Source organism: Mugil cephalus, chromosome 10, assembly GCF_022458985.1.
Source record: "Mugil cephalus isolate CIBA_MC_2020 chromosome 10, CIBA_Mcephalus_1.1, whole genome shotgun sequence".
Classification (NCBI taxonomy): Eukaryota; Metazoa; Chordata; class Actinopteri; order Mugiliformes; family Mugilidae; genus Mugil; species Mugil cephalus.
The window spans coordinates 23,479,362-23,623,540 of record NC_061779.1 but is presented as its reverse complement, the minus strand read 5'-3'; the positions used below and the strand labels follow the sequence as shown (position 1 = coordinate 23,623,540).

The 144,179-nt window shown below is 41.5% G+C and overlaps 1 protein-coding gene across 3 annotated transcripts; it reads left to right on the top strand.

Moving 5' to 3' along the window:
* Nucleotides 1-35,940: 35,940 nt before the first annotated feature.
* Nucleotides 35,941-135,320, top strand: mgat4c (mgat4 family member C). Of its 3 annotated transcripts, XM_047597203.1 has the most exons (7): nt 35,941-36,483; nt 49,608-49,679; nt 78,212-78,282; nt 86,615-86,698; nt 129,102-129,253; nt 129,925-130,072; nt 130,357-135,320. In XM_047597203.1, the coding sequence occupies exons 5-7, from the start codon at nt 129,125-129,127 to the stop codon at nt 131,511-131,513; spliced, it is 1,434 nt and encodes a 477-aa protein (XP_047453159.1). In that variant the 5' UTR covers nt 35,941-36,483; nt 49,608-49,679; nt 78,212-78,282; nt 86,615-86,698; nt 129,102-129,124; the 3' UTR covers nt 131,514-135,320. The 3 variants fall into 3 exon arrangements, with proteins under 3 accessions (XP_047453159.1, XP_047453158.1, XP_047453160.1); XM_047597202.1 differs by lacking the exon at nt 49,608-49,679; XM_047597204.1 differs by lacking the exons at nt 35,941-36,483; nt 49,608-49,679; nt 78,212-78,282 and adding an exon at nt 85,877-86,286.
* Nucleotides 135,321-144,179: the final 8,859 nt, after the last annotated feature.

The window sequence follows — 144,179 nt, the reverse complement described above, 5'->3', positions numbered from 1 at the left end:
AAGGAATGATCCCCTATTGATTTCCTGTTGGAAGCACTCTGAGACATGTTTTGTTTATTGCAGTTCTGCAAATCAGCGGAGCACAGCGGGAAGAGAGAGCAATTACAAATGCAAATTCTCAATAAGTGCCTGGAAGGTATGTTGAAAGTTCCTCCGAAGGATATAATTACAGCCTGGCTTGATTACATATTAAAGGAGATGAGGAAGAAATATTGCTGAATTATTCAAGCAAACAAAAAATACCCTGCAAGCATACGAGAATCTAGAGTTGGTGTCAGTTTTACTCTTCTGTCTTCAACCGAGAGTCTGACATCACAGAGGATAGAGTATAAGACCCGTTTTGTTCGCTTGCCTCAAGCATTGCCAGTGATTTCTCTCAAAACATTTACTATTCCTCATAAAAATCCTATTTCCGCTATGTGAATTATTTTTTATTCCACCTTATGAAGCTAAGAATTGAGATTTTGTGAGGCCAGCAAGCCACGTTATACATGTTTTATTACGAGCCCCTCTAACATTAGCTGAGATTAATGTGGAGTGGAGTCCTTGATTAAACTGCACTCTAGCTGGTCATATGTCGCCATCAACCTCTTTGCCAGTGTCTCGCTGAATAAAGTGAGACGTGTGAGACTGAAGTAGGATTTGTGGCCTGCGAGTGCATGTTGAATAGCACCGGAAACCCCCTCGCTCTCTTTTGACATTTGTTAGTGGGCGTCCGTGTCGCTCTCATTTGTAACTTTCCGAAATGAATAATCTAATGTCCACACTGACTTTACGCTGGTATTGGTGAGCTGTGAGTGTGGCTTAGTCTCCTTTTTTAAAACTGTAATCAGCTATTTAGGATTTCATGCAAAAGAAAAGCTAGTTTTGTGACGGTGCTGCAGAATTTACTTGCTCGTAACCACTAATTTATGGATTGTACAAGCATTTAACAGCTCACTAGCTCACTGTGTTGTAGGCAGGGACACAGGGAACTGTGCATAGAGTGAATTTACATTGCAGGTAATACTTTTAATGAAGTTACATACCTAAATAGGAAAACTGGATATTGAATGGTTGAGTGTATCACAGCATGCGCAATAATAGGATAGGTGCTTTATTTCCAAGTGGCTGACCATGAATGAGCTTAGAATGAGCTCTAAATTAAAGGATGTCTGCAGTTAATCAAAAGCCTGGTTTGTGGTGGGGCATTTTTTTTATATATATCAACATAAAAAATAAATAATCTAAAAAAGTGTTGCTTTCGATGTCATGGATGTATGCAAATTTGTATTCTGACGTTCTGAAATTTGCTTAAAGGAGATGAAATAAGAGAATGTTTCCAGTGGTGCTTACAAATGACTTTTACATTAACATCAAATTATATTTCATTGCAGCTCATTTGTCTCAGTGCACATGTGTGGATTTCAAACATTACATGAGAATCCATAAAAGATTCACGAAACATCTGCCGGGCTGCGCGAATCCAGGGCCATAACGTTTTAAAAACTTAATATTGATCACAGAGAGAGAGGGGCTGTGATCACGGCTTTGAGCCAAAAGATGGGGCGTTCTTTCTTTTGACATCTTTTGTTACCAGTGTTGACAGAAGAATCAAAGCCCTGGTTTAAAGGATTCTTGCCGCCCTGGGGAAATTCAATTAGAAAAAAAACAAAAAAAAAAACACCTTCCAGTCGCAGAGTGCGAGACTGGAGCCTTTAATTTCTGCTCTTCACTTCTGCTCAACAAAAAGAGGAATCCAGTGTGGACATGAGAGTGGGAAAGATTAATCTCTGTGACCCATTTGGAGTAGTCTGTGTCTGAGTGTGACTGAAGAAATCACTGTGACCTTTGGTGCAATGGTACGAATGCAGATAATGATTCTCAGCAGGGAGCTGGGAGTGTAAATTAGGGCAGCTTTTCAGTTTGTTATGGAGCATAATCAAGACTCTGCTCTGGCACCTCCGGATGGAAATTAGCTGGAACAAGGCAGTGAACTGTGAAGGGCTGGGGCACTGGCGAGGACAGGTGCTCGCTCATACAGATAAACCAACTCACTGATACACCTCCCATGTGCGGAGGCACACTTATAGCGAATAAGGCACGCAAATGCACTTGACCTATGCTGCTCAGCACGTGTGTGTTCAACCTGTGTGGAGGACATGCGCTGGAGAGCACACCAATAACCAGCCTAGTATTATCTACACCAAGCACTCTCAGTGCGTATTTTGTCTTTAGTCCTTTTATTTCGCGTAGTGTAAAAGAAGCACTGCCTACCTTTACACTTAGCGCTAACCCTGACCATCTCCAGGTCACCTACATGAGTTGGGCCAGACTGGAAAGACAGAGAATTTGGGGCTGTTCACTGACACTATATCCAAATTCTTGTGTAACTGGTTTTAAAAATTATATCTGAAGCTCGCACGTGTTCACTTCCTTTCCAGCTGCTCTGTGGTGTCGGTTCCTAATGGAGTTATCCTTTATCAAGTATCTTCCATGTCATAAATAACAACGCATTTATAGCCACACATCTCACATCTTCCGTGCCTGCCAGTAAGGAGCCTATTATGGTGAAATGAAATAATGGCATTTTCCTGCATGCTACATTTCGCCTATTTTTAACCCATTCCTCACAGAAAACATACCCGTTACACAAGCATCTGGCTTTTCATTCCTCCTAAGAAACACTTTTCCTGCTTCTCTGACAGCTTGTTCAGGTCACTTTAACTCTTCCTGGAGAACATTGCGCTCACCCCCTCCACATTTGAAACCTGTGACCTCATCTCATCAAATTCACACTTTACACTGTTTGCAGCAGGAACAGAAAAATGGAGCCACAGTCATTTTAAAGAATGTTGGGTAACTTGAATGAGGCTTCAACCAAAAGATATTCGGTGGGAGCCAGTGTGGCCTAGACCACCTGAAAATGCATCTGAGTCATCAGAAATGAGGTGTGTCTTCATTGCATCTTGGTTGTGAATGGGATCACAAGTGGGCAGGACGGATGCTGGCCTGTAGTCGCTCCCAAACGTCACTATGAGCCGTCCATCAGAACTGTAACCCCACTTTCTCGACTTACACAGCTTAGAAAAGGATCAAACGTGCTTACAGCTGCCCTCTTTTCAGCACCTTCTTATCTGCGTCTGTCTCGGCATCTGACACCAGCTCCAACAACCCCCTGAGCTTCTATTTTTTCCACCAAACGCATTTTCACTTTCACAACTGCCAATGGCAAACCACAAATTTCTCCACACTCGCCCCCCCTGCCCATCTGCACCGCTTCGTCATTCCCTCAGGGAGTGAGATGGGGGAGAAGGAAGTGTTTACTGTGTTTATCTCTGGTCTTTAGTGTGTAAAGCGACGGGGACCATGCACCTAAAAGAACCTGAATGGACCTGTTCCTTAAAAAAAAAATAAAAAAATGGAAAAACAAAACGAAATTTTGTATTTGCCTTTTATTTAATCTCTTTTTCAGATGGCACTGGCACCAAGAGAGATAGAGAGCAAAGACAATGTTAGGATAGTAGTTTTTTTATAAATTCAGTTCTAAGTCAGCATGTTAGTCATGGGGTGGTTATTCTAAAATACTAGTATTTGGATCCTAGTATTTGGGGAAAAAAAATAGGATTAGATGCTGCTGAAAAAGGCGGTTATGTGTACAGAGTAGAATACAGAGCACTGTATGATGCAAAGCAAGGCAAGATCTTCACACTGAGTTTGATCTGCCACCCAAGCACTTTGTATACAGACACACCAAACTGAAGTAAAATGACATCCAGCAACAAACATCAACTGTGACCACACCTGTGTCTGGACCAGTGGCCATCCTGCATGTACCACGGGCGTTGCTAGGCCTGCAGCTTTACAGGGGCACAGGCCCCCACCCAGACCGAGTGTTAATGAATTAAGTTGAATATCAAACCTGTGTGTCTTCTGTTCTAAGTATGTAAACCAGCCTGATCCCAGCCGCCAGAGCAACGTTGGCTACAGTAGGTCAGCGTGTTAATGTCCTGTGGATAGCTGAGCTCTCTCTCTCCCGAAATGATTCCCATTAACACCTGGCTCAGTGCAAAAAAGCTAAACCTCCCTCTCTCCCTCTCATTCACATTTCTCCTTCTCCCTGCTTCTTTGTCTCGATCCCCTCTGTTTTTAAAGAACTGTCTGATGTCCATGACACCAGCCAGACTGCCCGCTGACAGCACACTGTATCTATGGTCCGCAGCAGTGTTTGTAGACTATTTAAATTTCACGCGCTACATGTCGCTCCTGTCACAGGCACGCATCACTAGTCGCGTCACTCATAGAGCAGGGTTTGGGATAATATTCTGTGATCATAAACTGTCTGTGATGAAAAATAGACTCATTTGTGAAATTTCATCTGGAATTTCACAAGGGGGCACGTGCCAAAGTGTCTGGCGACGCGCATGGCACAAACCTCCTGCACGTGTGTGAAATGAACTTAGAGAAACCAGAAAAGCTGCTATTATTTGAGACGCTCGGAATCTAGGAGTAGGAGGGCCTTTCCTGAATCATGCTGCTCAGCTGTAGCTTATCAATTCTGGGTGATCACATTATTGTAGAAGCAAAGCCAGTCATAGATTTCTCCACACCAGACGAGCGTACGGTACGGACTCTCACCAAATGGCCTGACTCCTCTGAAAATGGCTGTTTGGTGTGCAATAAATATGGCAACACAATATAAAATATTTAACATTGACTTAAATTTTACTCCAGAGGAGACTACTAGAGTACTGGTGATGCATTATGTATATAATATGCAGATTAGATATTTGGCATCCAGGTTCTGACCTTGTCACTCCGAAACAATTTCTGCACAATCAGAACTGCACAGCAGCAACTTCGCAGTGGATGAAAAATATACTCAGGTAATCGCTACAGTTTAGGGCTGTTGTACTGGACTGTCTCAAACACAACACCAGACAACATGGACAAAGTTCTTGTAAAAAATACAGACATTCCGAACACTCACCTCAATGTTACAGCATAAATAGATGCAGGACTCCTGTAAGTTGTTATCAGAAGCATAAACTACACCGATGAGACGAATAAACGAGAAGATACAGAGAAATTCCCAAGCGGAAGCTCCATCTTCTTCTATTTTCAGTGCTATCATTTATTCAGTCAACATTTGCTTGTCTATTTTTCTACATGTTGAAAAAGGAACAGCAGCCATGACACTGGTGACCAGGGCACTGTGTTCAAGTAAGCAAAAAAAAATAAAAAATAAAAATAAAAAATAACAAAAAAAATCCTTGGGAGAGATCCCTCAAGAAAGAAATGAACGTTTTTATTTATTGAGATTTGTAAAATGTGCCACAACGTAGCTTGTTGTTTGCATATTGATTGAGGTACTCTATAGTTTTTCAACCCAAAGCGTGTGTGTGATCCTATGAAAGAAACTCAAGACGTACAGTGTCTCTTAACAAATAATGAAAGCTCAGTGGAAGAGTCAGCCACAAGTGATAAATTGCTTATTTTCTACAATGAATCAATAAAAGATGACACAATACACCTTTAACCTTGTGGTCTCTAAAGACAAGCTAAATGTGGAATACAAGGCTCAAATGTCAGTTTTTTTTCTTTGTTCGAAAATCTATTGAAATCAGAGCTGCGCTGAATAAAATAAATGCATCTACTAAACAGATGATGCAGTGTTTTTGATATCTTCCATTGAAAATCTGCTGGAAACATATACAAGTGATGTGAGGTATATTATTATTTATGGTTTTGGATTTGAATATAGATCCTAAATACAGATGTACAATATGTTATTCTTAATATGCTTTTGTATTTGTATTTTGACATTGTATTCGACCCTCTCCTGTTGTTTTCCATTGTTTGACCGATGGTTTTGATTTCCTCAGCAGAGCTGCCTCGAGAAAGAAAACTGAACCTCCATGTTATCCCTCCAGTGTCACTCCTACGCTCTTTAGCATGACGTGAGGCCCTTCCTCCCCATCATCCTCAGCTTCACCGCAGTGCCCACTTAAGTAGTGGCATTGTTAGACAGCTGATACATTTTACAATAAAATGTCTGACAAGAGGAACATTGTGTGAAAATGAACAAAAAAAAAAAATCTTTCAATAATCTGGTAGCAATCGCCTTTCTGTCCTGGCAACAGCAAGTTTGGGAGCACCACAAAGCAAGTCATCTTTATCCTAATCAAGCATCACATCAGAAAAATTCTCCCACATAAACTATGATCTAATGATAAAGCTCTGACTTCTCCTTCACTGTACCTGCCTCCTCCTTATTTATAGCCTGCACGATCCCTACTATACATAATAGTGAGTTAAGATGTCAAACACGGCACATATCCTCAGACGTTAATGGGATGTTTTTCCTCTCGGCTCCACAGGCAGTTTATTTATCTTCCATTGTAGAAATGCCCTTAATCCATTCATTACAGGTGGCCATAAAGTCTATTTGTTATGCGACACATTCATTAGTATGTGTGGGACGCACTCCAGTTTTCAGGCAAAAGATTCACCCTGGAGAAAAGTGGTAGCAGGACAAATTGACAAAGTCATCTCGGATCCAAACCTTCGTGCACACACGCTACGCTGTACGTGGCGCCACATATAAGCATGCTGTCAAATGTGATGTATATCTATATATATGGGGGTATTACATCCACGTGTGCTTTTGTGTTTCACCCTGAAACACAGAAGCACACACACAGCCAGGGAGAACAGTTCAGCGGCAGGCGCTGTGAAGGTATGGCAGATTCAGAAGAAAGGGTCACGGGTCAAAAGAAATTGGTTCTTAGCTTGAGGTAAGCTGAGATTTTGACTGCGATCCCAGCAGATATGAGTCAGAGCGTAGCACTCTAGTCACCAGAAACACTTTGTTCTGAGGCCCGTGCTGCTGTAAGGGAGGCACATTCTTGAATTGTATACATGCAGTTTGAATGTAAGACATCCTAACTGGAAGCCTTAGCTTCAAAATAAAACATTTACAGCCACTATAAAATTGACCTGTTGCTACAACCGAAGATGCTGATGACATGCCCTGTGTGGTTTCTTGGCAACAACACTGTAGCTTGTAAAAGGTTGATTTTGATAACTAAATATTAATGACGACTGGATTCAGTATTCCCCGAACACAATTGCGCCCGTGTAGTATGGAAAGGCTTTTTAAACTGCACTTAGCCCAACATGTAAGTGTAGCATCAAGTTAAACTGTTAAATGAGTGGAATAAATAATGGATGATTTTGGCGCCTTGTGTCAGGGGCGCCTCATGATCCCGGTGTTTAAAAAATTCTAGCATATATAACTACAAATAATAAGAGACAATAGAAGAAAAAAAAAAAAACAACAAAACATGTTGCACCAAATTACCCCTCTTGAATGCTAAGGCTTCCATTTGCCACTCTCACCAAATATAACATCAGTCAAATGCATTTTTGTTAAGTACCTTTAATATAGCCACACATAATTTTAACTTATCTGAGGTGAAAATCAAATAGCCCGTAAACGCAGCATATCCTCCGAGCACTCATTATCTCTGCCTCCATTCTCGAGAATATTCTAGACGGTCTTGATCAGAGGCTTACAAAATATCCAGGGTTTGACATTAACACGTGCCAACCCGACAAATGCAGGTGAATTTCAGCAGTGGGGGGTAACACAGCCACTCCCACTAGCCTCCTTGGTGGGATGAATTTTATCTACATTTTTTAACTGTAGTTTTCTCTGAAATAATTAACGAAATGGAAAGTGAAACTACGGCACTACAACTCCCATGTGCACCATGTGTGCACAGTGTTTGCTCATTGGTCCAACGGTTGTTGAAGAGGTGAACGGACGGATAATGTGGGGGCCATAGGCATATTGAACATGTAAGAAAACCTGGGTAGGGGACAAACAAAAGAAAAGCTGAAGATGGAACACAGGATGGTGAGACAAAGATAAAAAGCTGTTTACCAAAAATTAGAACACAGTTCTCTTGAATACTCCATTCTGATTGGTGAATCGCCAATATTCAATGATGATGATTATTTCTTGATGGACCTCCACTGGCTTTGGCAACGTGATAGACACTGTTGTCCCTGGCAACCAACAATACCCAACTTTAACTCACTTAATAACTAGGAAAATGGAGTATTTTCTGAATATAACATTTCATTTATTTGGAGAGGACAAAACACTGGCACACACATGGCTGAAGAATAACATGAAGAAGAAAAGAAAAGAAAAGAAAAGAAAAGAAAAGAAAAGAAAAGAAAAGAAAAGAGCACAGAACGAGTAAAAGAGGTGAAAATAACTAGGAAGCTAATTTTACATGAATAAAATCTCCTTGAATCTTTGAGTCACATTATTGAATAATTTGGTTGTAGCCATGTTCTTAGCTGGCTTTCAATATGCTTTTGATATCTGCATTAGATAGGGACAACTGAAGAAAAGGCATGAATCAAACTCATGCTGCGTGGATGAGGACCATAATTTCCCAACAACAAAATCGCGGCTAGTGAAAATGCTGAGTGTCTAGTAACTTTGGAAAACAACTAGCCACAGAGGCTGTTGAACAAAAAGGTTAATGTCAAGCCCTGAAAATATCCCTAAAACTAAAAAGTGCAATTCATTTACACGTGTCACATGTTAACAATGGGATTAACTGAGACTACAATATTTGAATCGATTAATGGCCATACTGAAAACCAAACTTTCCATTTTATAATCAAAACTCAGCAGACTGAGGGTGGGAATGAGTAAGAATTCATTTAAGTGAAATTGGTTCTTCTTTCATTTCGCAAAACAGTACCTATGACCTACTGTAAGCTGTCAGATGCAAAAAAAAAAAAAAAACTTCATAGCAGCAAAAATTGCATTCGGATCAAATCTAATTATCACCTGCCACCATCATCATCATCATCATCCTGTGTACGCATCTCTAAAATGAGGCCATGCTCCCTTTTTTTTTTTTTATAACATCCTTTGGCAGAGCTGCTCTGTTTTCTGTAACACACACATCCTGTACTCGCTCTCTGTTACTGCAGATAGGAGGCTGCTAATGAAGGCTGATGTTTTGTCTTGTACAATGGAGGTCATTAATAATAATATGTATCAGTCACACGGAGCTGGCATCTATCAAAACAATACAAAGAGTAGAAGAGCCCGTGTGTGTGTGTGTACTTCAGATAATAGGATATGTGAGCCTCTGGAAAATCAAAGTTGTAAAAAAATAAATAAATAACTAAAATAAAAATAAAGTCGAATTTATCTATCTTTTTACATCTTCTGCTTCTACACTGCCGGCTATTTCTCAGTGCTTTCACAATGATAGTGAGTCTAGTACATGTGCGTGTGCGTTGAAGGGAATGGACGTTATTGGCTTTGACAGCTCAGGGGCCAAGTCTAGCCATAAGCCATGTTAACTGATGCGTCAGGTGTTACCTCAGTTCAGATCAGCAGACGAGTCGAGCCGAGCCAAATTGCGCCAGACCGTGCCTTTTCCACGCTGCCGCCTGGAGTACACCAGCCTCTGCGCTGGCCCTCGGTAAGCACCAAATGTCCTCCAACAGCTTCGTTTCTGGGCTGCCAGAGGAGCTCAGGGGGTGGAGTGGGGGGCTACAAATGGCAACAAGTTGGATGAGGCTCTGACTCAGCTGCTGATAGAAGCCCTGCTAACTTGGTTCAACTCAGTCCAATACATTAGACGGATGAAGACTTTATGCGTACAATAGTTACTTTAATACATCAGTTGGAAATAGACATTTATGGCCTTCTATAAAGGTTCTGGAAATAATGTTATTGTGGTGAGTTACTGCAATTCGTCTGAAAGAGATCTCATAATATTGCTTAAAGACAAATCCAGATGCAGACATGCAGCAACAGTTATTGCTTTCACAAGTTGCTGAGGAAATAGAATGAGCTACAACCACACCATCCGCTTATGTATTGTCGACGGAAGGACTATTGCACTTTATTGTGCTTTATTGGTCTGACTATATGGCTCTGATTTGCTCTGGTGCCAAGTTTGTACATTTGTAATTTCTAGCTGTTTCATGCACAGATTTGATTCACACATCGAGTGATAATAAGACAGACGTCACTCTTATTCACTTTAAATAAATCTAGATACAGAATTAATCTAATACAGACCATCGTCCTGACTGTGCACTGCAAAGAGTGATTTGAGCATTTATGTTGGGTTTCAATGGAGTCATGTTATAATAGAACCAGTTAGTGCTGGTTCCCAAACTTTTAAAACTCCAACACAACAGCTGTAACCATGTCATCACCATAGCCTGTAGATCAGGGCTGGGCAATTAATTTCTACAGGGGGCCGCATGAAAAACCTGAACTGTGTTGGAGGGTCAAACCAAACGATAACTTGAACGTTATTCTGCTCAATATTAATTTTCTCCCATTGTAAAAAGCAGTAAATTATATATGTTGATAAGCTGCTACTGGTGATCAGAAACATAAGAATATTCTGTAAATAGAGTTTTGGTGTAGGTTGAAGAGGAAAATGAAACACAATCGATCTGTAGTTTTGGATATAACGCATTGGAATGTTGGAAACTTTGTCCTCTTTGGAAAACTTCGATGGATCATATAGCTACATGAATTATTTTCTGTATCTCAATAAATCTCAATAAATGTTTAACCCTTTAAGACCTGAATGTCCGTCTGCCCACAAAGAGAAGCTTGCTGTATTTGAATTACCGTAACTCCCCGATGGATAATATTCAAGTTGCGCTTTCTAGAAAAAAATGCTGCCATTACGGTAATGATGACGCACCGCTGCTGTCGGCTGCAGGTTGGAGAGCAACGATCGCGGAGCCCCAGCAAGACCGCAAACCACTGTGACTTACGGTAATTCAAAATCGACCGCTTTGACGGATGCCAGCGATCCGTTCAGGCTTTTGAGGGTTAATAGATGCAAGAAGCTGTTTCAATCTTACTTTTTTTTGTTGCTGACAAACTAACAGTGCCTTGACGTAAATACATCATGGCTCAAAATAAAAGCAACACAGTCGTATTGCATGCACCGCATAAATACTTGTGCATTTGTGCTTATGACTGACATACCGCGGGCCAGACGGGAATGCCCAAAGGGCCGTATGCGGCCGGCGGGCCGTAAAATGCCCAGGTCTGCTGTAGATGCATCTCCCCTTCATTCCACTGGTCAAACTGATGCTGGAATACCAGGGATATGGGTGGCATCAGGCTGCGCAGGACTCTGAGAGAGTGGAACCACGTAATCGATGACCCGCCTATACTTCCACTAGACTCACTGGCATTTGCATTTGATCAATATTCTATACTTTGTTTGTTTCCATGCTCTCATGGAACTATGGGGCCGTGTCATGCCCAGATTTCAATTATAATGATGTTGCAGCCTGTTTTTATATAGCGTTAAATAATTAAACTTCTCAGAAAAATGAACACTTGAACATGCATCTGCATTTTAATATCTTCTTAGGTGGTTTCTGTAATTGAAAGTAAATGTATTTGTCATGTACATTTGTTTTTTAGTTTGGAGCGTATGACCTACACTGCAGCCAGCCACCAGGGGAGTCTTTCTACAGTCTACAGCAGGGGTCACCAACTACAGTTGTCGGAGGGCCAGAATTTTACTGGACAGTCACCTTGGGGGCCGGACCCTCAAATAAAATAAATAAAAAAAAAATCTAATCTTGGCATAACATTATTATTTAATGTTTATTTATTGTTTATATTTTTTTCATTTCATTTCAAAACTGAAGGCATTTTAAGCCTTTATGAGTCAGACCCTGGTCACTTATACCACAGTCAACCACCAGGAGTGCTAGAGATATTTTGCCGCAACTCAAGTAAACTTTCAAGTAAACTTTATTTATAGAGCACTTGAAAAACTAACGCAGCTAAACCAAAGCATAGATAGGGTCATCACTGGCTTCAATGTAGTTTCAGTTAGTGCAGGGGTCAGCAACCTTCAACACTCAAAGAGCCATTTGGACCCGTTTCCCATAGAAAAGAAAACACTGGGAGCCACAAAACCCCCTTGACATCTAAAATGAAGATAACACTGCATATATCGTTTTTACCTCTATGCTAGGCCTATGTATATATATATATATATAAACTATATTGTGTAGCATTTATGAAATGAAAGAACTGTAATAGAGAAAGCGACATTTTGTTTATGCACATGAATACATTTTGAACTCGAAAAAAAAGGTGGAACGTAACACTGCATATATCGTTTTTTACTTCTATGCTATGCATAAAGAAATATAGTGTGTTGCATTTATGAAATGAAAGAATTGCTACAGAGAAAACAAAATTGTATTTATGCATACATAACAGGGATTTATCCATGGTTGGCTTACCTGCGGTGGAAAAGTTCAATAAACAGCGGGCTGGACATGCCGGCAAGTGTCGCACATCGTGACGTATATTATGAGCGACAAAAAAATAAACACGTTTTATTTTAATGTTACAGATCACCATAAATTCAAATTTATTATTATGTTTAAAAAACTAACGGAACTAAAATAAAATACATTTGAATTAAATACTCGATAGCAAAGAGTATATGCGCTGCAATGCACTGTGGGAGTTTTTGTTTTTTGATGTTACGACCTAGTATATACAGTTAATGCTTACGACCATGAGTGTGAGTGGTGGTGTGGCATTCAATGTCATTCAGTTGTTGTGTAGCTCTTGTTTGTTCAGTAATGACTGAACAGCTGCCGCTTTTCTGAGGCAGTTAGCGGGAAAAAGTGAACGACTTTTGTTCAGCGTCCTTGCTCCGCACCGCTCGCCAAGGAGAGCCGCAGCAGAGGAGCCGCATACGGCTCCGGAGCCGCGGGTTGCCAACCCCTGAGTTAGTGAAAGGAAAAGGCCTCTTAACACAGGTAGGCTAAAATGGCACCGTCAGAGGACAAGAAACGAAAAGTTGATGCGGAAAACAGATCCTTTAATGACGAAAAGGACTGAAAAGTACGCATTTATCATGCCAACCTTCAGAAATGCGTTACCTGTATGCGTCATTTGCAACGAAACTGTTGCTGTTGCAAAAGAATATAATCTTCACCGTCACCACAACACTAAACACGCACATTTGAAGAATTCATATCCTGAGCAGTCAGAGCGCCCGACAGAGAAAAATAGCCACATTGAAATCTGCCTACTCCTGTGCAAGTGGCATTATTACTTGAACTTTAACTGATCAAGAGAGAGTAACGTGTGCGTCCCTGCAGGCTACTTAGCAAACATAACCTCGCCTTTCCCGGAAAGTGAGGTTTTTAAGGAGTGCAACAATAAATGTTAATTTAAACAGTGCAGCGAGTTTGTCCTCGTTAAATAGAGTCATATATGGTGGGGATTACTGTTAAGAGTCTCAGTTGTCGTTGCTGTTTTCAGTTGCTTTAAAAGTGCAGACCACATGATATTTTCTCCTTGATCTACAATTTTGGAATTTTATTTGAGGCTAGTGTGCTGATTGGAGTAAGTTGAAGTGGATAGGATGGGCAAAAAAAATCTGAGGCTGGTAGGACTGACAGGGAATGTGCTCCAATACCACGAACAGTCAATGTTTAATTGAACATTAATGTATAGTGCAGTTAGAGGCAGCATGGCTGCGTATCAGATTAATTTGATTGGTTGATTAGATGCACAGTTGGAACAATGAGTTCGTCCCCGTGAAAAAAAGTAGTGAAGAAGAGGAAGAAAATGAAATTGGTGAAGTCTGAGAGTCACCTAAGTTTAGCAAGCTAACAAGCAGGTATGGAGGAAATGCCAAGGGATGATGAAAAGGTTAGCCTGTGACATATTGTACAGTTTGGCACCACTGCCAAACAGGTCAAATTTTTAAAAATTTCAAACTTTCTAATTGTCTCGTGCAACTTGCTCCTTGCCACTCAAAGCTGGCACAGTGGTGTGGTGGTCGGCACTGTGGCTGTGTGGATTTTTTTCCACTTCATCCTACAATCCAAAGAAATGCTTTTTAGGTTGAACAGTTATCCTAATTTGACCACATGCAAGTGTGGCTGGTTGTTTGTCTTTCTGCGTTAGTCCTGTGATAGACTGGTGACCTGTCCAGGGTGTACGACAGCTGGGATGTGCTCCACCCGCCCGTGACCCTCCAAACGATGTGCAGTAGAAGGTAATGAATGTATGAACTCAACTTTTCTTTCAGCAAGTCCTCAGCATTCATAATCTGGAGCCTTTTGTACCCCTGATCATCCATGTCAGACACATACCATGGCGTGCCTTAAGTCACTCCCTTTTCATTTATCTTTCATCTTGAATGCAGGCCGTGAACAAACACTCATTTACAGTCCATTCATTCCTACACGTAATTTGATGTCCTGAGAGCCCGTCATTAGATACACAGCTTCATTTGAACACAGTCCAGGGGATGAATAATGATGCAGGAGTGTGAGTACTCGGTCCGCTCAGAGCGAGAGCAACTCGGCTTACTTTTTCGAGGGCCTGTCAAGGTAGTCAGCATTTATCTTGTCATTGGACAACACCCTGCTCTTAACACAAATGAACACGGACACATTTTTGCATCACTATACGTGTGAGGACCTAATGTTCTCCGCATCGCTTGCGCTACCAATCAGAGACTGTTAGAATAGCCTGGACCAGGAGTGCCTACACTTTTTTAGCTTGCGGACTACTTTTACAATGACCAAGTCAAAGTGATCTACCTACGTATAATATAAATATATATACACCAAATCATAGTAATTCCATCTTTGTTTTTATTAGTCCAAAAAGAAAATCGTTGCACAGTACCTTTAGAAAAAAATGGCGCTGTTCCTTTAAAGATGACAGCAGTCTTGAGTTGTTGATGTTATAGATGGCTGTGGACATGTGTCACACAATGTTACAATAAAAAGTAAAAAAAAAAAATAGATGAAAGCTTGTTTCGCTGTTGGTTCCTGAGGTGTAACAGATAAATGACAGACTAGCATTTAAAACACTGGTTGATCATTGTTGAGTATGACAGAACACTTTTTTAAAAAAAGGAAAATATAATTGCGTTTTTTTCAAATACAGCAGGTGGATCATCATCATCATCATCATGAAGACAAAGTGAGGATGTTTTATATTGTGTGCTGGACATGAGAAACTAGAGTCCATGTCCTCCATTCCACGGGCTAACCTACTAAAGGTCATGTTGGGGAAAGGCGACAGTGAAAGATCAACTGATACTGTCACACAATTCAGGTAAGCAGTGGCTTTTCTCGTAGCCTTTTTGAGCAAGGTCCTTCTTTTATAAGAAAGGAGATGAAATGCATTTGGAATCAGCAATGATCAGTTTGTATACATACCAAGCATTTCCTTGTGTAGACTAGAATAGAATCATGAAAATATGGAGAAAAAAAAAAGAAAAAGAAAAAATAGTCAAACAACAAAGTAGCAAACTCTGAGGGAGTTCCAGTCTTCTGCTTAGTTCTTTGATCCTTAAATATCTCTTCTTGTAAGCAAACTGCTACATAATTAAGTTAAACTGGAGCAGTGATTCTGAAGGAGCAGGCCCGATTATCCCGCCTCGGCCATTTCCATTCAGGGGCTTTCTTTTTGCAGAGCCCTGTTTTCCCATTTGACATTTCATGCAGGTTTCTGACATGGTAGATATTGTAGGGTAAAAGTGAACTTCCTGTTGTCACACAGACACTAGCGAAGTTCAGGCCAAGGCACAAGTGACATTGTGGTGAAATATTCCTTAAGTGTAACCTTTCAGCCTTAACGCACTGCATCCTTACTCTGTCCAAACCGATATCGCTTCACAGTGAAGGTTGAAAGCTCAAGGTGGTTCTCAAAGGGTACCTTGCAGCCATGCACGCGCGCACGTACACACAGTCTCTGCATATCCTGGACTCGGTGGGAGCTACGTTTTTGAAGATTTCTTATTTGTATTTCAAGGTTGCGCCCTGCTCACATTGCTGGAGGGCTTTGTGTCTTTGTGTTGACAACACAGCGGAGTTCATGGTGGGAACAGGGAAGGCGCAAAATAAAAAGCAGACGCTGGCAATGTATTAGAGTGAATGCAGATTTTTCTCACCGCCTCCTTAAGTGAATGAAGGGCATATGCTTCATTGAGCCAACAGAAAGTTCACTGCTTGAATGGAAGTCATAATATTACCTGGGAGACACAAAGTGATTTCCAGTTTCATTTTCAGTGTTTTCATTCTTTCGGAAATGTTCCTCAGTTACAATTTAAGGGGAGACTCCATTATTACTTCCCACATTCAAAAGATAAATGTCTTCCGGGAAAGTAGCTGTTTTGGTCTTAACTCCTTTTTTATGTTCTCCCGCACAATGCGCGCTTTGACACGATTTTAGGCAACGGAGAACGAAGCTGTGGTGGAATGTGTGGAAGAAAGACACATTTCAAGTTTCGCCTTGCAAAAACAGAAAGCGCGGGACAAATGGTTTCGAGGCGGCAAATTTCATTATCTTGTGCAAATGGTTTCTGCAAAACACATGGTTTGAGGGTAATTCATTAATTAAACAATGATACTTGTCTAAAGCAAATAGGGCTTTATTGCGCGTTACAGTTATGTTGAATTTTCTAATATCACACAAGTCCTACAGAAGCAGTAAACACCATCAATCTTGTGCTGCAACAAGGTTAAAGAAAATACTAACATTACAAAAACACATCTGAGGCCAGGCCAGCAATAACAGTCATTTCTGTGTTCAGTGAAACAAAAAAACGGAGAAAAAAAAAAACAAACTGCTTTGTGGTGTGTCATATGGTTTCTTTTGCTTCAGGCGTCTCGTCACGTCAGTCTTTTTAAAAAAATATATTTTTTTTTACTTTGAAATGTGGCACAGCTGTTGAAACTAACAAAACTGCTCAAGTGTGTAAAGAGGTGATTAAATGCACTTGTCTTTTTTTAAAGTCTCTCTGACATGAGACGAAGTTCATCTTCATTTATTGATCCCCGGGGTCATTAAAATGAAAATGTGGAAAATGGGTCATTACTGAAGCAGAGACGTGAGAGGAGAGAGAGAGAAAAAAAAGCAGATTTAAGAAAAAGGGTTTCTGTGATGTTAATATAATGTTCAGAGCTCCTTCCAGCGGGTGGATGTTTTACACATGCCAGTACCATTCCGAAGATTTACATTTTATCTCATATAAAACATATAAAAGGAGTCCTATGTAGCAGGAAAAAATAGGACAAAGCAGGATGAATAATGATAAGTCAAGTTAATGAAAAATAAATTAGAATATAACAAGCAGAAGAAGTCCAAAAGCATAGGTTCAAATAAAGGGTAGTCCAACAGCCTCAAGGGGAAACAGAATGAATATCCAAAAGTTCTAATAAGGCCAAGGCACAAGGAACCAGGAGAGAGACAGACAGATAGAACAAAAAAAAACACTGCAACAAAGTGGGGAATGCCGAACTATATACACACACACCCTGATCAGCCACAACATTAAAACTACTGACAGGAGAAGTAAATGTCATTGACCATCTTGTGACAGTTCAGTGTTTTCAGGGAAACCGTTGGACCTGGCATTCATGTGGATGTTACACATGTACCATGCCCCTGCCCTCAACCCATAGACCCAAAGGACCCAACTAACAACATTCTGTTACCAGACACCACAGGGCCCCCTCTGTAGGACCGTGTCCATTCTCTGACGAGTCACAGCTGTTCTGGAGGCACAAGGTAGACGTACACAGTATTAGGAAGGTGGTCCTATCACCATGACTCTAAAGCTGCTGACTGGAAACACCTCTGAGGAGCCCCCCACCTTCAGTGGATGGATGCGGCTGCCAAGGACCTGCACCAGATGGGCTTTTCACTGGCGGAAGCTGAGACCCTGACCTCAGACCGACCAAAATGGAGAAGACTGGTGAACCTGATTGGCTCTACGCCACCCCTGTTGTTGAGCAAGAGACCCGATGATGATGATGGTTATAATAATATAACCACAGGTTATGATGGGATGGGATGAGATAAGGCAACAACAACAATAACAAAAAAAAACAAGTACAGGTCGACAACTACTAACTCATCTCATCTCCTGCTATAGTTTATCCTCTCTAGGGTCGCGGGGGTTGCTGGAGCCTATCCCAGCTGTCATCGGGCGAGAGGCGGGGTACACCCTGGACAGGACAAACAACTACTCACACTCACACACCTACAGTCAATTTAGGGAGAAAAGCCACACAGACACAGGGAGAACATGCACAACTAACTATGATTTAACTATTATATCATTTAAAAAATAAAACAGAGTAAGTCCAAAATTATAGTACCATGGAACAGAAAAGCTTCCAAACTCATTATCTTGACAAGAGGATGTTCAGGCTGTACGTCAGTGTCTAGTTTTGCATCAGTAACGTTACTTCAGCGATGATTGTATTTAATTACTGAGACGGAGGTGTGAGCAGTTGAGACTTTAAGCATTGAATAAAATGAAAATGAATTCTGTCAGGACATATAAAATTGTGTTTTAATCCCATCTAATTATGCAATGTAAAAAAATAAATAAATAACTGGACCTCAGTCAAAATTTGCACTGTTACACTGTTCAACACGTTCAAAGATGAATTGCAGATTTAGGATTTTTATTGTGACAGACCCTCAAAAACGCTTTGAAACTGAAATGAAAGTCCACATTTATCCCACGTCTCAGTGAGACACACTATGCGCCCGCCGCAGATAGTGGGACTTTTTAATTACTTCCTCTGTGTTTAATTAGCTCAACTTATTGGAATTCCATGCTAAGGAGAGGAAAACAAACATTAGCAATCAATACAAGTCGTGTAACTTTAAAAGCCAAATAAAAATGTAATAATTTTCACAAACAAATACTGTTCTCATCCAAGCTGCGAGCATCATGTGGGAGATGGCCGAAGTCGTGGCTGACTTCTCTTCTTGACACAGGTCAACCACAAGTCACTGGAGCAGCGGTATCGCCATAGTAACTCATTCTGCATGATATGAAACAAACACGGCCACCCCGGTCATCCATCATCTCTCTAGTGAGGCCCATCCATCATCGTGGAGGCGTGCTGACATCCACTTTGCTCTGGTTCCTCTCGGCTGGACTGTGATTGGATGATGTAGGGAGCACGGTTGTCTAAGTAGAGAGGTGCTTTCACGCTCACAGAGCAGTGAAACGCCCAAACTATACAACTTGACAGACACACATTGATTTAGAAATCCATGGAGGTGGGATTCATCAACCTTGAGGCTTGTCCATGTGGTTCACAAGAAGGTTTTCCTTTTCTCCTTCAGGTGGAGAGCAGCATGAGGAACATCGCGGTGGAGAAAAGCAGGTCCAGAGGCAACTGTTAAATGGTGGTTTGATACAACCAGCTACAAAGACCGTCGGTATAGATAAGATGAGCCCTTTGTTTGGTGCCTACCATTGTCTGTTTCCACCAGAAGAACTACCCCAGTGGGGGCGTAAACCCAGCTCCGTTTTGACTGGATCTAAACTCTAAAATGGTCTTAGAAAGGTACAGCTATTCAGACACCACGGGCATGTAGCAATAAATGTGAAGAATGTCACCATAACTGACTGAAGATTGGGTCTCAAATGTTATTGCTGTTTAAAGGCATCATTGCTTAAACGCCACGGCTGTTTTGATGTGGAACTGTGGAGGGCAAATAGAAAAGTCCTTGGAGCTATTTGGAAAAAAAAAAGAAAAAATGCTCTCATGTTGCTGGGAAATTGCTGAGTAACTGATTTTAGCAAAGCTTTTAAACTACAACATGGCTCCATACAGAGAATATACACATGTAGGGGAGCGAGATAGATTATGTTGAGTGGTTACCGCACATATTGACACCTCCCATGATGATTTTCAGTGGATATACAGGTATCATGAAAAGCATTTGTAGATCAGTCTAACACGCAGGTGCCAAACACACGGCCCATTTTTTTCTCCTAATTCTCTCAATATATTTGTTCTTCCTTGCACTTAAATAAATGGACAAAATCTGAGGTTGTCGTTACTTGTAGGTTGGAAGGTGAGGTGAGGTGAGGCTGGTGATTCAACACAGAAAGAGTACTTTGTCAAGTCTGGAACCAAAGTTTCATCTAGCTGTCAGCACACTTGTATTTGTATTGTTGTCACAAAGTGACAGACTCACATCTGGCTCTGTGGGTGTCTTAGATTCTTAGATTATTTATTGTACCATTAATAGTGGAAAAGCACTGGTGCTGACATTCACTCAGCTGACAACAACAGCACAAAGTGCTTTTTGAAACTTTCAAACAGACTTTTTTTTCTTTCTTTCTTTCTTTTTTTTTTTTCTTCAGAGACGATAGTAGAATGACTGGACCAGAAGCCATCATCAGATCCAGATAAGATCCAGCAGTAGATAAGTCAGAGTGAGTGAGTCCTTCGCACAGGACACAATGAAGAGAAAAGCTTTTGAGTTTTGAATGCTTCTCTTTGAGATCCCACAGAATAAAATGACATTTAATATAATATAGTTATCGACATCTTTGAGAGGACTGGACTCTAAAGTCTTTCTTTTTTTTTTTTTTTATCACAGTACCATTATTAAAACACCTCAAGGGGATGAAAATCCAAAACAGCCAGCTCTGTGTGTGAAAACATCTGTCTCAAATGAAACAGTATTCTAATGCTGTGATGAGAAACGAACAGTTCAACGTGGAGATAAGATGGGAACACCTCTGTGTTTGCGATGTAGCGTGGCAATCAATTAAGTGGGCAAGATGCAAATGATTACTCTTACAGAGTGGCAACTTAACGGCAACATAGATTTCAGGCAATTACGTTAATTACTTCATTTAATTTACAATGGTTTGTTGCAGACGGTGCATTATCACCACGGCCTGCAGGAGTTGAGGACACAGTCAAGTAAATATGATCAGTCCCTTTTCATTCAAAAACTTCACATGCAACAGTGAACATAATGTTTGATCTACACTGTTACATCCTGTTTAAGGTGCTGTTTGTATAAGTCAGTTTAATTTATTAGGTACACCTTGCTAGTAAAAAGTTGGACCCCCTTTTGCCTTCAGAAGCATTAATTCTTGGTGGCATAGTTTCAACAAGGTGTTGGAAACATTCCTCAGAGATTTTGGTCCATATTAACATGATAGCATTAGTTGCTGCAGATTTTCACTTCTTTGATGCTAATCTCCCGTTCCACCACATCCCAAAGGTGCTCTACTGGATTGAGATCTGGTGACTGTGGAGGCCATTGGAGTACAGTGAACTCATTGTCATGTTCAAAAAAAAAGTTTGAGATGATGTGAGCTTTTTGACATGGTGCATTATCCTGCTGGAAGTAGCCATCAGAAGATGGATACACCGTGGTCATAAAGGGATGGACATGGTCAGCAACAATACGCAAGTAGGCTGTGGCATTTAAACCACGCTCAGTTTGTACTAAGGGGCCCAAAGTGTGCCAAGAAAATATCCCTAACTGTTGATACAAGGCAGGATGGATTTCTGCCCATTCTCCTTTGACCTCTCACATCAACAAGATGTTTTCGTCAACACAACTGCCGCTCACTGGATATTTTCTCTTTTTCAGACCATTCTCTGTAAACCCTAGAGATGGTTGTGAGTGAAAATCCCAGTAGATCTGCAGTTTCTGAAATACTCAGACCAGCTCGTCTGGCACCAACAACCACACCACGTTCAAAGTCACTTAAATATTAAACCTCTACATGCCTAAATGCATTGAATTGCAGCCATGTAATTAGCTATTTGTGTTAACAAGCGATTAAACAGGTGTACCTAATAAAGTGGCCAATGAGTGTAGATGCATGTCTCACAACAATCAGTGCATGCCCTTTCTGACAGGCTATTGTATATTCTGGTCAAAGGTGTGTGTGGGTGCGTGTGTGTCTGTGAGTTTTTCTAAAAACCCCAAATTCTTTAAATAGAAGACGATTACAAATACAGATCTATGTTTTCACCAGTGCTGCTCACACTGAATCTGGCTTTAATTTTGCAAATACATCCCCACTGTGAGAACATCCCCGGAAATGATGTTTTTAGAAATAAAATAAGATTTTTACACGTGGCTGACCAACCAGTCGGAGGGCGTGAGATTAAGAAGTGCAGTTGCCATCTTACATTGCCTGAGAGATTTCCTCATGTTTCTGGTTGCATTCATGAAAAATAATGTCGTTGTGCCCCTAACTGTGTTAACTCAAAGTCATGTTAATGGGACACATTAGGGCAAAACAACCATTCTCAGACTGATCATCAAGCTGGATAAAAACACTTTTCATCTGGTGTGAACCAGCAGGGGGATCCTGGACAGATTACAGCCCTGTACAATCACTTAACGGCTGAACATGATACCTCACATAAATGTGAGTTAACTCAGCCACAGCTTGGCTAAGCTTTAAAGATTGAGCTGGATTGGCCTTTTATTCCATATATGTAAGTTGTTAGACAGGTAATTAGGTAATTATTGTGGTAATATATAGAAAACTGTCAAAAGGTTATGCATCACATTAGACAGGTGTATATGAAGGTCATCGTCCTCGCCATCATCATCATTATCGTCATAATTATTAGCCCGTTATTGTTATCTTCATCATCATTATCAGAATAACCTGTCACCATCATGTTCACCTCTGCAGTCAAGGCTTTAAGGAACTGCACTTCATAAGCTGAGCATCGAGTCATAAATATTTATAGAATTTACTTTCTCCAGACTAATTATGCTGCAGAAGTTGCACAGGGGGAGGAAAAAAAACTTTACCAATTTGCAGATCGTGTAGTTTTACACATATAGAAACTGTGGAGGGGTAATAACTCTGGCTTATCAGACCTCTGGGACTGTACTACAGCCATTTGGTTGGTGGCTGAGTTTTGTTAAATAGCCTGATACAAGTTAGCGCGTACACACTCCAGCATCACATTTGACTGTAGTGTAATGGGGGTTAAAAGGAGCAAACGAAGGATTGTATTTGTAGATTTATTCCAAAATGTCTCACTCAAATGTTTTTTGTAGCGTAAAACGCCTGAATCTGTGGATGAGGGTTTCTCTTATATTTGTAATTAAATCTGCCAAAATCTGAATTGGGGACAATAAATTAAAAGTTCAGTGTTCCAAAAGCTCATCTTAATCATAATCACGATATAACTTTTACTGACAACAGCTGCAACGGCAACGGCAAGCTAGTTCTGAAGGAGGACTAGCTGGTAAGAGCGGAGGTGCAGCAGAGCAGCAGGACAGTGATCATGCAGCAGGGAGCGTGGGCAAGGTGGGAGAGGGCGCTGGACAGGAGATCTGGCTGAGAGGGCTGAGACCTGGCAGGCACAACCCCAGAGCATGAAGTTCATGATATGAACTGTGTGTGATGTTCTACGTAGCCCAGCAGCCTGCAAAACGGCAGCCGGCCTTCTCACTTAAGTATCAGACTGGGATGTGAGGGAAGACTTAGGCAAGCAACTCCCAGTTCCCAGACCACATCACAACAGCATCCCCGAGGCCAGACATTGTGCACTCGTCGGCCTCTTCAAGGCGAGGTCTACTGATTGAACTGACAGTTCCATGAGAGGACCGCATTGAGGAGGCGAATGAGCGGAAGCGGTCTAAGTACCAGGAGCTGGTGGAGCAATGCCAAGGAAGAGGCTGGAGGGCACGCTGTGAGCCCATTAAAGTGGGCTCCAGAGGCTTCGCTGGTCGCTCATTGTGTTTTCTCACCGCTTGGCATCACGGGGGCTGCAAAAAGGAAGGCCATGAAGAACACCATGGAGGCTGCAGAGAGAGCCTCCAGATGGCTCTGGATCAGGAGGAGCGATCAGTGGGCCAGTGCTGCTGGGTCTGACCAGCCCTGGCTGGGTCACCTGAGGGAGGACGTCTGAGGTTGAAAGACCCGAAACGTACAGTGATCTCAGACACATCAGACACATCATCCAAAGATGCATACTTAATTTCTTATAATGTATGTTCTCATTTTAGCATAAAAAAATCTAATGGACATTGTGACAATAGGGACTGGGCAAAGCAGGATGTGACTTGTGAAAGACGGGAAGATTTCTTTCAATTATTAAAGCAAAAACGATGGAATAACTACAAAATAACGAACAACGTTTTAAGTCTCATGCTTGTTTTTTTTTTCTTCTTCTTGTAAACATACACAGATGTGATCAATTATGTACAATGAAACACCGGAATTACGTCCCCCCTTTGAGCAAAATGGCGAAGACCACTCAGCTCGGTGTACTAAAACACTTTAATATTTAATCGAAAATAAACAAACAAAAGCACACCGTGCTGCCAACACAAGGATAAATAGGTCAAAGGAAACTAAATCTTTAATGTTATACAAACACCGAAGTGACCCATCTGGGCAAGATCTCTCTCAGTCTTCTCTCTTTATTGTTTAGGTAGCTGAAAACACACTTTGTGTGAAAAAATTCCAAGGAGACAAAATGGTACTAACAAACATGATGTACCGCCACAATGTACCACCGTCAGTAGGTAGCTAGCGGTTCGATCTCCGTTATGAGCACCACAAGCCCAAGTCCTCAACCCTGAGATGTTCCTAGTGCCTGACATTGGTGGGTAGATGTTTCATTGTGACTGTGTAGGGCTTTGAATACTGGTATATGTGACCATACCATGTAGCACAATCAAAACTATTGAATATATGGAACAGACCGAGGTCATCACTACTTAATTCAACACTCCACTCATGTTTGGTAGCTTGCTGGAACTAGTAACAGCTTGTTTTTAAGTGCCTGATTGGCCAGTGTGGACTGAGGCTTAGCGCTACACTGTACTGCTGACCTGTAGGTCTGCATGCCCTTGGCAGCACTTTTTCTTGTGTTTTCTGTGTTTCATTTGTGTGGACAGAGTTTTTCTTCCACAACAAGGATAGCAGGATGATAATTTGTCCCCATGGGAGATAAAAATAGTTCAGCAGAGAAAGTGATGTATTGACGAGAGGTGATGCGACCACCCCTCATCCCCCCGGGGCAAATCACACCCAGGGGCTAATGTAGGTAGTCAGAGAAGGCTACATTTGATGTACTGTATGTGGTCTGGATTCTCACACAGAAACTAGGGTTTGTTTTGCGACTAGTTTCCTAGGATGTCTAAAGATTTAGCGTCCAGCTACACGCATGATTTGCAGTTTATTAAAATCCATACTGACTCTGAAATAATAGATGTTTGTTCCGCTTATATTTCACTTATATAAGTTAATGGCAGACGTCAACAGCATTAAATATCCTGGCCGAGAAAAAATGATGATCTGGATGATAATGACAGCTCTACATCCCTGCCAAGGTGGCCAATACACTCAGCTTAAACTTGCTCATTTGAGTTTTATTGTGATTGACAGAGCGAAGATTGATCTACCCCAGTCACAGGCAGTGAACTTTAACACTGCCACAGAGACTCCACCGCAGCGTGATGCAAATGCACGCCTACACTCTGTCACTCGGGTGGACGAGCGTCAACGCTTTCAGCAGGTATTGATCTTCTGGTGACGCTGGATTTAATATGCTTTGGAGTTGTCAACAACAACAAGGGAAGCAGGCCTGCTCTCGGATCTACTCCCCGTGATTCGATGACGGTGTGGCCTTAAGGTGAGAGGAGAAAATCCTGCAGAGGATTTTTAGAAAATACAGCAGCCTGGCTGGGCTTACATTAATAAGCCATTTCACATTCTCACTCACGATAGTGATTCTAATACCTAAGCTCAGGGTTTTGGCCCACACCAGGGTTATTTTTCTCGTACAGTTTGATATTGTACACCACTACTACACTCTACTATTACTGTTTTTTTTAAAGCACATTGAGGGAGAACCCTAAATTCCAGCATTGACGTCTTGCATTGTGGACAGGAACACTTACATTTTTGATTTCACTGCTATGTACTCCGTTTTTTATGTAGCCTATTCTTCCCTGGCTTGTTTGCATTTTAAACTGGCACTGTTAACATGTGGCTCTATATCAGCCCCTACCTCTCTTGATACCAGCAGCAGGTTTTCGCCAGCCTGGCTCTGATGAACCCAGTGTACGCTACCGCCAGTGACAACTGAGAACAAAGCCAGTGAAGATTAAGCAGCAGAGGGTTCAGATACAGTTTTTCTTTGGAGTTGATGGAGAGAAAAGGAGTGGTAGAATTGGACTTCTATTCATCAGGTGGACAGAAACATGACTCCAGATCAATGCTAATGGTGCTTTGTGTCTGGCTGATATACGGTAAGAAGGCAATTGTTTGCTAGCATGTTAACATAACATATCATGGCAAGGTTGGGTAAAAACAATAAACAGCTATTTTTCATGCATGACTATTGTATGTACCATACATACAGTTTGAAACCTTTTCATATCACGTCACCCTGTCCCATATCGATGTCCTATGTCCATCTATGTCCCTAAATTTTTTTTATTTTTTTTTATTTATTTTTTTTCATTTGCATCTCTCTTACTGATTCTGCCTGTACACAATTACTGAAAGTCCTTTCTTTGTTTCAGCACATTACATATTCATGTGCAAATGCCCCTCTCTTCGCTTGAGCACGTTAATGTGAATCTACATTATTTATCCGCGAGCTTAATGAACAGTCCCGGCTTTCCCAAATCACTGTAATATTACTTGTCCCAAAGTGTCAACACAAGCCAGGTTGTAGAAATGATGTGGTAGCCTCGTGTCAACCCTCATTCAGTTCAGGACTTGCTGCTTGTCCTTGTGTCGTTGTATCAACCTGCAAACTTTAATACTTCCTCTATACACAGGTGGCAGTAACTGATGCTTATGTCTGTCCCCTTCCACCGCCGAAAGATTTATTTATAGCATCTCCCAAACCAACGCCGCTGCTGCAGGTGGTGGTAAAATTAACCACGCACGGTGGGTTATGATTGTAGGCCGCAATGCTAATCAAAGGTAAAAATCTCCTCAGATTAAAGTGAGCACTCCTCGCTGTGTCGATGTCCTGTCAGCTCAGCGTGATGATAAATGTTTACGGCACTACATTAAGGGGAAATTACCTCTTTTTGCTTGAGGCCAGATCGTTCATTCACTGGCGTAGCATGCCCATCGTCAGCCCTGTCGTAAATTAGTCTGCACCTTTCAGTGGGAAGAAAGGTGGGGAGGATTAGGCAGATCAATCTTTTAGACGGGCAGTTAAAATCATTATTTGGCTTCCTGCGGGACACAGGTTGCGCTAAGGAGTGACAAATCGTCCCACGCTGTTATAAACATCCCTATTCATGGAAACCCCAGGGTATGGTTGCTTTGTGCCTGTCTGCCTGGAGATGACCAAACTGACGGAGACAGCGAAGAGAGGATTCTGAGTTAGTGGGGTTATTACAGCTGCAGGACCTTCACAGTCACTCATGAGGAGAGACCACAACAAGCCCACTGTGGCTTTCCTCGCCAAAGATTTACACTGTGCCTGAAAAAACCCAGCCATATCCCCACAGAATCTATTATTTTGACTCTTTCTCCTCTATCAATGTTGGGAATTGAGCTGTTCCTCGGGCATGGTATCCACTGAAAGCCTCTACTTTGAGCATCAAATCTGTCCAGAAATAATCATAAATTGGATGTTTGTTTACAGATCTAAAATGTCCTTGTCACAAATTGGCATTGTTTAGATCCATGTTCTAACATATGCAGAGATTAGCATTTTTTAACAAATGCAGATCTAAAAAGAGTTTCCTTATTGACATGACTCACAGCAATCACTGCTCGACCGCATCATCTGGTTGCTAATCCTGTTAATCTTTCTATTGGCAACGGCTCCAGGAATGGCTGTTTCCCTGTTATTTTAGGAGAACGATTAAGCATTGTGGAATTACAATGGCTTAACCTCTTCACAAGATTTCTTTACATCCTGCCTGCAGAAGGCTTGGGAATAAATTCAGCGAGGAGCCCTGCTGCTCTCGCTTCCCGCAAAAGGCACAATGAGAACCAAGATGTTCGGACCAATTACCAGATATTATTCACTGCATAAATGAGACTGTGAGAAAAGGAGAAAAGGGACTTCCTTCCTCTATTGTGAAAAGCTTGAATTCCTGTTAAGCATTTTGGTGGAATGGTTTGAATTACCTGGTTGTCCTTTGGGGAGATAATATCCCCTCTTACCTACCCTGTGAGGTTTTAATGAGACGGAAGATTCCTGGAAGAAAAAAAAAATAAAAAGAAAAAAATCGCTTTTTAATTTCCAGCAGGGCCCATTTCCTTTTCTGTATTCCAATAACGACTGAGACCAGCAAATCAATTGCGGCACAGAGAGAGGGTGTAGTCACATTTACTTCCTGGACTGAAAAATGACCAGAAATATTGCATATTTTGCACAAAGACCAAAACCATAAATTTTAACTATCGCATGGGAGCTGGTCCAAATCTGACCAGCTGAAAGGGTATGTGGACAAAATGTGCGCACGCTGTGCCAGTTAGATGTCTAACCTTTGGCTGCTGTTGATCACAGTATGAAGAACCACGATATGTATGTGTGTCCGCTGTTCTATGCCATATGCATAGGCCGCCTGTAAATACAGTCAAAGTGGCATCTGTCTGCAGAGCTGCATTCTAATGGGAGTTATTTATTGCGTTTTCAATTCTTATTATGGCTTCATTGTTGACTTGTATTGCTGCCAATAAGACTAAATGAGAAAAAAGGTACAAATTCTTCAGCGTCTGGGATAGAAAGTGTTCTGCCAACTGAGTTACAAACAGCCTAAATGAGCTTAATTAAATGAGATTGAATTGTTGGTGTGCACTAGCACTCACACAACAACAATATTTGTGATGAAATGAAGCTCAGACTGAGGTTGACTTTCTGAAGTTTTATTTTTCGGTTCTAACTGTCTTTGCATACAAATAAACAAATACTAGAAAAAGACAATAAGCTAATAATGATGAAATGGTCAGAGACGTGGAATGCTTGATGTCAAATTTGCTGAACTGTTTTTTTAGTATTCTCTACAGACAGTAATAATTATAATTAAGCTTATCATTGCCGCACTGAAAAGTGAAATAACAGACTCGGCAGCCATACGGTTGGGCACATAAGGTCTAACTCCATTGACAGCTGTTTCTATAGCACTGTAAACACATATAGTAACAATAGCCAGTAAGAGTGACAATGTTTGCAATGCCACTAAACAAATACGAGATATTTCAGAGGAAAAATATGAAAATAAATATCTATAACACAATAAAAGAACGTATATGTGTGCGCACCATTTCATAACTGCATAACTGTTCATAACTTCAAAAGTGAATTCTGGTCACAGGAATTTGACAATGAACTTTCCAACAATGAAAGTATTACTCAGAGGAGGGCTACACAGATATGGAAGCCTTACGTACCATACCAGTATTATGAAGAAGTGGAGCAAAAGTAGTATAATTGACATTATCAGGAATAGAACATCCCTCAAAAATTAGTCGTTTCCTGTTTTAAACAACTGATTCCTAGTGGGCGATTTTTTATCTTTATTTAAACCATCTATTTGTTCATTCTGCAAAGTGGAGCACAGCGCTGCCCGTGGGGCAGGTTGAAGGTTAGGTGCTTACGCAAGGCACCTCAACCATGCTCATAGAGGGATGTGAACCTTTCACCTTAAAGCTCTGAGGCTCCTCCTCCGACCACCAGTCCACAGCTGGTAGAGGAAGAGTCAAACCGGTCAGGGAAGCTGTCGAGGAGCCAACAATAACAATGAAGGAGCTGAAGCTTTTTCTGGCCAGTGCTGGCTGCTCCCCCCACACACACAGTATATGACAACTATCTCTGTTCTTCATCTGTCTGGGCTATGGGACAGAGTGACAATGCACAATACTTTTCTGGTGAAAAACAAGCCCAGCTAAACTCTGGAAAAACATACAACCAGTTCACCAAAACCACGTGGAAAAACTCTGACCTATCATCACATGCAGATCAGTGAAACACGGTGGTCAAAGCCACCACAACCAGAACAACCAGTCAGTTTTGGTACACAACCTTCTGATGTTAGAAAGTGCTGAGACCCTTAAGCATGACAATGAAAAACACACATCCACTGGTTTCAAGGAGCATTTCATGGGTTACATTTTTCTTTTTCTTAATGTATAAATATTCAGATGTGATTCATCAGTAGAGTATTGACTTTTTATACCCACTGTATGTTGACAGCCATAAGCATTTTTTTTTCTTCTCTGTTTCACTATAATGTAAAAGATTATTGATCTTCCGTAAGTGCTTGGCCAACAAGCAACATGCTAGCTCAGGTTAAAAACATGATTGTGGTAGCTCTTTTGAGGAATGTGATTGATTCACAATTGGAATTCTGTCACTTTCACCTCTGAATAAAACGCTGATTGGGCAAAACTTTCTGTGGGGAGGAAACCTAATAAGATCTAGCAATGTGGTGCAATGTTTCAAGCAGGCACATCACGGCTCGCTGGAAAGGGATCACATCCCTGACGGCGTTCATTTGTCAGACCATGTATCAATGGATTGCTGAAGCGTGGAGCTGAAAGGCTTCAAATGCTCGTGTCTATAAATGTTCCTGGGGCCAACTAAGAACTGTCCAGTCTTCCATCAGAAAAGCTGCATTCGATATCCCGCGAGTTGCTCTGAGGCTTGAGGTAGATGATGTAAAGTGATGTCAGAAGAAGCCAGCTTGGACCGGATGCTTTCTGCACATTTTTTAATCCACGATTGCGGTAAACTACAGATGAGAACATATCAACATTTATACGAGCATCTTGTATTAATGGCATAAAGGCATACAATTAAAAATTGTAGTAAATAGACCTTGTGTTTGTGGGGAAGATCATTCATTTATTTTGTGTGTGTTAAAATACATAAATACACCCTCAGAAGGTCCCTGTCCATTCTCTGATGAGTCACAACTGTTTTGAAGGAACAAGACAGACCTACACCTTTGGAAAGTTTTCCTAATGTTAAGTTCAATCCAATTTTATTTATATAGTGCCAAAAACAATACAAATTGTCAAATTATGCCTGATAACGGTGTAGATTTCGCATATTTGTCGGGAAAATCTCTTCAAGTCTTGGATTGTGTTGTACGAGTAGAACCTTTAGCTTCCGAGTCCAAAATGTTGCCTTGGACCTTCCACACACTCGTTAGAATAAAGTGACCAGTCAAATACAGTAAGAATCTTAAAATAATTTAAACCTCCTTCGTTGTTTACTTCCACCAGTCTAAACATAGCGGCACGCTCGCAGTGTGACAGCAGCCCGGGGACCCGCCGTGTATTTTATGCATTCACACAGACCTGTTGCTGGTCCTTTACAGCAGCCTCTTGCATAATAAATGGGGAATGTAGCAGAGGGAATAATGCTAACCCTAACAGCGGGACCCACAACAGCCACCAACAACAGCACTGCTGCATAGAAAAAATGTGCCACAAGGAGATTTAAAGAATATATCTATATCTATATATATATATATATATATATATATATATATATATATATATATATATGCATGAATTTTGAAATGGGGTCTTTGATTACTAAGTGATGCCCTTGGTAAAATATACCATCAAATAAAGAGAATATAGCAAAAATGTTTTTCCTTGTTAATAGTTTCTGTTCTTGTAAGATTTATTATACAACCCTCTGGCAAACACGGTCCCGACAGTAATGTTAGAACACACGTCTTATAGAGGCTTACATAGAACTGTGCATATATCAGACTCACCTGGGATGGCAGCACTAAGGTTGAAATATACCTGAGGGATGAACTTAAAATGACTGCCCCTCAAAAAAGCCCATAGTGAATTCACAGGAAATGGAAATGTTCACATGATACGTACTGATAATTTCTGTGGGCTTTATTTCAGACAGGTTATGATCTTAATCATTTGTAATGATTTTTTTTTTTTAATTATTCATTAGGTTTTTTTTTTTTTTTCCTCTGCCTCTGGTTTTTACTACATTTCAGCCTCCCAGTGAAAAATTGTTGATCCGGAATGGTCAGATAAAATGTTATTTTTATTATAACCATGGTTTTACATTTGTTTGGTAAGGACACCTAGTAAATAGTCATAGAAATTTTATAAAATTTGTGACATTGTGACAGATTTTTTCCATTTTTATTGTGACACAGAGCACAAGTTAACATGACCTCACCACCTAATCTAACCCAGTTTATTTGTTGCCTAAATCTAATAAAGCTGCACGTGATTAAAATGACGGCAAAGCTGCTCTTGGCTTGACATGTTTAGGTAGGAGCACTTGTTGGATTGTTCACTGCTAGAACACAGATGACCTGAGGATACCATTCCAGGATAGGATGCAAAACTGAGTTGACACAGGCGTTGGGCTGTTCTGTTGCCGAGGCTGCGGCGGCTATTTCTGGACAGGCTTCTATGATTCATTGGTGGTTCTCTGGAGGTCTGACGTGTCAAGATGTGTCATTCTGTTAATTGTCATTCTGACTTACCCTAAGCACTCCCCGGGCCCTGAGCTCTTCTCTGACCGGAGATTATTGCAGCAAAACTAAGCAGAGAAAGAAGGTTTTATACGCCTCAGGGAAGGAGAATCTGATTTAGCTCTTCAGGGGTTCAGTCTACAGCTGAACTACAAATGTATTTTATACTTTTTCTCAGTGATATATAAAGCACTTCCTGTTTCCAAGTGCAAGCTGCAACGCAGTAATCCTAAAATCATTAATAGTATTAACTAACAGTTACAAAACTGCTCACTAAAGAACTGCACTTACAATGCACTGATCTACATGTGCACATGTGTTCTATCATCATATACTTTCCAAACCCACAGAGGCTGAGGAACAACATGATAACCCCACACAGAAAGGCCCCAGATGGGTTCAAACTCACAATCTCCACGCTGTGAGACAACAGTGCTAATCGTCACACCACCGTGCTACCTCTATCATAGTTAATTTACCAAATACATTCACAGTAACATCTGACTGCCTGATTGGGGACCCATAGTGACATGCCCAAAGAGAACTGTCACTCATCTTTACAGTTTACCCTCACTGATCTCATTAGCATTGTTCGTAGACCTGGTGGGTCACTTATTTTCCACGTATGCTTCTCCGATCTGCCCATTTCACAGCTGGAGAGGCCGACGTTTGTCACAGCAAGACCAAAGCAGAGCTAAAAAGCTGGATAAGTCATTGCCATTTCCCACAGAATTTATGGAGACAAGTTAAATAAAATGAATTGATGCTCGGATAAAGTTAGTTAAGTCGGATTAGGTTAGGTCTGTTTCACCTGTTGCCATAGTTACCTACCGTCATAGAGTGACTTAAAACAATGCTTAAATCTTTTATATGAACTGGGATTGAAGAGTAATTGAAAGTGAATTAACCATGCTAGCCAAGCAGAAACTGAAAATCCAATAAAAACAGAAAATCATGTTTTTGTGGGAACAAAGCATGATGATTATTAGTAGCAGTACTATTATTAGGATTATGGGACCATTGACACATATATAGCTATTGTCATGTTTTTTGTTTGTTTTTCCATTATTGATGCAGGTTGTTTCTTTCCTTGTTTATCACCGTGTTTTTCCTTCTTTTCTCAAATTGCTTCCCTTGGTAGCAGGTTGCTGAGGAGTGCTAGAGGTGAATAAGACTGTCAGGTCAGTTGTCCACTGGTTAACTTTTAAGTCAATATGGTTTCGTATTTTATGTATAGAATGGCTTATGTCTATATAAATTAAGTAAAGGTTGGATATTCTATAATGTTATAATTATGTACTTTAGTTTGATTCTAAGGTTGGAATCTATTCTCATGGAGGGAGCTGTGATGGGCGCCTGCTGCTGTAAGACCTGTCCTGTGTTTTCCCCTTGTCTTGTTTTGTTGCTTGTCTGATTTCTGCAGCCACCTCTGTGACCGGGTCTCAATTTGGTAACTGGGGGCACTTGGCCAGTCTCCATGAACCTTCAAGTTCTGGCAATCGCAGCCCTCACTCTAGGTCCTGGTCATACGCCGCCTCTCGACTTCGATCCCTCTGTTGTCGCATTTTTTTGATTTGTTGGCTTCGACCCAGTTATTTTATTTTTGCACCTTTCAGAACACACTAACACGAACCCATCGACAGACATGCTGATGCCTCCACTCAAACCTCATGGTCATAAGCCAATGTCACTGCTTACGAGCCAGGTCATGACACCATGCTGTGTTTTACATTATTTACGTGATTTATTACAAATTACAAATCTTTAAAAATCTTTATTGATCTGCTGTCATTGCTTTGGGCTCATAAAGTTGATCATTTTGTGTCTTATCTTCAACTTTCTCCTGTAAAGTACGTAGCAGCCACGACCATCATCCATTTTTTGATGAGTAAATCCAGTAGAATTTAAATACTGAGGACATGTAATGAAGTGCAGTTCCTGGGTAAAGGCACCCTGTTCTCCATAACTGGTCTGCTGGGACTGGAGAGGAGTTTGAATATATGAATGCTCCCTCTCCCAAGGTCCAGACATTTGAGCCTGTACTGATATCAGCCTGAACTTTTTCAGAAACTGGCAACGTCAACAAGATTCAACTAATTAAGCAGAAGTGAGGAGCAGTGCCTGGCTTGCTTTGTGTTTAATAAAGATCGTATATAAATGTTCATGTCACCAATAACACACTGCTGAATGTTATAATCATTGCCGTGTCGGCACATTTACATTCAGACATTATTCAGGAGGCTCAGCGTTTGCATTTGAGGCATGAAAACACCATTTCCCATCTGGCATAAGCTCCCATCACGATTACTGCGTGTGCTGGGACAGGCTCAAATTGCCCGAGACATCCTATTTAATGACATTTGGTGGTCACTCCAAGTTGTTTTTCCATGAACATACCCAAAATATTCCACTTAATTATGCATGCTGGACTATTTGTAATCAGGATATGAATATGCATACAAACAGCTTAGCCCAAGTATGACCTCAACTGGAGCATGTGCTGGTAACAGTGTGCTCTCTGTGCGACTGGGCTCACTGGTGCGATGTCATTTTCAGTGAAATTTTCCAATCAGCTTGACTTAATAGGCCCACCACGGACACTTGTGATTAGGAGCAGATTGATATTTTTCACGCTGCATCTTTCTCTACTGATTAATGTCTTGGCATTCACCATATCACAGTCAGATTTTATGGAGGATTAACTCTGTGATTACAAGCGTTAGATGTTTAACACAGTGAGCATATAGTTTGGAGCCTAAATGTATACAGACTAAACGCATGTTAAATTATTGAGTTTCTTAGAAACTCATTAAAAGTGTAGGAGTAAATTGACCTTTTCGTGTTTTTTTTTTTTTTTGTGCGTGTGTGTGATTTTCTACACTAAACTGAAATATGCGTGTGTCATATGCAATAAATGCCAGTTGGTTCCTATTAAAAATGCACCAAGCAACATTTTACTGCCATAAATATGCATTGTATTTTATCACATTACGTGTGTAAAGCCCTCCAATATTTGCCTCTCAAATTCAGGGCAGCATAACGTAGCCCTTCCAGCGTAACTGCTTTCCACCACTAGTTTCGCGTCACCTTTATTGTATTTCATTTCATTATGTCTTATATTTACCAGCAACAGGTGGCCCCACTGAGATAAAGATAGTCTTGTTTGTTTTTTCCCCCCCACAACAAAAATAAAAAGCTAATAAAGCTGGTCGGGGAGTGTGCTTCCTATTCTGGGGTTCAGGGTCTGAAAGAGGTCCCTGTCAAAATGAAGGTTGGTTCAATTTCACTCTCCCTGTTATCTCTCCTCCGACAGCACCGAAAAGCAACAAAAGCCTTTGAAAGGCTCCATGGGATGAAACCTCTATTAAGTCCTCCAGACCTCCATTAGGTCTGAATTGATTTTTGGACATAAAAGTTTGGGCGGCCTTGCTCTGACTTCACAGAACTGGCCAGTGACTTCCAGACGAACCTGGAGCATCCTCAACACATGAACAGGGCTTCTAAATGAATTGCTATTATTTGTTAATCTTGTCACCGAGAGCGGACCTTGTGCGCCCCTGTTGGATCAGAAATGAGATCTCCTAAAATCTTATCAGCGCCACTGGGGTTTGAGGGTTACAGCCTTTGAGCCATGTCTCATCTTCGACTGTATTTTAAATAGGATGCAATACGTCTTGTGTTGACAGGTGAATCCAGGACCCTTCGTGCCACGCATGCACCGCTGAAGCGCACGAACACAGTCGCACCGCCCTCCTGCACGCCCGCTCGTCCGCCCGCCTGCCTGCCTGCCTGCTGCCGGGAGGAGCAGAGGAGAGAGCAGATCCGAGCGCAGCGTTAAGAGTCACGGCACCTTAGGGGATGTGGCAGCAATTTCGACAGCTAGAAATGCCCCGTGAAATTCGCAAAGTTTGCCTTCTGTGAAAGCCGAAAGCAAACAACAAATCAGAGCGCGAACAGGGGGAAGATCCCGCGGAGGCGCATCGTTCGCCTCAGAAATTTCTAACCGCCTGGGCTCTGCCGTCCGCGATCGCGAAGCGCGTCGGAGCAGGTGTCCGCTTCCATCCAGCCGTTAGAAGACGAGGAAGGCAGACAGAGGTCCAAGATAAAGAGACCGATTCCTTCAGATATCCCGCGCTGACATCGAAGTGTCTGCTGATGTGGAGGTGAGTGCGGATGTCACGTTTGTGGGATGTTGGCTGGTGTGACAGCGAGTTGAGGTGTCGGTTGCTGGCAGGTGATGCCACGTGGTCGGACAAGATAACTAACACCAGCGCTCCCGTTCGGGTTCTCGTCGGGCTCAGTCTGCGCAGCGTGTCGCCGCTGTGGAGACCGAGTCCCAACTTTCTGCACATTACAGCCTCACCTCGCTGCACAGGCGTCACGGCATGTGGGGTTGCGGGTCTGATAACATCAAAAAGAAAAAAAAAAAGCAATAATTCACGCTCAGACAGCGTGAGTTCAATTTGTGTCCAACCCAGCGGCGCAAGAAGGAAAGACTCGGCATCTTCAAGTGTCTTTACGCACGCGACGAGAGGCGTTGTTTGTCTAAATACGACCTTTGTGCAATGAAACACAACTACTTAAGTGTGTGGAACAGAGAGCACACTTTCAAACTGTGTTTTATTATAGAATCGTGTAAAATTGCAAGGCATTTTTATATTTGGTGAACTAGTGATGGAACCACTAATGAACTGACTACTCATCTATTAGAGAACATCACACATTCTAAATTAAAATTTAACAGTGTGCAAATGTGCAAATCAAGTGTGCAAATTGCTGCGTTTTGGACTATTAGTCGGCCAGTACAAACTATTTTTAAAGAGTTGTTATCTCATTTGTTTCCTCTTCTTTGCCTAATGACGTTTTACAGACTTAATGAGAAATCGTATAAAGGAAGAATCATTCAATTAATGAAATATTCATTAGCTGCAACACTATGGCAAACCCAAACAGTATTTGTACTGCATAAAGAACAAAATTTCTCTCCAGGGCTCACTCATTAGGTGACAGCATATCCAAACAGAAATATAAAAATAGAGAGCAGCACAGCTGAACTGCAGCCACACTAAATCACACTCGGCAGTGGGTTTCTTAAAAATGCAAAGCGGCTTCTTTTCAAACTGTGATATACACAGTGCGGCAAACACGAAGTGAACATGAGACGTGCAACATATGTAATAATTTTAATTTCATGAAGGCCTTAGTGCGGCTGTAACAGTAAGGGACAGCCAGAGGCGTGTATTGTCCTTAAAGTCGCCAAAGAATTGCATCATCTGCCGGAGTCGCTCGTGTCCCGCGGTGCGAATGACAGCTCCATGGCTCATCTGAAAGGCCTGTAGCATAAACAGCAGCTCATCACAAGTGCAGCGGCTCGGGGTTCCTCTGGCAGGAGGCTGCTGGCTCATTAGGGGTCACCGAGGGGCGAGTCTCCCACTATGAGCTGCAGCTTGTTACCAGAGCGCTCTGCGAAACCACTGCAATGTGCACTGAATTCCTTTTTCACAGACAGATTTAAAAGACAGTTTCGACGCGTCCGTGTACCGTAGAAAACTCACAGCTGTGCCAGTGATGCTTTTTAATTTCACATGGTATTTTCTGTAATGAAGTCTACTGAAGTCTTGTATTTAGACACACTGCTCTGACGCTGGAGCGTGTTTGATCTCACCAACAGAAAATAGTTAGTAGGACACTTTAAAAAAGAAAGTGACCGTCCTACAGGAGACACTTCTCAAGTAGGACGTTCCTGATGTGCAGTGTGTAATACTGTGATTGTTGCCCTCTGGCTCAGTCTACGAGATGAGAGCAGAGAAGACGTATAGGGCCACCGCCTCGCAATCCATCTCCAGACGGCATTCTGTTGATGCGTTGTCCCACATCCGTTCCAGCCAGCTGTCAAACAGACCAGGCCGCTTGTCTGGTTAAAATGCTGAGCTGTCGTTGTACGCTGATTTTACATTGTTTTTGTATCTGTGTAGTAAGAGCATTTAGAGAACGTGCATGTGTTTTTTTTCTGGAGGCCGTTAGCACTGTGAATTCAGTAGTTTTTACTTCCCTCTGTTGTTTTTCTGGCATGTGGTAGGACAGGACAAAGACAAGTTTCACACTATTTTATCAGTGATAAAATAGATACATTTCTCGGCTACCTGTTTATCTCCACACACAGATGTGACTTCCATTTTCGGAGACTTCGTATCCTGGTGTAGCAGACCAGACTGAATTCTTATCAGAATGTGAGTCTGGTAACACACCATTTGGATTTCATTATAGGGAGTATTGCAACTGATACAGGGAAAGAAATACATGGAGAGCAAACACAAAATGCACACAGTTGTATTGTCCTACAACAAATGAATGCCAATGCCTTAATAACTGTTAATTGTCTCTCCTTTAAAGTTATTCTGCTGTCCACATCTACTGTACAACTACGTCACACTCTTCTTTCCATCGCCACATAAAGCTCATCCAAACACTTTAACGGACCGGGGAAATGTTTGCCAGAGCATAATCATTTCCCAATAGAGAAACTTCATTGTGAAATATGTCTTGTGCTGCACTAGCAAAATAAGCAAATTAACAAAAGGAAGTTAGCAAATTTATGGCATTAAATCCACAAATACTTGTACTTAATTCGTGAAATTATATAATGACAAATGTGAATAGATAGCATTTATTTATTTAGCATTTATACACACTGTACATCATAAACCCACACAAGCTAGGCAGCTCTAGTGGACGCCAAGCACAGTAACAGCCACTCTATCCAAGTGCAGTGCTGGGCATATTCAGATTCTCTGACTATGAATCACAAGCTTGGCTGGAACGTGCTAAGGGCCTGCATACTTTTATTTTTCTGAACAAAGGAAATGAGTAGACTCTTAAATAAAATGAGTCATACTTTTAGATCCATTCATATTGTACAAGTAATTTAAATAAAGTCCTTTTTCTTTAAAGGATGGAAAGACTGCGTGCTCAGGCAGAACGTGAACCTAAAAAAGCTTTAATCCTTCCTGCTTTCTGAATGGAATTACATGCTGGCTTATTTCTGCTGCCCTGCCACAGTCAACACAGACATTTTACGTGGACGAGATGACGTTTGTCCCGGGAAGGACATTTAAGCTTGTAAATCATTTCAAAATCTAGTTTATTTCCAAATGTTTATAGTAGGACATTGATATCTCCTCTTTTCCTCTGCCTCAGTTTGTTTGAAGGGGTTTCTAGACGATATTTTTCAATATTTATCGATGTTTTTTGTTTAACTTTTGTTTTTTTAGTACATTTATTTCAGTGCAGGATGTGCTGAACTTTTAGCTGCCTAGAGACACTGATGATTGCAACAGCCTCCACTCAGGTAGTCCGGGCAACCACTCACTTGATTTATCCGTGAAAGGTTAGACAAATGCCACAATAATTGTTGGTCTGCCTCTTGACCGTACTCTTTCCCCCAGTGTTACCATGTTGATTTTCCGAGGTGGTGCGGGTCATGAATGAATGGGAGGCTGGAATCTATGCCGGGGCACGAAGGATGAGAGGTGTAAGCTTCGGAGAATGAAGGCTGCTTCGCTGATACTGTGGGTCTGTTAAGCCACTGTGAAGAGATATCTTAATGTCAGTGCCGTGACTGAACGGCGGAGTTGGTGACTGAGTTCCTGCTCGGCTGAATGGGTGAAAGAATGGACTGTACTTACAGCGCTCTTACCATCAACGCCAAGATTAGCACAGGAAGAGATGCCACACTCCAGGCATGAATCCAGACTGTGTATTCATACACTGGGAGATGCATTGATGGTGCTGTCAAATGCTTAACTGGTCCAGCGAGCATCGTGATGCTAAGCTTGAATATCATGTTTATTAAGGTAGGGAAGAGGAGGGGTCTCAGGCTCTAGGGATAATATTCAGCCCCATATGCCCAGCATAAGGTTTTCTTTGAATGTAGGAAAACAGAATCAATTGGGCCCAGTATTTTTTGATTGAGTTCACCTTGAATGCCAGCTGGTGAAGTTGCTGTACTTAGTTTTACCATCCGAACTTTTGCTTAATGTAAGGGATCCTGACAAGCCATCAGGAACCATTCATTTCAGTTCCACAAATATCATTTACATTCAGTTTTCATATTCTGTTGCGGGTCCATTTTCATTCATGGTGCATTACTGCAGACCTTTAATAGCAATAATGGCAGTCAACAATGGTGTCGACCAGCAAGAATCTTACTCTTGCTCCAGACGGAAAAGTTTCTCTTGTTTGTTAAATTTTCACACTTTGAAGTGGCTGGCTAAAATGTGAGGTGAGTAAAAATCCTTTATTTGCAATGTCAGCGTTTTATAAAATGCAACTTTTTAACATCTGATACGTAACGAAACCTTTTCCTTTTTCATTTTGATTCGGGAAGAGTTGCTGTACAGCAGATTGTGTGCAAATGTTAAACCAGCTTATTAAAACAATTACAGATGGTGTCAGTAGCCAACATCTAAATTTGATCTCTAAGACGGGTGACATTGTAAAAATGTCTAGTTTTGTTGCCCAGCACTTACCAAACTGGGAAAAACTGAAAACAGCAAAAAATCAGCTGAGGCTGAAAATGATAAATTAACACTGTCTTTCGGCCCTAAATGTGACGTGAATCATGGCCTCTCAGGTCTCTGGCCTCTGGATGGATGCATGATAAAACATTTCAAGCAGTAAAAGTTCCATACAGATGTATCAAGCTAGTCCCCAGGTTGAATAAAATATATATTTCAAGTTACCAACCCCTTAACATGTCATCCTGGGTCAGGGTGTCATGACTGACTACCTTGATTAAGGGTTACGTTTTCTGTAATACACGTGGAAGAGCTAAATATAAGATAAATGTTAGATTCATAGATCCATAGAACATCAGAAAATAACAGGGAAACATCCCCGCTGCCTTGTTAAATGCAACAATGAGTCTTCATCATTTAAAGAAAATAAAGCAAGGAGAGAAGAAGTGGGAGACGGAAGCACGGCCATGAACTCCAGGGACAGTGACTTTTAGTGCTTTGCATAAAGTGTGAGGATTTACATTTGCAACTGGTAATTTTATTCAACCCTAAGGTGATACACAGTGGTGTGGGATAGCACAGTTCCATATTTATGCACTGCGCTTTAATTGTGTTTCAAGTTTGGAACCTTTTTTCTGGAGGAAAAAAAAAAAGAAATCTTTTAAAAACCTTCAGCATGATGGCAGATGAAACTTGGTTTTGAGGTGTTTCAGCACGCTGCACATTCTCTCATGATTCACGCCTCAACGATTCCCTTTTACCCCCCGTGTTTGAGTTGGCTTCTCATTTTGATTTCCTCGGAGAGGGGTTCAAAACCACATTCACGCCAGTTTTTTAGGAAAAATGTCTCAAAGCTCAAAGAGAGAGGAGCTTTATCCCTCTTACAGTGTGAACCATGTGTGCTGTGAAGGTTTACTTTCCGGCTGTCAGACAGTAGATTGTGCGCCAGTGATTTATTTAATACTGAGTAGTTAATTCACATTGTGGCTGGACCAAAGCCAAATACAACATACTGCAGTTAGTCATTATGAGTTTGGGTGACCGTTATGCCAATTTATTATTTAGAATGCTCTTACCTTGGCTGCTTGCATCCCCTTTATTAAATCTGCAGTCACAGTGTACAGCTGCAGTATTTCACGAATTTCAGGTTGAAAGTGTTATTTTTCAAAAGAATCTCAAAACCTTAAGAACATTATTCAGAGCCATGAATAAATAAAGGCAGCACGCTGTGATACACATTCAAACTCACTTTTTCCAAAGTGATCCCACTTAGACTGCAAATTTCTCCAAGAATCATCAGCTTTGTCATTTTAAATTATTTATTCAAATAAAGTGGAAACATCACGCGCCAGAAAATGGGGAGCAAGCAAATTAAGGGGGCCCTGTTGTGATGAAAACTTGAGCATGCTAGTTCTTAGATATTGCAGAAGGAATAAGATGAGAGATCTTGTCCATTGTGCTCACATAAAGACAAATAAAACTTTAATTTAGTAAAATTTTAAAATGAGAAGATTAACTAGAATTCATGAATTCATGTGTACTAAAATTTGTAATACTGAACTTGCATCTGTATCTGTATGTGCATCTACAGTTAGTCTTTATAAAGTGACAATCACTGGGAAATTGTGTTTTTTTTCTATCTGTATACATGACAGAAAAAAATGGCAGTTCTGTGTTTTCTGAACAGCACATGCCCTCAAAACCAATCGGGAAAATTCTACAGCTCAGTTTTTGCTAGAGGTCTTACATCTACTGGGCATTCTTATTGTGACGTTTTCTTTTTAGTACACATTTTTGGAACAGTAGTTACCAAAACTGACTGAAAATCAATGTCGTAGCACCACAAAATACTTCCAGACATTTTGGTGATTTATATTTTGTGAAATTTTATATTTTAAAATCTATTTAAAATATATATTTCCAAGCAAACATGTCAAATATTTGATGGTTCCAGGTTCTTAAACATGAGAATGTGTTGGTGGTCTTAGAAATATTTTATAATTTTCGACCTTTTGACCAAACAAAAGGAGACATTTAAAGATGTTGCTGCGTGGTCTACAGTATTGTAGTGGGCATTTCTTTTTCTAGTTAACTTACATGAAAATAGCTGCCTGTTGCTACATAAAAGATAATCGTTAAAGTACACAGTTTGAGTAAATGTATTCTGTCAAATGCACTCTTGGTACAGGAGGATTTCTGAGAAGCGTTAACGCAGATGTTCTCCCTTGTAAAATTAGCTGACTGTGAAAAAGATTAATAACTTGTCTGTCACATTTTTTTCGCAATAATGCTTAGACAAAACATAGAATTGTGTGCATTGGTCTACAGTTATTGGGCTTTAACTTTCAACATCATGCCCAGTTAGTCTTCTTGACGGGACTACACTGACGATATTTCCGTGTATTCTGCCCACGCCAGGTAGGCCAGCAGAGAGGGGCTTCTCTCTGCAGAATTGAACTAGGATGGTTTTGGGAGTAGAGTGGCGTAACTTATGTCCACTGCAAGTCACTAGCAGATGTTTCACAGTGAGAGCATTATTAAGAAATGAAAAGTGCATGCCCACTGAAACGGTAGGGGCGGCAAAATTTCAAATGGATTCAGATTGTGTTGAGTTTGTATTAACTGCACCATTCAGTAACTTTCAACAATGCAACCCTGGACCAAGATCCCTTAATAAAATACAGTAAATTACACTTGTGAAACAGAAAAAACAGAATGGAAAAAAATCTCGTCACCCTCTGTAGTTTAGGTAGATGAAGGGCTCAGTCACATTTGAGTAAGATAACCCTGCATCCCTGCAGTAGATGATGGAGAAAACCACAGGTTTTCCACATTTATTTCATTTAGGCCTGGACTTGACAGATACAGGTTACAGATGTTACACAGCTTATGCTGAGGTTGTGCTCAGTTGTGTGTTTCTTTTGCTTAATGGCCCCTGTTCTTTAAACTATCAATGGAGGATGAGGCTCTCAATGCAGTATATTTGCATAGATAGATAGATGACTCATCCTTGTGCAACCTGTATTATAAATTACTTGCGGACACAGGAGCCTGGTACTGTGCTAGCTAACATTAACATCATGGTTTATGGTTTGACAACACCATTAATTGCTCTGTGTCCTTGTAGATTTGTTTTGGTTGCTAGATATTCTGAAAGTCCTGTTGTAATCATCCAGATTTTGAAGCCAAAGTATCGTACATGCTTTACTCAGGGCAACCCTGGATGAATCTGCAAGTGGTTCAGCAGATTAAACGCTCCTGTTACCAGATAATCTGGGCTGAACCTCGGTACTGGACAAGGTCCTGAATGGATTTTCTACTCTAAATTTTGGGAAGAGTGAATCTGGGGATATGTTGGCATAAAAAACACAATGCACCACATAAAAAGAGCCAACTCTCATGTTACAGCACCCAGTGGAGTGGTTCAACACTCAGTTTAGCAGAATGACTGTCCGTAAAAGGAAAGGCGTTAGCTATATAGCAGCATTAAGTCTCTGTGTGTTTTGAAGTGGAATGATCTTACAGTCACTGAAGTGCGCGTGGCCTGCTTCCTCGGTGTCTCTCCCTTTGCTGCTCATTTAGCATAATGTGACTTCCTACCCATTAGTGACCAAGAAAGACTGTGTGTGCTCTCACGGTTTATTGCTGAGTTCAGGTCCACAAAGACAGACTTGTGTTCTTGAGGTGGAATGCTTTATTTAATCAGTGATGGCAGTAATGATGGCACTGCTTTGAAGTTCAGTGGAACCCACTGGATGGAGCGTAGCACAAACACTGCCGAGGTTTTAGACAATTCAAAGTTCTCTCTTCCCACGCAGGTAGTCTTGGTCTGATGTGCTTAATATCAGTTTTTGCTTCCACCTCAGTACAGTGAAGGTGAGAATTAAAGTTTGCTACAGAAATAGTCCTTGTGAAAGCACTTTTTGAATGTTTTTTTTTTTTGTTGTTGTTTTTTACTCTCACTGGGAAAGCACAAAAAGTAGATCATTTGAACCTTTTCAGTTCAGTTTTTTTTTTTTTTGCCACTGTAAATTAACTATGAAGGTGATAAACTCAAAGAAATTAGAATATAATTGACTCTGTATTTATTTTTTATAACTTAAATAAATAAAATGGCTCATCACTCGTGAAAAAGGTAAGTAGATCAACCACACCTTCTAATCCATGAACAGAACTGTGAGATCATGTAACAATTTGAAGTAGTGACAGTTGGAACTGAAATATGGGAGGTCATGCTGGGCGCTCAAGAGGTTGTAAGGGCTTCTAAAAAAAAAACAGCTGTGGGTCTAATTTTAGCATTAATTTGTCAAAAAAAGACAACGATTTCCATACTTTTTTTGTAAGTGTACATGTCAAAAACTAAATATACATCGATCAGCCACAGTATTAAAAACAAAAAAGTGAATAACTTTGACCATCTTGTGACAATTCAGTGTGGGAAACGTTCAGACCTGGTATTCATTCAAGTGGATATTACTTTGACATATACCATCCATCTAGACCAGGCCAGGTGCCCCCACCCCATAGCAATGACAGTCCTTGATGACAGCAGCCATACCACCAATTTCTTTTCCAAAAATATACTGAGTAAAATTCAGGCTGGTATCAGTGACACCGATCCAATACCGATACTTTGTGCAAATACACTTAATATATCTGGTGACTCTAAAAGAAGTAATGTAGTGTATTTCAAAAAGCTTCTTAAAAAATACAAGTCATCAGAGTAATTTAGTTATTTATTTTAAACTTGGAAGTGTATTGACGTAGCAGCATAATTTACTATATAGCTGAGCTAATACAACAACGGAAAAAACAGAGACACAATCATACAAACTGTGTGAAAACTAAAAAATAAGTAAAATAATAAGCGCTTTAAAATAAATGATTGTTTAATTATTAAGAACTACGATAAAAATGAAAAGTTGCATTTCAAATCACGTAACATGAACATATCCACGTTTTCTCCGTCCGTACGACGTACAGAGATGCCTGTCTTGCCCTAGCAGCAGCACCACCACTTGACACTGCGCTCTCCTCTTCTGTCGGCCTTGTCATAAATGCCTCGTACTGTGTTGTGTTTTAACCTGAACCTTGCTTCAAAAGGTTTGTTGTGTTGCCACAACTCCTTACCGTTTTTCCACAAGCATCACAAACCACGTCTTGACACATTCCAGTGTTGATCCTCATATCACTAACAGCCATCTCCAGCAGGATACAGTCTGGATCCATACTCATAAAGTATCAGTGTGATGAGGCCCCTCCCCTCAACCCATAGCACCCATAGGCCCCCACTAACAACATCCTGTTACCAGACACCACAGGACACCCTCAGAAGGTCCATGTCCATTCTCTGATGAGTCACAACTGTGTTGGAGGCACAAGGAAGACCTACACAATATTAGGAAGGTTGTCATAATGTTATCTCTGATCTGTGTATTTGGGTTGGAGGACAAAAATTACTGTTGTATTCTGTTAGATTTTATGAACAATTAATTGGTTGTTCAGTGAAAGAATGCTCTTAATTGTGTTTTACTATGCCTGTTAAAACTTTTATTGGAGGAGGCCTTAGATATTCTATGCAGTATATTAGAGATGTAAGCTTCTTCCAGTTGTCTGTAAAGAAGACTGCGGAGACGATAATGGGAGCTAATGGATTGCTAGACAGCATCACCAGTGTGCCAAAAAATCAAAGGAAGACAATTTCCCTTATGAAATATGCATCAATGACAGTGAAGTAAAGAGCAAAGGCAAGCTGTGTTTGTTTGCAGAGTGGCATGAAGGGCTGCTTGAAATAGGTTGCATATCCATCTCATATTGCCATTCCCCTTTTATTCATTTATTTATTTCTTTTTTATCTTCTCACCAGCTGTTGAAGGCACGGAGCAGCTTTGATCAGGAGGAGTAGGTGCGCGAAGGTTGACGGTACAGATGTGGACCCGAAGGCATCTGAGGCTGCCTGCTTGCTTGATTTATATATTTATTTGTTGGGAGTTTTCTTTCCTCAAGCTTCAATTTGCAAGAGAAGTCAAGTCGCATCGGAGCTTTGTCTTCAAAAGCTTTACCACACCAGGGGTAGCAGTTGAGACAGTCAGTAAAGGCTTCGTTTATTGTGGGCTGCCTCCCACGTTTTAAATCTGCCGTGCTCTTCGTTGATGTGCAGCCATCTTCAAACTGTAAAAGGCTGTAATAAACAGAGAAACCTTTATGAATAACTGCTTACAGTTGTTCCTCTGATGTTGTCACCAGGGTTCTCAGTAAATGGCAGAATACGAGGCCGCTGGTGCTGGTATTTACTCCCCTACAGTCCCACCACCGTCTCAGGTAACAGTTGTCAGTGAGCCGTTAAACTCACTGAAAACTCACATTGACAAAAGTGCAAACTCTGAACGTCAGCATTTGTACAAGGCGTCCTGAGAAGGAAATTCAAACAGCACAGTTGATGCACCTGCGAGTGAAGCTGTTTATGGTTGTTACTAATTTATCAGTGGAGTTTCAGGAAACACAGGTGCTTGAGCGCTACATACGAGTTCACTGCTGGAGAAAACATTGGAAATACTTCAAGGTTTTCTGCGTAATAATATAGGCTTATGGGAAGTTCAAATAACTGAGAGAGCTGTTGGTTTAACTGTGTTTTCGTCTTGGGGGCTGTGGTTTGTAGCATTATCGAATTGTGTTGTGCTGACACATGTTTCTATTATTTTGACAACCTAATTATAGTCAGTGGGCTAGGATGAATAACAGAAACATTTTAGTGTTTAATTCAATACAGTTTAACTGCACCACAAAATACATTATTCATAATGATCATCCAGTTGCATTACCAGCTTGGTGATGCTGCTCCAACATAAACTGAACATCACAGTAGCCATGAAAGGGAATTTAGTGACTGTTCACACTTCTGTTACTTTAGAATTCCTTGGTTTTCACTAGAGTACCTGAGGTTTTGGCGACGGAGTGCATTTTCATACCCTTAAGTTGAAAACATGATGTGTGACTTCTTAAAAAGATGAACCCTCTGTGAAGTCAGCCGTAGGTTTCCTGTAGAGCACTTTTGAAGCTCAGCGCAGAGACTCTGGCTACAGCAGCCATCTTTCACTCTAACAGATCTCTTCCTTAACCCTTCATGGGGCAAGGAACCGTATTTGGTAACTTCCACACAAATTAAAGGGCAAGGAACCATATATGTTAAATTCACTAGTATTTAAGATTTTCTACATGAAAATGAAATATTTTGAAACATTTCGCAAACGTAAAAAAGTCTTTTTTAGTAACACGTCACTGTAATCTGACCACGTTTTTTTTCCAGTAATCAGTAAACTGATGTGTTACTATTTCCAAAGCAGTAGTCAGCTCAAAGTTACTAATCCAAGTCAGTATGCGTTGCTGTTTTTCCCATTTCCATGAGTAAAAAAGATATATTTTTGCTTTCTTCTTGCGTCTCGGGGAGTGACGTCATGTATGCGACAAGTCACGTTTTCAGCGTGAGGACTCACGTGTAATACCACACAGCGACACAAATGTAAACAACAACGGAGGGAGGAGAGCGATGAATTATTTAGCATTCGCTGTACACTGTGCTGGCGACAAATTCCTATCTAGCTTCAAAAACACAACATCGAATTTCAAGACACATTTGGAGTCATAGCATGGTACGGTGACGCGAAGAGGATTTCAAATTTTCTCCCTTCTCATGGATTCGATTTTTAAAACTTGTTATTTTTGTGATTTTTGTGAAAAACAGTGTGTGCCGCTCGTGTCGAGGCTCACTTAAAGCACCGCCGTTTTGAAGTTGGCTTCGACGTGGCTTGAGCGCTGTATGCCAAGGCTGCGATAAGCCTCCTACAGTAATGGATTAACTTGGTTTAACCCCTTTAATCTTTAAAATTCTGCTGCTGGGTTCTGAATAGCATCGTCCCATTTTGAACCACCTTCGAAAATAGTATATAAATATAGTCCCTTTCAAAGCATAAAGATTCAGAATACGAAAACAAATACCAAAGCAACAATAATTCCCTAATAACAGTCTGAAGGTATGTAGTGGCCTATATTATGTTAAATAACAACATGTGCTTTCACAGTGAGGCGTTAATGGATCATTTATTGAAAAACTTCCAAGTTTCGGTCTGTTTTAGTGTAGAAACGGTGGAATGGTGAACATTAAGGGATGGAAGAACTGGTCTCTGCATTACTATTCGTGGAGATTACACATTCAGTGCTGGATTAAATGAATGTTTAAACATCCAACTCATTTCCTGCTTGTTACAAAACTTGATGAAAATGGAGATTACTGCTGATATTTGGGGACTTAACCAAAATAGATAATTTGGTAGCAAACCAGTTGGCACCAGATTTTAAAAGATTCAGGACACAAAACCAAATTCACATGGCAGCAGATGAGATCGTTCCCACTGTGACTTGGATACATTCAGAGGGAAGTAGTTAATTGAATCTAATGCTTGGATGGCTGATTTAAAGACACAACGAGCTTTCAGAATTTGCTGGGCTCGTTCTCAAGCCTAAACTTACTCTATTGAAGCATTTTCATCTTGTTACGATTATTATTATTATTATTATTATTTTTACACTGGCCTAGTCCCTGCTCTGTTTAAATAGCTCACGAGATTTTGTCCAGAAAAATAGCGAAATCCATCACATCCCTGTTTGTACAGCTACAGTTCATGTACCTCCACTTTTACCAGAGACCTGTTGATGTTGTCACATTCAAGCTTAATATCCTAATGTTTCATCCGTCTCTATACCCGTATTCGCAGACACGCACAACATCAGCAGGGTCCCTCCGAGACAATCTAATCCCGCTCCTTCCTCCAGCTCTGTTTCTTCAGGTACGTCACCCCTTAAATTGATCTCATGAATTATTGAAGTCCGTCCCGCTGCTCCGGCCCTAAACTGTAATTAGTTTTGCCCAACACTTCACATCATGATACACTTTGCGAAACTGGAAGGGGGCACGGTTCGAGGGGTGGGGGGGGGGGGTGAATACATTGGTCCTTTAAGACAGGAGGAGAAGTGGAAAGTGGAGGAGAGTAGGATGGGAAGAGCCAATGAGAGACAATGGTTTGTTGCACCTTGGCGCGGAGAGTTACGCTTTGGGTGGGATGAAGGGGGAAGGTGTTGTGGAGATCGGGGGCGGGGGGCACATTGGGGGAAGAGAGAGAGAGAGAGATAGAGAGAACAACCGTGCGCAGCAGTGAGAAGACAAAATAATCCTCATTGCCAGGCTACTCGCTGCCATTACAATGAGTGTTTATCCCACTTTTCTGAGAGCCAATTATCTGTTCCCGCATGAGTCATGGAGATCATTTAGGCTGGTGGCGTACACAGAGCATCAGCAGAGCTCCCTCACCATACACATATGGTAAAAAGGACTGAGCGCAGAGATGCGTTTGCGTGCTTTAGGTGGGTGAGTGTGCTGATTTGTTTTTTTTTTTTAGTTTTTTTTTTTTCATGTTGGTGCTTCTGCGAGAGGCGACGTGCTTCGATTCGCTCTCCCTGCATGCTGGTGTTTATTTCCAGGCTCTCGTGTTAGTGGAGGAATATCTGACTCCTCTCGGGCTGCAGCTCTCTCTCACACGCGCAAGCTGTGCCTCTCCTCCTTTTCAAATTAAAATCCCCCGTGTACCCTTTGTGCTCCATCTTCTGCTCCTCTCCTTCATGTTTCCCCTCTTATTTTATTTATTTTTTTCGTTTTGTTTTGCCACTGACAGCGTGGCGATGTCACCATGTCTGAGCGCGACGAAATAACTCATTTCTGACATATGGTGCTTTCCGTGCTGCAGCAGTTAACCTGCTGAGCCTTGCTGCGGTTTGCAATGTTTGCCTGTCTGATGGCCCAACCTCTTAGAGCCGCACCAGTCACCAGTGCTCTGTTCATCACGCTAATTAATGGGTCATATAATTAGTCCTGCATTTAGCCCTTTAAACATGGCTGGAGGCATAAATACAAAACTGTGTCATGTTATCCTCCTGCAGCTCATACTTCCTTGCTCCTCTCACGCCTGCTGGCTTATTTCTTACTGTGAGAACTTCATTTCACTCATTTTTTTTTTTTTTTTTTAGAGAAATGCTCCCTGCGCTCAGAGCAGAGGTTACCAAACAGGTAAACCTCAGCTGTCCCGTTTGAGTGCTTTAGCGATAGCGATGAATCGCCATGCCGGGCCTGCTTGGCTCTATTTCATGCCATTGTCTGCTCACGGTGATTAACTGCCTGCGCTTGTGGCTCGGGTGATTTCTGCTTTGTGTTGAGAGCTCGGCTGCAGCCGGCGGATGGGACTGCGCGAAAGGGGGCTGCCAGGATTGGAGGGTCAGCTGATCGGCTCTGAGGTGCTGGAGATTTATGACCCCCCAGAACAAAGCTGTGTCTGCTGAGGAACCATAAACCATAAATCAGGGAGAAGTGGGTCAGATTGGGTCAGTACTCATCTTCCCAGAGCAGATCTGCTCTCTCTTTTCCTAAAGGTGCTCTTTTTTTATTCCCCTTCGCACCTGACTACATGACACAAGTGACTCTTCTGGCTCCAGCTTCTTCTCCAGTCAGTGGTTTGTTTCTCTGCTGTTATATTAAGTATTCTCCAGCTGTCAATCACATTTACTAATGAATTCCTGTTTTCTGTTTTAAAACTCCATCAGCTCCTCTAAGTGAATCACCCCTAATCCTTTTATTATCTCTTGCTATGTTAACACTGTTGGCCTTTAGTCTCTGCTCATCTTAATCATCCTAATTACACAGTGTTTGCCTTTTTAAGAGGCTGATGTGAACGAAATGGCATATACCCATTCTGGCAGCGACTTGTTACTGATTGTACACAAGGCATTACACTCTCCTCCGTCTGATTCCAGTCTGCTTGATTCTGATCGCTGGTTTGACTAGTTTTGTGATTTGTCTTCCCGAGGGCAGCTGAAGCCAATGTGAAAAATTGATTTTATGCAGAAGGATTAGCAGTGGGGTTATAGCTATCGGCATGCATTACATTACAGTGATTCATCTGACAGCTGCACACCAAAGTAGGCTAGACTAATTCTTTATTAGCAGTTGTATAAGACTGATATTTTACCAAAAAATAAAAAACAAAAAAACATGCACAGGCATGAAGCCGACTGTAGTCTTTACTGTCGAGGCAGTGGGCGACAGCTATGGGAATACTAATGAATAACTTGAAGCTGTGTTTTCGAAGTTCAGACAGCTTGAGTAGGGAGATAAATAATCTCTGCCAGGAAGGACGGATCTTAATTTATTTGTGTCTGTATTGTTGCTCTAAGAGGCATTGCAGACTGCTGCTAGAAATCAAACAAATGCAAATGCTAGCAGCGGAATGGAAATGACTGCGTAACATCAGAAGTCTCTCAGTAGGACTGCCATAACAGCAGGGATTTGTACGTGTGTTTACGACAACATTGATAATAGTTTCTCCCGTTTTGGTTTGAGCAGGAATTAAGCGTGAGTGTAAAGCACGCCGCGCTAATGTTTTTCTCTTTAACGTGCTAACACCTGGCAGGTTTTAAAGTGTGTTAGCAGTGTGGGGAATCGTCGAGAGAAACACCCACAAGAAACACACATTAGGTTTCCAAATGTTTTCTTCTCATCTCTACAGACATTCTCTGTTTACTATTAAAAGTGCACATCCTGAAAGGGCAAAAATGACCTTTTCTGAGCTAAATGTTAATTAATACACCGTGTGAAAAACTCTTCAGCTGAAATGATTCCAGTGTCTTTTGTCTTTGGTGGCATTTTCACACATTTAGTTTACCCTGAGTCGCCCGGAGTCATTACACTCAAGTTCAGTTGCTATGATGGTTTTCACTGTCAGCGTTCCTATAATGGTTTACACAAATTGCCTAATCAAGTCTCCGGGGGTCAGCTATTAGATCTGTGATTGGTTTATTACTGCAGCCAAGTCCAACATTATCTTGGATGTGGCTCAGGACTTCGCTGGAAAACTGTTGTTTTGGCCATTAAATGATTCCCACAGCGGTTTAGTAGCTTTATTATATGGTAATGTGGAGCACAAAGCTGCAGTGGCTGTATGACCATTGAGTCAGTGACTCAGTAACGAAGCTTAAGTGAGAAAAAATGGCATGCCATGATGAAATTAATAATTTTAACACACATTCTCTGAAGAGCATATTTGGCTTGTCCCCGCTGAACGACGTTAGGCCTGGATTCTGATTTCAGAAGAAATTTACATATCACTGTTGGGTGTAAACTTTATATGACAGTCCCCCAACTAAAACATGCCAAACACAGAATAATGAAGACAATTTGTGGGAGAATGTTCAGTCCATAATGATCACCAGCACAGCTTGGAAAATATATAATTAAAATCCCTGTTAAATTGATTCCTCTGGATTATGAAAGACTCTCAGAGCTGCGCAGAAGTCTGCTCTGTACCTTTAGCGGTTTTTCTCCAAGGAGCCGGCTGTGCTTTGAAGCAAAATATTTCAATGTGCCTTGAATTCAACATCAGGCGCGCATCTGGTCTTTGTGTTTAACTCATAGACTTTGTCAGGCTCGATTGTTTCTTCTCCCAGACAGACTTGAATGAGCAGTAATGTCATACGCAGCAAATCGACGGCCTTATGTTCTGTGGAACTAAATCAATGATGGATGCAGGTTTTAAATTTTCTGTGTAAGGCAGAGCTTCACGGTGTGTCTTGCAGGCCGTTGATATTTTTAGCCGAGTTAGCTGTACATTAGTGTTTCTTGAATAACATTACTGTATATTCTTGCTGAGCAGCTGGTAAAGTGAAGCTACTTTAATCCGAATTTGTTCTCAAATGAAAAAAATTGCGATCGACAGGTCAGATATTATGCACAGCGCAGAGCTTTATTAACAGGGAGATAAGAATAATTGCCATCAAAGCCTCGTTTCAGAGCACCGGTTGTAAAGCTTTACCCCTGACATTCAAACGGAAACGGATAAACCAGAAAAAACTGGATGGTAGACGTGCGTTCCACATTCTTTAACCGTAAGGCTGTGATGAATGTGTTCCTTCCATCATATTTAGAAGCATAAAATTTCAATACCATCGCAATATTAATGAGGTACTCTTTCAGCTTTGACAAATAAAAAGCCACTGAATGCCAAATCCAGTCATTGTAAAATTGTAAATTGTTCCACTGAAAGCTGATGATCAATATGCAATATACTGTTTGCATTTTACAAGGTTTAAAGGTCTGCATATCCCAAATGTGAAGAGCCATGCTGATGGGCCTCAGTGAGCCTGGGCATGGAAAATCCAACTTCCTACAGAAGTTTTTAGAGCTCTTGGGAGTTTTGCAATGTAAAAAGTGTAGAAAAACAACTGCCTGAGCTATCCCTTCACCCAACATAATTTAGCTTCTAGTTGTGTCATAATTTACAGTATCTAACTACTGATGCTTCATTTTCATTTTCAGGTAGAAAGTTGTAGAAATTGTATTTAATGGCCATAATTAATGAAAAACATATTTGTAAACGGACACTGTCCATGCACCATAAGACTTTTTGTGTGTGCGGGACTAAAACTTGAATAGTATGTTATTACCACGTACAAAAATAAAACGGATGCTTTATATTTGTAGAAAAAATGGTCTGAATTGAATTGAAATAGCTTTCATCTTATTGGAACCCAGTAAATAACGAGTTTTCTTAACGATAAAATACTTTCCGTTCAGGTGAACTAAGCTGAGCTTAGCCGACCGGATACTAAGTAGTCAAGAAAGTGAGTAATCAACACTAAAATTGCACATCTGAGAAAAATGGAGTCTAACCGGGAATCATACTCATAACATGGAGGTCTGAGGATCTTCTAACTTTCATATCTCATTGGTAAAGTTTGAATGTCATCCACTAAAATTTTAAACTAATATGACTCAAGTTCTTAATTGAGTTGTTTCTAAATTATTGCAATTAATTGGTGCTGTAATGTCATTGGCCAGGAGGCTTTCCCAGTGTGCCAGTGTCTCACAGTAATGAGCCGAGAACATGGGCTTTCTTAATGTAGTCTAAATTTGCATTTTGCTCACTGCAGAACTTGAGGCAAATTACATCCCTCCGTCTGCCAAATTCTGGTCTGCAGCCGAAATAAATACTTCCCCTGGTCTTGAGTAATGCTGCTGTTTGACACTGTTAAAAGAACACGCTAGCTATTCAAAAACCGGAGTAATAAATTTTTAACAAAAAGCTTTTCTCTTTGTATTGATTAACAGTTTATCCCTCCTTTGTGTTTGAGCTTCAGAGTGTTGAATGTCACTGTGGCTGGTTAATTGCGGCTCGTTCAGAGCTCACCAAGTTTGGGAAAAGGCAAACGTTAACGTGAGTCTATTTAAAGAGCAATAACAGAGAAAGAAAATGCTGGTCTCACACAAACATAAACAACCTTGTTTCCTATTCAGTCCTGCCTTTGAAAACATGACAGTTTTCATTTAAAATATGCCTTGTATTATAGTACCTTAGGTGCAATGGCTGGATGCCTCACTGGCTCCCAATATATAAAGATAGTTATTAGATATAAAGACTCAGATTTGGTTTGTAGTGGATTTCTTCACATCATTTTAACTAAGTAATTACGGACTATTTTCTGTCTTCTTAAGAATATTCCCACAGCAGATACAGTTATTTACACCTGGCTCCCTCAAACTCCGCAAAATGGATACACTGTATTGCACGCCAGTGGAAGGCATGAGATAGTATGACGAGTGCAAAGCTGAGCCTATGGTGGATGAATGGATCACTGGTTTACACCCAGGAGGCTGGTTTGTGCCTGTTGTGATACCAGAAGTCAGTTTGATTATCATTAGGGAATAAAAGTACTTGGTTAGGTGTAGGTAAGATCATAGCTCTGGGTTAAAACCATGGACTGTATAAAGATAGATCAAGGAACAGCTCTTAAAAGTGAAGTAAGTAGAGCTCCCCCTGGTGTCTGGCTGCAGTACATGCCACAAGCTCCAGTGTCTCGATGTTAGTGGATGGGACTTCGGCCAATCTAAAACGAAAATACACATCAAATAAAATGTTCAAGGGTGATTTCTGTCATTTCAGGTAGTTCGTATGAATACTCAATAGTTTTATTTGGTTATTTGACGCTGTGGAAACAGGATGTGACATCGTGGTGACTACCAGTTCACATGCCAACCACTCCATGAAGCAGTACTGTAAGACCATGAGGGTTGGAAAAAATTAAAAGTAAGTCCAATGTGTAATACAACATTTCTTTAAAACTGGTGGACGTAATGCAATGTTTTCATAGAAAACGAAAACATTGCTGCACTCACAGACTGTACTGCGCCACTCCTATCCCCTGGAAAATAGCGTCAGTTTGACCAATGAAAGGAAGTGGGGACGTTGTCTGTACTTATATACAGTCTATGGTTAAAACAGAACACTTACAACCAGAAACAGTGTTGCTGTCTGATCATTTCAGGATCCGAGGTGTCACGTGTAACACTGCGTCGGTTTCAGGTGATCAGATCACAGGTCAGCTTGAAGTACAGGTGAGAACACACCCAAGATACATGGAGGATACATTTGAGATCCAATAACTCAGACCACATTTGGTGGTGCGGTAGGCCACCACCAAATGGTTATCCCTGGCTAACCAGCTGTCCTCCTCTGGCACAACTGGAGTTTTATTTGGTTCATTCAGACACAAATGATCGGCAGACAAAAAAAAAGACAAAATCTGCATGCCCTTCATTCAGGGTAGCACAACAGTACTATGTCGAATAGGTTGTGTGAAAGATGTGATAGAGCGTCGGCTGGAGACACGTAGGTACCTGTCCCTGTCATACTAGGCCATACCCAGCCACAATGGATATTCCACCCTGGCTGCAAATACCTCTGGGATGTTTCTTTTCTTTCTAGAACATTTTCAGAATTGTGATAGTTGTGGCCTGACTTGTCACAGTGGATACTATTTTCGGGGTTAGTAGTAAATGAAAGCTCAGACTATGTCTGGAAATGCAGACCATGTGCCAGCAGTTTTACTTGGACGTGTATCAACTCTGCTGTTTTCGCAAGCGCGGTCACACTGCAGCATTGGCTACCACAGATGTGTTTCCTATTCCCGGGCTTCCCGTTGTCTTTGTATCCGATACGGGATAGTGTGAGCAGGTAGAGGCAGAGCAGAATGAATGAAAGGGTGGCAGAGGCAGAAGCGAGGTGGACCAGAGAGATTAACTGGGAAATTGACACTGACAAATCTTATACATTAAGGCTTCCTGGGAGGCAGCTATCGGTAGAACAGGCAGCAGGTACCCTATCCCAGAAATGGTACTGGGTTTCTTCAATACTCTGCTTGCAGCACGTTGGAGAGCTGAACCGCCCTGTCGTCGGCAGCACAAAAGATAAGAAAGCCAGGTGTGCTCGGAGACATTTCCTTTGACTAATGTGTTTACAGATGGAATAATGAAAAAGCGTGACGACGACGAGAGTAATTAATTTGAGCTGTTTTTGCTAAATAACAAAGCAAATATGGGCAAAACTGTTTCATTTCCCTTTGGAACTAGATTTTTTTTTAATTTATTTTTTTAACCATCTCTCTCTCGCCTGCTTTAATGAGATAAAGCCAGGCTTCTTTGATAAGAAGTCCCACTTACTGTTGTTAGTAGCCTAGTAGCCTTTTGATCTGTTCTCAGGGTGTTTGTTCACATTTTCTTCTTGAAAATCAAGGAAAAAGCAACAAACGGCATTTAGATACGCTTTCTGTCTTTTGAGGGTCCAGAGAGCTAAAAATACCAATGCTAATTATTTCAGAAATATACATTTTTTCTTTACACAACACAAAGTGTTATTTACCAGTTGATAGTTTTATCTTAATTAGGTATTGTATAATCAAGTTTTCCTGTTCCACAGCCTGTAAACCTTTTGAAAATTGTTGCTATACTGTGTGCTACTTTATGTCCTGAGAGTAAAAAGTCTAATTTCCCAACATAAACAAGTCTTGGGCCTCTGCAGCCACAGTACTTGATGTTGACTGAGTGTTATTCCCAGCGACTTAACCCCGCTCAAGAGGTTCGCGGTGTGTTCCCTCTGTCTTTATTTAGTTTGGACAGTGAAGTTGTTTTCCTGAAAAAGGGCCGGTGCTTCTGCTGTTGCTTAGCAACAAAGTGAGTCCATGGGACCTGCACTGTGCGAAATCTTTTTGACCACCTTGGAACTTGTCCTCTTTCAACGTGTATAGAAAGTTTGAGTAGCCGTAATTGTTTACGAATAATTAAATCATTCTTGCCATATTACAAAAATGTGGAGCTTCGGTTTGAAAGCAACCACACTACAGTGCAGCGATGTTGTACAGCAACATCTTGGCAGCAGCAGCTTTACAGAGACCGCTTTTCACTCGGAATGGCAAATTCATCAGACTTTTTATTGTTAGCTGTTAAATATTCATGGCAGCGTTGTGTTGTTAAAATAAGGCTCATTAGCACTTCCAGCCTCTTTTCAAGTTCCGCCTTTCTCTTGTCACTCTAAAAAGAGCAACACAAACATGTTATTCATCTCTCACAATCAAAAGTGGGTTAGAACAGCATCCCATGCCTTTACTTTGAAATCAGCCAACTATGAAACTATTGGATTCGAATGATATATATGCTGTATATATGTTTCCAGCTGGGCTGTTGAGCTAAAGACACTAATATGGTGCATTAATTGTTTCATTTGTGTTAGTGGTGATTAACTAAAGCTGTGACTCTCTGTATCCTGCAGTTAATACATAGGAAATACTGCTAGATGGACAATTGCACTCAGTGTGCTGAAACGTTAACAATTATTTGATTTATTTATGTATTTTGTGCACTGTATAGTATGACAGAAAATAATAAACATGTTCCTTTGGTTGGTACATTTTCATCAACAATATTTCTTTGACCTGATTAGATTGTTCAACTCAACAGTTTACATGTAATAAAAAATAAAATAACCTGATGATGTATTTGTGTTCATGTGCCACAAAACATCAGTCAGAATACTTTTTTTTTTTTTTTTTTTCTGAGAAGGTGGGCCTAGAAAAAGAAGAATTTGCTATTTTTATTTAACAGAAAACGATAACTGTTTTCTACTGGACTGGTCACATTGGTCCTGCTTTGTTTTTTTAAACATTAGTTCGGACAACTAGTTGTTTTGCCATGTTAAGTGGTTGTTACGTGCTACTCTTTCCCTTTTTGTACAGATTATTGAAAAGTCCTTCCGATCGGGCCAGTCTCTCAAAACTGAGGTGCTCACATTAATCATTTTTACTTGAATCTGGCAGTTATTCTGATTACAGAGAACCACACAGGAAACAGTGAAACAGTAAATAATTTGGCTCAATAAATGACTACGAGACATTTTGGTTCATTTCAATTCTATTTTATTTATATAGCGTCAGTAACAATATAAATTGTCTCAAAAATGCTTTACAGAACTCGCCCTGAAAGCACCCAGATAGTTTAGGCTCTTCATGTTAATGGGATCCTTTTCTAAATCACTGTATAGATGCAAAGAAGGATCCGTTTAAGGAAATCCCGTAATTTAAATCCATCAACTAATTTTATGGAGGAAATTTTAGCAGTACTGGTGGATGTTTTTTTTTCTTTTATATCAGTGTGACGTGATTTCGTTACACTTTATTGAATATAAAACTCTTTAATTAAAAAGAAACACTTTAATAGGTAAGTGGATAATGGCTATCCATTACTGTGTAAACATTTTACTAATCCATCTGTTGCATTCAGCACAGCTCCAGTTTTTGTCTCATTATAAGCAGCTTTAGTATTTTACACACACGCACACACACACACACACACACACACTCACTAATAGCTGTTTCTACAGGAGGAAGGTTCACCTCACTTACAGGCTCGGTCCAGCCATAGGCAACCTATTAACATCCACTTTATCAGTGCTTTCATATTTCATGACCTAGTTCATAAAACTTTAATGCAGTCCTGCTTCTGCACATTTGTGTTTTAGTGCAAAGTCATGTCTGAACTGAAAGCTTTACCTAAAAAGCTAAAGTCTTGCTGGAATCTTTTACCACTGCTCCAAGCGGAAATTATACATGTATTCTTCAGAAGCCAGGTTATTCATGACCTCTAAACATGCACGCTCCCTATGGCTATCTGTATCCAATAGATCTGGAATGGATTGTGGCTTGCGAAAGGACATCATTAGTGATGGAGAATGATTGTAGGAGCCAAAAACCTGCTGAAAGCAACCAATGGGCCAAGCGCCAGTGGTTTCACTCTCTCTCTCTCTCTGTGGACATGGCATTCAGGCTGCTGTGCCACACTAAAGTATGTCTGGGGTAATGTGCTGCCCTCAGATTGCTGGAGTCTTATGGAGCCTGTGGGAGACATGATTAGCCTGTGCCCAGACCTGAAATGCAGTAACCAAAACCAAGCATCAGTAGATGAATAGAAAGAAGGGGCTTGAGATTGGAAAGGACACGCACAGGGAGAATGCAGAGGTGTGTATTTATAATTTGCAGGAAACAATGCTTGCATTTGAGAGTGTTTATGTCCTAAAACATAATGCATTTGCCACTGAATTACTGGAACCCAAGTCCTTTTATCAGTGACCTACAATGGTATGGCTTCTCACTAAAAAGTCTTTCCAGACCCTGAAAAAGCTCCAGTGTGAATGAAAATGACTTTAAAAAGCAGGACTGAATGTGGCAGTCACTCTCAGAGACCAAATGGCAGTGGTGCTGCATAAAGGGTTTGCATTATTACTGTGTGTAGCACAGTTGATTTCAGTTCAATGTTAAGTCAGTGTGTGATGTTCGGAATAGATTTTCTATGGCAACAGGGCAAGAAGGGACATTTGGCTTTTTGATCAAGGACGCAAGGGACTATTCTTGGATTCAGGACATAATAGGCAGTAAGTGAACATTTTGTCCTCAGAGTTGATGTGTTAGTAGCAGGAAAAATGGACAAGCACAAGGATTTGAGGGCCAAATGGTTACAGTCTGTAAAGGTTCGTATCTGTAACAGGGGTGTCCTGGTTAGAAAGGTGTCAGAATACACAGTGCATACCAGTTTGTTGGAGAAAAAGCAGCAGCAGACCATGCAAATACTGACCCAAGTCCATTACTGAAAGCACCAATGTGGTCCCAGCATCTTAGCTAATTTCAACAATCACATACCCTGCTCTCAGTCATGCCAACAGCTCATGATACACTGCAGCAGTCAACTCTGAAAGGTTTTTCCCACAATGAGTAGCGAAGGAAAACACAAGGCAGCGCTGACACCTCTCAAAAACATACACTACGTGGAATCAGAGCCCCATAAACTATTACTATTGTTCAGCTCAGCTCAGGCAGTTTCCACAGATTTTATGACTCGGCTCTTCCTTGATGAATTTAAGAGATTGGAACATCTTCAGTGTTGGCAGGAGCACAATTTTTAAGCCACAGCCAAAGGATGGGAGAATAATGAACATAAATTAGCAGAATGGACAGAACTCACAAACAAAGCAAAGCTTTCTGCTTTTCATATGCCCACAATCCACCCTGAGCACTCACTAGGTCATTGTGTGTGTGTGTGTGTGTGTGTGTGTGTGTGTGTGTGTGTGTGCATATATATGATCATTGTTTCACTCTATATATGTGTACACAGTACTGTGCAAAAGAAAAAAAAATCTAAATGTTGTGCACTAAGAATGCTCTCAAAAATAAAAATAATGATTTGGAGTTGGAGATTTGGTCAGGACTAATCGTGTCCTCAATACTGAGAGATACACGCAGATATATCTGCCTTCCATGAAGATCACTTCTGACCAGACTTCTCCAGACAGTAGATGGGTGTACCTGGGTCCCACTGGTTTCTGACAGTTCTGAGCTGATGGCTGCTTGGAATCTTCCGATTTAGAAGGGAAATAAGCGTGATGTGTTTTTCTTCTGCTGCACTAAGTTTCCTTGGCCGACCACTGCGTCTACGGTCCTCAACGTTACCCGTTTCTTTGTGCTTTTTCAAAAGAGGTACGATCCTGCAAAATCCCTGACTTTGTGCAAGTGTACCAATAAGAAGTGGTGCTGGTTTGAAGGCAAAGGGTAGTAACACCAAATAATGATTGATGATTGAGAAATAATGATGAGTTTTCTTTTCTTCGCTCACTTTGCATTTTTTAAATTGAATATAAACAGTCATTATTTATATTTTTGAAAGCATTCTTAGTTTACAGCAAAAATAGATAGATCCTGACCCTCAATTAGCTGACAGTATCTTTGTGTTATCATCACAACATGCCTCTGTAGGCTTTAACAATTATTATCATTTATGGGATGTATACATAATCAGTAAGACAGGACACACACTCATACACACGCACGCAGAGCTTCCATAGGGAGCTGGAGAGGACAGCAATTAAATGATCTGGCTTCCTCCAGGACAAGATAGCATTCAATCACTGAAGACAGTCCCTCTCCGAGGAATACAGAAAAACACATTACATTATTGAGAGAAATAAGGAGAAATATATAGGGTTTGTCAAACAAGATTTTTACACCCTCCGTCTGCCATTGTCAGCTATTATCAGTGCGGACTCATAACATGGTTGATCACTGCCTTGAATCATCTCCGCAGCCATGGATCCACGGTCATTTTCACAGGGAAATTATGAACTCAATGAAAAGTGTGACAATCATGATGATTGATGGTGTTTGTTTTATCCGAGTCCGTTCATCTAGTCTGGGCACAGGCGGGATCCTTGGAGAGGGCCATCAATGTGATGGCTGCAGTGTTCACAGTGCGGCTCACGCGCTTGCAAAGCGCCTATGAACTGCAGGTTCCTTTAGGAAAAAAGAGGTAGTATGATAAAAAGACTTCAAACATCAGAATGAAGGCCCTGAAACACATGTTATTTGGCCTTCATTTGTCCAGCTTACCACATAAACATCATATTTGATGTAGACACAAACCAAAAGATTCCATTTAATTTGTTTTAGTCGAGTTCTTTTGTGGTTCCAGAGTTTCAACACAAATTTCTCTTAACTGACTCTCACACTCTTGTTTGATAAGTGGGACTTCTTGTCCTTCTTGTCTTTCCGTGCCACTGACCACCACCTACTGAGTACCTCCTCTGGCCTCAGCCTAGACTGTGGAGGCTGGAACACTACCTCTCCTCATCCGCGTATCCACCTGTGGGGTTATTGAAACAAGAGTGAGCTCTTGTCAGGGCCTCGGCCACCATGTAATTGAATTCTTCCTTGTTTCACAGAGTGCAACAAAGCATTGCACCGGATAGAGGGTAAATATACTCAGCACTTTGAGACAAGCTGAGGCCATGACTGCTCAACAACAAACAACAGCACAGGGTATTGCTTGGTGTCATTTATAGGCATGGTGCTGACATTAAAGTAAAACGCAGGAGCAGCTGTCTTTGTGATTGTTTTGTAGATGTGGAGGAGGCCTTCGGCTGGTATCAAACTCTGCAGTAGTTGTGATGGTTATTACAAAATGAGGTAAGATTCCCACGTTGATATTGATCGTCAGCAAGTGCAAGTTGGCAACACAGGGTGGTAGGCATGCCTTCTCCAAGCCTTATGAAGGTACTGCTGGCTTGTGTTGGAGTTGGAGATTATAAATGTTGAAAAAGTTATTTTAACAGGAATCAAAAGAAATCTTTTAAGGCAGTAGGAAGAGGTGGTGTTTGTGCTTGCTCAGTGTAGAGTACGAAGCTCTGGCACACCCACAGGTCAGCAGGTCTGCATAAATCTAGCTAACAGGGTTACGTCTACTATACATTAAATAAATATTATCAGGTAGACTTAAAAAATGCTTTACAATATCCTTCACAAATGCTAATGAATCTCAGTTAAAAAAAAAAAAAAGAATGTTTATAGAAGCGTGTAGCTGCAAGTCAGTTATGTAAGGAACATCACTATTGTTTCAGTGAGAAAATAGGGTTTTAGAAACTGCTTGTTTGTCCTAAGTGGGTGTACTTTTTTATGTGCCATTTTTTTTGTTTGTTTTTAAAAGACTTCTAAGCAGGCCCTGCTCTAGTCTTTGTAGGGTAAATGGGATTACATTTTTGAGGCAGCTTCAAGGCATCACAGACATCACTCCACCGAGGCAGCCTCCCATCACTGGCCTGTTTGCTGTCGGGCTAATCTAAGGAGATGGATTCTCGGTGTGGCGCTCACTCCAGCTACTGTGCTTAATGGGTTTGACTCCCCAGGACATTGTTCCAATCTAAAGGTCACCATGGTCTTGGCTCCAGCTCAGCACCTCTCGACCCAGGCTGATTTGCTCCTCAACCACCCTTGCATACTTTGTTTTTGTCACGACCTCCTTAGAGATACATGCTTTATATTTTTTCACCTTCAACAAGTGGGATGCATAACTTAAATGGCCGATAAGAACAACAGACATTTTCTTATGCTGCAGGGACTTCCAGAAAAAAACTATCACAAAGTAGAGCACAGAGTGCAACACTCTAGGTAAAGAAAGGCCGGCTGGAAAACATCATGATGTGGTCACTGGTGATTCAGATAGGAAACAGGCACTGTCACTAGCATCAAAATCATGGCATGGTGGAAACTGCCTTTAGCAAGTCTAATGAGGGGAACGTTGCACAGAGAGAGTCATTTAATGAGCAAGAAACAGAGGGAGGAGGAGAAATGAATCTCGACTTTACTTCATAATTCTTTCAACTCCGGTATATAGAAGTCAGCCGTACAAACTGGGCACAATGAGCAGCTGCCTTCTGGTCCAAGATCCTCAGGGGTCCCAATTCAGTTACTTTGTGGTTATTTGAATAATTGCATCAACACCTTCCACAATCTGAAATAATTATGGCCCTAAGGTCCCTACATTTTTACTTCACTATGTGGTGTTGTTCATATTTTAATGCTACTGAGTAATTCAGTTTACAGTGATATGAAAAAATGTCCCCCCCTTCCTGATTTTTTTTGGTCACACTTTGTTTCATATCATCAAACTAATTTTAATATTAGCCAAAGATAACACAAGTAAACACAAAATGCAGTTAGTTAAAACATAACTTAATTCCATATTATTAAAAACACACACCCAAGCAAACCAAGGGGATATATTCCACAGTAGAAATTGGTGTCTGGACAAAATGGAGCTGGTCCCATTTTTGATAGGAAGATGAATGTGAACTCTGAACCACCTTTCACAAATGTAACAGATAACAGGAGATGGGGAGATGGCGTATATTCGAGGTGTTCTACCTACTGTAAATAATGTGTTAGGTGAGGGGTAGAGTGTGCAAAAGGATGACTGATCCGTAATGATGATTGTTTTTTCAGTGATATTGGTACCACATGCAATTGAATATATCAACAACATCAGCAAAAAATGGAAAGGAATATATACAGGCAAGTAGGAAAGAAGTACGAATCGGCTGCACCGCATGCAGCGTTGTCAACATCATCAACACGCACACGAGCTAGCTGTGGATTCCCAACAGTTACCTGCTGTACACACACACACACACACACACACACACACAGGCTCAGTCAGACATTAAAAAGACTTTGTACTTGAGAGCTGGTAAGATAAAGTCCATGAAACGTCCAGTCTGATAGATTAGGACATTTGTGTTCACAGGTATCACTCCTCTGGGTGATGTCCAGAAAATATCTAGAGAATCTTTCTTCTTTTAACATTATGTTCTAGCCTTTATGATATTTTCTATTTACTCAGATGATAACTTTTTTCTCTTTGTCAGTGTCCCTGTTATTCGAACACACCAATGAGCTGCAGGTGCACCGCTCTTCTCCCAGCAGCTGCCCACCATGCAAAAGTCAGTGCCGGCTGCTTGGTGACAGAATTTGACTGTTTCCTGCCATGTTGTGGCTTCATGTCACCTCTAAGGTGACAGGTGGCTCATCGGGCCTCAGATAAAGCTCTTACAGAGTCCACTCGCCTGCTCTAATTTATCTAAGGGATTTCTTGTGCTGCATATATTTTGTTCTTTGAGCAGCCAAGCATTAAATTGCTTTCCATTGGGAACGGCTCGTATGCTGGGGTCGCCAAAGCTGTGGCTGGTTTCCAATGAGATGGTTTGGCAGTAAAGCCAACACTGTAATTAGGGTCACCCCACTCTGGAGCTGCTGGAGGGCCAAAGGGTCATCACAGATGCACAGTGCGTTTGAAAGTCAACAAAAAGCTGGAAGATAGTAACACACAACTTGTTAGATTATAAAGAAACTGAGTTGATGGCAACTATTAATAAATGTGCTTCTTCCTTCAGGAACCAGCCCAGACAATATATATATTTATTAAGAAATTTCTTCATAAAATCTTTAGTTTCTTTGGGGAGTTGTTGTCTGCCTTGCTGAAAAACAAAACACACAAACAAAGATATGGAGATATAGAGGTAAGGCATGGGCAGTGGAAGCCCGATGTATAGACCCCTTCATGGTTTTTAAACAATGTGACATTTTTTGAGAGGCGGGGCTTAACTGGATGCAAAACATCTCAAATGCAATAGCCCGTAAACAGTGGTTGTTTTAGCAAGAATGGACAAGGGAAACACATATTTCATAGAATATATCAATACACTCACTCCCGTAGACCATGAGTGTTATTTTAAAAAGTTAACTCTGACTGATGGGACTACATTCACCGACCTCTAAAGTCTCATTCACTGGATGGACGAAGTGGAGGGTAACGTAGCAAATACTACCTCTGCTTGGACACCCCTGAAACACGCAAGCGACGTTGTGCTATCTTGCGGTTAGCATTAGCATTGACATGTAACAAGAATTCCCCCAAATAATGATTAACTTAACGTTATTTCAGTCACAATTTAGTCAACCCATAACGTTATCCAAGCTGAAAATGATTAATTGATTAATTAGTTATTAATCTCACCTGATATCAAATGTCCGCTGCAAACACAGAGGTGTTGATGATTGTTTCACTCGAATCGTTTCTTTTAATCGCGTTCAACCGAAGTTGTCTACGACTGGCAGTGGCTAGTATGCGATAAATGTTAATGTTTTTGCTTTTTCGGTTTTGGCCCCCACAAATATGGCAAGACGACATTTTCAAAATGACAATGTTCACCTCAAGCTTCCCTCTGTTTTGCCTCCAGCTAACGCTGTGACGTCATGGTGACGTAGGCCATAAAGGGGTCTATAGCCATTTGCCAGCTACACAACCAATCAAATGTTTGGACACACCTTCTCATTCAAATCAATAAGAAGGTGTGTCCAAACTTTTGACTGGTAGTGTATATGTCATCATACCAGAAACTGACTTCAGCAGCCTTTGCTATTTCAGCTTTCAGTGAAGCCTCCATCCTGTAGAGAGTGCCTTCCCAAATGTAGCCTGTGGCGTTGTCGTGAGGAGACTGGACAGCATGTGTCCATCTGCAAAGTGCTCTCCATTTGTCCAGTGGTGGAGGGAAGAAGAAAAACTCCAGGGACCTCTTTATGGCACACAACATTCTTCCTAGGATTGCAGAGAGTATGTGCCTTTCAAAAGACGTCAGAAAAGAATCATTTGGACAGCTGCTCACAAGGATTTTCAGTTTCTTGCGTCTATTGTGACATGGGCATTCTGTGGGGAAACATGTTTGGAGGACCACAAAGGCTGAAGAGATAGTGGGTCTCAATTTGGTGATGAAACAAAGCTATATTTATCAGAAACACATCACAAACGAAGGGAAGTAAAATTAGACATACACTCATCACTGATGATTTTTTTCTGATGGTACTGTGCAGCACATACTGAACGGAATTTGCTAGAAATTCAGGCCTGTTGTGCTGCCATAGACTGTCAAGCCTTTCAGAACAATAAGCACTGCGTATTCATTTTATGCTGAGGCATGAAGATTTCCCTGTGCATCATAGTAGCTTTTTTAGCTGGTAAGTCACTGGATGAGAAATATCTCCTCTTCCAGGCTTTTGGGCAAAGAGCAGCATATACAGTACAGGAGGTGCTTAGGTGGTTTAATTGCTTTACTCAGTAGAATATAAACAGTAATTAGTCATTCTGGTCATTCTGGATGTAAATTAGGTCATGGCAATAGTGTACTAGAAAGTATATGTGAATGGTCTATTTCCTTAAATACATGCTTTTTTTTTTTAGATGAAAATAGTTCATCTGAATTTGACCATGGCCACGTTTACACGAATATGATTTTTGGGTGAAACCGCATACGTCTTATGTGTTTCAGGCAGCCGTACATGATGCCCCTGGATTTTTCTGTGGCTGGAACTGCACCTTTTTGAATCAGGTCCCAGGCTGAAAAAGACAAATATGGAGCCTTTGCGGTTTCTTTTTTGATTCATGAACATGATGATGTCATCACCCCACCACAAGCCCCTCTAGACTCCTTCGTCTCATAACAACAATAACAACATGGGCTGACTACAGGCTTGTGCTGGTGTTGCATCAGATATTGACCCTTGTTGGGTGGCTAGGGCAAGATATACTGTTGCTTCACCACTACAATGAGCTAAAAAGGATTACAGATTGTAATCTGGACTGTATGTTTGAATATGGCGAGCAGGGTTGATGTGCATGCTGCGCCGCTTCTTCTTTTTTTGTCTGAGTTCTGTAGCAAAAACAGCGCCACGCATAGGCCTTGGATATGCACTACAGTCTTTCTACAACTAGAAGTGGTTTTGCAATGGATTAACCTTTACGGAGAAATACTTAACATGATGCCAAGGAAAACCGGAGAAATAATATTGTTTTGGTACATGTGGACGTGACCTATGTGTCTAAGCATGCCATTGACCTTGTATTTCAAGTGGCAGTTCCCCCACCTTCATTATGGAAAACGACAGTGTCTATCAACCTAACCACTGAAATGGTAAGTTTTGATTAAATTTGGGTTCCTGCAAGAAGGAAGACTTCATCTCAAAGGACTTCTGTTAACTTGTTTCCTGGCAGCTTTTGTCAGTCTGACTGAGCTTACCTTCTACATCTTTATACTCTGCACAAGGGACACTGACTGGTACCAATGTACGTAGCTGGTCAGCTTCACATGAACTTTTGTGATATTGGTCTATTAATTTTGACCTGGAGTAACATACAGCAAATTGTCTGTGGTTGTAATGAGTCCTCCATAATTAAGAGTAGAGACAGGCTTCACCTCTATGGCACACACTATGAAATTAGGTTTGCCTTTTTTTTCTCACTAAATGTCACAGTCAGAATCATGTGTATGTTCTATTATTTTAATGACTGCACATCTGCCTACGTGCAAAGATTCCACCAAAAAAAAATGAAAAAATAGATTGTGCATCCTGCGCTTAGTCCAAACAACAAGCTGAAAAAGAAATTCACCTGGACTTGTGGAGTTTCTTGACGTTTTGCCAATTGTCCAAGTTGCTTTGTCAGTTCTAGACTGGAGCTGAATCCGCTACTTGTTTCAGCTCGTTCTTTTGGATCCATTGAATGACTGAGAGCCTTCACAAACATCCTGGGATTAGTGCTGCCAAAGTGTGAACTGTGATTGGTTTAAGGAAATGCAAACAAACTGGAGCCTTTTTTTCTACCTGTCCCAGAATTATCATGAGCTTGGTCATTCTCCAACTTTGACTCAGCGCTGTAGAGATAAATGTAGTTATGCAAACCTAGTATGGTGGTAGCACTTGAAACGGAAAGCTAATTATGGCAAAAGAAAGTTAATCCCAGGCTGTGACACTACCCTTAAGTAGTATTTTAAGAATTCGAAATACTCTTATTTTCACTAATAAGAAAAGGGAACCATGCAATTACAGGTACATTGTATCTGAAGACTACAGTTATTCTCTTCGTACATGTTACATCGATACCAATGCTGTAGACTTACATTACAGTTTCACTGCAACATGAAGCTCTAACAGATCTGTACTTGTGCCCCATCACATTTGTGTGAAAGTACAATGTCCTGATTATGCTGTAACCTTTGTTCCTGTGGGTTGGGAAACAAGCCATCACATGGTGGTATTAGTGTAAATCCTAAACTGCTCTTGTAAAAAAAAAAAAAAAAAGAAAGAAAGAAAGAAAAGAAGGAAAAAAGAAAGAAAGAAAGATTGGGCTGTTGAGCAAACAAAGTTGCAGCTATACACTCATTTTCAGAATAGCCAACACACTGCAGTCCAGCATATATTTAATGCTACCTTACTTTCCTTGGCAGTTGGTGTTGAATTATTAATCTGTTGATGTTAAATGAGATCAGCCAGTGATAAGAACTATGATCAATTGCTGTAGTTTTTTTCTGTAATATCTGAAAAATTAAACAATGGCAAAAGCAGCCTCACAGCTCATTTTTTACAGTATGCGATGCTGGATGGTAAACAATTACTGGCATCAGCCATCCCATCCTGAGTGGCTGGCTGAAATTAAGCAGCATCAAGGGAGTAGCTTTTTATTTGGCTTTCATACTCACAATCCACACACCTACGCACACATGTACTTGTAATACACAGTGACAGTAATGGAAATTTAATTGTCTGGTGAAATAGATAAACAAAAAATATTGCTCTTGTCTTACTGGTGAGCTTATAAAGGTGGCAATTGTTTTACCCCAAGCTCCCGAATCTGGTGATCTTGATCATCTCTCATGAACTATATAGACCCTTTTATGATGAAACACTATATAAAAGAAGTGCTGAGAAAGTCTCTTCCTTCCCATTGCCCTGTTGTCTGGAAAATGCCTTCTCTTCTGTAATATGTCTGCTGTTAAAGGATGCTTTTTTAAGCTTTTTTTTTTAATCAAACCCTGTGAAACATATTTTGACTTGGCATCATTTTACAAGCTTTCATAGTTGCAAATTTTTGATTTCATCATGTAAAAATCTGAAAGTAAAGCAGATACTTAGAGGCCGTATTGATTTGTGGGTGCAAGTGAAACTTGAATTGATTAAATCTTAGCTGAAGCATAAATGTGACAAGCTCCCTGGGATGTCTTCAGATGCAAAATATCTGTCAAGACTGTCTGGAACAGCAATCTTTTAAACAACTTCTACTTGCATTTTTCAGCGCGTAGCACAGGCTGTCTAATATAAAAAGGACCTGTCAGACTTGTCTGTGCCCCCCCCCCACACCAGCAGTGGTCACATTAATGTTCAGAGCTGCAGACATGCGATGTGTTATTTATCTCCTCCATATTTAATGAGAAGTCACCATGGGAAGCAGATGGTACATTAGCAGTAATAAACCAGCGCTGACTTCAGTGGTTTTGCAAGGGAATGTGGGATTAAGGCCGGTACGGCTTTGCAATTTCACACCCTACATTGTTGGTGGGTCAAAAGGTGTCTGATGTGCACAGAAAATGTGGTCGCTCACCTCGTGCAAACAGATTCCCTTTATAACTCTGGACAGGTTCTCATTGCCCCCAGCGAAGCATCATATATTGATGTGGGAGAACAAAAATTACTGTAAGCTCTGACCCCTTTGTACGCGGAGCCAGCATTAAAGTTGCTGAGTGAGGGCTTCACATTCAGCTGTGTTTTATTGTTACTCTCAGCAGAAGGAACGTGAGTACACACACCAAAACACACTCACAAGCTTACATGCTTCTAGAGAGGCCCTTACTGTACACTATCACACGATCATCTTCTGAGAGTCCTGTGAAGATGTGGAAATCAAGGAAGTTACAAGTGGATGTTTTGGTCATCAAAAAATTAAAGGATTTGTAAAACGCTTCTATGGCTCAGGCTGGAAGATCGGCCAGCTGCGCTTTGCGGGGACGTCAAGATGGAATCGTTATCAAAGCCAATTCTTGACAACCACATCTGGCAACAAGCATTTATTCCCTAAGGTTACTTCTGCAATCTGTAATTTATTTCGACTGCTTACCCCACAGCTGGAGGTTTGTTGCTGTCTGTGATGTCTGAGTATTTCATGTCCTCAATCCACACTTTGAGAGAGACTGGGAGCTGGTGGCAGCTGTCGGAGAGTCTCTCTTTTCCCATGGTCTATGGCTAATGTTGATAATTAAAAGGAGTGAATAGATTTTGTTAAGTCTCTGCTGTGCAATAGGTGCTGCTCTCAGCCCTGCTGAGTCACAGGGCACCTTGGAGGTAAACACAAGCAGGTTTTAGGAAAGCGGGAAGGCGGTGGGTGTTTTGAAATGATTCCTCATCTCAGCTGGGGGCTTTCATAAAGCCAGACCTGGGATATGTGTGGCGAAAATAATCATGCGGTGCAGCATATCAAATCACGGCCTGATGAGGAAAAAATAAACACGTCGAAGCCTATTTCTTGTGATGCCATCCAGCCAAGACAAGTCCAGACTGCCGAGGCTCTCTCTGCACACTTATTTTCAGGCAAATGCCATTGTTAAAGGTGCAGAGAAGAGATCTTAACAAGTTAAAGGAACCTCCCCAGAGATGGACTGGGATGGAGAAAGCGAACTGAAGGGATGGAAAAGAGTGAATCTCCGCAGTCTGCTCATTGAGAAGAATGAATGAATAAATTGAATGCGATGGCATTCCTGGCGATCTTCAAGGCAATGAGACATTATCGATTTCTAGGGAGAAAACGTGTTCCTAATGCGTCCAGGGATCAAGGCTTTCTTTCTCTTTTTGCTTGCTGTACTCACTCAGATTCTGCAGCTTCTACTCACCAAAATATGACTCAGGAGTGAAACTTAAAATGCAGCAGAAGCCTTAGGTGTGGCAGTCTGGCTGTTGGAATGTTGAGCATTCATCTCAATGGACAGCGAAGGTATACAGCCATCTGTTCCCTTTTGACACAATGCAGTGAATCAGCACTTTAGTTTTTTGAAGCATCCTGAAAACCTTTTATCTGTGAGGACAGAGGCAGAAAATTGCTATGAAGATGGTAATCTGTGTTGATATTTAGAGGAAGGGGACGATGCATTCTGTTATTGCTCCTGAGCCCATTTTCACACACATTCTGAGGCAAACAAGCTGTCCTAAGCTTCTTTTTTTCTTTATAAACCCACACTTTGCTGGCGTATAGGTACCACCTGTAAGATATTAGAAGTGTCAGCATTTGAAAGATTTATTTATTTATCTTTTTGAATACGCAATATGAATGAATAAATATGTGGTTTTGACAGTACTTCATTTTAGACAGTGTGCACACCATTTGTGTTTGTGTGAGCTCCTGAATGTGACCTGTACGAAGTGGAGGTTGCCACGAGCAATAGCCGTGCAAAGTTATCAGCGCTTCTCATTTTTGGGCTGACACTCTGGGTAAAAGATTCTGAGGTAGGGTGGGGAGCCATGGATTAAAGATCATATCAAAGCCAGCGAATAGGTATACTGATTCAGGAATGATGGCAGAGATAACAGATGAAGACCGAGTTTGTGGAGATATGGAGTGCAGCCCTATGTTTATCATATAGAGTACGGATAGTCAGAGGATAGCAATCAAGGAGATGTTGTGCAGCGTGGCATGGTTTTGTCGGTTACTTTGGAAATGTCTGACTTCTGTGTTCAAGGACACAAAGTAAAAAAAAAGTTAGTGGTATGCCAAAGCATCCATGGAAACACAGGAGCATACGTAGCCTCTATGAGCGACTTTGTTGGGAAACCGGAAGAATAACTAAAAGAACCACAATCTTGTTTAACAGAAGTGTTTTGCCATCGAGGCGTGTTCAGTTGAGTTTGTAGTGAGAGCTTAAACATCACTCATGGTGTGTAATATTTGCTGTGAGAAATGGAATGTTCGCCTTTAGGTAATGTTGAATTTTGTACTTAATAAGATGTCAAATGAGGTGGCCTTTGCTTTAGGCAAGGTGGTCCACCTGAAATTTGTATATATGGGGAGCAGGCCATTGGTAGAGGTGGTGTGCTTGAGGAACACATGGGCCACATGCAAGATACAAGTATATACTGTATATATATATATAAAAAAGATGGTTAGTTTAGCCTAACAATACATTATGTAACTGTACTTTAACAGTCTGGGTGCCATCATGGAAGAAACCTCCTTTCATGCTGTGTTTTGGAAGGTGGGGAAATTTGTTCCCCTCGGATAGCTGTATATCCAGGAATCGCTTAGCAAAGAGAAGATTAAGTGCACACATTAATCCAGGAGTCAGAGCAATCTTGTAATCCACTCAGTATGCTAATTGCCTGTTCTTTCTCCAGCAAAGGGGTTTACAGGCCATTAAATGGCACTGAGCAGTTGACAAAGGATAGCCAGCATGCTCTCCCACCCATTTTCCCTCTCTCGCTATTTCTTACTTGGACAGGCTATTCAACACCCACACTCCTTCAAAGAAGCAGAATCTCAATAAAAGAGCGACACTGTGATGCCAAAACAGTTATTTATTTTGTAGTGTTAGGGTAGAAATAGCGGGACACATTTCTGTTCCAAGAAGACTTGACCAAGACAACATTCGATCCCTGGGGTGTTAAATGAACCTTTGATCTTTCTGACGTGTTTTTTCTGTAGCATACAAGTGTTTTCTTGTAACATGAGTCCATATCTGCCAGTTGTACAAGTAAATAATGAAAGATAGTTGAGTGCCATAGTCTCCATTGCAGTCCCACTCATGTACAAGCCTTCCGCAGTTTGTCCACACACAAGGGGATCACACCTAGGTAGAGTGCAATTCTTAGCGCACTACTGCCTGTGTAGTCCCCCCATGTGGCCTTGAGAGCTTCGACATGATGGATGTTATTTCAGGTTGGTTTTCTCGCTACACTAGTAAAACAGTCTTGTCAAAACACATTCGCTAGTAATGTGAGCAGATAGCGATAGTTGCAGATAATTACAAGAATTGCGTTTTGCGTCATTTGTGGTGCCAACTGCCAAGGAACGGGGCTGTGACAGATGACTCAAACATGAGAATTCGGCACGAAGCCTCACTGTAAATGTTGCTGGTAATGACCAGAGTGTGTTTTTCAGATGCAGCTAATGAGCATGGCCATTAGACATAAATGACATTTTAAAAACCTGGTGAGTAAGAAAATGAAGAAGTACCCCAGATAGACTGCCTGTAGGCAGCAAATATGGCAAGAGCATCCGGAGGATGTACCACTCTGTTCACATGGATGACCTCCACCCAGAGTGTTGAGGCCGTCAGCCATTTTGCTGCTGGTAACTGTGAGGACGAAGGCTCATTACAGTGGAACTGTCAGAACCGTTCCCCTCAGTGTCCACATGGCATCTCATGGATCTGTGTGACACTTTGTCCTTTGTGTTTGACAGATCATTTTATGGGAGAAATATTTTTTACTTTCTGATGATTGCAGATTTCATGACTGCAGTGCAGACTTTCCTCAACCACTCCTGTGGCAGACCATGCTTCTTCATTTGCCACAGAGAGCACAGCCTCTGCTTGGTCTTTTTGATGAAGATATACTTTGTGGTGACTGAGGGAGTATGGTCTGCAGCAAGAGCTGTTGAGCCAGTTCTGCGCCCCAGTCACTGAATCTGTCCAGTGCACATCCATCACGGTGTCTTGAGGAACCACAACACAGAAGACTGCAGTCTACAACTGAAAAAATAATGAATGGGACTCCCCTGCTCAGCCTCCAGAATGTGAATTCTTCAAAAAAAAAAAAAAAAAAACAGGAAGTGGGCCGGGAGAACCAGGGAACGCTTCTTTAGGTTCAGGATACCAAAACTACCTCATGCTGTCATCCTTATAAATAGCTAACCAGTGTCAGTACTCTCAGTCTCGCTCCAGTACATGACGTACATTATAGCTTTTTGCACTACCACACACTATAATGTATTTATATGTATATAGCTCATTTTCAATAATTCATTTTTTTATGTGATGTGTGTTGTCTAAACTGTATATATATATATATTGCAGTGTATTAGTGAAGCAATACATTGCTTCTCTAATGTGTATTGTCTGTTAATAATACAGTAAAGCGTAAAGCGTTGACTGTATATTTATTGTACTATTTATTTTATTTTATTATTACTTTATCGATCCATTATGGGAAAATTCCTTCTCTGCATTTGACACATCCATTCGCCCACACAGCAGTGGGCTGCAGTCTCAGGTGGGCCGTGGCTGCGGAGCAAATTGGGGGTTAGGTACTTGCTCAGGGCACCACAGCCATGAACGGGGCAGGAGGTGAACCTTGGACCCTCAGGCCCTCCAGCTGCGCTGATTTAAATTCTGATATCAATAATTTCTGTTACCTTAGAGCCTTGAATGAATGATCAGCGAAAGCTCACACACTCTGTGTGAGTATACAGTATAGACTCAGTCTTAAGCTGCATACTGCATCTAGATACCAGACACAACATAGAATGTAAATATTGTACAATTTAAAGCACCAGATGGAACGTACACCTCTATTTACACAGTACCTCTCAAGCATGTGCCGCTAAATCCCAAGAACCTGCAGGCTTATGTTGCAACCGGTCACACTGCACCATGATTGTGAGTGCTGATCAGAATGAAGTCAGCTGCTATAGAATTGCGATTTGCTAAGAGAGTTGTAAATATATGACGGTGGTCAACCCCTTTTGAAGTTGTTTGAAGCTACAGATTCAGACACTGGTAACTTCTTTCTAAAACAAATCTTTTTGCATTGTGCTAGATCAGCGGGCTGGTGTTTTCAGGAAGTGTTGGGACAGACACCTCCAGAATGTTAATAAAACATGTCTGCTGACTCAGTGCAAGCATTTTTGTAGTTTATATATATGTTGTTTTGCATGTTTTGCATGTTAAGAGTGTGCAAACAAATGTCAGTGGACTAAAGTTTTGTGTGTGTGTGTGTGTGTGTGTGTGTGTGTGTGTGTGTGTGTGTGTGTGGGAATAATACTTTAAATTACCTGTGCTTTATGTATAATTTTATTCACGGTACAGAAACGGCCAGTGCTGCTGTCATCATAAAACTAAGCTTCCATCTATCGTATAGCCTCAATATTGATGGCATGTGATGTATTTTATTTTTCTCTTTAATCATTTCAGCTTCATAAAGACAAACTCCACTTAATATGAACCATAACAAATGAATAATGGTTAGCTCCGACACAAATATTATTGTTTTTTTTTTCTTTCTTTTCTTTTCTGTGGGTATATGGGGGCGGTTTTGTTTGTTTTGTTCATGGAACAACCTGGTTAAAGGATGTTTTCCTGGAGATGATGACCTTCAAGTATTCTCTTGATACCTCTGAAGGTATATTCTGAGTTGATGCCTTTCAGTTGCTCTGTATATGGGGGGTGGGGGGTGGGGGGTGGGGGGTGTCATATGGTGCAAATGAGATGTTAAGGTAAGGCTGCATGTGGGTGGTTTTCTCTTTTCCAGAAGCTATGGAGGTCAAATTGCAAAACAGGCAGCTGTGAATATGCTCCTCACCAAACTGGCAGTGAATACCCTCTCCTCTAGCTCTCTGCCGCTGAAACGCAGTGAGCGCCCCCCACAAACAATAACTAAATGAAACTACAGCCCTATTTACTATTAAATGCTCTCACGTCACATAGAAAATAAAACTAGGCTTAATAAAACATTTATCTAGAATGTATTTGCTAGGATCTGTGGTAAATTCACATCAGCAGTTCAAGGAACACAAGTTTATTTAATCCAGTATATTGTGAACACTGACTGACTTTTTTTTCCCCTCCAACACCTTCTTCCATTCTTCATGTTTTTCCTTGTTTTTCCTACATGAATGCCAGGTCTCAGAAAGTCCATGTCCATTTTCTGATGAGTCACAACTGTTTTGGAAGCACAATGGAGACCTACAAAATATTGGGAAGCTGGTCATAATTCTAATGCCTGATGAGTGTATACCTTTCTTTATGCGCAAATATGTAAAATGTCCCGTCTGGCCATGTATGCTGCTGCACAAAATCTAGCCATGGGAACAAAGGAGATAACTGCACTCGGAGGTCACAAGCATGAAAAGTTGAATATCTGGATATCTCCTCACTGGAAGTAGTTCTCATAACCTAAAATTTGCATTTGCATGTATGCTTGTGGACGTGGAGACTGCGGGGAAGCTAAGAGGGCATTTTCCTGAATGTTGTGTTCACGAGAACGGAAGGCAAAGGCTCTTGACCAAGGTATTGGAGCTGGCACAGAGGGATAAAAATAAAAAACGGGAACTTTGAAAGGGTAAACAGCTGCCCACCTTAAAGCTCCCTTTTTAAACAGGGCCACAAAAAAAAAAAAAAACCTTTTCAGGAGCACCTTGCAAAATGAGGTCATCTTCACATCCTTTGATCCCTCCATTCTTCATCTCGAAGCCAAGTGGCATATAAGAGGATCTATCTTTGTGAACAGTTTTGAGCCCCCCAAATTACAAACAAACTAAAGGCAGGGGATCAATATTGCGTGTCTCACAGAATGATGAACTGGCACTTCAGAGGGGGAAAATCAATGTTGCGTTCCCTTTCTCTCCCTCTCCTCCTCTCTCTATCTTTCTCTGTGGGTCCTTAACTCTCTTCACAGTCCTCATACTGCAGTGTTTAAATGTGCGTGTTGCTCAGAGCGGGGTCTCTCACTGTGATTTAATGGTCCTTTGTTTCTTATTCCTTTTTAGCCTGGAAGACCCCTGCCACTTTGATCTGTGAGCACACCCACCAATGATGGCCCATAGGATGCACAGTGGAAGTAAGTGCTTCTGGTCTGATTTACCAATTTGGTGTACCTCCACAGCCTGAACCCCAACTCATTTGTCGTGGAGATACTGATCACTATAACATGACAATCTTTAAATCATAACATAGTGCTTAATATTAAGCTGCCAAAATGAAAACCTCTATTCATTTCAACACATTCCTCGGACGATTGAATACACAGCATTGGCTTCCAGTTTTATAGCCCCGGCATGCACAGTAGTGTTGGAGACGTAGCGGATGTTCACCAAAATAAGAGTAAGCACATTATAACTAAAACATATAATTAATAACAGCTCTATCTGATGTTAGAGATATACTGGTTTACTTTGGGAGTCCAAAGTGCACATTCACTACCTAAGTGAATGTGTTGGCTTACAAAATGTTTTTGTAATAAGCAGAAAGCAGAGACATTCTGGCTAACTCAAGTGTTTGATTACTTCAAAATCCGCTCCTAGAGTCATGATTATCAGAGCAGGTGGGTTTCACTTGGAAGGTTGTTCCTTGGGTAAGTATACATGATCAGCCACAACATTTAAACCCCTACAAGGTGAGGTGAATAACATTGACCATCTTGTGACAGCACAATATTCTGCCGGGAAACATTTGGACTTGGCATTAATGTTAGAGACATGTACCACCCACCTAGACCAGAACAGATACCCCCACCACATAGCAATGACGCTCCTTGATGGCAGCAGCCATCCCCAGCAGGATGCATATGCAAAAAAATTTTTTAGGAACAACTCAAAAAGCATGAAAAAGGTGGCCTCCTGAACCGATCATGATGATCCACAGAGATCCATCACCTCAACCCAAACGACCCAAAGGCCTTCACTAACAACGACAGACACCACAGGTCACCCTCAGGAGGCCCATGTCCATTCTCTGACGTGTCACAACTGTTTTGGAGGCACAAGGGAGACCTACACAATATTAGGAAGGTGGTCATAATATAATGCCTCACATTATGAGCATTTGTCTTAGCTGAATAGGGAGTGAACACTTACTCCCATTTAAATCTGCTTCTGTCTTCAGATAAGACGGTCTGTTCTATGAGCAGTGCTGGATGTTGGGAATCACTGTTAGGAAAGCATTTACTTAACAATCCAGAAGAAGAGTCTAGAGTAGTTGATGGCCTGTGGTGAGGCTTAGAGGATAACGTCAGTCAGCCATTTCTATCTATGCAACTGTGGAATAGGTTGTCACAAATTTCAGTACAGATATTAATGGTCCCCAAAGGAATTGAAGCCTGTGGGCGTTGACTGAAATGTCTCCCAGATGGACTGCTGTAATGCCAGGTGAATGTGGCCTCATGAGCCCCAGACCTTTTCTTTTATGCCACCAGCCTGCCAGTTCTCTCGTTTATGCAATTAAATACTTTGGCATCTACTTGATTGATTTAGAAGGTTTCATCTGTGTCTTATGATTCCATGACAATATATTATAGATGACCTTCATTAACGTATCGGGTTTTAAATGAAATTGAGGATGGTTAGCTGGATTAGATATTTTTATTGTTATTATGCACAGTGTGATTGATTTGACAAAACCACTGACATAAACATCAAAATTTCTGCAGACTCATGGTGCGACTAGCGCGGCTATGGATTTCTCACATTTAATATTGCACCACAAGAGGCACTATATATATATCTTTTTTAAAGTTTTCCTCTAATGTGTGTCTGTAATCTGCATGTGTGGGTGTGTCCTGCGTTTGAAAGCAGCCCTCGTGCCAGTCTGTCGACCTGTCCTGGATGTTACCTGCATGTGTGATGTTAGTGAGCTCTCTGACAGCCCCTGTTGGTGCTGGAAGGCAGCTCTTTCAGCTGTGGAGAACTCTTCCTGTCAGCCTTGCCTCGAGAAATTTAGGTCTGAGATATGAAGCCTGAGACAGGTATCCATGTTGGGCAAAGGCGATGAGGGGAGATAGAGGGTTATCTATTTTCTATCTAGCCAGCTATATAGCTGTCTGCTGTGTGTATCTACAGAATCTGTTTGTCTCTATATCTTTGTCTTTGTTTGTCTCCAAGTGTGCAGTTTGGGACGGGAGGTTTCTGTGTGTCAGTGGAGAAATATTCATATAGTACGTGCTGGGAGTTTGACGAGCTGCTCTGACATCTCCATACTCCTCTCCCTCATTTTCATTTCCTCTCCAGCGTCGGCATTTACCGCACAGCCCCTCCTCCCACCCCCCCAAGTCTGCTATTCGGAGGTGCACTGTATGCTCAGTGCAGTGGTGATGAAAAGAAACCCACAGCGCACTGTTTTTACATTTCCTACCTGATGTGAAAAAAAAAGAACAAAAAACTCATATCCACTGGAACATGTTGGCTGAAAAGCTTTCATCCGAGCTTTCATTGCCGTTCTGCGAAGGCTTTCATGTCCAAACTGGCGCTTTACATCGTGCCCTTTAAGATTCTTCTCACCCTGTCATAATGGGAACACAGCGATCTAAGTTTCTAATCCATGGGAAACTCAAGGATGGTGATGCACCTGTACATTTCCTTGTACGCCTTTCGACATCCCTTAGCAAACTCTGCTAGACTCGAAGCACCCAGACGGATTATGTGTTTAATTATTGGATCCAGTGATAGACAATATAGATAACAACAACAGCAGAGAGTGTTCTAGTGGAAAAAGCAGAGTCTGGCTAGAGTCTTGCTAACCTTAGGGAAACACAGGAAATGACAGCGCATGTCCAGCGATTTAGAATTTCTGGCCCGAGCTGAGGTCTGGCTGTTCACATCTGACAGTCATTTGTCCACGGTCAACAAACAACAAATTCCACCATCCGCTTCATGCAGAGCTGATATAACCCCAGGAATTTATAATGTAGCACTTGGCATGTGTTCTTGGATAACACCTTTAGGTTACGCCTATACCCACTTCTTCAGCGCCTGTAGCAATCATGTAGGAGGGACAAATTAGAGGAATTGAAAGTCCAGGAGATCAGGCAGGAAAATCCAAAGCATTGGCAAGCAAGCAAAGCACATTTATAATTTTATCACAATCAGACTGTTTATATCACATATACCATTTAGAACTAATTATTTGTGTTTCCTCATCGGATTTGCTGCAGTGTGCAGAGAAATTAGTTCAGAAACCAAAAGCCATAGATCGTGAGACAGCTGCAGAGCTCTGCCCCAGAGTTCCTCCTGTGTGAACAACCCAGTTGGTTAACACGGGCCCTAAAGGGACGCAGGCAGTCATTGCAGCACTACACAGCATTCTGGTTTTCTGTGTGAACCCAGGGTCACAATGTTCCTTGTGGCTGAATTGTGATGTGTTGTATTAAAACTGGCATCTCTGCATCTTATTTTGTGTGTTCCTCTTTGTCGACTTTTAAATTTGGTGGTGGCTCCAGATAGATTTCTTGTCCTTTTCTCGACATCAAAAGATGGCTTTTGAAAATGTCTGCTTTCACACAATGTGTTGTTTAAAGTCAAGAAGCATTTCTGTGGAAAGTTTAAAGAAATAACGCCTGGAAGTTCCATCTATAACACAGTATAGTAAAGAATCATATCTAATTAAGGTGTGTTAATTTCAGATCATCCTCAAAATCCTGAGAGGAGGTCTGGTTAAAGCCGTGACTCTACCTATGAGAGGACATCGATCAGCTCCTTGGTCTCTGCATAACTGTCACTGCCCCCCTGCAATCAAATGATTAGCCTTAGGGGGGAAAATAAACAGCAGGGAGTAAAAGTTACAAATCATATTTCCATTATATTGGTCTCCAGTCACCATCGTAAGTCATCCTCACAGAGCTGAGGCCTCCATTTCTAAACTCTGCAGAAATATCAATATGGATTTAGGAGTCTCCCTGAAGCAAGGTCCTCAGCTAATTAAATCTGTAATCACTTTGTACTGTAAAAACACAAGCAGGGGAGGGGGATGAAGGGGGTTTGTGGCGGTTTAAATGAGGGCCAGTGGAATTTTATTTAACAGAGACAGCTAATTGGGTCAGGTCTCTTTATCCTCATAAAACACCAAGGTTTGCTGCCATCCAGTTGGAATGCTTACGGCTCTTCACTCTCAAACAGTGTTTGACTCCATCTGAGGTACTGAGAGGGAGGAAAGAGAGGTTATGCTGAAGACTGACCACAGCTGCTGTTGTCAAGGCTGTGGCAAACAAGTATTTCATGTTGTCTCCAGGGTTGTACAATGAATGGACTTCAGAAGAGCTTCGAGCTGAGCTCTGTTAGAAGAAGGTGCTACAGAGTTGTACAAGTCCTGAACTCCTCCCATCTTTCATTTTGAGAGGAGGGATCGTTCATGCAGGGCGCGGTGCGCTTCACTGATGCCAAGTGTGAATGCGATCCAGACGCTGTCATGTCAAATTCCCATCACACAGCCTTTCACTACCTCAATGTATTGTTCAGTGATTGTGTACCACAGGACTAGAGGAAGATACTATTGTATATTATGCACATGTCTCCTCATTACATTTCCCATTCTTTAAACAGTCGTTCAATTGAAGAGGGGCATTTGCCCCTCCAATAAATGAATCCATAAATCATCAAAGTGATGTGTTTTGCATCAGCATTTCACTCAAAACAGAATCACACTAAACGGATAAAATGTGAAGGGTAGTGTAGTATCAAATAGTATTTTTAACTAGTCAAAAAAATGGGATCTAATAGTATTTCACCATTATTTAAAGTGCTCTAACAAAAACATGGAGCAATTTCTCTGAGTGACAACATTGTTGTGCCTTGCTGGTAGGTGCTGACAATGATTTATGGTTATAAAGATGATGCAAAATAAGTATTACTTTAATTTCACAATAGGCAAATAAAAAGCTTGAAGCTGTATGTGTATGTTGCACAATGCTGTTTTTTCACAAAGGCACATTCGGGAGCATTCTCCTAAAAAGTGCTTTCTTAAACTGGTAATCCAAACTGGCCACAAAATTACTGTCCCTGGACACATGCATTTAATACAGATGTGTGTATATTAAATCAGGAGTGACCTTATCAGCACTTCACACTTCACATTAACAGCACCTAACAGAGTACCATTAAGATTGACACCTGCAGTTGATTTGGAGCAGGATGTAGGATGAAAAATGACGATAATAAATAAGCATGAATGAATGTGTCACACAATGCATTTAGAGTAAATAATGGCATTGAAGATGCACTTCATCAGACCTTCTCAGAAAATCGAGATGAACAACAAACGGAGAACCTTGCCAGGGTAGTCATGACTATTCCCTCTCTTCTCCCTTTGAGTTTTAAGCCAAAGGCTTGTGGCGCTGTGTATCTCTGCTTACTTCTGTGGGCTGCTGTTCTGAGGTGGTGACCTCACACTGCCTCCATCCTCTGTGTTACTCACATTTGTGTCTGTCCCCGGGGCTCTTCGTCTAAAGAGCCCGGACTGAAGAGGCAGGCGGGCCAAGCACAGTATGCCGGGGTTAGCCCTGCCCTGGAGAAATCTTCACAGCGACCTGATTTCTTTCATTTGCTCCCCACATTCCCCAGATCTTGTGCTCATATTCACCTGATCCTCTGTCAAAGCCATTTTGTGAGGGAAAAACTTCTCTAACGATGTTAAAACTAGAACAAAATTTGAAAGTCCAGTGAATGTGGATGCACTGCAGTCACAGTCTTAGCACCAGGCATCACATGCCCCCCCACTGACATTTGCTTTGGCGTTTCATCTGGCAGAAAATTGTCTGTGTTATTAAAAAGAATGCATAATCTTGGAGATATCTGCTTGTAACGGTTGTTATGAATCAATACTAAAATTCCACATTGTCAATATCACAGTGACAGCAATGCATTGGAGAAAATCTTTCATCCCCAGCTTGTCACATTCATCTTGCAGGGATCTGAATTAATATTAGCAATTGTTCCCCCAGTCACGTTCAGCCCCATCTTTTCATTCCAGCATCTGGTTTTAATTGGTGCTACGCTGTAAAGCCACAGCTGCTCTGCCTGTTAGGACAATAAATTACCCCAATTAGGACTTGAACAAAAGAGGCTGTCTGACACCACAGCCCACTGCCATGCTTGGAGATTGGGTGCAGTGGTATGAGGCTTCTCGCTGACATGAAGCTGTACCATAACACCTGCCCCATCATCTCTCTGATCAAAACACAGTTCCAGTCCAGTGGGTATATAGAGCAGGAGGAGATTACTTTGCATGGCTTGTAGCTCGCTGTTGCCTCAGTTGCAGGAGCTTCTGGTGTATGAATTGAGTAGAGAAAGTGTCACTGCGCTCCAGATCAATACACGGTGTGTTGTGTAATTGCTGGGCGGATGATTAATTGGTGTTTGGATGATGAGTTTTGGATACATCCATGTTTTCTTGCAGTCGACTGCCATATCGATGGCACCGGTAATGAAGGCAATAATGAGGGAAGGTTCAGGAGGATGTGGAATGGGAGGAACAATAGGAACATCTGTGCCTCTCTATAGCTACAGTGTAATTGAGACCATATTTCATTTTGGTCTTTGATAGCTTGCCTTACTGTCCTTGCTGTCTGCTTCCTTGAATGATGAGACATGTTTATTTGCCGCTGTAACACTTTCAGCAGCTTTAGCAACTCATGTGGTCTAGCATTGAGAGGAATGTGGGGTAGCCGCCCGCTGTGGTCGTGTTTCCATCAAGAACGTCCCTGCTTCCACGTCCCGGCCTGGGCACACTATTCCTTTATCTCATCGCTTGCTGTGAACACGCCATTAAACCAGCCGACGCTGGACAAGAAAAATGAGGCGTGCTATTTTCTGTGGCCTCGAGTGTCTTTCTGAATAATGAGCGCATTGCCTGGACCCCCCCTTGTCTCTGGCTCTCCCTGCCACCGGTTTTACTCTTCCCCTTGAAGTTCCCGTCTGCTGAGAGAGTGAAGGGGTCTTTAGGTTGCTGTTTGTCACGCAAAACCTGTCAAACTAGATCTGGAAAGCCCAGCAGAAGAGGAGGACTGAAAGAACGAAGTAGATTTTGGATGAAATCCTCATCCCATGTCACGGCATTAGAGAATGTAGAAAAGGACATGTGGTATCTGGGGAAATAGCCATTATGGCAGTGCATCATGAGATGCTGCAAACAACTGCAATAATGTGAGCCAAATTAACTGCCACTGTTACGCCATATCTTTTTTTATTTGCCTGCTTTTTAAAATTTGTCAAATGGCTCAGCAGCACCACTGGATCATAACAAAATGCTGCCTTGCTCAGCAAACAACTGAGAAGAAAGCGCTGCTCCAGTCCTACTTCCTCACCCAGCCTTATTTCTCCCAATTACCAGCGTGTGAGCAAACAGTCTGACACGACTGACCCTCTCTCAGAGAGCTGTGGTCATGACTGGAAGGCTCTCCCTGCTTATTATGACAGAAGTGTTATGGTAATGGAAGGAAAGTCTGCGCCGTGGCGATAGCACCGCAGGAACGGATAGCCTATTATCCACCACTGAGTGGTGGTAGTAATGGTGAGACAGAGGGCATACTATCTGTTATGGTGATGATGCATTTTCAATGGGTAGTGCCCATTATATATCAGCAGAGGATAATGGCAGGAAAGAGCATCCTCTGGGTTATGGTCATGGTGCCAAGGAAATGCTGAAAAGGTCCACATAGAATATATGTATAGAGTGCTCCATGTGGGCTTATGGTAATAGATTGAACGGAGTGGCAAGGTTTTCCCTCTCTCTGTGTTATGATAATTGTGGGCCAGGCCATGTGTTCAAAGAGCGTGAACATCCAGGGAAGGGAGAACAATGAGGAGCTCTTGTGTACGTGTGCATATGACAAACAAGAGCCACGCAGTCGAAAGAGAGCCTTAGTTAGCTGTCTGCTTGGCGCTCCGCCGCCCCTGTGATGTATGTTTATGGCCCATCATCTCTAGCCAATTACCCTGCCTCAGTGTGGGAGCGCCGTGCCTTCCCATCACAGCCGTCAGTGTACGAGAGTGGAGAGAGACGGCGACAGTTAGCGTTCCTGGACATCCCTGGCGAAGCGCTGTTTTCCTCAGGGGGCTCTGGAGATTCATCTTCAAAAGTAAGCCACTGGGTAGCCGAGTCTGCCGAGTCTACAGCCACTTGGGGAATTGAATGCTTGTTTATTGAGTGTGTGTAAGAGTGTGTGAATACATGTGTGTGCGTGTATGTATAAGCGCTAAAGTTGGTATCTGTTCAAACTTTGTAAATCTCATGTTTCAACACACACTCTCGTGGTTGGATCATTATGAGCTACGCAAATAACTCACACTTAGATACATTGATGTGTGCATTCTGTTAGATGGTGCAAATGATGTGTGATCACGATACACTGAGAATCTTAACAGCTGCGAAGCAACCTTGACAGACTGGGTTCCTCTGTGTTCCAGATACAGCTGAAGCAGACGTGTTCATGTATCCTGTTCAGGTCAGCCTCCAGACTTCCTCCCTCAAGCACATCTGACTTTTACAAGGTAATCTTTTCCTCTCTGTTTTTTTCTTTTCTTTTCTTTTCTTTTCAGAAATATAATTTGTGCTATTGCTTTGTGCTTGTGTCTGAATGAGACAATGGCTCATGGCTGCCTTAGCTTTCAAAAAAACGCTCCCCTGCACAGAAGTGACATGAGAACAGGTGAACCGAATCAAGCTCACAGCTCAGCAGCAGCGGAGGCTAATTTGATTTTAGCAGTGAGTTTTTAACCCTGATCACAGCGGCAGAGAGTGTGACTTTATCTGCAATATTTAAAGTTCATATTTGATTTCATATTTGATTCCTCTTTGAAACTAGGGAAGGATGTATATATATATGAATTGTGCTTTATAGACTGCAGATTCATACAGTGTGACAGATTGAAACTGCAAAGCTGTGTTTGCGTTGGCTAGATGAAGGAACGCTCCTGCCCAGAGGGTTTATCACGGAGAGAAAATATTGACCGCTAACAGTTGCACTTTGGTGGTGTTATTGCTTTTCACACTTGTGTGATACAGACAGCACTCGCCAAGCACGACAATTGTAAACCCGCAGCCATATTGACAGCCGCATTGCTCTTCTATGCAGGGCAACATATCCGGCTTATGGTGTTTACTTTTTAGCTTTTTTCACTGGAGTGCCCTTTGCAGACACAGAATATGAAAGTGTTGGAACATGGTGAGAACAAAAGAAAGTACTCATTGGTTAGGTGAGACACTAAACCCAACGGGCTTCCAAATTTCTGTCTAAAATGAGACCACAAAACAAAGCGACAAAACAGCTTCAGAGTTCGTGTGTGTGTGTAACACTTTTTCAATCTGACGCAACATTTCACTTGGTAACCTGGCCTCTCTGATTATTGGTGCGCACACCGTTGAGAAGTCAGTTCATCACCTCCCTGTGAGGGGGTAGCTCTGAGCTATCAGCTGTCAGCACGGCTGCACATGGCTCACGGTTACTGTAATTATGAATTCAGTAGTATCTATATTTCAACATTTAGATGTCAGTAAAACCAATACACAGATGTTAATATGACAGATAATACCATGGGGGGTGAGCAGGGGCAGCCTTTCTTTTCAATGATAAATCCTTATATTGTTTTTTTTTTCCTTTAACAAAAGGTTGTTATCCATATTAATGACTCTAAGCACCGGAGCTTTGTATTTATTGAATCATTATTTGATTAATTTATTTGTATATCAAGCCATGGCTTTGTGCACTGACCCACTGGTAAAGTAACCACACCACAATATTTGCATTTTATTTTATACCTTAGTGCCTTTTATTCCTCTGATGAGCCAGTCGAGGCTCAGAAAGTATTTGTGATATGACAAAAAAGACATTTTAATGGGAGCAGACGACAGTGTTACTGCATTGTGATGATCGCATTGATATCATGCAGGCCTGCCACTACGTAAATATGTCGATTTGTGTGGAATACATCAATGTTTTTTCAGAGAGTCCTTATCCAAACATCAAAAGTGAGGAAATGGATTCAACAGAGCCAGATGCTTGACAGATGTTTGTCTTGCTAAACAATTTGATCCTGCTGAGGGCAACAATACAACCAGTATATCAAAACTGCCAAAGAGGAAGTTGCACTACTGCTAAATTAGAAACTGCTCCCTGTCGTAGCTGTCCTCCCTGAGTATTTGGCTTTTGCAGTGAATGTAATCTGCTGGTTGATTGGTGGTCAGAGTCTGGGAGTTGTCGTGTCCTTATTAGTTGTTTTTGAGAAGGGAACTCGACAGAGAATTGAGAGCAGATGATAAGCACTAGAAGGGCAGTGTAGCTTTCCAGTTCATTTACCAGATCCAAGCAGATTGTTTCTGCACATATAGACCTATAAAACTAAACTACGGAATTTCCATTAAGGTAATGCTCTAAGTAGGAGTAAGCAACGTTTAGCAGTGGTTTGCATCATGAATGTTCCTGGTTCTAGCCTGAATTCGGCTGGGGTCTTTCTGTTTCCTCTCACAAGTTAAGCGTCATTTATGCCTCTGTCAGACTAGAGGACGTAACCTAAACACAGCCTACGACCATGCTAGACATTTATGCTCGTGCACTCATCAGTCTGACTCGCTCTGTAGAAACACAACCGAGGGTTAATTTTGTTTCTACTTCCTGCTACACTTTCAACAATGGCAACGAGCATTGTAAGTTGAGTCTTACATTGTGGCGGCATTAGGGTCTCTGTAGGGTCTGAGCTGTCAGACGCTGTAGCTGTAGCTACAGCGTCAAGTTGGTGCAGAAGCATAACTCTATTAGCTTCACTGGTGATCCTGAATCAGCCGTAGGTATGAACGGTGTCCCTCTACAGAATAACGCAGATCCATTTTCAATTATGTTCACAACAAGTCAATGAATTTAAATAATTTTAACACCGTGTATGCTAATTAGACACAGAAGATAATAAAATGGGGATGTGATGGTTGAAATGTGTTCATCTTCATCATTCATACATTCATATTGTGTTACAAAATGTATATGGGGATGTTCTGTTTATTATTATTATATTGGAAAAGCAAAGGAGTCAGCAAAGTAGTCTATACATTAATCAAAAAAATAATTGATTGTTTGACTGACTTATCAAACGAATGAACAATTGAAAATGTAATCATTTGATGCAGCCCTAATACCATGATATTAAGTTTTATGATATTTTCAGCACCGTGATTGACAAATGGCTTCCCTAAAGCAGTTTCTGCACTTTCTCTTCTCTCTTTTGCTGCTCCCACATGATCCGTGCTGATAAATGAAGTCTACATCACAACAAGGCTAAACCGCTGAAGCTGTTTTGGTTTTTCTAACCTATAACATTTTTAAGTGGTGCGCTCCAGTCAATGAGACGTTTGACATTCCGAAATGGCAAGGACTTGAAACAGCTCAAATCAGGGGATCATGCTGATCCCTCACATTCTCATCTGTTGAAATGGCATGGCTACGTGGGCGTACATTAAACATTCATGCAAACAGCTGTTTCTTCCAGAGGACAGCATGGCGCTCAGCACCACTGTGTGCTTAGATTTCAAATCAGGGATGCCAAGAGGAGCTTGGTTTTTAAAGGAACACTGTAGGCAGGCAGGAAATGAACACATGTTCGCCTCAACAATAGGCTGAAAACACACTCCTTAAACTGGTAGGAGCAGAGCAAACAACCCATAAAGGAACAATGCAAAGCTAGTCTTTCTAATCTGTTCTTAAATCAAACCGAAGCATCAGTTGTGAAATGGAATGCTCACGGAAGTCTCGAAAGAAACATGCGCATGCGTTTCAGCTGACGTTTTCAGGGTGTTTCACGATACAGTGTATGCCACATCCAGACAGCCACTCAACCACCGAAGGCCGGGGCTCAGTTATGAGCATTAGGTACGAGTTACCATTCTCTCTCCCTCTTGAACCCACGTGACTCTTATATTTACACTTACATTTGTTCTGTACCACTTTCACCCACTCTCTCGTGTGTCCTGGCGCACTCTATGCTCCCGCGTTGAGCGAGGCTCGGGTACAACACAAAGAACACAAAGGAGAAAAAAAAAAAAAAAAGCTTCATTAAACGTTTGCGTCAGTGATGACATGAACACACAACGCAGATGAAAACACCAGGTGTGTGGGTCTGTGTGCGCTATTGTGCTCTCCGTGCCCTAGAAAAATATAGTAAATGATCTTTAAGAGAGCAATATAAAAGCATTCTCCCCTCCACTGAGACGGGCCGTGACCCCTGCAGTGACCATTTGAATGTGAATGTGACAGGCTGATTGCCAATTTGCAGCCCACACATAAGTATTGACCCAGTGAATCAAAATACAGCTCCGTAATAACAAACACAAACAATACAGTGAGCTACAACCAAATATTATCTGCTGTTGTTCCCCCCTTTATCTTTAAAATTATGCTCGCAATCACTGCCCCTGGGGGAAAAAAAAGACCGAAAACAGCAGTGGCTAAAATGAAAAAGACCGTGTTTTCACATATCAGCACAAAGTCGCACCTCTCTTAAAGCTGCCCGCCATGCTGAATAATGTGATGGCAAGCTATCCCTGCTGGATAGCACAGTAATAGGCAGATGATCCCCTTTAGAAATAACAGCTGGTTGTGTTTTTTTTCTAATGGTGAGGCTCGCTGCCCATCACTCCTCATTCATCAACATCTGCTAGCCATCGCTCCCGCTCTGCTGGCGTGCACTGTTTTTCAAAGACACTTATCAGGCAGATAAATGCACCATAACACTGGGGGTAGGTGAGTTTTTGCAAGTGTAGTTGCCAGAAACTTGGCCAACTAGTTGGCTAGAGCGCTGAAGGCTGAGACCTGTGGAGGCATCCGTTGAGATCACGAGCTGCAGATACGAGAAAGGATTCAGAGTGGCACCCAAGGACGTTGTTGGAAACTACTGCAGAATATAAAATTTTGTTCCCTTGATAGACCTCTTAAAGCTATCTCTCAAATTGCCATCGTCATCATTCAATCATCCTAACACTTTTCCAAATTTCAGACTTATCAAAACCTTTTTGTATTTGTAAAGCTTTTCATTTATTTTTTATGTTTCATCGGTGACGGCTGAATGCCTGGCTCAGGCATACAATATGCACCGTAGTTTGGCCTCTTTGTTTAACGGAATTATTGCAACTCTAAAATTGCCTCCTAAGAAGATTCAATTTTTCAGTGAAATGAAAATTCGCTCGCTATAAAAGCTTTAATAATCTTTTTTTTTTTTTTAGTAGAGTTTTATGAACCACTGCCTGCTGTCAGACTGTAAGCTTCTAGTTTTAGGTGTCACTCACTCAGACCTGAGGGCTTCTGTCTAGACAGATCATCCACATTGAACATTCACCCAGACAGAAATCCATCATCGACGATAGAAACATCAGCTGCAGCCTTGTTGTTCTGTGTTGAGAATGGGTGAGACGTGCTAACGCAGATTTACTTTCTTAGCACTGTTTCTCCGACGCTAGGCAAGAGGTTATATGAGGTCAGACATTCTAACAAGAAAAGAAGAAGCGGTTCTAAAGCAAAACGCCGCGACTTAACATAATTACAAAATACACACAATGTCTTCAAGTGTGAGCAGATTAAAGGGAGGATTGTTCGTTGGAGGAACACAGCAGATATGTGTAAAGCTTCCTCCTGCATTGTCAGATTGTCTGTGTATATCTCTGGCGCACACCTACATGGTGTTTTTCTGCAAGCTGGAAACCCACTCAGCATTCTGCATTTCTCTCAGTCCGGTGTGCGCGGAGACTCGCTGCTTCGACCCCGCGGGAACGCCGATTCCCACTGTTGCTCGTGGACTTACAGTAACATGCAGCCCCGGTGTCAGGGAAGAGGAGAGGAGAAGCCGAGCGAAAGAGAGAAGACTATGAGCTTAATGTAGATCTGTCATCAGCTGGCTGCAGATCAAAAGAGCAGCATTGGCAGGCGGAGCACACAATCCACCGGAGCCTCCTCTCTATGCCAAGCTCCAGCTTCTCTGAGGTAGATGAGCACAGAGGGGCCTGGCTCCAGACGAGGAGTGTGTGTGTTTGCGTTCGCTGCGTGCGTATATGTGTGCGTATTTTGCGGGGCGGAGAGGTGTGGGCACACATACAATGTCTCAAGGCAAGGATCTGGCACTGTGAAAATGTCACCAGAATCCCAGAATGAAAAAAAAATGAAAAAAACAAGAAGAGAAAGTGTGATGAACAGACGTGCATGCTTTGGGAGGTGTGGGATTTGGAGACTATGCGAGGGAGGAATCCTTCTCTCGGAGCGGGAGACTGGGAGGAATGCGATGGCGTAAAGACAGAGAGGTGCGGACGTTCTTGACTGCACACCGCTGGAAGATCTGTGTGCAGCTGTTAAGTGGATTCAAGAACATACCTAAATTGCAGCCTTCAGAGGTTTGTAAGTGCTTTCTTCCTTTCCAGTTTTGATACCAGCATAATGGTTCAATATGCTGCTCCACTGTTTACTTGTGCAGCTGTAAAGAAAGGAGTGTAGCTTGTTGGCAGGGGCTGACAGGTGAAGGTCTGGGATCTTTGCTTTGAAAACACTTGCAAGGCAGAAAGTCTCATTTCTGTTGAGGAAGTCGCCAGGGCTACTGTTCTATGCAACTATGCTGGGGGCCTAGCCAGTGGAAATCTGGATAATGAATAGTTATGTTATGGTCTGTCCAAAATCTCGTCCCTTGCCTACAGATGCATATTAATTTGGAGATTTACCAGCCAGACAACTCACCTCTGACAACGGCACCAGCTCTAATCTTCTCATGAACTTCCCAAGAGATACCCTCAAGACCCTCATAGGCCTCATAGACATTTTTATGTACTCCTGTTTTCTTCACCATTGTAGAGAGAGTCCTAGTTTTAGTGGTGCGCCTCGTCCATTTTCATCTCATCTGAACATTCAGATGCACATATTGCCTTTAGAACGACGTGATCATCTGGAACGAATGAAATGTAGACAGTCATTAGTTGCTAGTTTGTGAGTGACAAATACAGGCTGTGGCCATCTCTGTCGTCGTAGTAGGCATTGCAGTGTGTTCAAATCTTTGATCTAGATGCCAGAGCTGGGGTTTAAAAAAAATCGATTTTCCAGTTCAAATCTATCTGGATTTAAAAGGAACATCTAATATTGACACCTAAAATCCTTGGATCAGTTTTTTAAATACAGACCATTTGATGCATCCTCTCATTAGAAAACTCGTGACAAGAGTAGTTCGAATGTGAGCAAGAACCAAAACTTGACAGAAGTTGTGCCTACGCTTGAAAGCTGACTGGATTTTAAATGTTTGACGCCAGAGAAGAGCTGTATTGAATCAGGTCCTGTGATTCTGTGAATTGGAAACAAACTGATTCTGAAAATCAGTAGTGCTACACTGGGCTACCAGACACAAGCACTGTTGCCTGTCTATCTTCACCTTTATTAGTGATAGAAAGAAATGTGGAGTGAGCTGACAGACATATATAAGGGAACTTAGGTGTTTTTTCAAGTTAATTAATAAGATATTTCAGGTCAGCTTCCCCTTGAGAGAAGGGCTGCATGATTATAGCCAAAATGATAATCGCGATTATTTTGATCAATGTTGTAATCACGATTATTAATCACGATTATTAATCATGTGAGGCAAAACATCTGTATTTTTTATTGCACTACTTTTAAGCAAACAATATTCGAATAGAAACTTTAAATTAACTTTAAACCTTAAATTAGAATAAATGCTTAATAATGAAAAATAAAATTTATACAAATGGTTGTCTGGGTTTCCGATGTGTAGTAAAGTGCATGTTATTTTTTAACAGAGAGAATGTCACAGTGTTGTCCTCAGTGGGAGCTGTGGCCCTGAACAGTAGAAAGACATTGATAGATTTTATGGTTACATTTGTACCTTCATGTGGAAGGAAAGGGAAAACAGCAGCATGAAGAAGATACTAAAAGGAGAAAATCTCCTAAGGTATAAGGAGGACTCATTCTAAATATTTGTCTCTAGAGCCCAAAGAACTTGTAAAGGGAGGGATGAGGGAATCCTGACCTTGCCAGTCGTGCTCCAACAAAATGTTAGTGTGACAAAAATACATCTGAGTCAGTGAAGATACACAGCACCTCCCTCCTGCCAAAAAAAAAATATTTCTCTTTATGTTTGTGTTTATACGTGTGTTAGTCACTGTGTGTTTTCGCATTTTCCCGAACTCAATGTCAAACCTATTTCCAAACCACTGATTCAGCTAGTTGTGGAGATATACAGCAGTGCTGCCAGTGCTAACCTTTAGAGATTACGGTGACATTAAAAGCTGCATATGGTGAGTGGGGAGACCCAACCACTCGGCACCTCATCTGATGCAAATGTCCTCTCTCACCTCTATCAGCAAAAGTAATTATGGCAAACCACTGTGACATCTCAGGCTGCACAGGAGAGGGGAAGAGTACCTAGTATAGGTCATAGAAATACACCAATCTCTCCGAGTAAGGAGGAGACAATTATCTTTTCGTGCGGAGAGGTGGCACTGAGGGAGGAGCCCTCTACCCTCCTACTCCCGCACTCCTCAATGTGAAGTATCTTTTGTGCGAGCAGCCTTGAGGGACTCCGTCAAGAAACTGACACTGCTGTTAACACGCTCCGGGCTAAGGAGATGCATCTGTACAGTTGCACTGTCTCTCCTGCCAACCGGGCTTCATTAATATGTCAAGCAGATGTGTTGGGTCGAGATTTTATGATGCATTTCCTTCCAGCCACTGCGCAAATATGAAAATGACATGCACCCTAGCATTGTCTCCGCTGTCACTAGTCAGTTGATGCTGAAGTGCCTGAGCAAAACAAACATGTGCTGTATGTGGATGTGTCCATACACAGCGGCTTAATAAGAAGAAGAGGAAGCAGGAGGCTCATTAGGTTTACTGTTGGCAGTGTTACAGTGTTGTTTCACTTTTACTTGTGACAAAACCTGTGAACGTGTACTTCTGAATAAAAAAATATTCAGAAACAACCACAATACCACTAATTCCACGCTAGATTCAAATATATTATAGGCTTCCCTACCCCTTTCTCCTCCGTTTGTCATGTTGTGTGTCGTTGGTGTGCTTTTGTTGGAGTGCTTTCCCAAGCGGAGGCTCCTCCAGCCACGCAGCTGACCCTGCTGTTCAGAGTCAGTGGGCTGCAGTGGCCCAGAGCCGCTTACGCTAACCTCTAACCCCCTGGCAGTCACTGCTGGCTCCGCTGAGCAAGTCAGCTGGGCTTTGAGCCCGAAAGAGTCGACCTGCACCAGTGTCATCTCTTCCTGTAGCAAGATCCGTCGCACCTCAGGGTGGGCAACGCTACGTTATCCAGCACACGTCTGAGACAAATGGGCAGGGCACTTTCTTCATTTTCGTAGACCTTTGTCTGGTAAAATGCCGTCTAGATTTCAATTTGGGTGTGTTAAGCTGATGTGGAGAATTTGGATATCCCTACAACTAGTCAGAGCCATTTTATTGTAAAAAATATTCAACTCCAGTGTTGGGAAGACAAGGGTGACTATGTCTCTGCTCAGATTAGTTGCTTGGCGCAGCAGATGTATGCTGGGGCACAATCAGTTCACCACAGAGAGACTCCAGATGAATCTTTCCCAGAAAAATAATTGGTGTTTGGGGAAGTTCAGGCTGGCTTCCAGGCTACTGGTGTGATAGATTACAAGTCTGACTGCAGTTAGAATGATTAGACTAATGCCCTGCCCTTATCACACACTGGAAGTAAGTAGGAGTTCTGGTCAAAATACAAAGAACCGTCTGACATGGGCAAAAAGCAACTAAACACCAACTGGAAATCTTGTTTTTGTTGCACCCCAGGGTGTGTCAGTACTGCATGACACCACTGCAGGAGCTGGTTACGGGTGAACATGAGCACACTTTGAGTTATCCCAATCACAGATGCTGCCTGTGGTCAGGGGTGTGACAGGTTTGAAATTTTGAATTAGAGGTTGCGGTCAACACCACTTTTCAGCTTTTCAGCTTCTCAGCCTAGTATAAAGTTTTGCTTTATCTCAATTGCAGGCTCCAGGCATTCCAAAAAAAAAAATAGATTAGCTGGCAGCCTCCGTTGTGTTATTGGCAACCACCAACTGACAGTGAAATGATGCTTATTGTACACCAGTGATGATTTAATCATGTTTTTGTTTCTCAACAGCATGAGCGGGAGTCATGAATATTTTCATGTCAACTTGCAAAATATTTCATGTGAAATCAACACACGCTGGAACCATATTTTACCAAAAAACTAGTTTAGTCGTTAAACAGTAGTGGAGGCAACAGATTGATATCATGGTGGATATTAATGAACTGTGAAAATGTTGTACACTCGGTGTATTAGTGCCACAAGTAAATGATTTTTCTCAGGATGTCAGTTCTAAACGAAATCTTTGCATATTAGTTTTGTGTGTGTAGGTAGAGTGGGGGCGATCAGCCAGTCTGTGTAATTAGTTATTGCGCTGAGGGAGGATAAGCATCACATTCGTAATGTGAAAATATGGCCACCATGAAGGAGCCTCTTGAATTGTAATGAAGAAGGCCCCTTGATAACCATGAATTCTCCAATTAAACTTCTTATATAACATTCAAATTATGTGCATTTCAACGACTAGTTTTGCCACAGACACTCCTGCATTTCTGGTTTCACTGAGCTTTTCTGCTTGCAATTGTAGGAGTAATTAAGATAATTAAAGCTTTTGATGTTCCCCATACAGTATAATCCGATGCATAGCAATATAAAGAGAATGCTAAGGAAAAAAGAAAAAAAGAAGAAAGTTGTAATGAATTTTAAGACTTTGTCCTCCTCTGTTTCCTCTCATTAAAACAGCTCTCATTGTCTGAGATTCCATTTCCCTCAGTTGAAACAGTTCTTATTAATTGGGGAGAAATTGGTTGGTTCATTTTCCAGAATGAACTACTCTGTCTCCATCATGTGTACCTCTGTAGCTGAACCATATTAAGTTTTTGTTTCTGGATAGGTTTATTCTTCATATATGTATCTACCATAAACACATTTATTCCTGAGAGCAGTCTGACCCCACCGACAGCAAGAAAAGCTCAACCATAAAAACAAAGATCTCTTGCAAACCACAGGTCTCTGTGTGTGTGCTTTTAACTCTGAATATTTGTCCCTGAAATGTCCTTATTTCCATTTCGACAAAAGACTTTGAAACATGACAGCTGTTTTAAAGCAAGAAGTAATATCTTCTTGAGATCAACTGAACACATGTGCTTGCATTATGGATGATGTATGTGTGAGGAAGAAAAAGAGAGACAGCGGAGAGAGGCGGGAGAGCTCCCTGGCTGTGCTTTTATCATCCTTAAATGTACCAAAATGAGTCTTGGGGAAAAGGAAGCAGTGTGGCTTTTGAAGAATTAATAAGCCTGTCTCATTTGAATGTGACTAGCGTCTTGGACAGCCCGTGGAAGCCCCAGTTCCACACTTTCCTGACAGTGCCTTTGATGATCACTGATAACGTGCAGCGACTCCCGGGAAGCGAGGCATCCAACAATGGGGGTAGAGTCAGTGGAGGCTGGCTTCACTGATCCTGACTGAGCTTTATTATCTGACCTCTCTCGAGCAAAGCAGTGCATTAGGTATTCCTGAGACAAAGCATTTGGGACAGAGTATGTGCCCATTGTTCTTCTAGTCGAGGAAATCTCATCCTATGACAAAGGTCAGCTGTTCACTCACCCCCTGTGTCTCATGCATCTCATTTTCACATAGGCCGGTTGGGGAATTTGTAAAATTGTGTGCTCATAACACTTTTGAAGCTGTTCTAAGAACTAAAATAAGGTCAAGAATGTAATTAGATAAGAAAATCTAGTTTAATATTAATATGATTTCGTGCTTTATTCAGCTGAGTTCGCTTGGTTCCGAATCATAGTCCACATCCACTTTGAGTTTCCTCATTTGTCACGTCTCTTTAGTGTCACACCACTGTAGTTCGAAGAAACACGACTGATTAGTGATATTGTGATAAAAGTTGCCATTCTGAAAATGTGATAGAAACCTGGTGAGTCAGAGGCCTGGAGATGGGCTTTGGTGAAAAAATATAATAATCTCACAGAGGTGCTTCAGAAGCAGGTACGCAACTATGAGCCCGTGCCAGGCAATTTTCTACTCGGGCACTCATAGCCTACAGGAAATGGCAAAAAAAAGGATTGGCTGCCTTTGCTGAGGACAATTTTGTGATTATGGGGTTGATAGTTACATTCTGCCATTTGATAACAGGCACATCTGCCCCTTTTAAGCTAGTTTGGCCTTCTCTTTCTGCAGATATGTCACTCCCAAATCCTTTTATCCTACATATACGGTACACTAACTGCTGATTTCTGTGTTTGGGGTTAGCACATGGTACCCAGGGGGACAAGGTGGAGCATTAGGAGTTTTTGAAAGGCCCACTTTCTTTGATGCTCTCAGCGTGGCTGGCCAGTGGGGGTCAGCGTATTGTCGTCCATGTCCAGTTAATGATGGACTATGATGCGAAAAACAAATGTGCAAAGTGTGAGAAAACAATGATTGGATCCAGATTGGAACAGTTGGAAAACTTACCCTTATCTCCATGACTCCAGCTGTTGTACAAAGAAGTAACAAAAACAATTTCCTCTTCATCTCTTCACTCTCTTCTTGTTTGAATCCAAATTCCAACAAGATCTAACAAAAATTCAAATGTGTCACTGCTATGTTATTTTTCCAAGGTGAGTTAATGTAGCGGGAGATAATTTGTTGATGCAGTCAAACTCTAAATGCCATCATTTCTCATTCTGGTGAGTGGAGGGTTCTCTTCAAGCATTTCACCCGCACCTGAAACATACTTGTTACATCAAAAAATAAAACTTGACAAGGAGTCCTGGGGAAAGCTAGCCTGTGACCCTGTTTTAATGCGGTGCCTCGGGCAATTTCTCTGCTGCAATTCTGTGCACTCACACTATTAAACTGACAACTGACGTGAAGGCCAAGAATAAAATTCAATCCATCAACGGGATGCTGTGAGGCACCCATAGGAGAAAGCCAGAAGGTATACAAAGCCTTGAGCAACTTTCATAAAAAGCCAAATTCACTGATTTTCTAAAAGACAAGGACTGTCGGCCTACCTATCCAATTAAATACTACCAGATAAAGCCGAAAAACCTGCCACCCAATCATTTCAGAGGATGTTTGTGATTGTTGTTGCTACACAGGATACTCTTAATGTAGTTATGTGTCACTCCATCGCTTGATAGCCAGGAAGTTGTTATCAAGCTAACAAAAGTAACATAGCTAAACGACTGGATGAGGGGAAACAGCAAATAAGCTTAAATGAAAGAGAGCCATGAGCAGGATATCGACACGGAGAGCAGAATTAGAATTGATTTGCAGAGAAAAGTGGGTTGTCGTCTTGCTGAAGCAGCGGCTCCTGTGAATTCCTAATCCGGCAGTCTTTGAGGAAATCTCTGTGGCAGAACCGGTCTCTCATTACTCTCACAGACAGGCCTGCAATCTGTAGCAGATTGGATGCTAGACAAGATTCAACCCCTCTGTGATGTTGGCAGACCACCGGCCAAACGGAATTGTTGTAAAAAGGCAGCTCATCAGAGGACATCTGGGTATTGAGCATTAAAACTGTGGAGAAAAAAAAATAAGAAAAAAGAAGTCAAGCCGATCCGAACGACTTGAGAATCTGTCTACATGACTGATGCGGTATACATATTTGCTCTGAGCCTTTCTGTTCTCTGCTGTGTCTAAATGTTATTTTCATAATGTTTTTCAGCCCATTTGGTTCAAGTGCACATTTAGAAAGTCTCAGCACGGAGACAGGTTTGCTGCTTTACGCTGTCGTAGGGCAGAGCCAGAGGCAGAGACACAGGCAGAGGCAGAGGCAGGGGCCCCGCCACTCAGCAGAAAGTTGTTTTTTTAATCCCCTGTCCCCTACAGTGTTAATTGGACAGAAGGTCCACAACAGCAGACAGAACTCCCTCTGCAGGAGATTTAGTGCAAGGCTGCAGGGAGGCAGTGAAATCTAAACTGAAGTGACACTGAGTGACTGGGCCAAGGGGAAGGGAAAATGAGCTTTTCCCGGGGAAAGGGGAAACCTTTGAATAGGCAGATTGACAGGTTGAGCAGTCAGAGGAGATGGAAAGCACTTGTTGCTGCTCGGACGTACCGAGAGGTCAGATGCCAGGTCTGGCAAGCTTTGCTGGAGTGGCGGCGGCTTTCCGTGTGACATGCTTGTCAAACGTTTGGCAGCAGGATCTCTCACAACAAACACAGCGGGACGTTGACGGTTAATCTAATTTCACCGGGCCCAAACATGCGCGTGGCCTCGGGGGGGTTGTTTTTCCTCGATAACATGTTAGAGGGTATGGAGACTGAAGTCTTGGCTTCGCCGTGTGCTCGCTGGATGTTTCTCTGGGGGACGACCTTTGGAGTCGTACAAAAAGGTGCACAGCAAAACGAAAAATCCGCCTGTTGTGTCTCTTGTACGTCAGACTGTGTTAAAAGCACGGAGGAAGCTGCTTTTATCGTGAAACCACCGCATGCCATACAGTGCAGAGCACAAATGAAAATCATGGCATGTGTCCCTTAAAGCGCAGAAAGGAAATGTATCATCAGTGCTCGAGGTAGCCTGCTCGTCTCAACGTGTAAGAAAACCACAGTTGGGTGTGGAGTGTTTCAGCTTTGTGTGGTTTGCGAGGGAACTAATTATTTTTGTCCTCTTTTTCTCGTGTCTCGTTTTTTTGTGCTACTCATTTAAAATCATTTCAGTCAATATACCCTATATTCACATTTAATCAAAACCGTGAAATCTCTTGCAGTGTTAAACCCTCCGAGAATTATCTCTGAACTGTAAAGAGCTCCACAGCCCCTTTTAGCTCATTGTGTGGCTTTTTTACTGAATGGTTCAATCTCTTAACCCTGCTGTAATTTAGCAGCAACAGACAGCCCTTGAAAAAAAAAAAAGCATTGCTGCGGTGATAATATTCCTTTTTTCATGGATAAAAGCAGTCGATTGTTAACACACTAACAAAGGTACTGATATATCACAGCTCTGTGAGCGAAGTTCTTTAGAACCTCAGACAGAAACTACTAAATAAAAAGCGATATTTGGTTACTGATAATTTATTTAGTTGAAGCATCGGTGTGAAACTTTTGTGTCTCCCGTGAGGTAGCAGTGAGGGTGCTTACATAAACACTCTCAGCACATGAGTATGACTCAGTTTTGATGGGTCACAGAATATGGCGTTACATCCAGACTGTCCAGCTCAGCCAGCTCGTCCGATAAAAGGTGTCCTAACCTCGGCCTAAGAGAGGGGCCGAGAGAAATGTGTCATAACTGCACTTTGATTTTGCACCAAGCCTACATCTCAATTTGTTTCGCTAAGGTTCGTCCTCTCTTCAGCTCCAGCGAACAGGTCATGGCAGTTTAACCTGACAATAACTGTTGTCGGAGTAATAGCCGCCAGAAAATAGCGGATGGCCCGCTGTATTTGTGACTTAACCGGGGATTAACTCTGGCGACTGTCTGCGTGCCAACACCCGTTATACATTTCTAGGAAGCTCAATTTCTTGAGTTTAGAATGATGCACACCATTTGAGGACAGAATTATAACTGCAGTCTCAGTAAACACCAGTAAAGACCAGGCGCAAACACAAAAATGAATCACCTATTGAGCCTCGCAGTATTCCAAGAGCAGATAAACACCAACAAAAATGGTCCTGTTATATTGTCAAGGGTCCTCCACTAAAATTGTTAATCCAGACCAAAGCCTTGGATCTGTAGTGGCACAATGTATGCTGCAGTAAACTTTCACAATTTCCATTTGAATCACATTTTCCAAGTTTTCTTGATCGTAACTTCAATTGACATGCATGTGTTAGCCACGCTGTCACAGCAAAATAACTCTGAACTTGGTTGACACCTCACTTGATCCAAGACTAGACACCTGTTTACCACGTCTCTGGCACACTCTTTATACACGTAAACATTTACATATACATAAAACTTTTGTCATTCACTATATGCAAACTTCTGTTACTTATTGCCAGTAGCAGATTCTGACTGGGAGGGGGAAATTTCACAGTGTTATCTTACAAAAGAGGCAAAAACCACGCCCGTACTCCAAATGGTTCAAGAACAGCTTTCAATTTATGTCCTTTTTGTCTATGTCTATGTCTTTTTAGGCAGTTTAGGCTAAATTTAAGACTTTCAAGGGGCTAAAGTAAAACGCATCTCTACAATGATCAAGCACGAGAGTGTGTTCAGAGGTGCCGGATTTAAAATTCTAGTAAACTGTGAATAACAGGCAGACAGCTGGTTTAATGTGCATTGTATGAATTTAAAAGGCAAGGTCAGTCATTTGTTCATATTCCACACTGTAGTTTAGTCGTGTTGTGTAGTGTTGTGTAGTATATTTACATTGGTTGGGTATGGAACCATCATAATTGTCATATTTGGGTCACATGTGTCCTTAGAGGCAGGGCAGAGGAGGTACATAAACAAAGTAATTACGCTTTAGTTGACTTGATAGTCTGCTATCCCAGCAGACTTGCCAGGGGATGTTTGATAAGCAGCAATGAGCTGGAGTCTGCTCCAGGTTCATTTGATACAGCCCTGCCTCAGCCACTTTGAAATGAGCTGATAGCGGGAATGGCTGCTCTCCTCATAATTTATGATGCCTCCATTATATTGTGTTCTTGACAGGATGCACCTTCAAACGGTTCATTCCGCACGGCACCGATGGTTGAAAACATATTTTTAAAAAACACATGCTCCTAAATATCAAAATGCACCGTAGCTCTTCCGCATTTCTTTCTTGTGGTGTGTGCAGTTCAATGTGAAACACCTAAATTGTAATCTACAAAAATAAACAGGGGGATAATGGCGGCGCCAGAGAAGAATATTTTTCACTCGCTAAGTGAATTAGTGACCTACGGACCCCTGAATCAAGGACACTAAAAGGATGAGTCTATCTTTTACTAAGGCTTATAGTTAGTGTAATTATTTTGACTTTAAATGCAGCACTGGAGAAATAAAGCTATAACATTAAATGACTTTCAAATGAAAAAAAAAAGAAAAATATTGAAGAGAGCATATTTTCCATTTATCCTACCACCCTTAGTGTTGAGGAAATAAGAATTAATATGCATAACTCATGTACTCACAAAATCCCAGATTGGCATTTTAATGTTCCCATTATCTGCTGAGGGAGAGACAGCTCCCACATGCAGCTGATCTTGCTGACTTATGTATATCTACCAGTGCTAAGACTAGACCGAAAGCTTGAAGGGTAGAAAACAAATCAAGAGGAGTGCTTAATTAGTGAATGAAAGATAATTTATATTTCTTGAGCTGGAAGCTCTCCAAGCACTAGCTATTATTTAGAGAATCAACCACCGATGCACACTGTCAAATCTGAACCGACTCTCTGCAACAGTTAGCAACTTCAATAGTCAGTTGGGATCCGAGCAGTTTTTCCATTCATTCCCAGTCAAATGAGCTATTACAAAAGCACAGGCTACAACCGAGGCATTTAACAGCACAATTAAATTCCAATGGCCTAGTATCTATTGAGCAATTAACCTTTGGTAAACCAATTATTATTTAGTACGTGATGACAAAAGTTAGGTCCTAGAGGAGCCATGTCCTGTTTTAATAGACGGTCTTGTGCCCTATAAAAGACGGAAATGTGAAGCCATTTTAGTACCCTATTAGCTTAGCTATGCTGAACCACTGCCAGCTTGCTCTGGCCGTGGGTATTGATTAATTGGCACAGGAAAGTCTCACTGTCTGGGTTGGCGAGAAGGAGACAAAAAAAAAAAAGAATGGATGAAAACTGATGCAGCCCGATAAGGAGAATCGGGGTGTCCAATCTGCTAAGAGCTGGTATGATGAGCAGGACACACATCGAGGCGCTCAGATGGTCCGCATGGAGCCCGTAGCAAGGTCTCACCTCTGACCAGCTGCTCCACTGTACCTCCACTGACACCCTGTTGCTATGATCTCAGGTTTCCAAGGCAACTTGCATTGAGTCACCCAAATCAAAACTACTCTCATCCATGCAATAATTCAGGAAGCTGGACAGCTCACCGTCCTGCCCTTCTATTCATTGTACATTGCGTAAATATAAAATGTTGACTGCCATTACAGCACACTTAGTCATTTGAATGACATTGTAAATGACGTTGTTGATTTGTCACTGGAGGCTCATTTATCATTTTAGTTGTGACTCCGACAATCTGGACAATTCCCAGCCCGTTATATCCCTCATGGAACATGGAGCAGCTCAGCCATAAATTTATCACCAGCTATGCCATTACCTTTAGCTTGACGGCCCTCAAGCAACGGCAGTGCAATAATAGAGAATAGATTTTATCCCGTATGGAGCTGAGACTTTCGCTTGTGCTTTATTTCCTCCTTCCAGCCTCCCAGATAAAGGGGAAAATAAGGTAGCCACTGAAGTGTTATACCTACCTTAATGAAAGGTTTTAAACTGATACTGGTATTGACTCAGACGCCCCAGGAGCATGCTGGTATATCAGATGCAGTGTCATAAATGAAGATCAAGAATCCTGTTAACTTTCCCTTACACTAACCTAAAGGAACACCAAATCAAGCACCACACTGACGACTGTTATAATTATATTTTCTGTTGCAATATGATATACTACCGTGAGATCATGGAAGATATGATGAAACGCCTCAGATCATGAACATAGCGAATCTTATCACAACCATCAGCAGCGTCGCTTGACTCCGATTTTCGATATAAAAAGACTTAAGGAGCGTCTGATTTTGATCCCACCTCGATTTGGCTTGTAGATCGATAATGATAATGTGGCCTTGATCAATAGCTTGCCCCTGGAGACTACGTGTTGGAGCCGGCGTCTGCTTGAGATGCATTGTGTGTGAGACGTCACCCGGAATATTGATATGAGCTCTCATTTCCTGTGTACCACCAACACTTCGGTGAAGATATGAGCTGTTAATGAAAGAATCAGCGGAGCCTGTCAACTGTCGTCACGACCAAATGAGGCAGAAAGAGGGGTGGGAGGAGAGGATTTAACAAAAGCACAAATTTCTCTTTTCAAAAATATGAGGCCTAATCGGAATGTTTGTTAAAAAAAAAGAACTTATGATACTCTCTTCGTTTTTATAATTAATACATGGCGCTGTCGAAGCCAATATGAAATCCTATCAGAATGCTTAATGTGAAACTGCTAGGGCACACATTTTTCTGCCAACACAAATTATGACATCTAAGCCGCATTAGGAGTCATGTTTTCATTGCCTTATTTGATTTTCTGACTGTCTTTTCTCTTGTGCTCACATTTTTGGTTGGCTTGTAAATGAGCTTTAGATGTACAGTGATTAGATGATAGTGCTGCTACAAAGTGTGCTACCGAGGGCCGTATACACCGATTATTTTCATAAGGAACCACCTTGAACTATTTCCTCCAGTCTGTTAATGTGCCTCTCGTTGTTATCTCTCTCTGTGTTGTTTCTTTATGTCGCCCGCTGTTCCAGACAGCACATTTCAGCTGTATTTTCCACAAAAAATAATCTGATTGTGTAAGGAAAGTATATGTTATCCATCAGCTGAACCCAAGAGCTTAAAGATGTGCACTCTCCATGCCACAGTTCTTGCTGTGTTATTAGCATAGACTCATTTGTTTCTTATTAATTATGCATTAATGTCAACTGACTAATGAAGGAAAGGTCAAGCCACTGGAAAAATGACTTCAGCACTGAATGTACCCAAAGGGGCTGGAGAATTTTTAGACAGCAAATTCCTGAATATTTCTTACATTTGGTGAGTGCTCGCTGCATTCGAGTATAGACATCATGGAAGGATGGGTGCGCTTGTTAAAGGCTGCACAGAGCTCCCGGGCTCACCCTCATCACAGGCCTCATTCTTCCAATTCTCCCCCTAGCCCTCTCACTCTTTTTGTCACAGTCTGTCTGGTCCTCAGTGGTGAGCCTTTTCTGCCGAGCCCTAGCCTGAGAACAGCACGCCTCCCATCCTCCCCACACCTCCACACCCTCATTATCGGTCACCATCTGCCCGACCTTAGCCTCACATCGCTCCTTTCCACCTAGCAAGCCCATCAACACTCCCCTCTCACTCTTCACTGGCACCTTGGCTCGAAAGGCAGCCACAGCTGCCATCTCTGTCTGAGTTACACATTTGTCCTCTTCGGCCATGTTTTATGCTCTGTAATCCCTCTGTCTTGAGTCCTTCTTACATGAACAAGCTGTGTGTAAGCTACTCCACCAGAAACACTGATCTCTGACTTTTTGTCGGTGCTCTCTGAGAGCTTCTAAACACTGTGTGTACCATACAAGATGTCAGATGTGAAATCAGTTGCCAAATGCTAAAAAAAAAGAAATATGTTCTTATTCAGAATGATAGCACATTAGAGACAGTGAGATGACACACACGCAAACACACACACAAAAACTTTCTTACAATGCAGTTAGTAAAGTTTGTCTGTAATAGATTGAGTTTCTCCAAAGTCTGAGTTAACCTCTGGGACTTCTCTCTACACCACATGAAAGTCAAATCAAGTCCTCCGAGCCTGAGCCTGTGCAGTCCTGGGTAAGGCACAATTGACCAAACTTCCCGGTGTCAGGAGTGTTGATGGCAAAGACAGTTTTGCTATCAGGCCTGTCTTTCTGTCTTCATGTTGTCTAAGACTTTGTCCACCCAGAGAGCTTACAGGCAGGGCTGGGAGAGAATGGTGGGCTACTGCCGCTCGTCTTGACAGATAAACAGGATTTTGTGCCTGGCAAGTCGAAGATTGTCAGCTCCAATCTCTGGAGAGAATTACAACCGGCAGTCAATGCTGGGACACTGGCTCAACAGACAGAGCATCAGACCCTGTGTACCGATGAGTGGGAGATGCTGACTCCTTCATCTCGATAACGCTGCATGGTTTATTCATGGCTGACAGAGCCAAGGGTACAGTTCAAGGTACCAACAGCTCTGTTTTTTTTCTGCGCTGAAATGGCCTCTATGTAAACATGCTATAAAAAGACAGAATGTAAATGTCACCAGGTTTGTGTAAAAGCATAATAATTGTAGTTTGAATTCGGGAGAAGTGGTGGGTGACAAGGCAGCTGAGCTTATGCTTCATGATTTATGAGCTTTTACATTTTCACCTTTCAGCCGTGCCTCTTTATCTCTGGCTTTCCCAGTGCCACCTATGAGTCTGTACAGCACCGTGGCAGAGGGAGAACACAGGCTTTAATTGCGTAACTAGCATCAACATTTAACAAACAACCTTCTCAGTTTATGCTGTTCTCTCTCACCTTGTGAAAGACCAAGTCCAGCTTGTGGCCTTTATGTTCTGAATAAGGCCCAGAGGTCACATTACTGTCTTTGTTAAATGTCAGCAGTTACATTCTCAAAGTGATGCCGGCATTTTAAAAGTGTGTAAGCTGGATAAAAGCCGCCTCTCAGGCATCGAGCACTTCAGCCAGGTTTGTTTTTTCCTTCGTAAAGGTGATGTGGTTTTGATGCTCTCTAAATCAATTGGAACCAGTTGGCTGCGAGGCCCCTTTGGCGTTGAGTGGCATTACCCAGAGATAAGGGAGCTCAGACGTGACGAGCCATATTAACCAGCCCACTTTCCTCCTGATTGGATCATTGCGGCGCTGCTCGCTTGCAGGAGGGAGCCCAGTGTCTAATTGAACAGCCTGCCTTTCTGTTGACAAGACTATAATTTCAACATATCACCAAGAAGAAACACTTGTTTTCTGCCCACGTGCTGAGATTCTGTTGAATGCCGGCTAACTTATCTCATGAAGACACGCCTAATTCACATGAGACACAAGGTTAAGTTTATGATAATTTACTGTAAGGAGCAGTTTGAGGGGAAGGGGGCTGTGGACTGGCCTAAGTGGATCAATGTCCATTTCGTTAGCCTACCCAAAGCTCAGATGTTAATCTAATTTAATGTCTGAGTGGGGGGAGGCAGACAAAATAGAGAGGGAGCGAATTACATCAGATGTCGAGGGGAGCATGAGTAAATAATTCATTTACCACAGTGTGGAATGACATTCATCAGATTGTGACTATTAATAGCGCAGAGGTTGGGTTGAAAGAGTACTTTGTAACTGTCACTACTTAGTGAGCTGTCACTGCAAAAGTTGTATTTTATGCTAAAGAGAAATGTGCAAGGGGTAGCTGTGATTAAAATAAAGACGTGGTTTAATGTGCTTTACTGTTTCCCAGCATTATTCCTTGTCACACCTTAATTTATGGTCGTACGTCACTTCACTGACGTAGCTCCTGTACGACATAGCGCCGAACTCTGTAGCATAATCTGTTGTGCAGCTGCCCATAAATGTAACTACGCCTCACAGCGACAATTCACTGTGATTGGTTCGAAATACATTTTACTTGCTCACGTGTCTCAGCTGCCAAACCAGTGCAGAAAGTTCTCCTTTGCTTAGCCTCCAACACACCATCTACTCAGATGTCCTTTCTATGTTCTGTGCTGCAGTGATTTCAGAGAAAGTAACTGTGGATCCATACATATCGTCTTCAACTCCAACGTGAGCCGCAGAGTTCTAGTTGCTGTTGTGTGAAGTTTGAAACTCAACACAGTCGGCCAGTCACTGTCTAGCAGTTCAGTGGCATAATTACAGAACAATGCAGACACCCCAATGCTTTCACTGCCACAGCCTGCTATGGCATAGGCTTCCTAGACAGGTTGCAGAAGTATACACCAAGTTTCAAGATGACAGCCAAAGAGTTTTTGTCCCCTTTTATTTAAAAGCTTTTAAAATCCAGAAATGTAGAATGATATGCGCTATTGTTTTTTTCGTCTCTTTACACATCAGTTGTCTGACAGAATGTCAAATCTCTTGTGCAGCCCTGAATGTAAGTAAGCAGAAGGCATGTTAGTGGATACCTGAAAAAGTTTGTATTGCACACAAAAAGCAGCATCGCACACTTACAAGAGTTGGAGGCTTGCAGCCTGTTGCCGGCAGCTCTTCATCTAAGAGCTCACTGTAGCTGCTCCTCTTGCTCTGTTACCCCTTAGCAAACTAATCTGCTGTCAGCGATGTTGGTCTGGCATCTGATTTTATAGAAGCTTTGTATTTCCTGTGACTATAATGAAAGCAATATTCAAAGGGCCTTAGCAGCATCTGCATCTCTTAATCCATCTGCTTTCAACTGACGGAAATTTTGATTTCCTCGCTCATAACCAGACATCTGTTTATAGAGAGTCCAAGTTAATATAACATTTCTTTCAACAGTGGGCCAATTTCAAGAAAAAGGATAGCAGATTGAGACTTTAGAGACAAAATAATTTGTGATACAAATGCAAGTTACACTCTTGATACCTTACTCTTAAATTCTCTTATGGATTCATTCAGTGCGTTTACATGCAGAGCTTAATGGAGCTATGTTCGAAATTCAACTTTCCGAAGGTAGTCTTTGTCCCAGTTTACATGCAACAGAGAAAATTGAATAACTGACGGGGCAGGTCCTCCTCCTCCACACTAGGTGGCAATATGTATCTTTTCGGGGGTTAATATGGCCTCACACAGTAGACCAGCATTGCAAACAACAAACAGATGGCTAATAGTACAGCTTTTTTAATCTCGTACGTAATATGCGCACTACTTATAGTGCAGATAACATGCCTGCTATCAATCAGACAGTTCTTCTAACGGCTCTGTTTACCTTCTTCTTTGGCGACCAGCTTTCTTGGATGTTTTTGTTCTGGGATCATATACCAGCACAGCAGTTGTGGAGCATGCACACATGCATTGTCCAGTTGCAGTCCCACTAATGTTTTCCTGTTGCATTATCTGGGTACCTTCATTGGAGGACTCGGATTTTAGTACTAACATGTGTGTTTAGTGCTTTTAGGACTAACATGTTTATTAAGACAGTAATTTTTTTTTTTTCATGTGCAAGCAAATGTACTGAAAGATTTATAATTCACATTAACAGTGTATATCAGTTCTCTACCTAAACATCTCACTTCGGTATAGAAATGCAATTTATCATGGTAACAGGATAATTATCACACAATATATTTCCATTTAAGAGTAAAACAGTCAACCAATTCTAGGCAAATGCTTGTGTTTAAAAGCAAGGTCTGTTGTTTCCATCTTCCGACTCTTATCCTGCTGCTGGCCTTTTAGGTTGTTATTTATTTCAAGCCATTTTTCACTCACCAGCCAAGCATCAAAGTGGATGGATGAGGTATGCATGCAAGAACTGAGAAAAAAGGAAAATGTGAGCGCACATTTATTTTAGAGCTGTGGAAATTCTGATGTTTTTATCTGTTATCGGTGGGAGAGATTGGAGCTTTATTTTGAATAATGAAACGATCTGAAATACACATCATTTTCTGTCATCTGGTTCAGCACACCACAATGTTGTATGTGTACACATAGAACTGGCGTATTCTAAGAAATCCTTGCTTTGAAGCTGTCAGAGTCAGGAATGAAAGCTATCAGCGGCATCAGAAAACTGTGTCCAAAGCAATGTTTCAGTATTATGCATGCTCCGACTCCCATATGGTGTGTTACATCTCCTCCATGAAGAGCCCACCATGCATATTATTGTCTTCTATTTTGAGAGACTTCCCGCCGTGCAGTGTGTAGAGTGAAATGTAGGGGGTTCACCAAACGTCTGTGCCCACCAGGGCCGGCCCCACGGCAGCTGTGACTGATAAAGCGGATCCTCTCCGTGACAGAAAAAAACTTGTTCTCTGCTCTCTCTCGACTCTCAACCCACAACTCCTGTCCCGTCCCTGAGGCGCTAACGTCCAACTTCCAAATGCCAACTCAGTCAGGAGTTTATTGCCACTATTTCCCTAGTGAAAAATGTCAGATGGATGGTGATTTTCTGCTTTATGATTTCACAGGAGCGGTGACTGTACCGTGTGAGGGAGATACTCTGTCCCAGTTTGATAAGTGGGGCATAATAATGAAGAAGGCTTTTAGAAAACTAAGGTAAAGCCTCATTTAAGTGCTGGCAGGTCAGCTGAAACTGCAAAGGACAATGTTTAGTTCTGTGTTACAATATTTATTTTAAAACTCAGCAATTTCCTTTTCATGGTTCATTTTGTTCCCAAATTCGTTTGCGTTCTCTCTTTTTGCCATGTTGTTACAAAATCTAAAATATAGAAATAGTGACAACCTCCATCAAGGACTGGACTGTCACACATGGTGTTCATTTTAGGTGTATTTCACAGCCAGTGAGACACAAAGCGAACGGCCGAACAGGCCATGGCTCAGTGCCCATTGTCACTCTTCCTGAACACAAGGCAATAATCGCCCATGCATCACCAATCTTAGCCGAGAATAAAACAAGGTGAGAAAATGAGCGCCACTGCAGGGGGAGAAAATGTGAAAGGACGCTCAATGACACGCCTAGCACATTTAGCATCACTGCCCTTGTTAAAAATTGTGTACTTTGTGGAAAGTCAAGTTCAGTGGCTGCTAAAGACAACAGCGCAGTTTTCTCCTGTTGGCCACGGAGAGTGAAGTAGCCTCACAGCGAGAGGTAATTTGACTGTGGCTCGATGCATAATGTCAGTGTAGAAGCTACTTAAAGCTGTTACAGTGAGATTTGTCTGCCATTTGTCATATTTCTTTTCAAGACATGAATGGAGCGGAGGGAAGAGGCTTACTGGATATTTTTAGACCGTCTTTGATGGCTTATTAGCTGGACTGGGATGCTTTGAGTTGCTTAAAACCAAATATAAATATATCACAATGTTGGCAAAGGACCAAGAATAAATTGCGGCAGAATTAAATGAATGGAGAAGATGCCTTTAACATAAAATAAAATCTCCACTCAACACAAGACGTGGCACATACATTTGAAAAATAAACAATATATTTATTAAAGGAGAAGGTTGTCTGTATAAGACTATGTGAAACTGAAACTGAAATTTGTCTTTTTAAAGAACAAATATATCACATTTCACATTTATGCTCTCCATATTCTAACATAATATTATGAACTATATAATAATGTATGAAAAGAAAAAAAATTATCTGTACATGCACATTCTTATCATATATATCATATATGTGTAAACTAGGATCTGGTGAGTAGCAACTTTACAAAAAGACAATACTGAACACTACTGGGAGTTTTTATCTTAGCTAAGGAAGTAAATGGAAACTACTATTCTTCTTCAAAGGCACTCACAAACCGCATGCAGCAGTTTATTGTAGGATAAAGTCTGCCCCTCTTGTCGTTAGCAGCAGAGATGAGGAAGCGTCTCCAGTGCATCTACATTTTGATTTGCTGACATCTAATGGCCTAGTGTGTACAATTTGAATGGACCTGTTGTCAGAAATTTAATATAATATTAATAATTCATAATTCTGTTTTCCTTTAAAATCTACATGTTCCTACAGTAGGGCAAAGCAAACAGTGGTTTAGAGAGGGCCTGTTAGTATTGACTTGGTTGCAATCTGCAACCTCGCTACTAAATCCTGTTCAAACTCCGAGACTGTCTAATTTGTATGACTGTATTGCTCATGGGTACTCAGTAAAACCCGCAAGTCTTTTCCCTCGATCTCTCTGCATTCATCTCCGTGCCCCGTACACCCTTATCATCTCTCATTTGGTGAGTGTCTCCCTGAATACCAAGCAATCTATAGTGAGTACAGTTCAGACAGCCCAACATGAAATACCTAACCACCCAGCAACGCCAAATGAGATCTCTGCCTCTCTCGCTTCTTTATTTGCAAGGCAACATTGATGCTAAGATAATGTGACGACAACCCCCACAGCCTATTGAACACATCCTTTTTTATTTATTTATTTGTTTTTACGCGTGGCAGGTGCAGATGCAACGGCTTCACACAAATGCACATGCACGACCGCACAGATGCGGAGTAGAGGTCATGAATATTTGACGAGAGGAGCGCAAAGCTTGGAGAACTCTAAGCTCAACTCAGTAGTCACCATGCATATTTAATCGGGTCTGCCCCTCTTGTCGGACAGCAGGAAAAGGATAACTGCTGGGACCCAGAATTTGAGAAAGTAGCTGGCCCTCTGCACCGTGATGAATAAGTAAACACATTCAACCAGGCGGCGATGCAGCCTGCGAGCTTTTGAGTCAATAACAAGTGGATTTGTTTTCTTCAAAAAAAATAAATAAATAAAGCGTCGTTCCTCAAATTTGATCCAGCAGTTTTCCCCTGACTTTGATACAGCCGGGCTCTTAGTTCAACCACATTTGTGTTTCTCCTTTTGACATTTCCAACCAGAAGCCTCTGAAAGGTGCATTTCATGGTGCAATAAAAAGGAAATTAGGTTATGTCTTCCCTGAGCTTGTGTTTATGAGGTTCCAATAAATATTTTCCATCTAAAATGGTGTCAGTTTTAGGGCAGCTTCCTCCTATAGAGACAAACTTGATTTTCTTGAGTTATTATAACGTTCATTGCATACACTCGAGGATCGCTCAGGGTTTATTTTCAATAAGAATCGGTTTAATGTGAATCTGGCTTTGTGTAAACTCTTGAAAACCACAATGCATGTGAATGTGCAGTTCTGCCAGAGTAACAATAGCTGTGGGGTGCACATCTCCAGCTAAAAGGCACACTTTCTTTACATCAAACATTGATAAGTGATATATTTTTTCACAAAATCCAATTTGTTCCATTGCCTGCATGTCATCAAGCAAATAAACAATAATGTTTACCAAATGGCTTTGTTGTACAACATACCCGCTTATTAAAATGGCATCTCATTAGAAGCATTGAGCAGCCGTTTTACATGAGATTAATTGGGTTTTTTGAAAGCACTTTCTCCTCATTATCATTCTGTCTTGCAAATGGATTCACTGCAAAAGCAATGCATATTCATTTTACAGGAAGCTTGAAAATTGTTCGGAAATGAGCCAAAGGTGGAGCTGGGCTGGTGTGCCGACTTACGCTGAATAATAAACCACAAGAGCCTCTGCTCTGGAGGTGAAAGAGAACGGCTGTGTCTGCGGAATACATTTGTGCTGAAAAACACGACTCACCTTCATCGAAGATGTCGCAGTTAATGTGTTCAAGCCTTCAAAATTAACCTGTATTAGGTTTAACATGCTTTCATCTCTTGGCTCTTATTTAAAACATGGACTTAGTAAACATTTACACACCCAAAACGGGATGCATGTGTATTTGTTTTCCCATGTTGCCAGGTGAAGGTTTGGATTCAAAGGATATTCTTAGCTACTTCTTCCACTCTGCTGACATTAATAATGCACACAGACAAGCTTTTAGTAGATTCTGATTTGCTATTTCAAAAGGTAGGAGGAAATGTGAAGCATACTCTCCTGATAGAGTGGTCTAGTTATACTTTCATGAAATGAGGAGGGATGTTTCTGCCTCCTTTTTTTCTTTTGACATACTATTTTGTATGTGTAATGTGTATATTTCAACATCAGAGGAGCCCACTTGGTCTGAAAGCCTGCCTGAGGCAGAGAACCAAACAAAAAGTTTTCCCTTTTTGCTAAGTTATGGACTCTTTTACCTGAGGCAAGATGAACTACTTCAAAGGCAAAGGGCATCTTTTGTCAGCATCTCAAACTGACGGCAACAGATCCACCCCAAGAGTAATTGCAGACAACTGCTATTCAAAAGGAGGAAGGAGTCCCTTTGGCTACACATTCAAAGACAAGAGAGACAATTTTACTGGGTTGTAACAAGCGGACAGATGATAGATCCTCCATTAATATCATTAATAAAGGATCCATCTTTAGTGGAAAAGAAGGAGTATCACAGGTGTTATTTATTCAAAAAGACTGATTAAAAACATGTCAATATTTAACTCTGCAAAATGGTGGCACACCAGCTTGTCACAGTCATCATACAATATGATGTGTAAAGGATGAGTATTCTGGAGGACAAAAAGAAATAATTAAACCTGAAATGTGAGCCAGAGTCATCTTTGTGCAGACGTCAGTGTTCAGTGCTGAGCACAAATGTCACTGCACAGTAAAACACTCGTTAATTAAAGTGCAATTGTGTTACAGTTGGTTCGGTGCCTCATTCGGTTCGGTCCTGTTATAGCAATGAATTGCCCGAACAGATTCAAATAGACAGATCAGCCACAACATTAAAACCCCTGGAAACAACATTGACCATCTTGTAATGATTCAGTGTTCTTGCTATCCCCAGCAGGATGCAGCCTGGCACAGGTACACACACAAAATCGGTTTAGGAACAACTTGGAACAGGTCTCAGATATTGGAGACCAAATTTACTTCAAATTCACTAGATTCCAAACTGATCAAATGTCTGTATGATGATCCACAGAGGCCCCTTCCCTCAAAAGGTGGAGCTGGGCTGGGCTTACGCTCAGAAGGCCCATGTCCATTCTCTGATGAGTCAAAACTATTTTGAAAGCACAAGAGAGACATACACAATATTAGGAAGGTGGTCATAATGTTATGCTTATGCTCAGTGCATGAGTGAGAGAAAAGAGCAAGGCAGACGTTGAAACAGTAGATCAAATTAAATCTAAAGCATTATCAACCAGCATATTAGGAGTCGTCACAGCAAGAGATGGACACAAAAACCTTTCCTGACTCTGATGCCTACGTTGGGAGGGTTGAGAGAGATTCATAACGATGTCAGGCTCTTTGACAAGGAGCTACATTTCTAGCCTTGAAAAGCTGCTGTATTAATTCATCTGAAATTTAACATTAGCTGCAATTCTGAGAGTTTCCCAAGCTCATTAGTTGTGGATACAACAAACTGTAGTTGAACCAGAGTAGTAAAATTGCTCCACGGCAGCGTCATTAACAGGGTGCAGAGCTGGAATGGAGTTTTTTCATGAGGACCTATGAGCTCATTTCTGTCATCACAAATGCCGCGGTGTTTCGCATAGCCAAGGTTATAAAATAATAGGCTGATGATGGAAAACTCAAGGTCTGAGCAGTGACCGAAGGAATTTGCTGAACACTCAATGCACCGTCGCTGTGGCACAAACAGGGTCGTTAGGGTTGAATAAGTACAGACTTAAGTCCCAGAATAGCTAATTAATGTACACCACGTGCTCCTGGACACTCTTGGGAGGCCTGGGCACAACAAACACATGCAGGCTAGATGTAGAAAAAATAACCCCCGCTTTTTTATTTTTTTGGCAGCAGAGGGAAATATAAATGAAAGTGTTCAAAAAAGAATGTGTCTTGTGTTTGTATCAAATTTGAATCCTAATGAATTCCCAGCATGCAGCCAAGGCTAATATTCCACACATACATTACAGTCATATCAATGATTCTCTTTAAAGTGCCTTTTCATCCATGACACGTTTGTTTTTGATTACCAAAGGAGAGGCTCAGGAAGGGCTGCCCAGTCAGGGGTATAGGAGATAAATGTCTTTTAGTGATTGGCCGTAACACACATCCCCCATCAAATATTCATGATAGAGACTTGGGAGATTTCAGGGGATTCAGGGATATAGGATATGCTCCCATCAGTCTGGCTCTAGGATAGGTAGTCAATGGATCAGCAGAGAGTCGCCTCCGGGAGAGCTCTGTTATTCTAGATTGTCCGGGCTGGCAGGAAACACAGGCTTCTCCACCAAGGTACTGTACTGCTCATCTCAATTTCTGCTTGTTTCTCATTCTGCTTTAGGGAGGAGAGAGTTCGTGATCTCTGGAACTGTGAAGGTTGCCTATAAAGTATATCTTTTAAAGATGACAGATGTCTTGATTTAAATGAACACTGCTGCAATCCACTGCAAGTAGTAAACTCAAGAATGCGGCCTGGTCTCGTTTGCTATCAGGGGTTTTGTTTCCAGAGGTTCCATGCATACAGTATTACCATCCAATATCACCCAACAGCTTGTTGGGTGATACTGTCAAAATGTTGCTTGCATTCCACTGTGCTTCCATGGTGATGTCATTGTAAATAAATCTGCATTATCTATGTGCTAATTAAATACGTAGAGGCTCACCTTTGCTTCAAAACTACTTTCAGGCCACCACACCTTGCTAATCTACAAGCAGTTGCTCCATAGGATTTAATGTAATAATAGGAAAACTGTTGGGACATTACAGCTTTGTTCACACATAATGTGTTTCCTAACACATTAGAATATAAAATATTCTTGCATTTCAATAGTGCTAGAAGAGCTGCAAAACAGCTACCAGGCATAAGACTGCCCTGTAAATGTGCTAGCAAGTAATTCTAATATCCACTCTCTGAAGGTTCTCAGTGATCCAGGCCATTTTATATCGAAAAGCAAGCTGAAACAAGGTATTGCCACTTATCAGTGTAGCGTCTTGGGTTTTATGCAGCCAGTGTCTCTATTTTCCTCTGACAAAGCAGGCGACAGCTGAAGAAAAATATAGTTTGTTTCAATAGGAGCATCTGTGGGTGTTACCCATTGGAACTTTGCCTGGCTAGGGTCTGTTAATGGCCAGATTCTTACCTGTAGTTGGAGTAAATTGTTTTTAAAGCTGTTTGGTTTGTTCAAATAGTAGTACTTTTTGGCACCATTCAGACCTCTCCTTTACATCCTGGGGGATTTGATCAAGTTGCCAGCTTAAAGTTGGAACTAACCCAAAATGCATTGACATCACCTCTGAGAGATCAGATCTCTGACCACATCTGGAGGTGGTCTCATTTGATCGTTTCCCTTTGGTAGTGTGAACACGATGTGTCCTGAGTTGCATTAAAGACCACTATTAGAAATGGTCACGTGAAAAGAAAAAAACATTTTAAGCATGTGTCTGTTCATTAGTAATAAGAGCCATTTAAAATATTATGCCCTTGTAGCTTTTAATGATAAATATATCTAAACAATAATTAACAAACATTAACATTTTTACTGTGTAGTATATTTATCGACTCCTTATCCACATTTGCGTCTCTGTAGAAAAGAGATAAATGTGTTTCCTCATTAATCACTGATGTTTTTTTTTTTAACTTTATTACAAAAGATTCAGTAGAGATCCAGTTAGAGACAGTATTTGTTTGTTTTTTACATACAGACTGATAAATTGAGATTGGAGCTGGCTGGAAACACATTTTGATGCACAGGTGGAAGCATAGACACTTAAAGCTGGACACTAGCTCTCAGATTGCTCAGGTCAGGTGTTAATGCAAAGTCTGAACAGGGCCTTAGTACTCAGACAGTCCCACTCTCAAGGTGTGATTGATGGTGATACTTTTGTGGTCTCTGACCAGTAATGGGTGACAATTCTTTGAGGAAAGAGAACAGGATCATAACAGTTCCTGTTTTTTAAAAGGCCTTAGTCATGCAGGTTTCTGATGGACAACACCCACAGGTGTTCCTATTTACACTTAGCTCTGTTTTGGTCTCTACAAACGTCTATGAAAACTTTTTTTTCCACCAGTTGTCACATGCTTTGCTGATGGATAACAGCACTGGGTACATAAAACCCAAAAGCCGACTCACTAGATGGGCCGCATATTAGATGAGTTTTGCTAGATGTGGTTGACGTTTTATTTTACACAACACGGACACGGCTGAGTCACACTGTTTTTAAAGCGCAGACGTCCGTCTGCAGTTATTACAAATCACAGTGGGACCCCGGGCATCGCTAGTCCTGCATACAAACAGGGCTTATACGTCATGGGCACATTTTATGAGTCACAGCTGCAAGCCCTTTATTTAAATAGATGTAATTTGGCTGGTATATATATCACAGGAAAAGGGTTCTACGAGCCCCTAGTGTCAAGGGATAATTTGAGTGATTGAAGTGCCACCTCCAAATGCTACCACCTGATGACATCAATTCAACTTTTACTGCTTAATTTACTCCTTATAGCCGATATTGACTTTATATCATGGGACAACCTCAGTTTCAAATCAGTTCTATTATACATTTTCATAATGACTAGCAATTGACCACAGTTGTTGACTTAGATTGAATCGGAGGCGGTGCCTTTAAATGTACCTGAGGGATTAAATACAAAGCCCAGTTGTGTGAGCTCACATTCAGCTCTTTGGCTGCCCACTCTCCGCTTCACCAAGAACCTCATTCCCTAAGAGCACTTCAATGTATGCGCTGTCATACTGGGCGAAACTGGGCCATCTTATTGTGTCTCCAATCCTTATTTCAACAGAGCCTTTTGAAAAGGCTGCCAGTACCCCATCCTCCCTTACACTGAATGTGTAGGGGGGAGATAGTGCATTTTCATGTTATCTGCCACTGGCCTCTTGCCCCCTCAGCCATTTTCTCATTTCACAGATTTGACCAGGAGGTGACCTTGGCTGTTTAAGTGCTTTTAAGGCAGAGCCAAGTCTCCTCTTCCCCTTTTCTGTCTCCCAAATGGAGACAGAGAGAGAGAGAGAGAGAGAGAGAGAGAGAGAGAAAGAATGGTAGAGAGGATCGCTGTCTGGACTTTTCCTCAATGTCCGGCCTTCGCTCTTTTGTTTTCTATTCTTTCCCTTGCCTGTAGCCACTGTCCTTTTGTTATTGTTGTTGTTGTTGTTGTTGTTGTAGAGACATGATGACAGGATGCTGCCCACTAATTCATGTTGGTCTATGTTTTTAATGAAGGAAATAGCCTCAGGGGAGAAGCGGCGTATGTTTATGACACATGACGTCAAGCACAGAGGGCGGTCAGGGAGTTTGAAGTCGGGAAGCCACACTCCATTAGCTGATTGGGATATAACAAAGACCTAATTGAATATCTTTGCCCTAGACAGTCCCTCACAATATTCAAGTACTAATCATCCTGCAGCCCAGATGTAGGTAATCATTTATCTCACCGACCACATCTTCACAGCAGCACACAAGGGATGTGGAAATAAATGGAGACCATATGCATGTGTCTGCTTGTGTACAGGGGGTGTACACATGTCAAGTGTGTTTTCTAGTGGAAATAAGCAGGCAGCATCATAGTCCTCCATTGCCGTCCTTCCCAAGTGCACCTCTGGCACAGTGCTAATCTGGGTCAGAGTGCTAACTGCTTAGAAGGGCCTGGGAGAGGCTTGCTGGAATCGCTTCTCACACCTTTCCATACTCATTATGCCCAACACAGCTGGAACATTGAAAGCCTTTCATTTTTCCCACTAACCCTAAACACAAACATCCAGTCAATGCTCTAAATGCACATCGCTTAGCAAAGCTGCAGTAACAACCACATCATAAAGATCTTTCGCTTTGAGAGTGTCTGTGTCGGTGCAGAGAGCCTGAGAGCATCTCCATGATGAGGCAAGTACTGTGTCTGTTGCCACCTCATCAGCACATTACCCTCTTTGATTGCACTCAGTTTGGGTTTCATGATAAATGCAGTCTCCCTTTCATAATCCTGATGAAGTTAAAGGTTGGTTGTCCAGAAATGGCACAAGTCCACTGAAGGCTATAAAGAATATGAAACCTTCTCCTCGCCAGCCAAGTAAGTAGGCATCAAATGAGGGGAAAAAATATGGACTGATCTGAGGAAGCTCTTTACAATCACATTTCAATTACGGACCTGGCTGAATGGTCCGCAGCGATTGTACTAAAGCAGAGAGAGTGCCAGAGCTGTTTGTTCTGAGTGTTCTGTTGCTTGATTGCTCTGAAGCTAGCATCAACGGGGTGCACATGCTTAATATTTCATGAGAATTTATTCCAGTTGCTTGCACCACCTGTGCCAGTGCTGATGAACTGAAAAGCTTTGTGGATGTCTCCAACACATCCTGGAACTAGAACAAGGCAATGTCCTCTCACTGAATGAGCTCACAAAGGCAAGGACACAGGGACCATCCAGGATAAAAAAAAAAACAAAAAGCAAAACAAAACAAAAGGCTGTTTGTCAGTGGTTAGAAATATTCTTTTATCAGAGCTCCTGACAGGCTGGATGAGACTGTTTGGGGTTTTTGGAGCTCCTAGGCCTGCCTTGCACAACAGTTCCTCATGGGAGAACAGCTGGAAGTGCCGTTGTCACTGGACTGCTCGCTTCTCCCACGAGGGCCACAGCGGTGGTAGCAGTGGCAGTTGGAGGCGGCGGTGGGGGGAGGGTGGCACACTTGGACAGTATGCCCGTGGGGAACGTATCATATTCAGCACACACACGTCCCTCCCCTTTCCACCACCACCTCCTCCTCCCATTAGAGGGAGTGAGCTCAAGCTACTGACGGCAGTGACAGGCCCAGTGCAGGGAGACAGCGGCAGTGCTGCTGCTGCTGCTGCTGCTGTTGTGGGGCGATACATCTGTTTGGATCCTTGACGTAGCTGTCTGGTCTCGGGGGTTTGATGTAGCTAAGATTGATCAAGCGTACAGCATCTGGGACTATTTTATGATCAGATGACTACTTGGCAGCAAAAAAGTTTGCGTTGTTGCCTTAAGTAACGTAATGACTCCCTTTGGAAGAGCTTTGTGAGAAGATGACAGGTCGTCAGCTTCAAACATGAATGGCTGATGTGACACATGTGGGTTTGTCTGAGGTACACGGTGGATCTCCTAATAACAGCTTCCAGGCTTTAATTTCCAACCCTGGCTGTTGTTAAGACTCTCATTGCTAATTCCCCATTACATCCTGTTAACTAAGATCATTTCTTTGTTTTTTTAAGGGGCTTGGATCAACCAAACCAAATATTTGTAGATATACGTATGATTCTTTTGTTGAGTGCTATGTAAGCGCGTGGTAATTGGTTAAGTGTTTGACCAATTGGAATTATTAACAAAACAGTCATTTCGTAATAAAGGGATTTATTATTCCGCCCCGCGCCACAATTTTGTTATCAACAAAAGCCTCTGTTACTCTCAGCTTTTTATCGTGAAAGAAAATCCATTGAAAGTGGCTGAAGGCCTGACACAAAGCAACTGCTGAATCCCCGCAAATCTGCAGGCTTAATTGATTATTTGTGCAGAGCTGTATATCTGCAAGGTGCAGGATACCCAGGGGAAATAATGTAAAACAGATAACAAGATGAAATGTGGGAGAATTGCTTTCTGCTGCCCATTTTATTAATCTTTTCCCTTTTTCTTATTCACAATGAGTTTCCCATTTAGGTTTTCCCATTACAGAAATGCGACTTTACCTTCTCGAAACGTGGCCTAAATCGAAAGCTGATTCAAGCCGGCACCAAAAGTGTTTGTTAAGAGGTTATTCTGATTCCTGAATAACACGTGGAGAGATTCCGCGTGCATACCTGAGACGCCCAGAGTGGGACATTTTATTTTTGAATTTAATCGGCATCATTCTGCCTTTATGAGCTCACTGCTCAGAGTAATCAATTAATTTAGCTGATACTGATGCAGTTTTGAACGAGCGATCAATTCCATTCATTTTTTTTTTCAAATTCAGGTAAGCAGGTGTTGGCACAAATCCACATGTTCCCCGGGGTATGCTGACATTGTGGTTTGACTCTTGTGGAAACAACCTTGAAAGAACAACCTCTTGAAGATGGGATGTGAAATTACTGTGTAAAAACTCGTAACTTCTGTTCTGCCCAGTCCGACACCCTTTTTTTCCATATACTGTAGTTTGTTTCCCTTTCACAGTACTCAAAAAAAAAGGAAGGTATCATTGGCATGCAGGAGAACTGCTGCCACTCCGCAGCAATCAAGCCATTACAAATGGAGAGGGGATGGAAGGTCTTTTGTTTTGTTTAGCTTCTTTATTTATTTTTTTATTTCATGTGGAATGCTTGGCATTCGATTGCACATCAGGCCAGTGCACATAATTGCCTTCTCCACACATGGGAGCTTCTTGTTTTTCATTTGAAGTCTGCCTCTGTCAGATTTCATCATTAGAAGAAGCGGGTGTAGCAGGGGAAAAGAAGACAATACCGGATCAGTCATCTTGTATGCGCTGCCAAAGAAACGTGGAGGATGAAATTCAGAGATAGCTTACAAGGGCAGTTTTTTTCCCCTGGATAAATGGGTTATCGCCTGTAAGACATGTGTAAAAACCAAGTTAGTTTCTCTAAGTGCTCTAGCGCTGAAATTACCTGATTAATTATTTATTCATCAAATAAAGTTTTTCTTTTAAAATCCAAGAAAAAGGTCACTTGGATTCATTTTAGTTGGGGCTGCTACTGAGGTAAAACCAAGCTTGAGCTTTTTCGCCACTTGTTCAAGAGTTCTTTAAAAATGTGAAATAAAATAAAATACAAGTATAATAAAATGCAGACTAATATTAAAGTAGCCATTAGTTTGCTGTCTTAAAAATATTACAGCCAAATATTCTTGGCGTCACATTCGTTTAGTCTTGCTTTTAATTTTTCTTTGTGGTAACAATAGGAACGTGCATCCTCCATCTTCATTCTGAGATGAGTGTACACAGAGGTCCCTGCGTATTTCCCCAATTCCCTTGTTGATCGTTTTCACCCCCCGGGAAGTCATCTTTCTGCACAGCAACATAACAACCCTCAGCTTGGTGTGACGTCAAAGATTGATGGGCAGAAGATTTCCAGCTGAGAGCCATTTCCAAACCCCAAAGGCACTGGTGTGATACAACCAGGTGACAGTTTCCTTGGGGGATTTTTGGAGGCTGTCTGGGTTGTAGTCTCTATCTTATCACGTCCAGGTGCAACAGTAGCAACCATCACACTGAAACCTTGCATTCTGTAATATTTTATTACAATGGAAATGATAAATAAATGGGAGAGTATGTGAATTTAGAACTCCAGTTCTCGAGAAATCTTGATCTAATCTAATAGAATTTTGGGGGTCTTTACAGCTCGTTCACTGGGCTTTGGTTATGGTTCTGTTGCCACCAAAACACTTTCTGTCAGTCTAACAGGATTTAACCTCTTACTGGGAGCACGCTTTTCAAAAAGACTTTGGGACAGACAGCAGACTCGGGTTAAATGCACAGCATGCTGCGAGGCAAAAGCGAGCAGAGAGGCACCGTTGTGGTTTATTTGGTCCAGTTCACACACACACTGCATAATGGATATTTAACAGCCCCTGCCTGCTGGAAGTGTGCTATGTCCTGAAATGGTGCTGGGGACATGTGAGGGATTGTGTGACTGCCAGGATGACAAACCCATTAAAACATACTCAGTCCGTTTCACTGCTGCACTTCCATGCTGGGTCCATGCCGCGGGAACACAACAACACACACCTTCCCATTGATGGATGCTCACAGTCACCTCCTGCTATCATCCATACATCTCTATTCTATAATCTAGTTTAATCCAAGAATATAAAGTGGACGGCAAAGAAACATTACAGTGTTTGAGTTGTTTTGCCATTCATCTTAGTCACAGTAAAATCTAGGTTAGCACGCCTGTTACCCGACTGTGCCTTGGGCAGAATGAGCATCTCACTCTCCTCCTGCTCTGAGCCCATGCTTAATTATTGAAATAAGAGAGGCGCCTCGCTTTGTCTTGTATCATCAAGATAGATGCTCAAGTTTCCAATCTGAGAGATCAAATCTCCCCCCCAACATGAAGCAGAAAAGTTGTCTAATTGTAGCTTTCCCACGGGATCATGCAAAGAATTTGATTTAGTTTAATTGTTAGCCGTGCGTCTCAATGCAGCTCATGTTTGTGCAAAGAGCCGCCGCCGAGTTCCCACTAAAGAGGATGTGGCAGGCATACAAGAGCTGAGAGAGTCACCTGAGCTGTGGTGACAGGAGGACTCTTGTACTTGTAGCCATCAGCTGAGATCCCTCCAGAGTGGTCCTAATGATTTCTCTCATCATCATGCTGCACTCAGCCTTCTCCAGCAGCGCTCTGCATTTTACTGGAGGTATGCCACACTGCACAGAGCACATGATATTCAGAGCACGTGAAAGAAACGTGTGAAAGACTGTCTTTAGGGTTACAGATATGGGAGAAGAATTTTGTTCATTACAGTTTTCAAACTGCAGATACCAAAAAATGTTGATTTGACTAGTTGGTGTTATTCTATAATTTCTCACTTTGGAAATCTCAGCTTTTGTCCTTTTATAGAAGATAGCATCCCACAGTTCTCATTAGACCAAGGTTAACATTATGAATCACATATTTGTCTGATTCGAATGTTGTTGCTTTTTGATGGATATGAAACTGTTCATTATTCACTGCAGTTTTGTGAATGTTTAACCACTTTGTCTTTGACTATTTTCTTAATGTGATTATAATCTCGAGTTGCACCATGTAGGTACAATTTCATAAATTATACAACTTGATTAGAATTATTATATAGAAATATACAGAATCGTCCAAACGTTTTAGGCAGGTGTGGAAAGAATGCTGTAACCTCAGAATGCTTTCCAAAATATGAATAATGTTAATTTTTATCAGTTTACAAAATGCAAAGTGAGCAGACAAAAGAAAAATCTAAGTCACACCAATATTTGGTGTTACTACCCTAACCAGCATCAATCCTTATAGGTACATTTGCACAAAGTCAGGGATTTTGTCTGGTCAGAAGTGGTCTTCATGGAAGAGTTGCTGCCAAAAATCCACCCCTCTGACATAAAAACAAGGCCAAGAGATTCTGCTATGCAGGGAAACATAGGAACTTGGGTGCAGAACAATGGCAGCAGGTGCTCTGGACTGATGAGTCAAAATTTGAAATATGTGGCTGCAGCAGAAGGCAGTTTGTTCACCGAAGGGCTGGAGAGTGTTACAATAATGAGTGTCTGCAGGCAACAGAGAAGCATGGAGGAGGATCCTTGCAAGTTGCAAGTTTGGGGCTGCATTTCTGCAAATGGAGTTGGAGATTTGGTCAGGATTAACGGTGTAATCAATGGAGTATGATTGGCTCCAGATTTATTCTGCAGCTGGACAAAGAGCCCAAACATACAGCCAAGGTCATTAAGAACCATCTACAGCCTTAAGAAGAACAACAAGTCCTGGAAGTAATGGCATGGCCCCCACAGTGCCCTGATCTCAACATCATGGCATGTGTCTGGGATTACATGAAGAGACAGAAGGATTTGAGAGAGTCTACATCAACAGAAGATCTGTGGTTCGTAATCCAAGTTGTTTGGAACCACCTACCAGTCGAGTTCCTTCAAAAGCTGTGTGCAAATGTACCTAGAAGAATTGATGCCGTCTTGAAGGCAAAGGGTGGTCACACCAAAAATTGATTTGATTTTGCTTTCCCTTCTGTTCTTTCACTGCACTGTGTTAATTGATGAAAATAAGCCTTGAACGCAGCATTTTTCCCACCCTGCCTAAAAGTTTTGCACAGCACTGTATAAAACTGCAACGATTGTTCAGTCCACAATTAATGCAGTTATTCACAGTCGTTAGTCTTATATGGTTGGCCATACTATGCAAGCAGAACTACAGCCCTAAATGTCATAATGACATATAATCCCTATGCATAAAAACTGCTGAGAACAGGCCATGGTGAATGGAGATGTTAAATTCAGTTTTCAAGTGTGCACAAAGGGTTATCGACTGGCCAAATCCCTGGTGAAGCCCACTCTTGGTGCGAGTGATCGATGTGTGTGTGGTCATTGAACTGAGTTTAGAGGTAGTTTGTATTCTATTAAGCATCTTGAATGCTTTACAGCCGTGGGACAAAAGCACATGCTGATGTTAATTGCTGGCAGGGAAAGGACCATCACATGTGCAGATTTTTTGTGCACATTACTTCTGCTGCCTGGCTGCTTTTCCCTCCCTTGGTCAACCTCTGTTGTACAGTTGCCAAAAATAACTTTGTTCTGACCAAAAATTGTGTGTGTTATACCTCCCGCACTCGTAGGTCCTCCTTCTCCATCCACCTGTCTGTCCCCTCTGCTCGTCTTGCCACCATAGGGAGCAGAGCTTTAAGCTGCTCTGGAACCCGCTCCTATTGGACGTCAGTTCACTCCCATTCGTCAAATCTCTTTTTCACTTTTATTCGTGTGTTTTTGTTGTGTTTTTATTTCTTGTGTTAATGTACAGCAACCTTGAGTGCTAGAAAGATGCCTAAAATAAAATATATTATAATTACTACTTGTATAAGCACAACTGACTCAGGAGTCTTAAAGGAGTCTGCTTCTTAAAGGTAATATTTTTGTAGATTTTGATTATATTGACTGTAAATAACCATCCTCACCACACAACCCAGCTATTCACCATAGCTTTGAATTGATCAAACCCATTGAAGAAGTGTTCACAGGATCCAACAAAACATCTTGTGAGAGCTAGTGTGACACATACATTCTTCCTATACAGCTGCATAGTAATCAAATTGATGTTTTTTTTTTTTTTTTTTTTTTTTTTACCAAATATAACCACAGCTTTGAAAGATTTAGAACAATCTTTGACAGCACCATGTGACATTTATCAGCCATTCGTCAGCTTGCTGCAGATAAACGAAAATCTGTTACATTCAAGCCCTTAGCAAAAAAAAAAATAAAAATACACTTGCTGACTGAGCCAGTCAGGTAATATAAAATATAGAGAATAATCTGTTTTCTTTCGTTACATTCATAATACTGCTTAACGTCAATCAGCAATGATTGTTTGCTATTACAGTTGCTCTTTTCTTCAGCTAATTGCTGGCAGGGAAAGGACCATCGCTCTGGTAGAGACAGTATGTACAGAGCTGAAGCCCTAGCCACATAAACGACAAATTCAGTCACGGCTCGTTGCTTTGCTGCTGATAGTTCGTCGCTAGTGGAAACTCCAGTATTATCAGCGCAAATTTGGTGGTAGGAACCAAAGTCATGACAGTGTTTCCTTTAGGTATATGTTTGGAGAACATATGTCAATCAGCTGTATCAGTCACTATAACTGGCAGAATTTCACCAAACTCCCATCATCTAATGTCACCCTATTGCCGTCGATGTGTGTGTGTCTCTCCAATTAAGGTTAATGGAAGAATGAAAGAGAATAAAGTAGGTGTCAAAACAAGCACTTAATGCTCCAGGCAAAATAAAACATAGTCCGCACTGGTCAGTGGTGAGGATAGACACAGACTGCTGGTGGGGAGCACTTAACGAAGAGACGGGAGTGGAGACTTGAGTCATACATGGTACCGATACATTGTTTCAACATTGTTTGTGTAATCACTCTCACCACCAGGAGGGGGAGAAAAGTGATGCCTTGACATAGTAACTTTAAGACGTTACAGTGCAATCAAGGTAATGAGTTAACTAATTAGTTGTGATACTACAAGTCCCATGTGAGAAGTACTATTGTCTATTGGCACCATTGAATTTTGCCCTTTTGGATTGAAGAAAATGGAATAATATGAAAGGCCACCTTAGTAGTTAGGAGATAAAATAATCCTTTAATTTATTTATTTATTTACAGTGGGGGAGTTGTAATGGACACTTTTTACCATTGTTTTACAGTTTTTACTGTAAGGGATTGGCTGATTAAACCAAATCTATTTAATTAATTAATGATTTCTGAAAGTTTTCTTTCATCCCTATAGTATTCTCATACAATATGAAAACATCTCTTTTAAAACTTACTTTCTGCTTTAATTTCTCTTCTTTCTCCTTTTTTCTCTTTTGTCCTTTTTTTTCTGTCAACCCCAAATCCGAAGTAAAGTGAGCTGAATTGAAAACTGATTTGAGTGATGGTGGCCTGTAATCTACAAATAATTTTCGAGTTTTGTAGCTAATAAGAGTAGACAGAAGCATCTTCTTTACCAGTGCTCTATGAGAAAGTATTGAAGTGCTGGCTGTCAAACGCTGCACCACGCTTCAGCTAAAAATGCCACAATGCTGTGGGATGTTGAAGCCTTGAACAGCTGCTTCTTGATGTATATGATTATTAAAAACACATTGGAGATTGGTTATTCTTTGTTGCGTACATCACTGTCCTTTATGTTCTGGTGCGCCTACAGGTTTTCTTTCATGTGATTTGCCAATCAGTTTGTTGGGTTCCCACGCTCATTATCTTTCCCTCTGTCTCTATCCACATCATTAGAAGTCCGTTGAAGAACAATTATGAAGCTAGTGAGAGATAATAACGCGATGCATGACTGTACGGTCCTAAAGTTAATTCCCCAGCAATCTGTTGATGCTTGATAAAAAGGCAAATCATTTGCGGGTAGCATTTCGGGCTGACGACATTCAAAGCAACCAGGCCTGACGTGTCTTTTCTCATGTTCGCCTCACACAGATCCCAGTGAGAGTGTGTCTAGCATGAGGCTGGTGTGGAAATCCCTGGACAAGATGAGGTGTCTGAGGAAACGCTCCACCATTCCCTTCCTTGGGTTCCTCATCACCTTCCTCCTCTTCCTGAACCTCTACATCGAAGACGGCTATGTGCTGGTGAGTAAATCATGTTGCAAACATTGTCCAAATTAGTTACTGTGGTGTGTGAATGTATGTGTGCTTGTGTGAACACATGAACAGATAGATAGTGTCATTGGAAGAAGAGCGCTGTATAAATACAAGACCATTAACTTCAAGTTTTGTTTTCCTCGTCGACAAATCTGTCCAGATATGTAACTGATTGTGTTCTCTTTGTTCCCTCCACCCATGTTGTCCCTTTCATAATTGCTTGTTTTTGAGACGAACTCATTTACATTTTCATAACACGGACCCCCATTGAAATCATCCACATGATTTATCTCTTATTCATGATGCCATCAAATCTTGAACATTATCTATGGTTGTTGTTTAAATTATTGAGCGCTAGTTTGCATTTTCAGCTCGCTAGCTCTTCTCAAGTCCATTTGTTCGGCTGTGCAAACTGCCTGGAGAGGTCTTAAGACTCCTTTTGTCTCCAAACATCCAAACACGAGTTTGCTCAGCCACATCACAACACATATTATCTCAAGTTTGTACAGAAAGCCTGAGACAGCTTTACAAAAACAAAGGTCTGTCTCATCCCTCCGATGAATTATTCACAGTAGAAATTTTGACTTTTCTCTTCTGCAGAGAACTTTACAGTTGTTTTCTTCTGTTGTTCATAATGTGTTTTTCATGCTGTGTTCCAGGAGGGGGATAAAAGGCAGCTTAGGGAGACATCAGTCCACCCTTCCAGCTCAGAACGATATGTTCACACCTTCAGAGACCTCAGCAATTTCTCTGGAACCATTAATGTCACGTATCGCTATCTCGCCGGAACCCCACTGAACCGCAAGAGTAAGTTTAGTGAAAGAGTAAGATGTTTTAAAATTAAAATCTGTGACATTGGGATTTCCGCTCACAGTAATAAAGTAAAATTGCTCCACAGTGGTTCTTTGTCTCAACATAAAACACTATGCACATTTCTTCTCTCGATGTTTTATACTCAAAATGTCTGCTTTGTCTTCAACTAACAGCCTAGCAATTTCTTATTCAGCTACTAAAATGAAATAAATAACTTATTTTTATCTATGCTGTGCAAATTTCTTTTAAAACAGTGATCTTCACTTGTGTGTTTACAGAGTACCTCACCATCGGACTTTCGTCAGTCAAAAGAAAAAGAGGAAACTACCTTCTGGAGACAATCAAATCCATCTTTGATCAGTCCAGCTATGAAGAACTGAAAGAGATAGTGGTTGTTGTCCACTTGGCAGACTTTGACCTGGCCTGGTGTGAGAACTTGGTTCAGGAAATCACCAGGAAGTTTGCTCATCACATCATAGCGGGCCGCCTCCTGGTCATCCAGGCCCCAGAGGAGTACTACCCATCTCTGGACGGGTTGAAAAGGAACTACAACGACCCAGAGGACCGGGTCCGTTTCCGCTCGAAGCAGAATGTAGACTATGCTTTCCTCCTAAACTTCTGCACGAACCTCTCTCACTTCTACATGATGTTAGAAGACGACGTGCGCTGCTCCAGGAACTTCCTGACGGCGCTGAAGAAGGTGATCACCTCCAGAGAAGGCTCCTACTGGGTGATGCTGGAGTTCTCCAAGCTGGGCTACATCGGGAAGCTGTACCACTCCCGAGACCTGCCACGTCTGGCCCATTTCCTGCTTATGTTCTACCAGGAAATGCCCTGTGACTGGCTCCTCATCCACTTCAGGGGTCTGCTGGCCCAGAAGGACGTGATCCGCTTCAAGCCCTCGCTGTTCCAGCACATGGGCTACTACTCCTCTTATAAAGGAGCTGAGAACAAGCTGAAGGACGACGACTTTGAGGAAGACTCCATAGACATTCCTGACAACCCCCCGGCCAGCCTTTACACAAACATCAATGTCTTTGAAAACTACGACGCCACCAAGGCTTACAGCACAGTGGATGAATACTTTTGGGGGAAGCCTCCTTCCACTGGAGATTTCTTTGTCATAGTCTTTAACAAATCGACCAAAATTAGTAAGATTAAGATTTCTACAGGGTCCGACGACCGGCAGAATGACATTCTTCACCATGGAGCTCTGGAAGTAGGAGAGAAATTAGTTGGGACTAAAAAAGGGAAACAGTGCTCCTCTTATATTACGTTAGGGGAATTTAAAAATGGCAACATTGAGGTTCAAGATGTAGACCACAAGATTGCCTATGACATTGAGTGTGTACGAATTGTGGTGACAGCCAGTCAGAGAGAGTGGCTCATTATTAGAAGTATAAGTTTATGGACTACACAACCCCCCAGCCAATGAGGACTACACACAGAGACTCTTAGTATGTCATAGAGGCAAAGGTTTTTTATTATTATTTAGTAACTTATGTATTTCCAGGTTTATTTATTCATTTTGTATGTATTTATTGATACTCATTTTGATTGCCAAATCAATCTATAGTTTTTATACCTGCGTGTTGTAACTTAAGTGGAGCATCTTAACAGTCTTTCTCAAGGACTGTTCAACTGACCTCAGAGTATCATTAGTGTTTAGTTCCACAGGAGTTTATTAATTTCAGGTTCGATATCTATCCTTAACATACAACTGGGCGATAGTTTAGTAATTATTTTTTAACAACTTAAGTCATAATGATGTCATATGATCATAATTAGTTGTCATCATGCAATTCTATTGTCACGAATCAGAACAAGGTTACAGTGGTCTATTTTTGTTACTGTAACCAAACAGAACAAAACCAAGAATTGATCCTATTTCCAAGTAATATCTGCGATCCCTGCGTGCCATAGTGCTCCATCTTTGTCCCAGAATTACAAAATGCACAATGAGCCACGTCACAGTCAATCCCACACTTACTGCCCTGCTGACGCTAATACTCAGTGAGAGCCACAACCAAGCGTACACCAATCAGCCACAACAGTCAAACCACTGACAGCACAAGTGAATAACTGTCATTACCATCAAACTTTTGTTCCTGGGATTAATATGGATTAATCAATCCAACATATACCACCTTAACATTGTTGAGGACCGAACCCCAGAAGAAGCCTGATCCACAGAGGCTCCGTGCTGTAATCCACAGGAACTGAAGGATCTGCTGCTCACGTCCTGTGCCAGAAAACAGATCAGATCTGTATCGGTGGCACAAGGTGGATCCACTCTGTATGAGTCAGGTGGTTTTAATGTTGTGGCTGATTAATGTGCACTAAACCCCAACTATAGACAATCCCAAACCAACACACTATTTGCTTAAAAACCTAGCGTTCCTGGAATCCTGGAATATGCGAGATTTAGAATTGCGTCTTCAGTGGCAAGTAGAGGGCTCTAGTTTTGAGTGCCACTGACAATTTTAGAAAGTCATAAAGTATTGGGAGATATGCCTAAGCGGTGTTGTTTTTTTGTTTTTTTTTAATGGAATCTCTTGACAGTAACAAATATACAGAATATACATCTGCCTTATTCTTCACTCATTCATTTCACATATTTAATATGATGCAAATCATTACAACAAAACAAAAATCATTAACCCCAGCACTGAACATCGAGTTCACTGATGCATGACGGTGCATTCATCATACACACACACACAGCCATATTGCATATCCATTTGTCAGAAAAAGTTGATTTAATATCATGATGTTCATTTCGATCACATCGCCCAGCCCTACTGTGATGACACCAGTCGTTAGTGGATGATGAAATTAACTATTATTTATAAATGTTTCTGAAGGGTGTTTAGAAAGGTACTTCAAGTGATTCATGAACATAAATCTCATTAAGGGAACAGAGTACTCATTTACCATTATTTTAATTGTTAGTTTTGTACACCTAATCGTTGCTTTTCTAAACATTATGAAGCTCTTATTATTCATAAAGGAGGGGAAATACTTATTATGAAGTGCTCCTAAACATTTTAGGTTTTCCTTGAGAATACCAACTGATTAAAAATTCTGTGTTTCAGCACTTTTACATAACTGACATTGAACCTGCTGGCTTGTAGCCCTGGGATTTCTCTCTGAGAATGTCCACTCTTGACCTGTAATTATTTTCCTCTTTGAAAAGCAACAAGGAAGTGCCAGAGGTCATTGTTGCCTTGAATATTCATCATGTCAAACCAAACATTTTCTGTTTAAGTATTCCTTGCTAATCATCTTCTTGGTTGAAGTGGATGTGTGCCTGGGCTGAGCTCTCTTACTAGCACTGTATGTTCTGTCCGGGCGGCTGACAGGAGAACAATGTTTGTTTTCACCCATCTTCTCCAAGAGCTGAGATTAGATTGCACAGTGAAGAATGGGCCAGGTCTACTCTTACGTCTTTTTTCCCCAACACAATTTCCCCCCTAGTAAATTGGTCTGTGTTTGCCTCACTCTCTACACCAGCAAAACAACATCTTCCCTGCAGCTAAAGGATCTCAATTCGTTCTTTCCCTGACGCTGCGCTCTCACGGCTCCAGCGTTTCTGCTCCTACATGGCTTCCTCCTTGTGATCTTTGCTCTCCGTTCATGAGGCCACCCGCTGCTTTCCTCTGAAGGCGCTTTTCAAACTCCTCAATTTGCTCTGCGCTGTAAGGCTAACATTTGTAACAACTGACTCCGCACATGACATGTTAACTCATCATCACCAGAGCAGCCGAGGAGCGTGATTTAAAAACAGCCCTGCCATTCTTCATGCCGGTGTAATTAGAATCCGTTAGCGAGTAGTGTTCAGCAGGATGGTGCGAAGGAATGACTCAACAATGCAATAAAGAGGTAAATGTTTACATAATACTGGCGTTCTTTAGGAGCACACGGTGGAAGCAGATTGTCATTAAGCATGCTGTGACAGTTTTGTAAAGCTCTGCTTCGCCATTGTGATAGCCACCTGTTCCGTGTTTTCCCTCAAGGTCTTGTTCAGTGTTACAGATCGAGACCTTTTCGCAGATTGGCTTGTACCGCCACCTCGAAATCCTTCTTCAGCAAATCCCCCATGTGCTATCTGAAATGAAATTAGAGTGCCCACCACCTCGCAAGATGGCTTATTGTTTTTCCTCAGCATTTCCCTTGGAATGCCACTATTCATTTTAGTGAATGATTCCATGACCTGCATGGATCGGCTCCTCGGAGGGGGATGTTTTTTGAATGGATGGCGCTCGGAAACACCATCTACGTTGTGCGATGTGTGGTGTTCGTTATGACACACACCATGGTGCCAGTTCCGCCCGGTATTACCTGCTTATGAGCTATAACCACATGATGTCACCTTAGGGCAGTTAGCGTTTGTATGAGTGTGGCGGATAGAACAACCGCATTATGAGGCGGATATCTGCGGAGGAGGAATTGCTGTCTGATCTTCGTTTGAAATAGGGTGCCAGCTAAAACTAGCTCCAGATTTATGGACACATTTTGAGGATAACAACAAAAGCTGTGTAAATTCCTCAGCTGGATGTTAGCAAACTGCTGTGCGCAGCATGTCATGAAAACTCAATTCCTACACAATCGTGGGTGAACAGCGAGCAGACACGATGACGATCCATCTAACTAAGAGGAACTGTTCTATCCTCCTGTTGGGTACCTGTAATTGTCAAAACACTAACCGCAGGCAGACCTCTGTGAGAAAAAGGCCAAGGGGTTTGAAAATCGCTTGCAGAACGTTAACTATCTAAGTTTGTCTAATTATATTAGCTGTGAAGGTCCAATTCCCAAAGCTCAGAGCAAGTGATGAATGTAAATGTGATGCGTGGGTCCTCAGTTATATGAAAACGTGAGCCGTCTTCCAGTGGAGCATGTACAAAGTGCATGAACAATAGCATTTTCAGTGGATAAAAACAACTCCTTTTGTACGTCAGGATCTATGAATTACTCTTTAGCTTCTGCTAATGGAATTGTACCGAGTTTGTACGTAGAAGCCTACCGAAACTACCTTAAAGCAGGTTCGGAGTTCATGTGCTGTATATTGTTTAGTGGAGCGAGTGTGTAAAGATGTTGTTTCTGTGTTTTCTTTTACTTTCCATCGTTCTCGGATTGGTACTGTATTGTAAGATAACATATATTTTTTTACACGTATCATTTCAAATGTTGTACTGTACATACTGTATTTAAAATGAAATTAGATTAAACGAATGAATGCCAACTTTGCGGTGCACCGAGTGATGTGTGCGAGAGAGCACAACATATTGAATATGTGTCTGCAGCATCAGGGCTCTGAATACTTTTCTGAATGCTTTACGCAGGACTAAACACAATTTACATAACCCTGAATCAAAAATATCTCTCCTCTGGCTGCTCTGCCTTAGCATTCTTTGTTGATAAATAAAAGTAAAACATACAGCTGCAGCATACATTTTATATAGGAAAAAGAAAAGATACATTTGAAGTTACTTTAAACTCACAGCAAGAGCAAGCCTGTTCCTGTTCAGATCTTTCTGTAGCCAAAAGCAAAAAACATACATTATTCATTTCAATATTCATAGGCTTTCTGAGTTTTTTTTAACTGCATATTTAATGAAGGTGTGGGGATGATGCTCGAGGGTGATGGGGCGGGGAGGGTGGTGGGGCAACTGTACTGTTTAAAGCTTAATGCTCTTTGTGTATTTGTCAAGAGGGGTCATATATTTTGTTGAGGCACACTGTCAGATAAAATGCATTTTGGAACAAACAACAGTGTTTATTCACTAGGAGCTACTAAATATTTTTATTGGCTGTGTAAATGGACGCAACATGCTCAGTATAATAACAATCAGTTTATCCTGCGCCTAAACTGGAACGCATGTATTCACAGTGTCAGTGAATTTATCCCAGATGTGCCGCATTAGTGCAAAAGAAAGTATCGTTTAGTATTAGGCAGCACTGAGCTCCACCCCAGACAATACAGGTACAGGTTTAATATTAATTATTACTGGTCAGCCACACAAAACCAGACCTGTTTCTATTCTCTTTTGGAATATTACACATACATTTTTCTTTCAAAGACATCACTCTGCTCTTCAGTGATTCCCAAAGTGACACACATGCACCTAACAAACATTATTCAGTAAAAGCCACCCACAGACATGAACTAAACTTAAAATACGGCATTTATTGCCGCAGTTTTGGTGGGAAACCATCCAAAACCTTCATAGAATCCATAGCTCTCACCAGACCTGGTAGATTCAGCAAGTCAGTTAAGCATTTTTAGCTAGCAGCAAGTATCCTTCTATGACATTTGGCTTTCTAATTACTTCTACAGTTTGTTTGAAGTGTCCCTGCTGGTTTTCCCATGTCAATCAATCATTCTCTATGCCACCTTTTCCCTCACATACCTGATGAAATCGCTCAGGAACTAGTTCAGACTTGCCTGGTGTCAAACATACGGCCTGTGGGCCAAAATGATGGTTGATGATCTTAACAAAATTTCCGTTTTTTATTTCCCAAACCAGTTAACATCAGTACGCTGCCATTGGTTACAGGTGAGTGGGAGAAAGGCCACACAAAGACTATCTGCTAAAGTAACACTGTTAGACATACTTTTACTTTTAGATTTGTTATTTATTTCTGATTTGTTGAACATAAAACACTTGAAAACACGTACGAGAACACAATAAAAAAACAACAGCAGTAGCCAAAGCTGTAATATCAACTGGTGTGAAAAGAAATCTAAAGAATAGAAGCAATGACCTGTGCTCTGGAAAGTATAACTAGTGTGCGAAACTATAAAATGAGCTACAAGAATGAGTAGTTATTAAAAATATATATACCAGCTCTTTGGGAGAGATCACATGAGATACCAGGTTTGAAAATGTAGTGCATGCTTGTCAGTGAAGCTGATCAGGGTCTGACAACTGCAGCCGATGAATGAGATAGAGTGCAGCTACTATAATAAATGAACTAACTTCCATCTTCATCCTGACAATAGAGTTAGATAGGGAAACTCTTGACCAAATTTTATAAAATATGCAATAGGTGCTCATCCTTGGTTGATTTGACCCCAGTTTAAAGCTGTACAGTGTTTTCTGGACATGCCAGTCTATTCCCGAGTATCAAAAAAAGAAACAGAAAAACTATAGAAATCAGCCTGGGGTTAGACGTGATTATTATTAGTTTTATTTGCTCAAGGATTTGATGGAAATACTCTGAAGAAAAGTCACTCCCAGTGGTGCATCAATGATTCAAGCTCATTGCTTACGGGCAAAACCCGTATCATCAAAATTTCAACATTTCATCAAATTAAATGAACAATGCCCTCCTCAGCTGTGACGTCCTCTTGGCTCTGAAAGGTATTCTTCAAGCCAGGAGGTTTGTGGAGTTCTCTTAAGCTACGAAGAAGCATGTGATCTGTAATTTGAACAGACTGGGCATTCACAGTGTCATTTCCACTGGAAACTGGAATTAAGAATACTTGGCTTTAAAACAAAACATTACAAGATAATATGTTAGGCTGTGAAGTTGTTAATTAGTAAATAAAATCATGGTGGGTTGGGGATTCATTACACATTTAATGAGGGCTGCTTTTCATCAGTTTCAGAGCTCTTATGGTTTTTGCCACAGTTGCTCCTGCCTCTCTCCGTCTCCTGCCCTTCAAAGTCATCCAGAACCAAAGGGAAGGTAAGTGTACATGATGCAGCAGCACAGAGAAGCCGCAACTAATGTGCACCATGAAGGGGCAAAGGAGACAGGTAAAAAAACCCAATATCCCTCATAACAAGACTGCACTGTGCACAGCAGGAGACATCGACCAATCAATTGCTGTGGCTGCCATGGTGTTGGCAGCATGTACCCACAAAAGACGAAAAACCCCACACGACACCAGGCTGATGTGGATTGTGCAGATTGCCTAATTTGCCTTTTTGATCCTTCTCTTGTGTAGGATTCACCTCTGCAGAAGGACTGAGAAGCTGCAGGAATGTGGCAGCAAATAAAAAAAAAAAAAAAACAAGACACGTGGCCTTTTAGATTTTAAACATTTTGCCGTTTTCTTTTCTCAAGGTTTAAAACAGTATGTTGTCATGCACGTACCAGTCCAGGATCAAAGCTGGTGAGTAGCTTTTGATTGATTTAGGTGTGTGCTCTAAGGAGCGTCTGCAGCACAGACCCACATGAGCCAGGTGCACAGGCTGAGACAGGGCTAAGCCGGGGAAATGGAGGTGGAGAGACAAAAAAAAAAAAGAAAAAAACACGCTGAGGGAGCTGAAAAGAAGTGTAATGAACAAGCAAATGGGTAAGTACAAGGATTTAAAAGTACTGATGTTGAAGCAAAGCTGAAGGCCGGGAAACACGTAGCAGGCGCAGATGATGAATGGCTCGTAATAACCTGGCTAGAAACCTGTGATTGTGTGTCTACCAGTGATGGAGAGGCCCCTCAGCATTCAGGTGCTTTGAGGTTGATGAGAAGCCAGTTATAATGGATACCAAGTTGCCCGCGCCAGCCTGTACCACTGGGAATGGAGCACGTTTCATGATGGGAAAGGAAAGGGATGCATTCTTATCTGCCAAATCTGGGATGAAAATGACTGAGGGCGAAGATGAAATCGCACGGAGCATTCGATCATCATTTGTTTGCAGATGGTGACAAAGCAAAGGCACGTGAAAGTGGAATCTGCACATGTGTAGAACGGAGCCTTGGGCTCAGGGAAAAAGGGAAGTGGTATAACTGTGCAGGTCACGAGTTTAATTACATGAGTTAAGCCACACTTACAGCATATTGCAAAGACGATCCATTGCAGCGGTGCCGAAAACCTAAGAATTTCTTTTCATTTGCTGTCATGATGTTGAACATTAACAGTGAAGCAGCCCAGCAGAACACCATGTGCTTTTCTTTAACAACTCCCATGGCATTTACAGGGCCTTCTTGAGGAGTGAAGATAAAAGGAACAGTGCTGCAAGCGCTGCTGGAGCCAGCTTCTGCCTCAGAGTGGATAGTCCCTACGGCGAATGAGAGTTTAATCGCTCCCAATTGCTTTGCCTCACAAAGGTGTGACCCACCCTCCCTTCCTGCTTCCTCTACCACCCTCCCATCTGTCTCTCATTGTTGCCAGCGAATAAATCTTGCCACGGGGAGATGTGCCGCTGCTTTTACTCAGTCTCCTCTTCCTTAAAACCTTCCCTTTCAGCTTTGTAATGCTTTCATCTGGGAATGGGGAAAGGAGCAATCAAAACAATTACCTAAGTCCCATTTTGTTACATAGGAGGCTGGTCTTTTTTTTTTTTTTTTTTTTTTTAATGTGTAACATCCACCAGAATGAAACTGGTTGTGTCTTGGGAACATTTTGCGGAACATCACACAGGCAGCAGCTGTCACAACACAAGAAAACCATCAGTGTGCACAGGTTTTAGCAGCAGGTTTATCACTTGGCTCTTTCAGAAAGAGATCCACGACCAATTACCAGAAGGAAAACAAAATAAACGAGGAGTGGGAAAATAACTGTTCTTTCAAAGCTGCAACCTTGATTAGGTTCACGCAAACATGAGAAATCTCACATGAATAGTGGAACGTATACAGTAGTAATCTGGTACAATATGTAGCAAACAAAGCAGTCAGCGTGCACATGTTTCGCTAGCACTTCCTCTCACGGTTGTTATCTATTTTCTCTAAAGATTAAAAACAAAGCTTCCTCAATGGTAACGTTACCTTACAGAGTGCAGTGTGATCATCTAACCAAAAAAAAAAAAAAAGCCATGCAGTGTCTTGGCAGATAAACAGAGCCTTGACTTTGATGAGACGAAATGAGCTCACTGCAAGATATAATATGTTGCCTGGCCCTCCCCGCTGCCCACTTTTTATATCTATCCCTACAGTAACTCTTGTACTTCCGGGCATGTCGTCCGAAATTGTAAAGCCCTTAATTAAAGATTAATGTCAGGATTTTTTGCATGCACTGCTTAGATAACTCATTTCCCAGGGCGCATTGCTAAAAACCGCCCAGGCTGGACACCAGATTTTTCAGCTTTCAGAACAAAAGCCCTCAGCTCTCTAGCCAACACGATCGTTTCAGCTGAAGGACAAGCAATAACAGCTCCGCTGCTGCCTTTGCGATGCCACCAGTGTGACTGGAAAGAGGGGGGGGGGGGGGTTGAGTCATTTTAATTATCACAGGCAGGCGAAGTGACACAATCAGTCAGTTGAAGGCCTGCTGCACCAACTGCCTTTTCTCTCTACCCCTCACAACAATTGCTGAGGTTCTTCTTATTCACGAAGCCTGTTTATAATGTCAGGGCATGCCAGAGACATCCATTCACATGTGTGTTCATGCAAACGTGTGTTTCAGAAATTTCAAATGGATGAAGATGAGATGTGACCAGCTCCAGTGAAGCACCACAGTGCTGCAAGCGGTGCCGTCATGGGGTGTGTTGGTTTCCCTGTTCCCTAATAACAGATCCTTCTTCCACCATCCCAAGGCTGCTCCTAGCTGGAAAGGACGAGATCCACAGAGAGTGACATGTAGCTTCAGCTTCCATGTTTACAATCTATATAATAAGGGATATGTGGAGGTGTAGAGAAGGACACTTTGATGGTCTGAAAGCCCTGTGATATAGCTTTTTCTTTACACCTCCACTGTGCTGTTCTCTAAATAACTATTCTTAAAATAACAAATCAGAAGGAGCTTCAGAAGAACACCCTGCATGAACCAGCCTGAACCAGCAGACGAGAGATACAGGGCTTTTAACACTCGTGCTATCTATAGCCACTCTCTGAATATTTCACTGTTTACTCAGCATTTTAGGAGTCAAAATGACTGTATGATTCCAAGCAGTGCTACTGTGAAAGCAGATTTGTAGCCTGATATTCAGAGCGAACGTCAGCCATTAATTCAGTCGGGTGTTGCCTTCTTGTTAGCAGTTGTGCCCTCTTCAGCAGTGACAGTGTCAGATTGCTCTGACGTAATTTCCAGTCAACTCTGAAACTGTGTCAGCCAGCGTAGCGTTAGCAAAAGCGCAAGTGCAATGAGAATGACTGTCAAAGTGTGTACAATAGTTGTTTGCGCCTTTAACGAGCAACAACATGACAAGTTGTCACGGTGCAGGCAAATAAGAGATGAGAAGGAATTGAAGTCCATAGTTTTTTTTTTTTTTTTTTTTATCAGACAGAGCATTATCACTGTTTCACCACTGACAGTTACCAAAGAAACAAATGAGAGACATTGTTTAATTATCTCTAGAAAAATTAAGATGATTTGTTGAAAACTGCACCTGGGTGACCCAGGTAACCTTGTTGTCTTCGTGATCAATATTTTACAATATTAACATGTTGATGTAACCTGAGTCATGAGCAGGGCAGAGAGCTTTTTGAACAGAGATGTTAAGAGTAAAAGAAACATAGAGTAAAAGAAACATAGAAACATCCCCTCTAATTACATTTAAAAGAGATTTTTTTTAAAAAAAGTGTGACTCTGGACTCTGCACTATGGAAATCATTTGATTAATCACAATTAAATAATTGAGTCTATTATTAGCAGTAGTCCCATGGAATTGCATGTTCATTACGGAAACAAGTTGAAACGGACATATACTGTATTTGGATAATTATGGCCTAGAGGTGAAGCCTTTCTGTGCTTTAGCTCTGAAGAAGTATACATTTATTCAGCTGATGACACAAAAGCTCACAGTAAAGGCAACAGATTGGTCAAATTGGCTGTCAGGAAATGGAACATACAAGAGCATTGGACAGAAAACACTGTAAACATAGTAGATATGAATTCCTTGCATTACCACGTTTACCGTCACATTAACACAGACAGTGAAAGAGGAGGAGAATGCAGCAAGAAAACGGAAAAATTGGTCTGTCATCCGCAAATTAGCTGTGAAGTTACTATAAAAACAGGAAGTAGTTTGCTGAGCCCTTTCCTGAGTCTGAGTGCATTCACCCTTTGCTCCAGGTTACCTGACCTCTGAAAGTGTTGCAGGTTCTCCAAGTCCAGTCCTGTTGAACTTCATTATTTACAGACCACTACTGGCCACTGCCTGGCGTTGGCATGCCACTTCCTACAGGATTCCCAAATCCAAATACTGCTTATCAGAGTTGTTGGAGCCTACTAGCCATGCGGGCTCTGCATGTTTTGTGTGATCTGCCTTTTGGGATCCACTGGCCTTTGGGTATTTTCATCTTTTATCTGTGTTGCCCTTGGATGTGCTTCACTGTAGGTGTTGTGTGTTTTGCTGACGTAGGCTAACTTCCTTATTGTTCATAGCTAGCTGTTCTGCTTGGCCTCCAGACGGCCGTCAGTAGATTTGTATTTAGTTTCTTTATATTTTGTTGAAAAGGATCTTTTGTCTTTAGTTTTTGTTCTTCTTGATTTTGTGTTCTTTTGCTGAATTGTGCTGCTGATTGCGTAAGTAGATTATTTTGAGAATTATGTTAATTTACTTGTGTTCAAAAGTGTTCTTTTGTAAATCTTTTCTTTGTGTGAGCTCCCACTCTTTAGACGCCGAGAGCCTGAAGTGGTGGTGACTGGGCGTCTGTGATGGTGGCATCTCCTTCACTGTGTACCACCTGTTTGCTTGTTTGCATGCGTTTGGATTGACAATTCCCCAAGATCCCTCCTCTCCAATGGTAAGCCTCAGCTCTGAACCAACTTTTAACAAATGTGTGGGTGACAGTTGGCTCTTTAATATTGTGTATCAAATAAAACAGTTTTTTGTGACTGCAACCTGATCTGCTGCCTGTTTGCATAATGAACTGGAGAGCCTTATTGGGATTTATTATTAATCCCTGGGTGAAATTCCTGGGGGGCAGAAAATCTTGGCCATTAGGCCATTGACCATTAGTATCGCTCGCCACACGATGATTTCCACTACAGAATTGTCTCTGTTTTGACGGCAGTGCTGACTGGAGGCCTTAAGATCACAGCCAGTCTGTATTTAGTACATTTATTTTGTACCTTGCATTGAATTCTCTAAAATTTTTTAATGTCATGTACCACATATGATGAGACCCCCACATACTGTGCCTATACAAACGGATCAACCGTTTAAGACTCTCCAACAGTGGTGAACCCCTCATATTTACTCCAGAGTCGTGTTTGTTACTGACGTGTTTCCAATTAATCTTGTGAGTTGTGGGATCTTCCAGTGGATGTCTTATTGTCATTACACCACTTTTCCAGTATTTTGTTAACTTTTTTTTTTTCTTGGATATTTTGTGATTCATTTCCATTTTACAAATAACTCCACCTGTTTGAGACATAAGCAAGGCTGTAACGGCTCTTAATGTGAAGCGTAGGAGGAGGTTCTTATTCATCAATGTATCTAATGAGCAGTAATTAAGTACAACCATGAACCTGCTGACTGGATGGTTGACTTTTTTTAACACCACTTCCCGAGACCGTAAATACTGTTTATACAGTCACTATATAATAACTGAACTAACTCAAAAGTGGCACAGTGAGTTCACAACATGCCGTTCAAGTGCCAATAACCAGACGTTAAAAGAAAACTGCTACCATCAAGGCAACAGTTGATGATCTAATGGCATAACATATATATTATGCTATTAGATTGCCAACTGTTAGCCTACAAAGAAGCTTGTAGAGAACAGAATTACATTGTCATTTCTGAAAATGCCCTGGATGCCACAACATGGGGATGTTTTTATTAGCATGGTAGGCATTTGAAGTCAGGACATGATTAAAAAAATAACAATTTAAATGTAATGGGTATTTGCCACAAGTACACTGTAAATGTCAAACATCGGGTTCTCTGACATTAAATAGTGTACATAATACATGTTTGGCATTGTCTCGCTGAAATAAGAATACATCATCTAGACTGCAGCATGTGCTGCTCCAAAACTCATATATATTGTTTTGCATCAGCATTGCCTTCACATTGGTGCAGGTTATCCATACCATGAGCACTGTGAACAATGTACCTCCATACCATCATGGATGCTGGCTCTACAATTGTGTACTGATAACAAGTTGGAGGGTCCCTGACCTCTTTGGCCTGAAGGACAACGTAAAAGATAGAATGCTTTATATGTATTTTAACACTAAGTCTGGCTATATGCTTGGTAAACCAA

Excerpts from the sequence above, each read along its gene's own strand:
- mgat4c (XM_047597202.1), top strand. The coding sequence starts at position 129,125 with ATGAGGCTGGTGTGGAAATCCCTGGACAAGATGAGGTGTCTGAGGAAA. Across the intron at positions 129,254-129,924 it reads TCGAAGACGGCTATGTGCTG|GAGGGGGATAAAAGGCAGCT; the intron begins GTGAGTAAATCA and ends GCTGTGTTCCAG. Across the intron at positions 130,073-130,356 it reads AACCCCACTGAACCGCAAGA|AGTACCTCACCATCGGACTT; the intron begins GTAAGTTTAGTG and ends GTGTGTTTACAG.